The sequence below is a fragment of the Suricata suricatta genome, chromosome 4 (genome assembly GCF_006229205.1).
Source record: "Suricata suricatta isolate VVHF042 chromosome 4, meerkat_22Aug2017_6uvM2_HiC, whole genome shotgun sequence".
NCBI lineage: Eukaryota > Metazoa > Chordata > Mammalia > Carnivora > Herpestidae > Suricata > Suricata suricatta.
Genome location: NC_043703.1, coordinates 101,946,129 through 102,075,778, shown reverse-complemented (window position 1 = coordinate 102,075,778; position 129,650 = coordinate 101,946,129). Strand labels below are relative to the sequence as shown.

The following is a 129,650-nucleotide window of genomic DNA, read 5'->3' as shown; positions in this document are numbered from 1 at the left end:
ATGGAGTATTACATGGCAATGAGAAAGAATGAAATCTGGCCATTTGTAGCAAAGTGGATGGACCTCGAGGGTGTCATGCTAAGCGAAATAAGTCAGGCAGAGAAGGACAGATACCATATGTTTGCACTCATAGGTCTAACAGGAGAACAGGAGAAACCTAATGGAGGACCAGGGGGAGGGGAAGAGGGAAAGAGAGTTGGGGAGAGAGAGGGATGCAAAACCTGAGAGACTATTGAATACTGATAACAAACCGAGGGTTGAAGGGGGAGGGGGAGGGGAAAAGGGGTGGTGGTGATGGAGGAGGGCACTTGTGGGAAAGAGCACTGGGTGTTGTATGGAAACCAATTGGACAATAAACTATTTAAAAAAAAAAGATAGCAGATTAACCATTTATAAAGCTACCATGAGGACAAAAGACAAAGGTAGTAAAATTAACCATAACTACATTTATTATTTATAAGATACACAAAAAGATATAAAATGTGACATCAAAAAAAACATGAGGGGAGGATGTAGAGTTTTTAGAATGTGTTCATATTCAAGCTGTTATCAGCTTAAACTGTTATGTACATATGCTATCATATGTAAACCACATGGTAACCAAAATGCAAAAACCTAGAGAAAATTCACAAAAAATAATGAAAAAGAAAGCTAAACATAACACTAAAGAAAGACATCAAATCACAAAGGAAAGAAAGCAAGAGGAGAAGAAAGGTATAAAGAGGAACTAAAAATAGCAGCCAGAAAACAATAAAAGGGTCGTTCATGCCTATCAATATTTCTTTAAATGTAAATGTACTAGATTCAATAATCAAAAGACAAGGAGTGACTGAATAGATTTAAAACAAACAAATAAACGAACACAAACACAAGTCTCATCTATATGTTGCCTATAAGAGACTCACTTCAGACTAAAGACATACACAGACTCAAAGTGAAAAGTGAAGTGTATAAAGATATTCTATGGAAACAGAAATGAAAAGAAAGCTGTATACCTATACTCATATAAGACAAAATATACTTTATTTTCTTTAATGTTTATTTTGAAAGAGAGAGACAGAGAGTGTATGCAAGTGGGAGAGGGGCAGAGAGAGAAGGAAAGAGAGAATTCCAATCAGGCCCTATGCTGCCAGTGCAGAGCTCAATGCAGGGTTCAATTTCTGGATCTGTGTGAGCTGAAATCAAAAATTGGACTCTCAATCAACTGAGCAACCCAGGCACTCTGACAAAATATACTCTAAAACAAAGACTGAAGCAAGAGACAAAGAATGTTATTACATTATGTTAAATAGGTCAAACCAACAAGAAGATATAACACTTGAAAATATTTATGCACCTAAAGAGAAGTACCTAAATATATGCAACAAATATTAAAAGACCTAAAGGGAGAAATTGACAGAAATGTAATAATAGAAATGCACTTTGATACCTCACTGAAATTGACAGAAATACAATAAAAGTAATGGACTTTGATACCTCCCTTAAAACAATGGCTATATCATCCTGACAAAACATTAATGAAGAACGATCAGCTTTAAATGGCACATTAGAACAGATGGACTTAATACATACACACAGAACATCCCATCCAAAAGCAGCAGAAAACACATTCTTCTCAAGTGTACATGGAATATTTTCCAGTATATATCATATACAAGGCCATGACATAAGTCTCAATACATTTAAAAAGAAATCACTTCAAGGATCTTCTCTGATATAATGGTGTAAAACTAGAAATCAATTACAAAAAAATGGAAAAATCACAAATACATGCTACTGAACAAACAATGGGTCAGTGAACAAATCTAACCTTGAGATAAATGAAGACTATAAATACAACAGTAGAAAATCTATCAGATGTAGCAAAAGCCATTGTAAGAGGAAAGTTGATAGCAATACAGGCTTACCTCAAGAAACAAACAAACAAAAAGATTAAAATAAATAGTCACCCAATGAAATAAGAAAAAGAAGAACAAATATAGGTCAAAGTTAGCAGAATGAAGGAAATAATAAAGATCAAAGCAAAAAGAAATTAAATGAGACTAAAACAAAAATAGAAAAGATGAATGAAACTAATATTTGTTTCTTTGAAAAGAAATAAAATTTGTAAACTTTTAGTTATACATTCTAAAAAACAAAAGGCTCAAATAAATGAAATGAAAAAAGTGAAATAAAATTTACCTGTATGACAAAATACAAAGGATCATAAGAGACTACTATGAACAATTATATGCCAACAAATTGGACAATTTAGAAAATATGGATAAATTCTAGAAACATATAATCTTCCAAGATTGAATTATCAAGACTGATTATTAGGGAGGAGGTTGAATCATTGATCAAAAACCTCCCAATAATAAAAGCCCAGCACCACATGGCTTCACCAGTAAATTATACAAAATATTCAAATATTTACTACCTATTCCTCTTAAACTATTCCAGAAAAATGAAGAAGAGGTAATGCTTCCAAACTCATTTTATAAGGTCAGCATTACCCTAATACCAAAACCAGACAAAACACCATAAAAAAAATTACAGGCCAATATCCCTGATAAACATACAGACAAAAATCTTCAACAAAATAGTAGCAAAGCAAATTCAACAATACCTTAAAAGGATCCTACACCATGATCAAGGGAAACTTATTCCAGGATGCTAGGATGGCTCAACATTCACAAATCAATCAACCTGATACATCACAATAACAAAATAAAGGATAAAAATCATATGATCATCTCAACAGATGTAGAAAAAACATTGGACAAAATTTAACATCCATTTATAATAAAAACCCCCCAAAAAGTAAATATAGAGGGGAAGTAGCTGAATATAATAAAGGCCATATATAATAAACCGACTGCTAACATGCTATACATTGGTGAAAAACTGATAGGCTTTCCTTTAAGATTAAGAAAAAACAAAGATGCCCACTCTCACCACTTTCATTCAACATAGTATTGGAAATCCTAGCTACAGCAATTAGGCAAGTAAAGAAAATAAAATGCATCAAAATTACAAAACAAAACTGTCACTATTTTCAGATACTATGTTACTATGTAGAAAACCCTAAAGACCTCACCAAAATATAATAAATGAATTCAGTACAGTTACAGGATACAAAATCAATATACAGAAATCTGTTGCATTTCTACACACTAATAATGAACTACTATAAAGAGAAATTTAAAAAGTAACATTTACGGTTGCATCAAAAAGAATAAAATACCTAAAAATAAATTTAACCAATGAGGTGAAATATCTATACATCAAAAACTATAAGATGTTGATAAAAGAAATGGAAGAAGATGCAAATAACATGAAAATATATTCCGTGCTCATGGATTGGAAGAATTAATATTCTTTAAATGTCCATACTATTCAAAGTAATCTAAAGATTTAATGCAGTCCCTATCAAATTCCAATGCCATTTTTCACAGAAATAGGATAATTCTAAAATTTATATAGAACCACAAAAGACCCTGCATAGCCAAAACAGTATTAAGAAAGAACAAAGCTACAGGTATTGCATTCCCTGACATCAAACTATGCTACAGAGCTATAGTAATAAAAACAGTATAGCATTATTATAATAAAAATACACAAATAAATCCATAAAACAGTAAAGAGAACCCAGAATAAATTCTACACATTTATGATCAATTAATTTACAACAAAGGAGTGAGGAATACACAATGGGGGGGCACGGAACAGTCTCTTCAATAAATGGCAATGAGAAAACTAGACAAGCACGTGGAAAAGAATGAAACTAGACCATTAGCTTATATTAAACACAAAAGTCAACTCAAAATGAAGACTTGAATATATAAGACCTGAAACTATAAGACTCCTAGAGGAAAACATAGGCTCCTTGACATCAGTCCTGGCAAAGTAAGCCATCAACAAAATGAAAAAGCAACTATGAAATGGGAAAAATTTTTTACAATCTATGAAAGGTTAATATCCAAAATGTATTTTAAAACCCAAACAATTCAACAGCAAAAAACACAACAATGCATTTTAAAAATATGCAAAGGACCTAAATAGACATTTTTCCAAATAAGACAAACAGGCTCATGAAAAGATGTTCAGCATCAGGAAGCAAAGCCACACTGTGATATCACCTCACACCAGTTAGAATGGCAACTACCAAAAAGTCAAGAAATAACAAGTGTTCGAGAAGATGTGGAGAAAAGGGAACCTTTATACACTGCTAATGGGAATGTAAATTGGTTCAGTCACTACAGAAAACAGTATGGAGATGCCTCAAAAGATTAAAAATAGAACTACCATATGATCAGTTATTCCACTTCTGGAAATTTATACAAATTTTTAAAAAACACTCATCTGAAAAGATCTGTGTACCCTTATATTCACTGCATTATTTACAATAGCAAAAATATGGGAAAAACCTAAGTGTCCATTGATGGATAAATGGCTAATGAAGATGTGAGATATAGATACAGTGGAATATTATCCAGCCATAAAAAAGAAATATTGCCATTTGTAGCAATATGGATAGACCTTGAGGGAATTATGCTAAGTGAAATAAGTCAAATAAAGAAAGATACATACATTTGATTTCGTTTATACATGGAACTTAAACAACAAAACACATAGACACAGAACAGATTGGTGGTTATCAGAGGGGAAGCGGGTCACTGTACGGTGACAGATGGTAACAGGACACACTGTGGTTCTCACTTTGTAGTGTATACAAATATCAAACTATTATGTCATACGCCTGAAATACTATGTTAAATACAAATTTTACCTCAGTAAAAAAATGCACACTTCTTTGAAAGTGTGTGAAGAAATCTGAGTTTAAGCCGACTTTCCTGTTTTTTCAGCAAATGAGGGAAAGAAGGTAATTTATTTTTATTTGGTTTTGGCAATATTTTTTTGTAGTAATGATATTTTAAATTCTAACTATGAAAACAGACATGACCATTACAGATATTTGAAAACTACAGAAAAGAGTGAAGAAAAAAATTAAAATCACCCATAATCTTAGTTGCTTAACATAATATTATATATTTCACTTAGTGTAAGAAAATAATGACTGCTATATAATATACTTTTCAATCAGCTTATTAACAATATACATACACACATATTTATAAAATTAGAATTAGTGTGTCCACAAAATTCTAACTCCATCATTTTCCACTAAATATATTTTTCTTAAATTGTATTTAAATAGATTTTATGACTCATAGTGTTTTATTAATATGTGCTGTTTATTAAATCAGGCATTTAGCACAAAACATTATAATTTTCATTATAAACAACAGTGCAGAAGGCACCCTTTATTTTATTCACCTTAAGCAAACACTACTCACACTTCTTCAGCTGCTCTTACTAAGTTGCCAAAAAGCTAGATAGACTGTTGCCATTGCCACCTCTTCACAACAGCATATTAGGAGAAAAACAGTGCACGGAGAACATCAAGCGTTTCTCCTGAAACTAGAGATCCTATAGTTCAGAATGGGAAGAAGGACAAATACATAGGCTTTGTCTTTCAAAGTGATAGTTGATAATCAGATATTGGGAAAGCACCCATCAACTGTGCTGGATAGCTGAATAGCAGCATAGTCAGTTCTGAATAATCTTTATAATGGAGACCAATTATGAGTGAGACAGAAAAGGGAGATGGAGAATAAGCAATCCAAATAGCAATCCAATCAAAATGAAAAATCACTGGGATCTGATGACAGATAATATGTTTTTCAGGCAGTAAGATTAATTCCCTAAATTCAGACTTTAGGTTATACCAGTACCATTAATATTGTCTGAGCTCACATGATCCTGGACATGGTTACAGAACATTCATCAGAGGCAAGGAAGCTGGCCCAGGTTTACATTTGTGCCTCTAGGTAGTATGCATCCTGGATCATCAGTGTGCAGGGAGCCTCAAATACAGTGCTGACAAATAGCCATAATGCACTTTAATTAAAGCTGTGGAAAAAAATGGATGCTGTAACAAGTAGAGTTCTAAAAATAGTCAGCATTGAAGACAATGACAACAAAAGAAAGTAAAAGTGCAATCTCCAATGCATGACCTGCATGAGGAAAGTGCTTTCATCATTTAAAATCCAGACTGTTTTATGACATATATGTTTCTCCATAATATATAAAATGTCTGTTAGGTGCTCAGAGTATTTGTACTTTGAAACTAAAACTCTGGTATGGTACACATACTGGGTTTCAACTTCTATACAACATACATGTTACCTCAAGGCCAAGTGTTGCATCAGATGATTTCATTGTATATAATATACTTCAAGTAATCCTCTCACTTCGGCCTGGTTAAAGTACAATAAACCTATCCCCCACCTCAATCCAGAGGAATTCTGTATCTGTGACTAAGAAACAGTCAAACTCATGTTACCCGAAGCTCCCTCTTCCTTTCCTTCTGAAAGCTCCAGGGGTTAACCCACTTTCTTCCTTTTCCATTGCTACTTTCAGTCGCTCCCACATGTGATTTCTTTTTCCCCTCAATGATGAAGTGATAAATGTTTAAGAGTTAAAAACTCTTGGGCCACTTTGGGGGCTCAGTCGGTTAAGCAACCGACTCTTGATTTCTGGTCAGGTTATGATCTCATAATTAGTGGGTTCAAGCCCCATGTCTGGCTCTGTGCTGACATCACAGGGCCTGTTTGGGATTCTCCCTCTCTCTCCCAGCCCATTCTCTACTCACTCTCTCTCAAAATAAATAAACACTAAAAAAAAATTTTTTTAAACCTCTTGAAGTCAAGAGACTTTTCAGAAAACACCTGTGTACACAGAATCCTTTGCCACTATAAAGGTTATAGTATCTGTGTAGCACACAATTTACCAATAATAAAAATAATACAGCATACAATTCCACATAACCAGGTGAGCCTCACAAAATGTTTTTGTTGATTTTTGCCAAATTCTGGTATCCTTAACCAAACTATTACTGGAGTTGAGAAAAAAGTACAGTTCTGACCTAAATTTTGGATAATAATTTCATTTACATTAATGAGTAACAGGAAAATGAAAGAAAGAAGAATTATGTCATTCATCAGAGATGTGAGTCACTTTTTTGCCAAATGTGAGAACAGTTTTCAAATACTGGAATGCTTGTCAAATTTCCTGTGCTATTCCCAATGTAAGGGATACATATACAATACACTTTTAATTTTGAAATGCATTATGACTATTTCAGCATTTCCTTCAATTTATACTAGAGACAACAAACCTCAGCTCATGGGCAAGTTCTGAAGGACCTCTTGTTTTTGGGTAAACAGTTTGATTGATAAACAGGTACACAAAAAGGTTGCCTACTTCTGGTCTAGACAATCAATGAAACAAATCAGGTAAATTAACATTTGTGGTGTCAATATTCTCCTATGGCCAACTTCAAGCCACTAGCCTGACCATGGAACTGGGAAGAGATGCACAAAATGGCATACTATTCTATAGTATTTCTACCAGGCAAATCCAATAGACATAAAAACCTTGATTATATAGAATTGTTACATGTAGTAAAATAAGTAGGAAGTGGTGAGTTTTGAGTATTTATCTTTGTTTTTAATATAATGTATTTAATTATGCTTCCATAGGTTAATTTTTAATACTAGCTGTGGTTAACAGCCAGCTTTCATAATTCACGAAAATCTAAAAATTGGCTCTGGTGAGCCAGTAGGTGCCAGCTCCCACGCCCTCTGACTTTGCTCCCACTGTCCTCACAACTTCTCACCCTGTGCTCCCGTCCCTCAAGTAAATTCATCATTTTGGAGGTTTGTTAGGGAAGGATGGGTTTTTGACATGCTAGCCAGGAAAATACACACAGCGACTTAAGGGGATTTTTCTTAAAAAAATCAACAACAACAACAACAACAAACCTTCCTTCTCTATCTTTTATTTTTACAGCTAAATTCAACAAGGAAATTCCAACTCAAATGAAGGGGGTAAGGGAAAATTTTTAAACACTAACAATAGAAGATTCCTCTATATCGCAAAGAAAAGTCACTCACCTTTAGTTTGGGGTATTTAATCCAAAGGAGCTAGGATTAAAGTAAGTGGACTACAGTGAGAGAATTGAAGATAAAGATCCAAGGAGCCAGATGCCAAAGTTTGGGATGCGTTGGGAGGCTGAAGGGAATGAGAAAGAATGCAAAAGCACTTGGAGAAGGAATGACTAAGACAGGGTCATGCCTAACTGCTAAACTCCCCATCCTGCCAGACCTGGAGCAAAGTGAGAACTGGGCAAAACAAGGGAGAGGGATTGGAGGCCCCAGTTTAAAACCACAGCAACATGGAAGTAAAGGAAGTCATGGCAGTAGCTGGCCTTGCATCCATAATCAGCATGGACAAACTTCAAACACAAAAAATGACTGTGCTATTTCCTGTCATTTAACCAGAGTCATTAGGGTGGCTAAAGTAATGAACTTATTTTCATTTTCACATCCAATGAAATATAATATTTAGACAAAACTAAGATCCTCACCAAAAGCTCTATTACACTTATCTCTACTTTCCTTCCTCTTAATTTAATAGGAGTTTTCTCCAAGTACTAAAATAGATTAGTCAGGTTCTAAAATAGTTTTCTGGAGTGCGTTGCATAAAGGCTTATTAATGCCTTGAGTTATTTTGTGTCTTTGTGAAAAAAAGATATTCTGTTATTAAATAAGTTTGGGCAATGTTGAAAATTATGCCCTTTTCCCCTGCAGACCCACAAATGTGTATTAGTAATAATAAATGCTCTAAGAAGTCTAGCAGTAAAAACATAACAGCAAAATTAGTTTTCTTCTCCAAAATGCATACTGAAAACTGCTGAGCTAGACCTTAAACAAGGTGGTCTATGAAGCCAACCTCAACTAAACAGATACGCTGCCTTCTATGACATCGTAGGGCCTCAGGCAAGCACTTCCCCAAAACAAAATATCTTGTTCTTATTCAGTTGTACACACACACACATACACACACACACACACACACAACAATGGGTTTTTATAAATTAATGTCTGAGGAGAGAGCCATATTTGAGGCAACATGAGATAATGGGACACTAGATATGTGACACGGTAAACAGTGTATGAATCACAGTATTATGTGGACCCTAATACTTGGCTCAGTGTTAAAACGAAGACTGAATGAGGCATGAATCTGAGTCATTTTCAAATATGAAAGGTGACGCTGTCAACCAAAATAGTTACTTAAGTTGTTTTTACTAGAAATGCCTTTTAAAGTTGAGGTACAGTCCCTGAAAAAGCTTCCTGATTCAAAATTTAATATTGGTGTGCTTCTTACTTGATATATATTCTTCACATAGGACCTTTGATGTGGAAATTGCTCATACTCCCTATGAGAATCATTACAAATGATCATGCCAGAACAACCCATATGTAGACACGCCACCTGTCAGGTCCTGCAAGGCCTTGCTTAGACAGGTACAAGAACTGTGGACATATGGTGTTTGTCACAAACAAATGCTTCGCTATTTAACTGTGGGACTTGAACACGCCTGAGTCAAGAACTACAGGAAGTCAGTTACAAAGTGATGGCTGTAGGGGAAAGGACTACCTCTGAAAATCTATAGATAATAATCGTGATTAGAATAGCCATGGGGAATAGATTTATAAATGCTAACCAACTCAAATGGTTATATTGAGGGCCTTCCCCAGTGATCATGGCCTAAAATTAGTAGAGGCAATGCTGCATTGAAAATATATAAGACTCACTTTAATGTTTCAAGAGGATTCTGTGAGAATTAAACGATATATATATATATATATATATATATATGTGTGTGTGTGTGTGTGTATATATATATATATATATAATTATATCATCTCACTAAGGGTATGGCGAATGTCAAGCACCTAAAAATTGATGATTATCATATCATGGGTACCAAGAAAGATAGCCTTCTCTAAATAACTCTCACTTCTGACTTCCTAATGTTTGAAGAAACATCAAATGACTTAACTAATAGAAATAAGTCCCACAAAAACTATGTCCCACAGAAATTTAATAAAAATATATTAACTTGTGAAAGATTAGTATACTATTACTAATAGGTAATATTCATCAAATACTTATTGTATGCCAGGTGCTCAAGTGATTAATTTGTTTAGTCATTATAAAGTCCTATGAGTCAGTTTATTGAACGTAAGGGAAAACTAAGGACCAAGAGGTAAACAAACTTGCCCAGGGTACACTACAGGTAAGTGGCGGAGTCAGGATTTGATTTCAAACTGTCTCCAAATCCCACACTCTTAACCACTACTCCATATAACCTCTCCCATGTTTTGTTTTCTGGTAGTAAACTTTGATATACTCACTTCAACCAAAAGATTTGTGAACACAACATGAAGATGAAAAAAAGAGGCAGGGGCTCCTGGCTGGCTCAGTCAGCAGAATAGGAAACTCTTCAGATCAGGCTAGTGAGTTCAAGTCCCAGATTGGGCATAGAGATTATTTAAAAAATAAAATCTTTTTTTAAAAAAATAAGGAAGCCAAAAAGTGACAGAAAGAGCAGGCATAAAATGTTGTGGGCCATCAAGACTTAGCTTCTCTTCATGCAATTTTTTTCTCTACATAGTTGGGTCTTCCTAGGTTCTTCTTAGTTTCCTTTGACATTTTCAGATTAGTCACATTAGGCCATGTCTAAGAAGGCTTCTTTAGTAGAGCTAAGTGAATTATTGCTTACTCCTGACAAATTCTTTTGATCAGACCAGCCATGCCAGAACCACTCAGCAATGATTTCTGTTTTTAAACCTAGGTGACCATGTGAAAATTATGCTTTTATCCAGAGTTGTTTACAAAGCAAATGAATTTAACCTGCTAATAAATAAGATTTCAAGTAGCCAAGAAAGGTAGATAATCAAAGTATTCATTGAATACTAAAAAATTCTTGAGTATCAGCATCACTTATATGTAAGATTTTCTTTTTAAAAATCAAATTCATAAAACAGAGAGTAGAAAAGTGGCTGCCATGGAGCTGGGGTCTGCAGGATAGAGGGAAAGACCAGTAAAAGGCCACAAACTTCAGCAGTAAGATGAATAAGGTCTGAGGGTCTAATGTGAAACATGGTGATTATAGTTCATAACAATGTATTATATGATTAAAATTTGCTAAGACAGTAGAATTTAAATGCCCCCCCAAAGATAAATGTGGGAGGTGATGGACGTGCTTTAATGACTTGGGGTAGATCCTTCCACATATGCATACTAAATCACCACTCTAAATGCCTCATAATTCTGTCAATTGTGACTCAATAAAGCTGATTCTTTTTTTAAAGTCTGAGTATCATATTGTAGAAGTACAAAAGCCCCCTTGTTTGAAAGAGACAATAATGTATTTGCTGACTTTGCAATGGCCAATAGGACAAAGACAATCCTCAAAAAGTAATTTGTTTGATGGGCCAGCAATCCTGATCTTCAGGAAATCTTAGGGAGTCTTAGACTATAACCTTATGCTCCTGGAGAAAAATTAACAGGTGCTTTATGGAATAAATAAAATGTCTTCTTTACTCAAAAACATGACCCCCTCTGATGAAATACACTTTCGAATAAATGTCCACAATGAAAGCTGGTTGCTGTGATTTTCCAAAGAGTAGAGGAATAACATTATTAAATCTAGGGGAAATACCTATGAGACACTGATGCAAAACCTCAGATTTGAAAAACATCTGTGGAAAATGCAAAGTATTATTAATATGCTTCCCTCTGACAGAAAGCAGAAACAATGTCATCCATCTGAAAGAGAGCACGTTAAATTGATATTTCATGACCTCATTTTAAATAGCTTCTATTATCATCTTTGCACCTTGGAGTTCTAACTTCTAACAATGTATCTGTTATACGTATTTATATCAATGTGACTGTAGCTGAAAGGTGAGTTTACATGGCACAGCACCTTACCATCTGCATACTCAGATGCAGTATTAGCAGTGAGTTCAACAGAGTCATAACCAAGATTTTATCTAAGAGAAAAAAAAAAGAAATATGGGCACCTGGGTGGTTCAGTCATTAAGCATCTGGCTTTGGCTCAGGTCATGATCTCACGGATTGTGAGTTCAAGCCCCTCACCAGGTGAGCTCAGCCCCACTTCAGGTAAAGCACAAGCCCCACTTTAGGTGAGCCCTGCTTCTTTCTTTCTATCTCCCCACCCCCGCCCCCGTCATTCTCTTTTTTCTCCCTCTCCTTCTGGGATTCTCTCTGTCTGCCCCCTCACTTTCATACTCTTACTCTCTTAAAAAAAAAAAAAGAAAGAAAAGAAAAAGAAAAGAAATGTAACTCGTTCTAGCTATACCTAAGAAATAAATTATTCAGTTTCTCCAGGTTTACATAGGACAAAATTGGGAGAAAGAAGAACTCAAGGCTTTTATTTCTCAGATCATAAAGAGAAATGAATTAAAAATCAAATAGAAATAAACGTATCAATAACCAATTGGCCATTTAGAGGCTACAGGAGACTGTCACCTGAGCCCTCGGGGCCAAGCATGTGCTGTGGAATAGATGATAAGATACACAATATGGAACAGAAAATAAGACATAAACCCATTAAAGGATAGACAATGATACTGATTATATGTCCAAATCCAAAATGTTTGGATAAACAGATGTGAAAACAAGAGTCCCATAAACTCAGACTTAAATTATGAAATAAATACACAAGTAAAGTCACTACATATAAATATGTATATTATATTACATATCATTTACTTTATATGTGTGTATATGCACATACATAAAATATTGAATGTTTCCTATGTTAGCAGCAAGAAATGAAAGAATCTATATTATAAACTCATGAAAACGTTCACTTACCTCAGAGAATCAGAAACGGGTTTGTTAGTTTGGAGGCGTTCTCAGACACATTTTGTTCAGCACCATAGGAGAAAAGGTACATATCCAAATTGCTTAGAGAAGAAATTACATTTTTCACATTTTTACTGGGGTTGTGGTGTAGATTTTGTAATTACTTCATAGAGGTATATACGCATTTGATAAATGTTGAATGAATGAAAGTATGAATGAGAAAGAGAGAGACAGAGATGGAAAGAAACATAAAGGAAGAAAGAAATTCAACCAATAGTATAGATAGTAAGTGTGAGGGAGTTTCTGGGTAGGAGGAGGCAAGACACTGCTTGCTCTAGTTCACAATATTATTGCAGAGCCCAGAAAAGATACCAGGTGCCTTAAATCATATCTCGCTTTGTTGCCCTCACTTTAAAAATATGCAATCAAAGCTGACATAGCATGCCGTGATGTCTGCCCAGTTTTGCTAGTATAATAGTAATAAGAGATGAAATTTTAAGATCATCAGGTCTACCCGTTGATCTTAAAAGGCAAATGTAGCTGTGTTTTCAGTTCTACCCCACAGCCACACATCATCTTAATAGGATATATATTGATCTAACAAAAAACACACTGGATTGGTTTTTTAAATTTTAATCATATTTTTTCAATTTCGTATAAAATCTGTGTTTAAGTAACAAATACAACATTTGAATCTCTTTGTTGTATGGAATGTTTTGAACTCCTAGAAAAAGATGTTGCATGAGCAGAAATTATAATGAGCTTTTAAAGGAAGAATGATTTATATTTCTCAATCCATATATTCTGGAGGTATTTTCTTTTTTCTTTCCTTTATTTTCTTGGTGTGGTTGGGGAGTATTATTCTTAGAAAAAAGAAAAAAGTATTATTCTTTTGGAGCTTCCCAAGCAGGCTCCACGCTGCCAGCACAGAGTCCAACATGGTGCTCAAACCTATGAAACTGTAAGATTGTGACCTGAGCCAAAACCAATAAATAGTAAGATGCTTAACTGACTGAGCCACCCAGGGGCCCTGCGTATTTTTCTTACATGGGTCTAAATCAAGATGTTTAGGGGGAAGAAAAAGGGTCTCATTAATGATAATATAAACAAAATAGGTTTATAATTAGCTGATGTTTAGAGTAGAAAAAGAGGGTGTGTTGGATTTAGAGACTCATTTCTAACATCTGGGCTCCTGGGAGCCTGACTATCATCTAGCAAGTTTCATGTTCGTCTCCATTTCCCTCACAAGTTGTGTAATCTTAGAGGCTTCACATAGACTTCATCTTCTTTCTCAACAGAGTGCTCTGCAAGCTTCTGTTTCAAACCATCAGATACACGATTGGGTTGCCAAAAACCTAAGTCCAGCACTAACTCTTCATAGAGTTAGCACTCAGTCTATCTAAGCATAGTTTCTGTGTTTTAGGTCCTTGTGATCCAAAGTGTGGTCCATGGATCAACAATTTTAACATCATCTAAGAGTTTATTAGAAAAGCAGAATCTCTGGCCCCATCCTAAATTTACCGATTGTGAATCCTTATTTCAGCCTGACTCCCAGGTATTTCATGTTCACATTAAAGTTTGAGAAGCCTGCTTTACCATAAATTATAAAGAGAGAGAAAACTGAATTAGTACAAGGCAGGTGTATCTATCCCTTGTACAATTAACTGCACCCAAAAGGTCACCTGCTAAATAAATAATAGCAAATGACTTCTAAATGCCATATGGTATCTTGGGTTGGTCCTAGAACAGAAAAAGAATATTAATGGAAAAATTGGTGAAATCAGAATAAAATCATGTGTCAATGTTAAATTTCCCAGTTCTGGGCTATTTTAGAAGTTAATATTAGAAGCAGCTTACTGAAGAGCATATGAGAATTCTGTACAATCTTTACAATTCCTTTGCAAACTCAAAATTCATAACTGCTTCAAAATAAAAAGCTTAAAAAGTATACCTGTGTAGCAAACAACCACCAAAATCTGTGTCATGCAACACATAATTTTTCTTTTTTTGTTGTTTGCATTTAAATTCCAGTTAGTTTACATATACAACATAATATTAGTTTCAGAGATGTAACACATAACTTTTCTTAATCTCGAAGTTCAGTTGATCTGTGCTCGGCCTAGCTTATCTCATCTGATTTTAGTCACCAGCTAGAAAGCCCTGCTGATCTTACCGTGACTCATTCACATGTTTGGTGGGAACAGATTCTCTAACAACTTATCTATAATGGCCTTCTTTGAGACAATAGGGGCGACATGGAACTGTCCTACTTATTTTCCATCATCCTGGCCATTTTATCATGGTCACAGGAGAGAATAATAAAGAGCAAGTGAAAATACACAATTTGTTTTGATGGTAGTGTTGTAATTATGGGACAAATAAAGTTACAGACTGCCAGGTCAGAGGGTAGAAAATTGGTGCTGCCTCTGATTTTAGAATAGCAAAACTAGATGGCAAAGGGTAAGTGTATATGGAAGTTTAAATAAATGAAGCCGTCACTGCATTCGATCACATACGCTGATGATGTATGAATTAGCAATGTGCTGCATTGAGCATATCAGACAATGAAGGTACCACACTCCAACCTGATCCTTCAGTGATCAAAATGAATTCAATGCTAATATTCCTCTCATTATTTCATACTTTATGGATTATATTAGAAAGAAAAGGTACCTGATTTTCCTGATAAATTCTATATTATTTTGTAGTTTCTTTTTGAAAGCAAATCTTAGTAAGAAATTTGAACATAAAACACAAGCAAATAGGAGAAGTCAAGTTGAATTTAAAGAATATCATTTCCTTTGTTTACTGTTTGCATTTATCTCATCTTAAACAAACCTATTAATAATAACTAACATAAAGATTCAATTCTACATTTATTACAATTTTGAATCTACTGAAATCTGTAATGGACGCAATGATGTGTTTTTTAACTATACTTTAAATGCAATTTAAAAAATAAAAATAGGCAATATTGGACATCTCCTTTGATAAGATTCCTGAAACTTCCAGGCCAACCCCCCCCCTCCCATCTCACTCTTTACCCTCATTTGAATTAAATATTTTTTTTATTTAGGTGTGTTGTTATCAAAGTCAGTAAAATTCAGTGAACATTCGTAATTGATCTCTTCAGTTGTACTTTAAGAACATATCTTTGCTTTGTTAAAATTGACATCTGTTTAGGGGACCCTAGATGGCTCAATCAGTTAAGCATCCAACTCTTGACCTCGGCTCAGGTCATGATCTCACAGTTTATGAGACTGAGCCCGCATTGGGCATAATGCACAGAGTCTGCTTAGGATTCTCTCTCTCTTTCTCTTTCTCTCTCTCTCTCTCTCTCTCTCTCTCTCTGCACCTCCCCTGCTCATGCTCTCACTTTAATAAATAGATATATACGTAAATATTTATAAACAATAGCAGGAAGAGGTGGGCAGAGAGAAAGGGAGACTCAGAATCCAAAGCAGGCCCCAGGCTCTGAGCTGTCAGCACAGAGCCTGATACGGGGCTTGAACTCATGAACCGTGAGACTATGACTTGAGCTCAAGTCAGACACAACTGACTCAGCCACCTAGCCACCTCATTTAAATTTTTAATCTGATGAAGCTAATTAAAATTATTTTAGGTGGTCTCTTCATCAATATAAATTGTCAAATGTGGCAAATATAAATAAAACATTAAAAAATAAAATAAAATAAAATTGACATCTATTTAAATAACTTCAGCAAGAATTGCTTTGGAAACGTAACAGAAAAGAAAGTTTCAGAAACTGTCATACCAAGTCAGTTTCAATTACATAGATAAACTTTGAAGCAGAGCATGACCGGAGTAAAAAGCAAAATAATCAAATCCCCCAAATTATTTATGTGAGTATCATTATATCTCCTTTGTTGGAGCCCAAAAATATACCAGGGTGATAAAATTGGTTTTGTTAAATGTGCCATGCAATTGGGTCAGTGTTCCTATTTGTGTCAGATGTGACTCTGCTACTTGGTAAGATTCTGCAGTCATATGGCTTACTATGATGAATAAAAACAGTGCTTTGTAGATACACACACATCATATATACACACATACAACTGATTATTCTCGACTATAGTGATGAGTGTAGAGCAGTTTCGTAATATATAGAAAGAAAAGTGAGATGCCAAGTGTATAATATCTCCCGTTTTTAAAACTGAAAAAGTTATACTCTGTAGGTATATATTTCAGTAATGAATCTAAGGATACCCCTTTTAGATCTGTGGAAGTTTCTTTTTCACCAAATACTGGCCTCTGAATGAAACTCTATGAATCACACATAAGTTTTTGTCTACAAGTACACAGATATTAACTAATGTGAGTGTTTAAAGCTCTACTTCTCTATGCACCACTTTTATTGCATCCCAAGAACTTTCATATGTCTTGTTTTCAATTTCATTCAGTCCTAAACATGTTCTATTTTTCCTTTTGATTTGTTTTTTGATCCTAGTGTTATTTACAGACACGTTGTTTTATTTTGTTTGGGAATTTTCCAGATTTCTTTTCTTACAGTTTTCTAATTTAATCCCATGTTAGTTATATAGTATACTCTGTCTGATTTGAATGCTTTTTAATTTGAGCCATGTATCATGACCATAAAAGTTCAATGTGCACTTGAAAGGAATGTATACTTTATTATTGACTAGAAGGTTCTAAAAATATACTAGGTAGAGCTTGTTTAAAGTTTTGTTCAGAGGCTTCCATATCTTTACTTATTTTTGTCTTCTATAAAGTATGAAATGTTTATGATAATTGGAAATTTGTCCATTTCTCTTTTCAATTCTATTATCTCTTTTCATTTATCTATAAACTTTGGCATCCCATACACAAATATTTAGGATAGTTATATACTATCATTAAAAAACTGGCCCAACTTATCACTGGCAAAATTCTCTACTTTAAATTTGCTTCATATTAATATGGCCACTGCATGTATTTTCCCATCATTTAACTTATAAACAATTTGTGTTTTTATGTTTGAAGGGGGCTTACTATATACCACATAGACTCACCTCTTGCTTATTATACAATCTGCCACATCGGTCATTTAATGAGTGTCATGACCATTTATATTTAATGTGATTTATTAATATTTTAGGATTAGTTCTACCATCTTTTTTTTTGTCTCTTCTGATCTTAATATCCTTTTTCCTCTTATCTCCTTCTTCTGGAAAAAATGGTTATTATTTTAGTCCACTGTTATCTCCTTTACTGGCTTAATAACTATTCATCAACCATTCATGGTTGCTTTCTCATTAATTATCATTAACTTATATAATTTTTCACCATCCATCTTTAAGTATATCATATCACTTAAAGGATAATAGAAAACTTGTGTGACATTATTATTTCATTTCTTCTCTCCTAGACTTTGATCTGTTGTTTTTACACATTTTGCTTTTCCATGTGGTATAAATGTCACAATACAACATTAGTATTTTTGCTTTAAACCAGGGATTTTCTTCTGTAAAGAAGAACCAGACACTAAATATTTTAGACACCGCAGGTCACATGAGGTCTCTGTTGCATATTTCTTTTGCTTTTGCTTGTGCTTTTGCTTATATCTTATTACTCTTAAAATTGTGAGAATTTTCTTAGCTCACAGGCCATAAAAAGCAGATTGTAGGAACAGATTAGGTCCACAGATCTCATTTTGCCAACTCTTGCCTTAAATAGCCCACTGCCTTTCAAAGAGAATTTAAAGTAAGGGAAAAAAGGCCTTTTATATTTACTCATGTACTTGTCTTTTCCAACGTTATTTACTCTACTGTGCCAATACTGATTTCTACTCCTTATAATTCCCTTCTGATGAAATAATATCTTTTAACATTGCTTGTAGCACTGGTCCGCTGGTGGTAAATTTTTTCAGCTTTTTTAATTCCAAAATGTTCTCTTTTTTTTGCAAGAAGTCACATGTCAGTCTTTGTTCTTTTGCATATAACATCATTTTCTTCTGGCTAGTTTTTTGTTTGCTTGTTTTTAGTATATTTGACATGTAACATTACATTAGCTTCAGGTGTACAACACAGTAATTCAGCTTCTCTATATGTTATACTATTTGTGGCTGGTCTTCAGATTTTCTCTTTATCACTGGATAAGCAATTTGGCTATAATGTGCCCTGCTATAGTTTCATCATCTTTTGTTTTTCTGCATGGGGTTTATTGAGAGTCTTGTTTCTGTGAGTTTATTGTTTTCATCAAATTCAGAAAAATTTCAGCCATTATTTCTTCAAATGCTTCCCTCCACATACGCCTTTCTAAGACTCCAATTGCGTATCTGTTAGACTTCATATGTTGTCCCATGGTTCATTTTATTTCAGTCATTTTTCTCTCCTTTTCATTGTGAATAATATCAATCACTTTAATTTTACAAATCTGGCTTTCTATAGTGTCTAATTTACTGTTAATTCCATTAAGTATATTTTGCATATAAACATTCTACTTTTCACCTTTGAAGTTCTATTTGGTCTTTTCTTATCTTTATTGTCTCTCCTGCTTTCTTCTACTAACTTGAACACGTGGAGTGCACATATAACCACTTGCCTAGTCTATCATTTCTGTCACCACCACATAACAGCAGTATTAAAATCCCAAGGTGAAGTCAAATAGAGCCTATAATTACACACTAGACTAATGTTTGAGATTCCAGCCAGAAATATTTCCAACACAAAATAACTGGTATTATATACAAAGCCAATTATCTCAAACTATTCAAAAATTTAATTTTTAAAATTTATTTATTTATTTTGAGAGAGAAGAGCAAGTGCAAGTAGGGGAGAAGCAGAGAGTCAGGGAGAGAGAGAAAGAGAATCTCAAGCAGACTCCATATTGTCGGTGTAGATAGAACTCAATGTGGGGCTTAATCCCACCAACTGTGAGATCATGACCTGAACCAAAGTTGGACACAACCAACCTAGCCACCCAGGTGCCCCTCAGCAATTTAAGAGGCACTTAAATTTCTTTCTGCTAGTTAGACCCACAGACAAAAAAACAAACAAAAAACAAAAAACCTAAATTAAAACACAGTTACCTTCAAATATACAAATGGACCCTAGGGAGCACAAAACACACACAGTCTTTCATTTCTTTAGTTTTTGAATTCAAGCAAATTGGTCTTCTAGAAGAAAACTTACAAAATCAAAGAGTTCTGGCTAAGGTCAACATATGACTGCAGGGACATCATGACTCATAGATTCTATCAACCCTAAATAATACATATCTTTATTTCCAATGCTTTGATCATCCAAGGTCATTAATTAATGGAATTCATACTGAAGAAATTTCAAAAGATATGCTCATTGCACTGATGCTTTGGATTATCATTTAATCTATATAGTATTTTTAAATTCGTGTTTATAATGTTTATAGTGTTCCTTCTTATTTTTACTTAGATTGCAACGTCTGCAAAATCAATTATTGCGATCTAAACCATTTTTTTATGGCCCTTTAGGCATATGCCAAAAAGGAGATTCACCATATCCCCTCCCAGGGCTTTCCTCTTTCTCCTTTCTTCTTCTATAGAGAGGTACCATTATCTCCCGGTCACTCAAATAGAAACCTAAAAAACTAGTACAGACTTCCGTCTCCTTTACTCCTTACTCCTAATGGCACCAAAGTGGATTGTTTTTAGCTTATTTATATCTCAGTAATCTGCCCTCTTCTGTTACTCATTTTTCTGAAGGTCTACTTTCAATCCCAGAAGGACACAATGGTCTCCTCGCCGGGGACTTGTTTCCCTTCACAGCCCATCCTCCCACTACTGCCCTCACACTGAGCAACATCACTTGGTCACCCCACTCACTACAGGGAAAGCCTTTTAAAATTTCTCCTTGCTGGAGTCCCTGAGTGGTTCGGATGGTTGAGCTTTTGACTTCAGCTCAAGTCATGATCCCATAGCTTATAGGTTCAAACCCCACAACAGGCTCTATGCTGACAGCTCAGAGCCTGGAGCCTCCTTCCAATTCTGTCTTCCTCTCTCTATGCTCCTCTCCCTGCTCATGCTTGCTAGCGCTCTCTCTTGCTCTCTCAAAATAAACCTTAATTTTTTAAAAAAGATTTCTCCTTGGTGAGGCACCTGGGTGGCTCAGTCAGTCAAGTATCCAACTTCAGCTCAGGCCACTGTGTGGGTTCGAGTCTCGGACTGTGCTCAGTGCTGACAGCTCAGAACCTGGAGTCTCCTTCAGATTCTGTACCTCCCTTTCTCTCTGCCCCTCCTCTGCTCATTCTCACTCTCTCTCTCTTTCTCTCTCCCCCTCTCTCTCAAAAATAAATAAATGTTAATTCTTTTTTAATTTCTCCTTGCTTTCTCATTTCCCAAACACCATAACATGTAGATCCTAAACTCTAGGAGCAAACAAACCCATGAGCTCCTTAATGTCTATCACCTCCATAATCCACTGACACACTATTACTTGTCTTTATTATTCAATTCCAGTATCCCTCCTCTTGAAAGTCTTCCCAAACATTCCTTCTCTCCATTTCTTCTAGCTGGGAACTGGGAAGGGGGCTCCCTTATTGTGAGCCTATTACACCCCAATGATATTTCAATGCAAATGCTAAATTTCTATTGTTTCAAACTTTTGTTTTCCTCCTTCACATGTGACCTATTCTCCAGGCAGTGTTAGTTTTATGTTTGTTTGTTTTTAAATCCAAACTGCCTAACACAGGGTTTGCTGTATAATACGATTCAAAATTGTTATTGAATAAATTGAACTGAGTATGAAACTGACAGTAAAAAGTAATTGTGAGATTAAAATTTACCTAAAATTAAAATGTTTTCTTGGTTCTATACATTTCTTTTGTACGAGGCATATGCCTGTACTATGGAAAGAAAATATTTTTAGAAATATACACCAAGTATGCCATTGAAAGTTGCATATGAAAAGTAAAAATTTCAATTCATGAGCCAGATGTTTAATCTATTCGATGCCAAACATCTGGATGTTTATATAATCAGTAATGATTGGTTAATTTTGTTTTAATTTTTCATCTGTGTGTTCAGTATCACATAGAAACAACTTATATTTCTAATATAATCTACTGTGTTTCATACACATACAAAAGAAAAATGTGCTTGTGTTTAGTATCATATCAGCTGGTCCCATTTTCCTTTTTGTATTTTTACTTCTATAATTTTTACTTTTGAGACATTATACATATAAGACATCCACACCCCCCTCACATACCTAGAATTGAGGTATTTCTGTCCACATTACATAAGTGAGGAGGTTAAGGATGTTGTCTTGGAACATACGAAATATGGAGAGCTATGACTTGAAACCAGGTTTTTCTGACTTTAACATCCAAGGTATTAACATCCACATCATACTGAATTTTGGACTAATGATTACAACCTAGAACACTTATTAACACAGCATTTACCAACGAAGCATGCACTGAAAGTCTCTTGACATCATCTCATGATTATAGTCATGATCTCACATATCTCCACTGAGACACTGTGATATATCTGAAAAGCTATCAGGATGGCCCGTTAGAATAAAAGCCCAGACAGGAAAAAGAAAAAGTAGAAGCAGTAGTATACTCCTAAAAAAAAAAAAATCTTCATTTCATATCAAAACACAGAATGTTTCCCATCCGTTATTTCTTGGATATTTATTCCAAGTTATAGTAAGAAATATGCTCACAAAGAGTTTTATATCAAATAAGTTTCTGAAATCCAGGATTTGGCAAAGCTAAAGTTAAATTAGCAAAGGATTTCTTCAAGCTTTTAGTACACTGAAGTATGTGCTGTAATTCTGCATGGGGCAAAATATCATATGTAGCGTTTCCCAAATGTTTGTGATCACGAAACCCTTTTCTCCAGGCATATTCTGTGTCACCCAGGTCAACTGAATGCACTTGTACAGAGAACAGGAATACTAACAATTGCCAGCTAAACTCTGCAACCACCTTCCCTGGCACCCAATGAGACTTGGGGCTTTGGGGAGACAGGGGGACTTATCACGAAATTCTATAATGAATATTTATGGATGATGTCACATATATTTAAAAAAAAACCTAAGTTCCTTGCCCAGAGGGCAGATTTATAGAAAGAACTAAATCAAAACTATGTTCATATTAACCTATGACTCCTCTGAACACACTGTGCTAGGTCTCCTGTATACGGACTATCTCAGGGCAGTGAGATTATTTACAGGCTAATGTAAAGGTTTAAAGAAAACTAATCCAGCAATGTAGTAACATACCAGATACTTTCAGCAAAAGGAGTGAAACCTTAGTTAAAAAAAAAAACAGGATATGGAAAGAATCTTTCGAAAGTGAGAAGAATTTTTAATTTGAAACTGAAGGCATTTTACTTACTCACCCATAAGACCCTTTACTACTCTTTGTTTGACATTTACCTATGCAAATTTCAAGTTTCCTAAAAAAAAAAAAAAAAAAAATGAGTGTATATGCTGGTCTTCTTCTTTGTTCCACATCCCCATGTTCTGTCCCTCCAATTTGTGGCTAACTCTAATATTTCTGTTAATACAACAGACTAGAGGAGGTTAAACTATTTTTCGAGTACTTAAATAAATTGAATTTTTCCCTTAAATATTTCCAATTCATTCACACTATTTTTGAGTCTCTACAGAAACCATTTTTGGTAAGTCTTTTTAAATAAAATTTTTCTGTAAAATACTCAAAAGTAAACCCTCTCCAGTCAGACAGGAGAGGGGCTGAATTCTGTCTCTGTCACTAGTAATTGTTGTGACCTTGGGAACGTTCCTCAATCCTCTAGACCTGTTCCCTTTTACCTATGATAGCTCATATAATCCTAATTTCTAGGACTGTTGTGAAGATTAAAGGAGATAAAGCATGGAAAGCATAGTGCCCTGCAGAGTAAAAACTCTCAATAAATCCCAGCTGTTATAATGCTGATGATAGTGATGATGATGTAACCAAGTTAAATCGATTTTCCTAGAAGGAATATTTGATGAGAATCAGTGATTTATAATCTTAGTGGGTGTGTAAAACTCCCCTTGTGTGCTTGTACCCACAACCCCAGGGCGCCTGACTCAGTGAGGGCAAGTGGTAATTCTGCCAGGTAGTGAAACAACACTTTGAGAAACACTGGACTAGTAAGCTCTAACTCCATTGCACATCAATCCCATTATGAATCTGAATGCTCCTTTTACCCACCGCCCCCTATGTATTTACATAACCCCTGTCTCTTACTCAACTTACTTTCAATCTCAAGGCCTGGCAGACTGGGGACTGGCAAGTGGATGGCCAGTGTCTCTAGTGTCTGTGTTGGGAGCTGCAGGCTTCTCAACACAACACTCCTGCTCTCTCTCATTTTTTGGCCTGGGTTCATCTTATCTGTAATCAGATGGCTCTGGCCGCTAAAGAATACATTCCTTTGGGCCTGACTTACAGAGGGAGTACAACAACAAAGAAATGAACAAAAACAACTTTCCAGCTGCTAACGGAGCACTTGCAAAGAACGTGACAAGAGAAACCAAAACCAGAAGTAGGTTAAAATTGCAGCTTTCACCTTAATTATCCAGAAAGGCCAAAATTAAATCATTGATCTAAACAGACATAAAGTGGGTACAGATAAATAATTATAGGTACATATGTATGTTATATAGGAATACATTTTAGAGATATATTTTAGAAAAACAGTAACATAAACTGTTATCCATTCTCACTTTTTTTTTTTTGACAAAAAAAATGATGAACTCATTTCGGATCAACTGTATTTTTTCCCTCCTATATATTCAGAAGAGGTAAAATGCAGGCTTTGACAAAATGGCTGCCCCAGGCCAAGGCCAGTATGTGGAGTGCAGGACCTGGATGTTGTTACCTCCTGCAACTTGTTCTGTGAATCTCAGGTTGGGGTCCCACTGTGAAAAGAATGGCAGAAAACACAGCCCCACTTTTAACAGCTATAAGCCGAAAGAATGTAAAGCCAACAGAGCTCACAGTCCCCATCAATCTCCATCTCTTCATTTTAGTTCTGCAGCCAGGAGAGCCCAGCCTGGGAAGAGACTGTCACTGCGCCAAGGGGAAAACCAAAGCCTATGGGGGAAAAGCATCCTTGAAATATACCCTCCTGAAGAATGAATAATGACATGAATATTAGCATTTGTTATTTTGAGTTAAGATGTTTTAATGCTTTGTCTCAGGATCTACTGTAAGTAGTTCCAGGGGATTAAATGCTTTGTACAAGAAAACACTAATTGAGCAGATCGTAAAGGCCCAGTCACTTCCCTGACAATTCTGAGGGGATGAGCTATCATGTCTGTACAAACGTGGAACATAGGAGGCTTATCAAATAATTTTGTATATGGAAGAAATTATTTCTGATCAAAGCCGGCTCCCAGAATAAAGACAAATTATACAGCTGCTTCTATGGATTATGTAAAGCAGTCTGGCAATGAGAACAGTAGGGTCTTTGTACTAATAGTAGCTCAAATTGGGCCCATGTTTGACTCTAAAAGCTAGTTGCAGCTAAAGTTTAAGAATCACAGTACTAATGGTGTTTTTTTCCTAAATGAAACAGCTGTCAAGCTCTGCCCCCAGTGAATACACAACATCAAAGAATGTAAGTCTTTCTGGTACAGTGGTTACTTTCTTCAATAGATCATCATTGTGTGCCAAAACAATGTTTCCCTATGCACTTACAAAAATCATATTTTTCACATTCACATGCTAACTTTAAATCTGTCAGATCTCAATGTTCACTGCTGAGGTGTCAAATAAAAGTGATTTGTTGGCAGAAACCCTTTATTTCTAAGTTTATTAAATTTCAGGCACGTACTCTGAGAGATTTCTCAGTATATTCACAACATCACAGATTGTGCCTATGACTCAGATCAAAAGGTCTATATCTAGGATCAAGCAAGAAAGTAGATTTCATGATTACTACAAAACTCATTTAGTTAATACTTTTAAAACAGGCTTTATTTTTATTTTACTCTATATCTTTCTAGATATTTTCAGACAACTCCACATTTTAATCAATAAGCCAAGCCCATTTTTACTTGTAAAGAAACCTATTTCCCTAATGACTATGTGGTTTGAGGCTTGGTTAAGGCATCTTTCAAAATGCTATCCAGGACCTGGCAGACTGCTGATGCGCTTAGAGAAATATCTGTAAAGCAAGGAAGACTACTGTATGTCCTTTCTTGCATACTTTTAAATGAACTCAGAAAACCCTATTATATCTACTGGGCACATTTTATATAAAATATTTGAAAATCAAAACCTTCTAAATTAAGTGAAGAACTTAATCAGTTAGGGCAGAACATCTTTCCATCCTTTGCTTTGAATATGTGTTAATTCAAAATGAGAACATTCTTTCAGGAGTTTTGAAGATATTCTTTACTCTTCCATCAGCCAGTATCTTGGGACAAAATTATTAGTAAAATCAACAGCTGTATCTGATATTTCTCAGGGACCAACAGAGGGACAAATGCCAATGATAGGATGGGGTATGAGGCACCAGGCACATGGAGAATGCTGGAATGATGACCTTCTCATCAAATAAATTGAGTTGATATGCAGAAATCACAGGAAGAAACAAGCAGAGAAAGCCAAAATTATTTCAAAATCCTCTATTTTAGGGAACTAAAAGACATTCGTTTTTTATGCTTTTCCTATTTCAAATACAATAAAAAATTTTTTTTGATAAATCTTGATCTCCAATGGGAAGAGCATCCCATGGAACATAAAGCAACCTCACAGATAATCCTGAATTTTGAATGCATTTCCTGTAAAGATAAGCCAATAATATTAATTCATCTCTAATGAAAAGTTAAGGGATCTAGTTTACTATTTTTCTCTTCATGTATGTTGGCATTTAGATGCCATTTTGTGAGACAGAATAAAAGAACATTTAAGGCATAACATTTTTTTTAAAAAGATAATCCCAACTTAAACCATGAGAAAATCTCTTGGTAAACCTCATAGAATATAGTTTCCTTTAAAAATTCAGCTAGAGTAATGCCAACATATTTTACAGTGATGTATGGTACTCTTTTTTTTACCTGAAGGAATGTATGGGTCTATACATATATGGTTAATAATCTAGCTTATCCAACATCAACAGTTGTTACCCAACTTCAGGGTTTTTGACACTTAAAGAAATGGTCTATGGCCATACCACCTTGAACGAGGCCGATCTTGTCTGATCTTGGAAGCTAAGCAGGGTCAGCCCTGCTTAGTACTTGGATGGGAAACACTTAAAGAAATGGGTCTTCATTGTCTGTTGTTGTGGAAGTCATTAACATACACAAAAAGCTTACATCACTGACAGTAGTGGCATTTTCCAAAAGTGTGTTATTATAATAAATTCATACCGATGATAATTTAACAACATATTTTTAATCACACCCAGAATTGTATTTGATGCTTAAAAGAAAAAAGTATTTTATAGTTGATGAAACTGAACCAGAGATAAATTGACTTATACAAGACCCCACAATTAGGTAGTAACAGAAATAGAATTAAAATGCATGAATCTTATCAGGGCCAGACAGTGACAGACATCCAATTTAAGATGAAAAAGAGATTTTTTTAAAGTATAAAAGAATTTGATATCTCGCAAGCAATTATTCTGTTGCAGAAGTATAAGTTTCTATTTGTACTTCAAGATTCTCTCTGCTAAAATGGCTCAAAAAATCGCATGAGCTATATCATGTTATTTGAGATATCACAAATAAAACATTTAAAAAATACAAATATGTTCATAAAAATATAAAAATGTATTAAATAATGCTAAATTGTGTTTTTATTTCTTGATGGATACATCTGCAAAAATAATGAACTTGGTTCTAACTCTCTTGATCATTCCAAGTTTTCACTCAGATCCTGTCTCTCATATGCTCTCATAACCTATCTGAGGTTATTAAGCAGCATTTGATGAGTGATCCAAGCAAATCCAGCTTATTTTACATGTCTTAGTATTCCAAACTGTAAAAATAAAAGTCTATACTACATAATTTCTGAAAGCCCTTTAGTTTCACATAAATGCAAATATGTCAGTGGACTAAGTACTTTATAATCATTCTCTCATATAATACATATAAGAATCCCATGATGTAAGGCCAGACATTATCTACTTTTTATCTAATGGAAAACTAAGGCCTAGAGATGTTTAACAATTAAGTCACAGCTAAATAAAAGTGAAAGCTGGAAGTCAAACTCAGGTCACCTAACACCAGAGCTCATGCTCTTATCCATACACTTCATTACTTTTGTAAAGACGGGGCTCCTCAAATAAGAAGAATAAATACCTTACTAGATTAGCTGTACAAGTAATAGCTATTACATAATAGACCAACGCTTCACTACTAGCAGTACAGTCTTCAGACCAGAAACATCAGCATTACATGGGTGCTGCTAAAAAGGCAAAATCTCAAGCTCTACTCCAGACCTACTATCAGATTCTGCATTTTGGCAAGATGCAAACATGATTTACATGCAGGTTAAAGTTGGGGAAGTGCTATCCTACAAAACATTCAAGAAAAAACATAGACATTCAGAAAGAAAATGCCACATTTTACCTGATTTTGAGAAATGAACAAAGTCATTCTTTAATTCCCCCCCCCAGGTCTTCAACCTAATTATACAGTAGGTAAACAATAAAACTGTCAAATGTGTGTACAAATAAAATGAAAGCAGTTTGCAAAAAACTCAAAGCATATAATCAGGACTACTGTCAAACTAGACTCCATCGTAGTGCCTGGGAATTATTTTTACCTTTAAGCTGCATCTGCTATTGAAATCACTGAAAATGGGGGCCAAATTTTTACAAATTTCTGTCCCTGTTCATACAGTGTATAGAAAGAAGCACAAGTAAAAGCAATAATTGCCAGTGAACACATTTTTTGTTAATACCACTTAGGTAGTATTCTTCACTTCCCATATTCAAATATTGTGGCTCCTAAGGACATAAAAAATGGAATATGTCATTAAGTATAGAAAGTCTGGGGGCACCTGGGTGGTTCAGTCAGTTCGGCATCCAACTTTAGCTCAGGTCATGATCTTGCAGTTTGTGAATTTGAGCCCTGCGTTGGGCTCTGTGCTGACAGCTCAGAGCCTGAAGCCTGCTTTGGATTCTGTGTCTCCCTCTCTCTCTGCCCCTCCCATGCTCATGCTCTGTCTCTCTGTCTCTCAATAATAAATAAATGTTAAAAAAAAAGTCTGCAATGTTTATTAATTTCTTTTTTATATTCCATGGAAAATCTGCCAAGGGAAAATATATAGATGCTTCTAAATGTTGCAATGTCTAGAAACAGACTCATAAATATAGAGATAAAACTGGTGGTTGTCCAACTTGTGGGGGATGGACAAAATAAAGATCAATAGGTACAAAATTCCAGTTATAAAATAAATAAGTCATGGGGAGGTAAAGTACAACATAGAAAACATAGCCAATACTGTAATAATTCTGCATGATGACAGATGGTAAACTTACCATAGTGATTATTTCATAATTGTATATAAATGTCAAATCACTATGTTGTACACATAAAACTAATATGATACTGTGTCAACTATACTTCAATAAAAAAATGCTGTGATATTTAGTACTAGTACTACAGTATAGTCTAATGAAACACAGATTAAAATATCCATATTTATTTTATATTCATTAAAACATCTAGAAACCAAGTACATTTTTATACCATTATCTGGAAAAAGGTCAACTAGACGCAATAAAAATAAAGTGTCTCAGGTAAACCATTCTTCTGCCGGTTCATCCATGTTTCCTTCCCTTGAGAGTAACTTATTTAACCTAAATTGACTCATGGAAGTCACAGCTCCTTGCACCATAGAACGTTTTGTTTTGTATTTTTAAGGAATCTCCCTAGTTCTCTTGCTGCTGGATTTCAACTGAATAGCAAAAGTGCACTTTTCAGTCAGCTGCAATGCTGCAATTCTCCCTGATCAATACTTACTCCTCAAGCTGGTTTATTTGTGCCCTCCACTGTTAAAACTCACCCTTTAATAGGAATCAACCCCGCAAAATACAGTTCTTCTTAGTTCAGGTAATGTGGTTTTTTGTGCTTGGCATAAACAGTACACTTCATATTCTTAAAGGTCAGTGAAGAAAATAATCAAACCAAAATGCCAAAAACACACCCCTTATCTTTTCTTTTCTTATTACCAGAGTAGGGTATTTACATGACAATGGGATCATGTGAGATAATATAATGAACAGAAATGTCGCTCATATGATTTCATCACCTGTTAAATATGAGTCTGCCTTGATTCTTGGCTGAGATAAGAGACCTGAGCAATCAGAAGTATTAATTTACAACTTTATCAGTGTTCTCATATCAAATTATTACTGAGATATATCTGTGTTCCAAATTGAAGTTCTTCTCAAATACTTTAAAATGTTACAAACCAGGGCTTCCAGGGTGGCTTAGTCAATTAAGTGTCTGACTCTTGGTTTTGGCTCACAGTTTGTGAGTTTGAGCCCTGCATCAGGTTCTGTGCTGACTGGGAATATCTCTTTCCCTCTCTTTCTGCCCTTCCCCTACTCACTCGCGCTCTCTCTCTCTCAAAATAAACAGAACTAACTAACTAAATAAATGATAAATAAATAAATAAAATGAAATGAAATGTCACAAGCCATAAGGATAATCTGCTTTGCACCAGAGTTATTGACTCCTTATGAAGGTACTTCTCTAACCATTAGCTATATGCACAATGTACATATATTTCATCCAGTTTGAAAGCAGAATGTAGGTCTGGGGCATATCCGGGGAATGTAAAGATCAGACTAGGTTTTCATTAACTTAGGCAGCAGGTTAACTCATGAACTCATGAAGGTTAGTGAAATTTAAGATGGAAATTGTTCAAGGTATAAGAATGATTTTACATATCAGTTTTGCTCTAGAAAACAGTAATGCTAAGGTTAGTTACAATCTGGAGGACAATATTCAAGGCAAATATTGATTCAAAAATAGGGATATTAGGCATTCCATTCAGAAAGGTCAGTAATAGAGTATCAGAACCATGGATAGCTCCCCTGAGACTAACAAAGATTACTGATGGCACCCAATCTTCAAAAATCAAGGTCTAATTTGCTGGCTATTCCCTGTGAGAGAATGTTCTGGTTTATAAAAGTACATCCGCTTTATAGTTCAACTATTGTCATTGAGGCCTTTATAGTGCCTACATCAGAGAAGAGATTCCTTTTATATAGCCTGACTGAAGTCTCCATAAATATGTCCAAATGCTCACTGGCCTCACAAGATTACCATACAGTCTCTCAGCTTTTTTGTTTTCAGGTAATTTAGAATCCCTCTATCTATCTACTGGACAGTGTGCCAATATCTGACTCAGTCACCAGTCACAAACAGTGACTCATAATGAGTAGTGCAATATAAACATTAGCTAGAATGAAGAACTTTTCAAATAAAATTATAAGCATAATTCTCATTTTAATTCCCTGTAAAAAAGTTAAGAGAAAAGTTTTATGCCTATTTTATACATGCAGAACATGCATCCTGGGAAGTTTAATGACTTGCCTCAAACCACAAACCAGTGACAAGAATGTCAAAATAAAAAATTAGATTTTCTTTCTTCTAAACCCACTATATCATATAAATCCAGTTTAAATGAATATACAACATGGTGAATATTTAAGTTTCTCAAAAATTATATTTATCACTTAGTGTTATTGTGGAACAATAATGTCTGTATGTTTTTGACTTTTTTTTCTTTCTCTTCAGGGCAAATACTTTACAATATCTGGCACCTCAGTTTAGTTCCTCTCCCAATCCTCAACTAGCAGTACAAACTCAGAGGTACTTGTAGTAGGAAAAAAACATCCCAAATTTAGGCATCAAATAAGAGGAAGTGATATTCTACTTCTACACCCAAAGACATGTTTTGATATTTTTCTTTAGGTGGAGTCATTTCTTAGAAATGCCTGCCTATATCTTAGGAACAGATTTCCTAGTTTATGTCAATCTATGTAATGCCAATGTCTACTTTTCTCAATGAAGTGTAAACAGATACAATGTGCATATCAATTTCTACACAAAGTAGTTAAGAATTGGGCAGGTTTTCTCCTCTTTTTCTATCTGCTGGATAAGAAGGATTCAAAGTCCCTTGAGTAGGGTAGATCTATGAAACATAAGGGGCTTATGTTCCTTAATTACTTTACAGAAGGCCATCTGACCAGGAATATCTGCGCATAACTATAAAGTGAGCAAAAAATAAACTTACTGGGTTGAGCAACTGCGATTTGGGGAGAGCAGTGAGCATATCAAATTTAATGCAGTTTCTAAAATTCTTCTTTCAGTATTGTTATTCTCAACAAGGGAAATTTTTTCCCCCAAGAGACATTTGGTAATGTTGAGAGACATTTTTTGGTTGTTATAACATGCAGAGGACAGTTGTGTTACTGTAATCTGGTAAATAAAAATCAGGGATGTTGCTAAACAGCTAATGATGCAAAATACAGTCTGGCCCAGCCTCTACGCCTCCAGAAAAGAATTAGTCTACTACAAATGTCAATGGTGTTACTTTTGGGAAGTCCATTTTAATTGTTTTATTTTAATTTAATTTAATTTTTAATTAATTTTATTTCATTTCATTGTATTTCATTTCATTTCATCTCATTTAATCTCATTTCTCTTCATTTTTAGAGAGTATATGTGTGAGCAGGGAGAAAGGCAGACAGAGAGAGAGAAAAATCTTAAGCAGGCTCCATACTCAGCATAGACCCTGACATGAGGCTCAATCCCATGACCCTGGGATCATGACCATAGCTAAAATCAAGAGTCAGGTGCTTAACCAACTGAGCCACTCAGGCGCCCTGAGAAGTCCATTTTAATATAAAGGAACAAGTAGCAGAACAAAAAGGGTATGAGAAGGGTATGAAAATCTCCATAAATGAGTACATTAAATAATGATGGTTTTGAATTGGCTTCATATTACCTGTGAAATGAGGGAAATGAGCAGAACTAACATGCTCTCTTTAAGGATGTATGCTCCTTCTTCTCTATTTGCCAATGAATTTTACCAACTCAACCCCCATGTCTGCATCCTTTCAATTCACCACTAGTATCAGATTTGAGCCTGAGAACACTGGTGGTCAGAATGAGCTACTCACAAGTCAGCCAGCCAATCTAAAGCTTTTTTTCACTGTCTGTGCACTTTCTTTCTGAGGACCAATCTGTCAGAAGCCCAAAGAAGCCTTGTATCTACAAAACAGTATAAATACAGGACAATATGAGTTCATATTTGGCAAGGAGATTACTTTAATAAACATTTCTTGTTCACTGACATCAAGTGTGCTATTGTTTCAGCATTTGAGATCATAGGAAATGCAGACAAAACTCTGCAGGGTATGAAACTCTGAGGTTTGTTTTTCTAAGTACATATGGCCCCTTTTAAAATCGTTTTTAATGAATAAAGTGCTCACTAGCTTTCTGTCTCCATCTATTTTTATTTCCTTTGCTAAAACTATCATGATTGAGTAGAAGCTTGCAAGTTACAAATGGTCTTAAAAGCCTAAAGTAAATAGTTATAATTTCATCATAAATGAAGATCACTTCTCTTTGACAGTATGGAAACTGCCCACACTCTCCTAGAGCTGTTTTGTGATGTTTGACATCAAATTGAGAACAAGAAATATTAGGCAACTTGACAGGAAGTGAGAAACCTCTTAAAGATGTGATTAAAAAAAAAAAGAATATAATAGAGCCTTCAAGATCTTTAACTCATTCCAAAAAAATGTTCTGGACAAACAGAGGGCAGATACTTTACAGGATGCACTGGCTCAAAGTACAGTCCTTTTAAAAAGCACTAAATTAAGCAATTTGGATAAATCATAAAGAGGTAAATTGAACAAACGAGTAATGATTTCTCCGTTTATTCTCACCCATAAATAATACATTTGGGTCAGAAATAATTTCAATAGGGAATAATTATGCTAATAGCGTTTATTCAATTGGATACGAAATTTTCATTGTATACTTCTGAACATTTATAATAATATAATAAGTGGTAACTGTTTTGGAACACAGAGACTTAAGTTCTTGTACTTCTGAAGCATCCAGGATTTGATGCCTTTTTTGGTGATTTTGGAGGCAAAAGCCGGAGGGCTATATTTGAAAGAAAGCTGAGTGATGAGAAGCATAATACACCAATAACTGAGGAAGCTCTGGGTGTGGGTGGACATTTTTCTTGCTCTATGGGAATTATGTAATGACTGCTTTTGGACTAGCAAGTAGCCTGTGGCCTAAAAATGAGAAGTGACATGTACAAATCAGAACAGTAACAATTATATAAGGTTGTTATGGAGGTTGGAGGAAACAGGTATATTAGAGAGAGATCTGCAATTAATAAATTATTTATATAATTAAGTTATTTAAATTAATTAATTTATTATTGCTCAGGCATCTAAAGCTCCAAGTCTTTCAGCTGCAAATGAAGTTTCTTTATTTTCTATCAGTTACTGTGGAAAATGATGCCATTTCTCAGACTTGCTATTTCTAGTTTAAGTACTACAGTGAAACCATTATAATAACAAAATCTCTGTCAGAACCAAAACACACTGGACCCAAGCAAAGGAGCAATGTAGGCTCATTTCCTAGCTAAAGCAATAAAAATTATCTCTCCAAAGAATATAGTGCTTTGACTTTGAACAAGCAGCCTCATGCTCTATTGCTTTATCAATGGCACTTGTCTGTTCTCTTACTCATCGTCAAATGGTTATTACTCATTGACAATAAAAAGATCATTGGTAAGAGACAGATAGCTAGACAGGCAATAAAATGGAAAGGTAAATAAAGTATTTTTTGGATGTTCAATATATGTAGATAATTATAACAGGTGCTTATGTAGTATACATCTTCAACTCTTTTTTAAGGTTATTTATGTTGAGAGAGAGAGAGAGAGAGAGCATAAGTATGGGAGGAGCAGAGAGAGAGAAGGAGACAAGGAATCCCAAGATGCAGGGCTCTATCTCCCAATCCATGAGATCATGACGTCAGCCAAGATCAAGAGTTAGATGTTCAACTGACTGAGCCACCCAGGTGCCAGAATCTTCAACTCTTAAGATATTTCTTTGCATTCACACAAAGCACTCAACTAAAATATGGTCCTAATATTAAATTCTAACTAACTCATTAATTTATCCATAAAAATGATTCATATTATGTTCAAGAGACCATTCGTGATGTTGGGAATCCATGAAGCATAAGACATGGCTCTCAAGGAGTTGGTGGCTTAATCAGTAATACATAACACTGTAGGACATTATGGTAAATAATAGACATATGTGCTAGGAAATTAATAGTAATACATTGGAGAAAATAATTCTGCTTGAGTGGACCAAAGTTCACAGAACTTGAAAAATGACCAGGAGTTCCCCACCCAAATAAGGGGGGGAAATCAGTGCAGGTATAAGAAGTGACATGTATGTCTTAAGTATGTGTTATATTAGCTTAGTATTTCTAGAAATGAAGTTGAAGGTAAAAATTTATATGATAATACTTCAATGGTGAGGAAAATCCCAGGTAAGAAGGAGGGAAGAAAATAGAGAGTGGGGTAGTAAAGGAAAGAGAATAAATAGAAAAGGAAGTATTACAGAATTGGCCACTACTTGAAATTCAACACAAGTGATTCTGCTTCATCTGGTAGATCTATCTAATTATGAGGGCATATTTGGCACTGCACTTTAATAGAGTCTGTCTAGGTAGAAATGGATCATCCCATCTCCTTCTCCCCATTTCCTACTTCCCATCAGTCAAAAGTTACTTCAGAGTTGCACAGGCACAGGTGCCATGTGTACTCTATAGCATCTCACCCATGCATGGAAACCAAGACACCCAGGACAGAGGCAAGAAGTGTCAAGTAGAGATATGAAAACAAACTGCTATTGTATAAAGTTGGTCATCACAATATGTGGGGTAAAAAGTGGCCATGGACTAGGGATAAGTGAGATCAAAAGCAGTTAAAGTGATACTTATACTAAGCACACGCTCTACCACTAAGCTACACCCCCAGCTAAAGTGATACTTATAAATTATTTGATAGGACTGTTTGCATCATTCACATCTACTCACACCCTTCCACTTTATCCAGTTCCCAAGCTACAAAATGACCCTCCATTTCTGTGAGAATAAGATGCCCTTGCTACTCCAAAAGAGGAAATAAAAGTCACAAAAAACACAGAATCTGAAAAGATTTCAGGTGAGGGAGTTAATAAAACAAAATACGATACTCATTGTTGCAACTGGTCTACCATAAGCCTCTATAAATGGAAGACCATGGTGCTGTTCCAGATATCTTGTGTCAATGTCGGTTCAGATTCCACATTGAAAAATTTCCCAGGGCATCATAACACTGCCCAATACCACAGATCTTCTTGGGAACAAAACAATGAACTATTTAGCATATATATTTGTGGTGATGTTGAGGACTTAGAATGCTTTTCAATCGACCCTGGGTTCCATAAACTGATTTATATATGGAAATTGGCTGCATATAATTTTCTGTTTCAGTGCCTGAAGTAATTTTCGTTATTTCTACAAAGGAAGAAATTCTATAGTCTACTGTCAATCTATCTCACACCTAAGACTATCATGATCTCTTAGCCTTTATCACAGATCCCTATGGTCTGGGCATCCTGACAACCATTCTGGCCTTCAGTGCCAATTATGGTAACTATATTCACCTTACATCTGATAAATGTATGTCTGGAATGTTTCATGAGAGCATTTCTCACCATCGTGGCCTACGGATAACCACACGCAAGCTTCTCAAAGATTCCACTGTCTGCCCTCCTTATCACCAACCAGTGTATTTTCGATTATACCAGAGGGGGAAGTGTGTCATTTAAGAACTTCTCAGGAGCCTATGAAATACTAGCTTCTCAGGTCTCTCCAAGTAAGTCCACTCTGACTATCTCTACACACCTCTCTGAATCATCTGAATCTCTCTCACCAAATACCTAATTTATTTTAGGTAATTATCATCCTTAAGCCTTAAGAGTCATCACATAAACCATTAAGGCCACCTCTTTGCCAAGACATTTAAATTTGAATCAGAGGTGAGAATCATCATGTGACTAAACTGTATTTTCCAGTCTAACATCTTGCTTCTCAGGTCTAAAGTCCTCAAGAATTCTTTTACACCTATTATCTGAGGTTCCTGCAAATTTATATGGCCAGATTCTGCAATTCCTTTGATTGATATGATAGTTTCTCAAAGAGCAGAAATCCTGTCTCTCCCCTGAGCCCATACAGAGTATTAATGGGAGCAGATCTCAAGAAGAACAAGTGTCAGGTCTCCTGGGTGGCTCCAGTTAAGTATCTGACTTCAGCTTAGGTCAAGATCTCGTGGTTCATGAGTTCAAGCCCCACATCAGGCTCTGTGCTGACACCTCAGAGCCTGGAGCCTGCTTCAAATTCTGTGTCTCCCCCTCTTTCTGCCTCTCCCCAGCTCACGCTCACTTTCTCAAAAATATAAAAACACTAAACAAAATTTTAAAAGAAGAACAAGTGTCATCTCATGAGGCACTTGTCTACATTGAAGTCAATACAGTGTCTCTAGGCAAGGGGAGGCTATACTATTTTGTCAAAAGAGAGGAGGGTGCTTTTAATGCACTTGAGTCCTCAAAGAAATTCAAGGATTTCATATGCTCAGGCTTGTTCTTACACGTGTTCATAGTTCAGTTTTCAGAGTCATACTTATTACAATCATGGCTCTCAATTTAACACAAGAGACCTGTTGAGAGCTTGTGAATTCAGTTTTCCTTTGCAGCACTGCCACCCTATAATAAGACCCTAAGTCTGATTTTTAACACAAGGATTAAAAATAACAGAACTTGTACTTTAAAACTTTTCTTCCAGTCCCAGTAGGATTATTATAATTCATTTTATACCAGCTTAAGAACCCACAGAATCTGCCTGAGATCTACCCAGGGGTACCAGTCATCTCTAAGTTCTCAAAAGTCAAGTTTGACTCACTGAATCTGGCTGTCCTTTTCAGTTCTTCTAATAATATCAATAATATCAAAGTCATATGCACAATTTTAATCATGAAGAGGAAATTGCATTTCTGCCACTTTTATAACCAAACACTAATCTTCAAGAGAAAATCTTTCCCCTAACATTTGTGGGCTCAAGACAAGAAGAAAAATGAAAGCCCACACACATGATAAAATTTGAAAAATTAAACTAGTAAAACAGTTACAGTAAAATATATTCCATTCTCTTGCCTAATAAACATGTGTTCCAGAACCCAGATAACCCATGTAAAGGTTTATAATTCTTAAACTCCTCACTCTGCCAGAAATGGCAGCAAGAGAGACACAGCCCCTAAAACCTTGCCTGCTCCACTCTCTTCACAGTCATAGAATAAGAGCCCTCGCATGCATGCATATCAAAATAGCCTGTTTGGCCCAGCTCCATCCACAACACCCATAATCAGCTGTTCCTTAATCATCCTTCAGTATTTGGGTTGTTCATACCATCTATCCTAAGGGGGGCATAGTAAAGAGACTCGTCCAGACCCTGAATTGAGAAAAAAAAAAAAACCCTCCAGGGTTCCAGTTAACAAGAGAATGGCCAGGAAAAGGAAGTATAAGCTCTTGGAGAGGAGCACGGCCCCAGGAAATCCAGGACAGTGGCCTGAAGAGCATAGAGCCCATGGCAGAGAGCCTCCCTAGCCTGCACCTAAGGATGTTATTGCTTGAGAGCAAAACCATTATTCATATAACTTTGTATCCATGGATGTCAAACAAGGTGATGTAGTACTCCAATGTGCATTTTTTAATAAATGTGACAAAACAGTAATAAACACAGGTGACCACAATAATGGTAGAATATAGGAAAGACAGTATAGATTTGGGCTCTAACACAGGTGTTTATATTACTCTGATTCTTTTTCTAAATTAATTTTGGCCACCATAAGCCTTCACACATTTTAAAAATTATTTTTAAGCTTTTATTTATTTTTGAGAGACAGAGCATGAGTCGGGTGAGGGGCAGAGAGGAGGGAAACACAGAATCCGAAACAGGCTCCAGGCTCTGAGCTGTCAGCACAGAGCCCGACACAGGGCTCAAACTCATGAACTGTGAGATCATGACCAGAGCCAAAGTTGGACACTTAACTGAATGAGCCACCCAGGTACCCCAAGGCTTCCCAATTTCTAAGGTCCTTCATGGTTCTAAAATTCCGCAGCTTATTTCTACTAATCCCTCCTACTAAAAAAGCGACTCAAAAGTAATATTGCATATATATTTTACATATTATTACCTTTTTACATAAAAGGTAATAATAATAATAATATAAAGCCCACAAAAATAAACATCAAAACTAATAAGTATATGTTTTTATTGGGTTTGGATGGATATGTTTCCTAAAGAAGTGTCAGGTTTCACTTGATATTATACATTGTAAGATCTTCAATAAGTGTATGCCAGATGAGAATGAATAAAAGGTAAGTAAATCAATGTCACCTGTTGAAAAAAAAAAACTATAAACTTTACACTGGTAAGAAACTAAGACATCAAATCTGTTAAGAATTGAGAAGCCTACATTTAAACTAGTACAGGGAACAGAAACACTAGAGACCATGATGATCAGTCTGGCCAATGTAGACAACAGAAGCACTCTAGGACTTGTCCTATGAATAAAACGAATATCCTTCCATGTGCTACTCATGCAAAAAGCCAATCCCATTAATCCCAGAGATCCTAGAACTGGTAGGACAAGGGAGACATTCCTAAGCATACATTCAGTGAACCAATAAAGCTAAGCTCTCAGTTTCAATTTTGTTTTGAACAGACCTAGAATTACCAATTTTGTATTCTGCTGTACACTTTTAAAAGCTCTTTCATTTAACTTTATCATCATCTCATATGGGATAGGTAATTTATCATCCAATACTTAAGGACACAACTGCAGAATAAAGTTCAGCCCTTTAATAAGTCTGACCTATGGAAAAATATTAAATCATTGAGTTCTCATTTCTTCATGTAAACATTAATATTTGGGAACATTTTCAGCACTCTACAAAGGAAATGAGTTTAAGAAGCATTTCTATGGATGCTCTTATTCTTTTAGAGATTGATGTACTCTCCAGTTAAGTCTTCTGAAAGGTTTTCATGAAGGACATACCTGCCAATTTAAACTACCAACTAAAATTCTTATATTTCCATGACTGACCTCATAGCTGAGGTCAAGCAGATCAAACAGGTGTGTTCAGTGGTCTTGTCAAAGAAGGTAAGTGAATTAAAAGTTCTAATATTTTAAAATGTACTTCTAAATATTAATGATTCTTAAGAAATACCTTAAACCAAAGACTGACTCAGGAACAAATCTAATGTCTTATCAAAAATGTTGCAAACTTTTATCCCACCAGCAGTGTACAAGGTTTCCAATTTTTCCACATGTGCACCAACATCTGTCATCCTTATTTGTTTCTTTTTTGGATAGTAGCCATCCTAATAGTTGTAACATTATATTATACTGCAGTTTTGATTTATATTTCCCTGATATGTAAGCAGTCTTTGGAGAAATGTCTGTTTATATCCATTGCCCACTTTTAATCAGGTATTTTGTCTCTTTGGTTGGTTGGTTGATTTTTGGTTTGGGGGTATTTTGCTTTGTTTGGTTTTGTTTTTGCTATTGACTTTTAGAAGTTCCTTATAAATTTGGGGGTTAACTCCTTATTAGATACATAGTTTGTAAATATTTTCTCCCATTCCATAGGTTACTTTTTAAGCCTGATGACTATTTGATTTGCTTATTTTTGTTTTTGGTATTATACCCAAGAATATCATTACCAAGACCATCATCAAGTAGCTTTTCCCCTATGTTATCTTTTAGGAGTTTCACAGTTTTAAGACTTACATTTATATCGAATCCATTTTGAGTTAGTTTTTGTGTATGGTATAACAGTTTTGGGGAGGTTTTTTGTTTTTGTTTTTGCATCTAGATGCAATATTCCCAAACCCTTTCTTAAATTTCCCCATTGTGTGTTCTTGGCATCCTTGATGCAAAACAGTTGGTTATATGGGTTTACTTCTGAGCTTTACTTCTCTATTTCGTTAGTCTACATGTCTGTCTTTATGTTAGTCCTATACTATTTTAATTACTGTAGCTTTGTAATATATTTTGATATCACAAGTATGAGGCTTCCAAATTTGCTCTTCTTTCTCAAGCTCATTTGGGCTATTATAGGTCTTTTGTGGTTCCCTATGAATTTTAAGATTGTTTTTTCAGGGTACCTGGGTGACTCAGTTGGTTAAGCATCTGACTCTTGATTTGGGCTCTGGTTATGTTTTCACGATTGCTGAGATCAAGCCCCACACCGGGCTTGATGCTGACGGCGCAGAGCCTGCTTGGGATTGTCCCTCTCTCACTCTTTTTGTCTGCACCCCCTCATTCATCTTCCCTCTCTCGGGGTGCCTGGGTGGCTCAGTCGGTTAAGTGTCCAACTTTGGCTCAGGTCATGATCTCACAGTTTGTGGGTTCAAGCCCCTCCTGAGGTTCTGTGCTGAGAGCTCAGAGCCTGGAGTCTGCTTCAGATTCTGTGTTTCCCTCTCTCTCTCTCCCCAGCTCACCGTCTGTCTCTCAAAAATAAATAAACATTAAAAAAATTTTTTAAAGATTGTTTTTTTCTATTTCTGTAAAAAATGCCATTGGGATTTTAATGAGGATAACAATGAATCTACAGATTGCTTTGGGTAATCTGAACATTTTAACAATATTAAGTCCTCCAATCCATGAACACAGAATGTCTATTTGTGTCTCCTTTCATTTCTTTCATTGATGTTTTACAGTTTTCAGTATACAAGTTTTTCACCTCCTTGGTTAAGTTTATTCCCAAATATTTTATTCTTTTGGATGCTATAGTAAAAGGGATTTTTTTCCCTCAATATTCTTTTCAGTTGTCAGTGTATACACACACAACTGACTTGTATGTTAATTTCATATCCTGAAACTTTACTATTTGCCTATCAGTCCTAAAATAATGTAAAAGGATGTAGCAGCTATGAATAATAGTATGGAGGTTCATAAAAATATTGAAAATACTACTATCATACGATCTAGCAATTTCACTTCTGAGTATAAATCCATTATAACTGAAGTCAAGAATTCGAAGAGATGTCTGTGTTCCCATGTTCATTACAGCATTATTCACAATAGCCAAAAAGTAGAAACAACCTACCTTTCCAATGACAGATGAATGGATTAAAAAATGTTGCATATTCACACAATGGAATATTATTCGGGCTTGAAAAAGAAGCAAATTCTGCCATTTGCAACAACATGGATAAACTTTGAGGACATTATGCTAAGTGAAATAAGCCAGTCAAAGAAGGATACTGCATAATTCACTTGTATGAAATATCTAATACAACAGTGGTTGCCAGGGGCTGGTGGGTAAGGGAGATGGGGAGGGGTTTTTCAAAGGATACAAAGTTTCTGTTATCCTAGATAAAGGAGTTCCAGATATCTACTGACAGCACTGTGTTTATAGTTAATAATACAGTATTATGCACTTCAAAATTTGTTAAAAGTGTTGGTCTCATAGTAAATGTTTTTAACACCAAAAAAAGTGGGGTGAGGGAGATGAAGGGACACAAGGGAACTTTACAAAGTGTTGGAAATGTCTATTCCCTAACTGTCATGATAGTATCATGGGCGTTTGCAAATACGCAGTCATCCAGTTGCACACATTAAACGTGCAGTTTTTGTAAATCAATAATACCTTTAAAAAAGTTGTTTTAATAAAAAGATACCAGAAACTAAGATCTAAGGAGGACGCAGGGTTTTATTTCTTACTCTCCTCTAAGTGTCCCACTTCCTAAGCACCTCCTCCTTTCTTGAAATCCATCCCATATATTGCAGTCAAATGTAATGTCATCTGTTGACTTTATGATTCATGCTCTCCACTAAAGGCTGCAATATGTTTAGGTCATTTTGTTTACCAGCCAACCCTCCTCCACGTTATCACTTCTACTTCATTTGAACCAAAAAGATAAGAAGAGTTTAAACAACTACTTGAATTGCAATTTGTTTAATATGCTTTCCTTTAACAATGATTACCCACACAAACCTTTTGTTGTCCACTTGTGTTCTCAGTTAAATATAACATACTGACCAATTTTACTATTTTCTTTCCAGATCGTGTTTTGAAATTAGGGTTACACTAAGAAATTTTTTGCAAGGACTACTGCTAAACATATTCTTATCCTCTATTTTATTAAAAAAAATGTTACAAGGCATACTTAGTTGATTTAAGATTGTTTCCTGTTTGAGGCATCTGGTTGGTTAAACCAGTTGCTTAAACGTTTGACTCTGGGTTTTGGCTCAGGTCATGATCTCACAGTTTCAGAAGTCTGAGCCCCATGTCAGGCTCTGCACTGCCAACTTGAGATTCTCTCTCTCTCTCTCTCTCTCCCCCTTTCTCTGTGCCCTCCTCCACCCTCGCTGTCACTCTCTCAAAATAGACTTAAAAAAATAATCTGTTTTTTTAAAAAGACTTTTATAGTTGATGTTATCAGTTCTAAATACAATCACAGTAATGGTAGACTGGAAAGATGAAGTTTCTGGTGGGGTGAGATAGATTGAGAACGAGTTCAGTTAGAAGCAGTGGCAAACAAGGAATGCCTGAGTGACAGAGGAGCAAATAGTTAAAGCCATTGCAAAATTTCTAGAAACACCTGATGCAAACACAATAACTAGCACTGTCAACCTGATAATAAACATATTGCCTACTAATATTTTCCTTTAATATTTATAATAAAAATATATTCCTTATATGTCATTATATTTTGTAGACATTAAGTTTGCTGAAACTTTTCTTCTCCCCAAGTGTGATTTCTAAATATTTTATAGGAGATATGAAATATTAAGCTACATCTTCTGACATTTTCTTTGCCAAGTGAGGTAACGTCTCTAGAATTTAATCTTTAATGTATATTTGCAACATTTCAATATATAATTTGATTTTCTTTCTGCATGTCCGGCACTATGGTGCAATGGGCTGTTGGTGACAAAGATTTCTGAATACAAGGCAAATTTAATTAAGCATCCTCCTCAAGAATTATGGCAAAAACGGACTTTGGAACTTCAGAGTCTCTATAAGAAAATAAAAGGAGAGTTCACCTTGTGTCTACAGACACAATTTTAATTACCTAGTTTGTCAAAGTGTAGATCACACATTTAATTACACATGTTCAATGAAGGCAGAGAGTTTAGCAATCAAACAACAACCAAAATTCAAAAGCAGTAACAGAAATAACTGAAACTACCTCAATCCCCACATAATTACTCAACACTGGAGAAAGTGCCATGAGACTTGAAGTTCCAGTTTTAAAATTAATTTTGTTTTCTTAACTGTTAAGAAGTATTTTTTCTCTTTTAGGAAATATTTATTGAATATTTGTAGATAATGTTAAATTATAAGAATGCAAAAGAGGATACTTCATTTATCCAATTGACAAATATTTCTTGACTACTGAGTATATGCAAGGAATTTGCATTTTTTATTGTTGCATAACAAATTATCATAAGTTTGACAGGCTTAAACCACATACACTTATTATCTCACAATTTCTTTAGATCAGGAATCCCAGCATGGCTTAGGTGGGTCCTCTGCATGAAGGATCTGCTTGTAAGCTTACCAGGAGTAAAATCCTTATAAACTGTTGGATTAAGGCCTTACCAATTTTTTGGCTAATAATCAGAGATTATCTTTATTTCCTTGTCATATGGGTCTATCCATATGACAACATGCTTCATTAAAACCAGCAAAGGAAAGTCAATAGTCAGAGCCTATCAAGATGGAAGTTACAATCTTCTATAATGTAATCACAGAAAAGACATCTCATCACCTTTACCATATTCTATTGGTTAGTCCCAGGTGGTTTATATACACAATGGAGTACTACATGGCAATGAGAAAGAATGAAATATGGCCATTCATAGCAACATGGATGGAACTCAAGGGTGTCATGCTAAGTGAAATAAGTCAGGCAGAGAAGGACAGATACATATGTTTTCACTCATAAGTGGAACAGAAGAAACTTAACAGAGGACCATGGGGGACTGAAAGGGGGAGGATAGTTGGGGAGAGGGAGGGAGGCAAAACATGAGGACTTGAATTAAGGATGAGCACTGAGTGTTATATGGAAACCAACTTGAAAATAAACTATAAAAGAAAAAAAAGAAGTCCCAGGTCCTATCCACAATCAGGAGTGTGAATCAAAATACTTTGAGACAGGACAGCCCTCTTGGGGTCTGTCCATGAAACCACTGTTCCAGGTGGTGAGAAAGAGTAATGAAAAAGAAAGAAAAGATACCTATTCTTTTTTGTTGTTGTTAAGTTTTACTTCTTTACTTTGAGAGAGAGAGAGAGACCACAAGCAGGGGAGGGGTAGAGAAAAAGAATCCCAAACAGACTCTGTACAGTCAGTGCAAAATCCAACGTGAGGCTCGAATTCATGAACTGTGAGATCATAATGTGAGCCAAAATCAAAGTCAGCTGAGGAGTCGAGTAAGCCACCCGAGCACCCCACAAAGATCCCTATTCTATGGAAAATATAAAATAAGACCAAAAAATGAAATTAACATATCGATAGCCTTTTCTGACCATGTCTTTTGGTTGAGAATAATTTTATGTATATAGTAAGTTTGCTGTTTGAGTTTATAGGATGAACTGAAAGGGATGGAAAAATTATGAAATGATTAAAGTTATGCAAACAGGAAGTAATGAGATTCCATTTTAGCCTGGTATCAGTGGAATAGAAAGGGGCCTGTGAATGCAGAAGATACTGGTGAGTGGCTGCTCTTAGAAAAGGGAGAATAAAAGAGATGAAGGTAATTAAGGATGGCCTCAAAGTCTTCAACCTTAGCAGTTGGGAGAATAATGATGTTTCTATAAACATACCCTAAAAGGAAACCTATTTGGAAAGAAAGATAATGAACTTGTTTTAGACATAACAGATTGAAGGTAAAATAAAAACTTCAGGTGAAAATGCTCTCCAAAAAGTGAGAGAGGCAGAACTAAGTTTCAGAGATCAGAGTTCCAGAAATAGAAAACTGCCCTCCAAAAATAGTTATGCATTGGCTGAGTGGAAAAATCCATTCCATCAAACTTGAGAGTATGTAATGGGAATGATATTTAAGAAGGAATCATATATTTTGGTGTTAGAAGAGTCTGTAAGAATGATCTTGGTTTTATTGGCTTCAAATCTGAAACATGAAAAAACTTGAGATCTTGAGACCACCTTTTATACCTTGTATCTTTCCAGCTCTGTGCCCTTGTCACGGCCAGCCCCCATGGCACACATTCCCCTCCCCTTACCTCTCCTGAATACTGAGTATGTGTTCAACACCTTGGTATTAGCTCTGGTACTAATTAGCAGTCATGAAAAATAGGCAAGTGTTTTATTCCTCTGAGTCTCACATCCTTTCTACAAATAGGAATCATCATTTGGGTACCACCAACTTTACTGAGTTTTCATTAATATAAATGGCCTACTGATACAAATGATAATGATAAATTTAAAAGGAACTATTATTAATACTATTATTACTATTCATATTCTGGTGATTATACTCTTTTTTCCTTTTATATTTGTTATAAATGTTACAAACTGTATTGATTTTCATAGTTTCACATTCAGTACATTTGAGTTAAGAGAGACTTTAAGTTTTAAGGGTAAAGATAGTAGATATACCAACTTTAAGTATCATAGCACTTTCAAACATTGGAATATGGTAAATACTCAGTAAGTAATAATTTTATCTTATAGAAAAAATTTGTTGATTATTTGGCCCCACTATAAGATAAACTCTATAAGGGCAGCGATTATGGTCTGTTTTGTTCACTTTTATATCCCTTTTTCTGGAGAGGAATTTAGTAAATGGTAGGTATTCAATAAGTATTTATCAAATAAATAGATGACTTAAAAATAATATTTAGACAGCCAAGGTAACCATGAGCTTAACTATTTTGATGATTCAAGAAAAATTTTATTTTGGGTGTTTTTTATTTTTATCTAGAATATTGAGAACATATAGAATTGGTCTAAGATGAGTAGTAGAATGTGGAAACCAACACTAAGAGTGTTAGCTGGAACTCTTTGGGCTCACAAGTAGTAATATTTTTCCTTTTGTTTTTTGTTAACTTTGCCATTACAATGTGCTTTATTTTCCCTTGCAGATATTTTGAAACTGCAGCATATTGTAACAGACAGATGATTTCTGTAGAGCCCAAGTTACCAGTGGGCATGAACTGCAGCCCAAATTTCTGGCACCTGGCTGAAAGGGGATTACAGCCAGATCTAAGAGAGTATACAGACCAAGCTGGAGCCCAAGAAAAGCTGCCCCAGCAACGAGCAAGGGAAAATTGGAAGGGAAAGAAGACTGTATTCGCGATACCTTCCACTCATAGATACCAACTGAGCAAGCTTCAACAAAGAAGGAAAGAAGACACTGTGCCTGAGAGGGGAGGAACCAGATCACATGATCCTCAAGTTCTCTAAGTCTTTCTCTCATCCATGACATCGTGTAACATATTTCTACCCCCAAATACTCAGCCTCCATCTTGAAGAGAAGCTGCAGTTGTAAGGAAGAACTAACATCTGAAAGCCTGAGCATTCTTTCCTAGGAGTGATAAACAAAAGCTGCAGAGACTGTACTGCACATCTAAATTGCAGGAAGAGATTATATGAGAAACAGAACATTATTATTAGAGCCCCCTCAGCTCCCACCACCCCGCAACTGAACAATGGGTTTAGAAGAAAGCAAATTAGTTATTGATAAAGAAAAGAAGCTATGGCTTTTCCAAACAGCCATGGTAGGAATCAAATTTGGAGACTGAGCTACATGGGCTTTAGCTACCAAGATAAAGAATGTCAAGAGGCTGCCTATTTCCTCTCTTCCCAGATACATTTTAAGATAGAAAAGGAAAGGAAAAATTGGCTTTCTGAAATCTTGCACTAGCAGAACAGAGCTTAACCCAAAGTGAAATTTAAGGTCACGGCTGATTTGGTTTGAAGAGTCTCAGGAAGCTCTTTCCCGACTTTTCTTTCTCTTTCTCCTCTTTTCCTTGAGCCAAACTTGTGTCTACTTCTCCCAATTAAAGGGATAGAAATTCCATGTCTAGCTTCATGTCTTGGATTAAAGGGAAGAAAATGAAATAAGAATTATAGTGATTTTAATGTATTCTAAGCTCTGTTCTGGGTGATTTAAATAGAAGAGCACAGCAGCTGGGTTATTTATGGAGCCCGTACTTGGTGCTGTACATCTTGTACAACATACACATTATCTCATTTAATCTTCATATTTCACACCAACCCAGAAGGTATTTATCTCCACTTTATAGCTGAAGACATTTGGGATTGGAAAAGATAAATGACTTATCAAAAACCACAAGTATATTAAGTGGTAAAGCAGAAACAAACATCCATGTCTCTCATTCTAAAACTAATACCCTTCCCACCAATGCAATTAATCCTGTGGAATCATTTAAACTAATACTCTTAAAAGGTATTTCTCCATAACTTCTTACCAATAATAACTTAGAAAATTCTGGATGAAACACAACAAAATCGGGATTCCTGAAGCAAACCATCTGAGGAAAGGGACAGCAAGTGGAGAGCGGGGCACTAAAGAAGACTCACTGTTATGACAAAATTTCCTATAGTGCAGGCTCAATCTACACCATCTCCAACAGTGCCAGGAGAATAGTGAATGCTGAATAAATTCTTGCTAAGTAAGTAGATGTCACTTCTCTGATGTTCTTGTTCTCACTTGCTCAATCCATATCTTCCATGCTATTAACCTAACTAGACTTCAAACCTGGAGCTGCTCTCTTACCAGGAATGATTTTAAGAGAACTGACACCAGTGCCAACACCAATTTACACAAATGAAAATGGGTTCTGGAATTTATTCCACTTCCTACTCTTGGACTCTTGCCCATTTGGTTCTGTATTTTACTAGATGTGTATCTCCTGGGGGATACAGCTCTCTCATCTACCCTAATAAAAATTAGGATAATTAGATGCATGTTCACCTTGAATAGACACTGTGAAAATGCCTTTCCTAGAAGAGCTTAACTTCAAACAATTTTATTCTATTGAAAATTGCATGTGTAAACTTTTGCATAGCAGACCTACAAGACTGCAAGGCAAGTTCAAACACTAGCCTCAGGCAACTCAACTGCTGAAAAGAGGCACAGAAACTGGAAACAGTTAAAAGAATAAAGGAAAGGTAAAGGAAGAAATTATAATAAATCTATAACGAGGACCTGTAAATTTTCTTGGTGGAACGATTCTGATTAGGCATAGACAGAGGAATTGTTCTATAAATTACGAAGTACCAAAGTAACCTTGGATTTTTCCAGTTTTCTTGGCAATGACTCCCTCCATCATTGACCCAAATGCTCACTCATAATCACACATCTGTGGTCACTCTGCCTGTACCTCACTGTCCCAGGGCATAGTTCAAACCTCACCCTCTGCACTTTTAGCCAAGAAAAACTTACTAGAAATCTCAGGAACATTTGCATACTGAAGAATTCACTTAAAGACAGTCCAGTGTTTTAATGACCCAAATAGGTGAGTCAGCTTTAGTAATATTCTTAAATTAGTAGAAATTCTAACTTTAGTAGAATTCTTTAATTCGGGAAAAGATGTCATGAGCCTGTGGAGCTAAACAAAATGGTGATCAAATATTGTCTCAGGCACTTACTGACTGCATAGCTTTGGGCAACATCAATCAATGAGCAAAAATCTTCTGGCACAAAGTTGGCAATTATACATTGTAGTTACAGCTATTACCCTTTGTCATTAAACAGTATCATTAAAATATGTGGCAGTGTCTGACAGGCTGCTCTTGCTCAGTAAATGCCAATTTAGTCAGAATCTGCACTCCATATAACCAACTCATAAGAGCATCTCTGGTGCCTGATTATTTAGAAAGAGAAAATATACCATCCGTGCAACATAACAGAGTAAGACTTTGTTCTTTTTCATCTGTGAAAGAAATATGATTAAATTTTTCATAAGTTGCTCCATTTAGTGCTGCAATGATGGGATTTTTTTTGTGAAAGCCAAGTCTGGGAAAAGATAAATATCAAACCTCAACCACTGAACCCTCTTCTACTATTTAAGAAAACCGTCAACATAAGAAACTAAAAACATTAACGTTGCATAACCATATATGCAGGCCAGTTGGAGTGGAAGAAAACAGTATTTTTTTCTCCAGTTCTAACTTCACTAAATCGAGTGACTTTTTGGTTTTTAAAGATAGAGTAATGCCCTGGGAGTTATAGCACTCACTCTGCCAATTTGTGGAGAGAAAGCCTGTATTTTTGGTAGTGGGAACAGCTGATAAATCTGCTAAAGATACTGCTATCTCTACCAAGTCTTAAGATATAAAGATGTGAAAAGAGGATGGGAATCACACACACCAGGGAGGACTTCTTTACCACATTAAAGTAGATCACAGTAGATCAGATAATGATACCAACAGTGTTACACTGGGGTAGAAAACTAAACATGTTTCAGGTAAATTCAGATGGATGCTATCAGAGAGCTGTCACTTTTAGACTGGAGTTGGAGAGATTGCAATATTTGAAAGAATGACTGTAAATAATGTCTGGAGTCCAACAGAGGAGAGGGATGACTCTTAGAGAGAAAAGGAGGCAGCACAGTTCCTGTAGATTCAATGGAAGCCAACAAGGATGAAGCCAAGAACAAATGATTTCATAATTCAACCTTAAGACTGGCTTTCTTTGTGCTGGGTGTGTAAAGAGGGATATACACAAGATTGCTTCAGGGTTTCCATACCCCAAAGATGTGGTCCTGAATATTTCTGCGTGTGTACGTGTGTGTGTGTGTGTGTGTGTGTGTGTGTGTGTGTGTGTGTGTAAAAAAGAGAGAGAAGGGGGTAGAGGGTGTATCAATCTAACAGGTTGGAGATAATTCCTTGTATATCTTTAGTGACCTCTTTATATTCCAAATCATAGTAAGTAGTCCAAATTAACAATATAATCTGACTTCTCTGTCTTTAGAATTCTTAGTCTTCACAACGGACAGGCCTGCTATTGTTCTCAGAACTCTTGGGGCTTTCCAGTCTTTCTCATCCATATAAATAAGATCTGCCATATTGTGTACTTTTTTTTAAATTGGTGAGTTGGTGACATTCTTAAAAAATATATTCTCTACTCTCTAGTCTCTTAAATATAATATACTGAACATAACCTAAGTTTTTTCTAATATATGAGTCATTATAATGAGTACTCACTATACTACTGTAGATTGCTGAGGGAGTTAGAGCAATTAGCCCCTACATTCAATGGCTCCTGTCTGTTGCAAACTTTTTGTATCTATTTTTAAGTTCCTTTTTGTAAATATTAGGCTATAACTTGTCATTGTGTCACCCATATGAGTCATTGCAACTAGTTACTTATTATGAGCTGAGAAAAAGACCAACTTTCTAAAAGTGTATGTTGAAAAGAGGCAATAAAATTGAATGAGAATCTTAAAATCTCTTGGAATAAAGTGCCAAAAATTTAATGTATAAATTTTGTGGAATGATTGTTAAAGTGTGATATGATTTAAATATGAGATAATTCTTAAGGTTGAAGAAAGCCTAAGAAAGTAAATTTGACATTAGCTCAATAATATATTGATCAAAGCAATCTGTTTAAATATTGCAGGAGGGTGAAGCCCTAAGTTTTCACAAAGATATGATTATTACAGTGAAACCCAGGGATTTATCTTTACTCTTACTCCCTTCAGAATATTTTGATTTGTTGAAAGAGTAGCAAAATCTAGAGACCACTTGGGATGGGGTCAGTTGGACCAAGTCAGTTCCATAGTTTTGTCTTTCCTAGGCTAGTGGCAATCAGCAGTTCTAAATTTGATTCACTCAGCAAGAACTGTGAACTTGAACATTACCAAGATTAGCACTAATACTGAAAGTGGTGTGGCAGGAGAAAGAGAAGTTTAGCAATGTCCAGGGGAAGGACCTACTAGCAAGAATACTAATTAATTAATTAAACTAAATATTTATTTAAAACTTAACATGTACAGGGCACTCTTCTAGAGGCTGGAAATATAGAGATGTCTTGCCCCATGGAAGTTACAGATGAATGGACAATATTCAAAAAGATAAGACAGATAAATCCCATCTTGTAGGAGGACAATACTAAATAGTCGGAGGTAGAATGACAACGGTCCAGCAACCCCGAAATCTAGGTTGGATATCCAAGTGACAACCCAGAAGGCTAGGTTTAAGATGGTATTCTGATACTAGAGCTGGAATAAACTATACACATACATACACATATACACATAGATATACATATACACAGTTCCCGGGGCTTTCATAACAAATTAGCACTAAGTTGATGACGTAAATAACCTAAACATATTATCTCACAATTCTAGAAGCCAGAAGTAGGAAAACAAAGCATGGTCATAGCCATGACTCCTCCAAAGGTTCTAAGCAAGAACCCATTCTTGCCTCTTTCAGCTTCTAGCGGTTCCAGGCATTTCTTGACTTGTGGCTACATAACACTCATCTTTGTCCATCTTCAAATGACTTCCATTTGTCTCCCTAGGTCTCTCCTCTGGGCATCTTTTATAAGAACACTTGTCATTGGATTTAGAATCAAATCCAGGATAATCTTATCTCAAAATATTTAATTTAATTACATGTGAAGACCCTATTTCTATGTATGGTCTTGTTCACAGGTTCAGTTCCAGGTGGACCTATCTTTTGGGGGGACTACTATTCAACTCACTACATTATATTAATGGAACTTTCTCTGAGACCACAAAATTCTTTGTAAATACCTGATTTCTCTCATTGCATTATTAGTTATTCTATTTTTATCATCTTCATACAGCTCCTGAAAAGCAAGGATGATTCATTTACACCTTTTCATCCCCAAATACCACACCTCATCCCTTCATGCATACAAATACTTAACATATTATTAATATGCTAATAAAATTAGTGAATATTCCCACAAAAGCTCTTTAGTTAGAGTTTTGGGATGTAAGCAAACAAAACTCATTCTAGCTACTAGGAAAAGGAGGAAATTGTAACAAATCAGATTGAAGTAGTATCCAGAATCAAAGAAATAGCTAAAGAACCAGGTTTAAAAAGAGAAAGAGCCAGGGCAGCCCTGGGAATTCAGAGAGCGTGTGCCAACGCACAACTTCTTCAGGGAGCTGTGCTAGCACCATGCTGTTCCAAACAGGAAATGCTACAAAAATTTGGCTACTTAAGTTTTAATTAATTAAAATTAAATAAAACTACAGCACAGTTTTTCAGTTACACTAGCCACACTTCAAGTTCACAGTCATTAGTCTCACATGACTAGCGGCTATTCTCAACAGCACAGAGGTGTAATATTTCCATGATTGCAGATATACCTATTGGATAGCACTGTGCTAGAATGAGTCAGCCTCTTACATGAATCAACCCCATTCATTTCTCCATCCTGTGTCATGCCACTGAAAATTAAAATTCTGGAGAGAGCTTCTTTCGCTGAGCCTGAGTTACACATCTACCACTTTCTGACGATTGTACAGAACACATCAATGGAGAGCAATATCCAGACTACACATAATATAGAAAACATACTTTCTCCAAAGGGAATTGCAGCTCTAATATTAGAAGCAGCAGGAGTGGAATCTGGGTGGACAAAGAAATAAAAATGTACACTATATATACCTATTCTTTCACACTCATACATATATTCACTGTAATTTTAATGTGAGAATAAAGATGGCATTGCCAGATATTCTTCATTTATCAGTCAGCTAATTACAACAGAAGGCAACCCCTTTCAAGCCCCCGTTCCCTAGACAGGTATCTAGGCTGGGGTATGCGGAGCTGTTTGATGGCATGTCAAAAATCCCAGCAGGTAGGGCAAAATCAGAAAGAGCCCTGGAACCATTTGCTTGGTCCCTTTATATATGAATTATACTTTCCTTTAAGCCCAGTCTGGTGATAAAGGAATTGAATATACTTATCAAGTTTGGGAGGGCTAGCATTCCTCGCTGCAAAGGGTCACTTTTTATTATGCAGCAGCCTCCAGCTTGAGCAGGAAAGGAGGGAAAAGGGGTTTATTTGTCAGGGCACAGCATCACCAATACATTCGTTTTCACTATACAAACTGCCTTTGTTCAATATTTCTAGGTTGATTTATGATTGCAGATCATATCTCATTGTTCCTTGCGGAGTGCTGGTGGCATGCACGCAGGAAAAAATATCTAAACCGTAAACTGGTTGCAGTATGAATTTCACAGTCAATCTGCCAAGAATTCAGCACCTCTCTCTCTACCACGGTTTGGACAAGGAAAAGCAGTCATTCCAGGCATGAGAATAAGAATCAGAAATTGAGATTAGGCTGGTAACCAAGAGCCTGAACTTTGGGAATAAATTAAATAATAAACAAATGGCAATTATTCACTGCCACGTAGGTCACTCAGGTAGACGTGAGCTCAGTTTTTGCTTTCTCTGCTAGCACTAGAGACTTTTCTGGTGAGGAGAAGTTCACATTTTCTAGTTGCTTGCAGCTATTCGGATGTACTCTTCATCAGTGTTACAGAGTGGAAATAATGTCTACTCTATATTTGGCTCTATGAACCTTCAGCTCCAGGGGATGAGCCTAAAATTAGCATTAGAAAATCACCCCTGGACTCACTAGAACTGATGAAGATGTCTGTTTTCAGGGAACACCACAGCCAGAGGAAAGCTTTCTTTCGTAAAGAAATAAACAGCAGTCCACTGCTGAGGATAACTTAAGGACAAAATCAAAAAGGCAAAGAAAAAAGGCCCCACATATACTGAGACACAGAGAACCAGGGAAGGATGCTTCAATAAAGAAATCATTACTCTTCCAAGCCCGCCCCCCACCACACACACACACACACACACACACACACACACACACACACACACACACCATGCTCTCACATGATCCCACTTAAGGACGGATCCCACTTATAGAAAATTATTTCGCATATGACTTTTTTTTTTTATTGTACAAGGAACTACAAGGGGCAAATCCCTGGTCATGTTTGCAGATGAGTGATTTGTAACCCAGTCCTTAAATGGGTTTCACTAGCAGGCTCCTTCTTCACAGCCCCCATGGCCCAAGTATGGCATAAACAGAACACAGGCATTGTTGCTTACATCTCAGAATAAACTGCATGTGGGCCAGATCTGGAAATACAGAGCTGATTGCGGCATAAGATAGTTTTGTATTCCCAGCCCCCCAGGATGTTGTATAGTAGAAAAGCATTTACTTTCTAACATTTTCATTACCTTATATTTATTTTTATTATTTTGATTTTGCATCATGACATCGCTTATGGTGGCTACCTTTCTCTATTATGATTGTTATCTAGCTCAACTTTCCCAAGGACCCATAAAGAGCCACTTCTTCATTATATATGCCCCCAAGGTAAATCCACTTAAAAATAAGTTTTAACAAGCAATCCTTATCCTGACAAATAGTTCTCTCCTCTTGTTACCAGGAAAGAGAGACTAGAATAGAGCAAATCTAAATAGGATGTTAAAATGGGATGTTTCTGATTGCCTGCTCTGGGGAAGTGCTCAAAGTACATTTTGGAAATGTGCCTTTATTATGGAAAGTGGCAGTCAGCACTGCTGACTAAAGTTCTTTAGCTCTCACTCTCTTTGACACATGCTAATTCCTGGGATCACCGCTTCCAGACTCTGTTGGCTCAGTGCTCTCTGCTTCTAAGATTCCCCACAAGAAATTACTAGCACATTTGCAGTGTGTAGTGGTTTTTTTCTACCAGAATTTTGTTGGCTGTCTTTAAGAAACATCCAAATAAAACATTTTAATTTAAAAACTAAGGATCAATGGCAAATCACTTCCATTCCATTATTTTATTGTCCCAGTATATAAGTAGAAAGAGAAAGGAAGAGCAGAAAGCAAAATCAGAACTAACTGCCTATTGGGTCAGGTACTTGACACATGTTGTATCTTTCATCCTCACAGTAACAAACCCATTTTACAAATGAGGAATCTAAGGTTCTGAAAGGTTAAGTCACTTGCTATGGATATAAGTAGTATAATTATTACAATAGGATTTTCACAATCTTTAGTGCCTAAAACTCTGGAAAGTAAAACTCTGGACTTTCTGGCAGGTTGAATGTGGGGAATGAGAAGAAGGAGGAAGTTAAAGGGAAATCCAGGGAAGCATTTCAAAAGGGTTTCCTATTGTCCAGGATGCTAGTGGATGCCATGCACACACACAAGAAGAGTTATCTTCAAGTGACGTGGACTTGATCAGAATTTCTTGGGCTTTAAATGCTAATGTAACTGACGTTCCAAGAAAGTGATGGTATATGTATGGTTTAAAAACTTATACTCAATCATGGAGCATCTCAAGACTCAGTCATATTGTTCTCCTTTAGAACCCCGTACTGAGTTGTCCAGAAATTGTGTTTATTAAAAAATACACAAAGAAAACATTTCAAATGTAAGCTTTGGGAAAAGGTAAATTTACTGTCTTCTTTAAAACAGAAATAAAAGTGGTTTTCTTAAATACTTATTCGTTTTTCAACTGTGATGTTTAAAAATTATGAGAGTAATTGGGAAGGTTCTAAATACCCCAGTTCTCCCTCTTTCTGGACATATACAACCTTAACTCACTCGAAACCAGTGACTGCAACTATAATTTTACACGTAACTGTAATTACTTTGACTACTGGCATGGAGACATGAGTAGTATGCCTCACTCAAGCCAGGAACTTTCAAAAATGTATGGGCTTTGTCACGTTCTCTTTTCCTGTCATCATGGCTGGCCGTCTGCTGTAACACAGCTTCTCACCTTGGTATTCTGGATTGAGGAAAACACAGAGCAGAGCCCCAGCTAACACTTAGTGGACAAAAATAAGATAGACAGACAGAGAGAGTGTGCACCTGTTTGAAGTCACTGGAATTTAGTCTATTTGATGAACTTAGGTAGCATGGTATAGTATAAAAAAATCACACAGAAAATAAGAAATGACAGTATTAAGCTTTCATTTGTTACTTGCCAGCTTGGTAAATAGTTGCAAAATTCATTCAACCTCTTCAGAGTCTCTGGGAAAATAATAAGTGCCTTCTTCACAGAAGTGTTCTGAGAATCAAATGAGAATATCCAAGGGTGTAATTTGTAGTCTATAAAGCACATTACATGTAAAATGTCTTATTCTTCAAGTTTTAAATGTGATAAAAATATCTATAAACAATTAATGGCATATTTATATTAGTGTGGCTTCTATCAATTTTAATACTGGTAGTCAAATGACATCGTTTACACCCTTATTGGTTTATCTATGTTCTATTTGTTTCAGATCTTAATAAGAATCAATCATATTATTTAGTTACCTTCAACTATCACAAATACAAGTGCCATTTATACTTATTTAACCTTATCTGGCTACTAATTATTAAATTATAAAGGCACAAACTAATCATAAAAAGAGCTTGTATGTTCCAAATACATCTTTAAGTTTATTCTAAGTTCAACTCATTTCCCTAATTCTCGCTATTCACTGACTGTAAATCAATTTCCTCTAATAGCTGCATTCACTAAGAAACAGGCTAGAGAGGAGGACTGGAAGAAGGTAGGAAATGCATGGCTCTGACTGTCCAGAATAGCCACAAGACTATCTAGACAACACTTTACTAAAGTGATAGAAGAAACAGACAAATGATAAAGATAAGTAAGTATTTCCACTGAGAGTACTTTACTATCACGAAGAACTCAACATCATATTCCCTTCAGAACTGCCTCCTTCATTGTCTCTCTGTCACTTCTCAATTCTAGGCTTTCTGTATCACTTGGCCATGTACCCTAATGGGGCTTCCTATTGTCAAGTTCTTCTCTTCCAAACATGCCCACATTTGTTCCAGTTGCCTTTGTGTTCCATTAATATATGAAGATAGCCACGTTACTTTCTTTTTCAAAAGAATTTAATGGCCCCAGGGCAGCTGAAGGGCTCAGTTAGTTAAGCATCTGACTCTTGATCTCAGCTCTGGTCTTGATCTCACGGTCATGAGTTCAAACCTCACATTGGGCTTCATGCTGGATGTGAAGGCTACTTTAAAAAAAAAATTTAATGGTCCCAAAGCATTTAACTGAAGAGGACTGGAATACACCTAATCAGCCTACCACCTCAGATCCTTCTTGTCTACGTAAATAGGGTGAAAAGTAATTCTACTCCCAACTTCAGGCATGTATGCAACTGCTTACTCCATCCTTGAATTCAGTAGCACTGTTAAAAAATAAACTTTAATACACACCTCTGATCCATGAGGATTGAGGCTACCATGTGCACAGCTAGACCACTTCTCTCTGCCAATGAGGCTGACTGGACAGATATAGTGTTTGCTGCACAGCTTTCTAACTAATATTCCTCTGACCCCTTCTTAGAACTTGAATAAAGGCATTAGAATCTATCATCATGAACAGGATGTCAATTTCAGGAGCACAATCTTTTCCTGGATCTAAACTTATTCACATACTAAATGAGGAGGAGGAGGAGGAGGAGGAGGAGGAGGAGGGAGGGAGGGGGAAGGGCGGAAGGAGGAGGGAGGAGGAAGAAGAATTTCTTCCAGGCCTGGGAAATATACCTTCCTAAGGAAGTAAATAGTATTGTGAGTCCCATAATCTTCTGTATACTGCCTTTAAAATTTCTTTGATAGAGGCCCTAAAATGTGACATATATATATATATATATATATATATATATATATATATATATATATCAGTCTAATCAAACTTGCAAAGAATACAGAATCCTTAACAGAGGATTTTCAATTGTGAAAACGGTCTACTAGTGAAATTCAACAATTAAACATGTCCAAAGAAGTTGCTTATTACTTGTTTCCATCCCTGCTGTCTGGCTTCCAAGCAGCACCAGACATTTCAAAGCACTGAAGGAAAATCAGATGGTGAAAGGGAGGGAGAAGGCAGTTTATTTCTTCAGCTTGCTTTCTGCCTCCCTTTCTGCAGTGACTGTATCTCTTCCATGGCTCCTTGCTAGGCCTACCCTCTGTGACTTAGCTCCCACAAGCTAAACCTTATTCCAGCTGAGCTTCTGGCTCTCACAGGATCAATCTCACTTCTAAATTCTGGAAACAGTATCCTCCTCTCCCTAGGAGTGATAGCTCTCTTCTCCTAGTGCTGATCAGTGACACTTCATTTGGGTTCTCCATTCTGTGATCACTTATGTAATCTATCAATTGTTTTAAATTCCTTTCTGTTAAGAGCATTATGCTAAGTGAAATAAGTCAGTCAGAGAAAGACAGATATCTTATGTTTCCACTCATATGTGGAACCTGAGTAACGTAACAGAAGACCATGGGGGAAGGGAAAGGGAAAAAAGTATTTACAAACAGAGCAGGAGGGAGGAAAACCATAAGAGACTCTTTTTTTTTAAATAGTTTATCATCAAATTGGTTTCCATATAACACCCAGGGCTCTTCCCCACAAGTGCCCTCCTCCATTACCACCACCTCTTTTTGCTCCCCCTTCAGCCCTCAGTTAGTTTTCAGTATTCAAATGTCTCTCATGATTTGCATCCCTCTCTCTTCCCAACTCTCTTTCCCCCTTCCCCTCCCCATGGTCCTCTGTTAGGTTTCTCCTGTTGGACCTATGAGTGCAAACATATGGTATCTGTCCTTCTCTGCCCTATTTCACTTAGCATGACACCGCTGAAGTCCATCCACTTTGCTACAAATGGCCATATTTCATTCTTTCTCATTGCCATGTAGTACTCCATTGTATGTATGTATGTGTGTGTGTGTGTGTGTGTGTGTGTGTGTGTGTGTATGTGTATATATATACACACCACATCTTCTTGATCCATTCATCAGGTGATGGACATTTAGGCTCTTTCCATGATTTGGCTATTGTAGACAGTGCTGGTATAAATACAGAGAACAAACTGAAGGTTGATGGAGGATGGCAGAGAAAGGAGAAAATGGGTGAGGGGCACTGAGGAGGGAGGGCCCTTGTTGGGATGAGCACTGGATGTTGTATGTAAGCAATGAATTATGGGCACCTATCCCCAAAACCAAGAGCACACTGTACACACTGTATGTTGCCCAATTTGACAATAAATTCTATTTTTTTAATTCCTTTCTATTAACATACATAGGGTGTTTTGGGGGCACCTGGGTGGCTCAGTCATTTGAGCGTCTGATTCTCAGCTCAGGTCATGATCCCAGGGTCATGGTATTGAGCCCCATGCTGGGCTCTGTGCTAAGCACAGAGTAAAATACTCTCTTTCTCTTTCTCTCTCTCTCTCTCTCCCTCTGTCCTCTCCTGCCCCCCATACACACACACTCTATCTCTCTAAAATAAAGAAATAAAATATATAGAGTAGTTTATAGAGTCGTTTTAATGCCCTGGGTAGACCCTAATATAGAGAATGTCCATTAAAACACAATCAGCCTCAAAAAAATCAAGCAAACAAATAGGATTAGCAAAGAAGAAACCAATATCAGAATCAGAGTGACCATTCAGGTGAATATTCAGGCATGTGGCCTCTCTTGTCCTAATGGCAACTAGGATGTATAGAAATGGAAGAAATGGAGACTCACTCTGTCTAGATTCAGCAATGCTTTTAAAGCTATTTTCTTATTCTGATTTTGAAACTCATGGAGTTTTATCTACACAAAGGGTACTAACCAGTGGATACAAGTGTCCTATCCTGGTAATGCTTTATTTTTATTTTAAAATTTAAAAAATCCTTCTAGTTTCAACCATCAGTACCTGAAAAGACTGGTAAATGTGAGACTGTTCATGAGGTACTCCTCTTCATTTACCAGAATATGAGAATTCTGAGGCCAAAGCCCATTCTCCTAGTCAACAAATGCCTGCCTTCCACAGGCCTCAGCCAGTTAGGATGTTACAAACTTTTCCTTAACTATAAATACTCTGTAAGTGAAATGTGCCCTACTTTGCTCACAGAGAAGTTGTGAACGTAAAAGGAGATTATACATAAAAAAAACACTCTTTGAATATTACACAGCCATAAAAAAGGATGAAATCATGTCATTTGAGACAACATGGATAGATCTAGAGGATATTATGCTAAGTGAACTAAGGCAGAATGAGAAAGACAAATACCAAATGATTTCACTTATATGTGGAATCTAAAAAAAAAAAAAAAACCACTGAATAAACAACAACAAAAAAGCAGCATCAGACCTATAAACACAGAGAACTGATGGTTGCCAGAGGGGATGAAAGAGTATGGGTGGGCAAAATGGGTGAAGGAGAGCTGGGGATACAGGCTTCTAGTTACGGAATGAAATAGTCTTGGGAATAAAGGGCACAACATAGAAAACTTAAGTGTTGTTGGTGACAGATGTCAGCTACAGTTGTGGTGAGCACAGCATAACATAAAGAGAGGTTGAATCAGTATGCTATACAACAGAAACTAAAGTTACATTGCCTGCTATACTCCAATAATTTTTTAAAACACTGAGTTATGAAAGAGAGTAATAGAAAACATGAACAAGTGTGTTGATATTGATTTTTTTCTTCATTAAATTTTAAATCTCCTAACTAGATACATAATGTAGAAGAGTTGAAAGATGTGTACATTCCATGAAGACTAGACTATAAACTCACTGACCTAATTAAATTTCATTCTAATTCACTTAATGTGTTACATCAGAACATTAATTGTAACATTAGACTAGGAGTATATTTAAAAAATAAGGAATAGTATATCAAATATAAAAGAACTATATTAAAGTCCAATTTGGGATCATATGGAATGCAAGTAACTTAGGATAGTACATGGGCATAGAAAACATGTTATTAAATTTCCTTGGAGAATAAAAAATTTATAGAGAAAAAATATAAACAGAAAAATCATATAAATCCATATAAATTAATTATAAAGCTAAAAATATTTATTGGTTACTTCAAATACCTATAAGCAACCAGAAACAGAAACACAAAGTGTACTTTCAAGGAATTCAGTGTAATACGGAAGACAAATGGATATACAAGTGATTATATGACAATTGAGAAGGGCAATAATAAAAAATAAGTACAAGATATAGAGGAAGGACATAAAAGCAAGTGATTACTTCTACCTTGGGATTTTAAGGAAGATCTTCAGAGGAGATAATGCAGGCCATGATTCTGATAAGCCGATTGGCTTTCTCAGGTGGATGAATAGTAGAATAGAAAGGGAGAATTCCACACAGAAAATAGATTTACAAAAGCAAAAAAGTATACAATCACATGGCATGTTCAGGAAACTATAATTAGATCCATATACTGGGGGCAGAGTGTGTGTATATCGTGACAAAAGAAGGGAAATGAGCAAGACAGGAGAGGTTGCAGGGGTCACAACATGAGTGGGCTAACATTCAAAGCTAGCAAGCTTTTGCCTTCTACATTTAGGCAATCAGATGGTACAAGGTTTAAAATAGTGGAGCATCATAATCAGATTAGCATGTTAAAAAGATGACTTTAATGACTATGTAGACAATGAACTGGAGTAAAAGTGACAAGGGACAACATAACTAGTTACACATATTCAATGAATTTTTTTAATCTTGTTTTAATGTTTTATTTATTTTAGGAAGAGAGAGAGACAGCATGAGCAGGGGAGGGTCAGAGAGAGAAGGAGACAGAGAATCTAAAGACAGACTCCAGGCTCTGAGCTAGCTGTCAGCACAGAGCCCAATGTGGGGCTCAAACCCATGAACTGTGAGATCATGACCTGAGCCGAAGTCGGACACTTAATTGACTGAGCCACCCAAGTGCCCCTCAATGAATTTTTAAAATACATACACCCAAAGCTTTTACTCCTGCTAGAACTCATAATCTCAATCAATTGGGCAACCAAAAAGGCAAAATGGTAGGTTAAAGCCTAGAGATTTTGCCTCCCTCGCATCACCCTCCATATCCGAGTTCTAAGCCTCTTCTTTCTTCACTGTATCTTCCATTAAACTTAGATCCATTTTCATTCCTTTGAAGCAAAATTAATATCATAATCTAGCTAATTGTCATTTCCAGACATGAAACAGGATATAAACCCAACCAGGTGTGACTTTGGTATAAACCTGCCAAGCATATGAAGAGGACAGGAGACAGAGGGTGGACAGAAGTGATGTTGGAAAAAGCAGTGAATGAAGAAAGCTTCTTATTTCATGTCTAAGAATGAATAGCAAGAGGTTAATGTGGGTCCCTCTTGGCAAGACCATTTGCATCCCTAGTTACACCCATGGCATGAGGTACATAGCAGTATTTCCATAAATGTTGAAAGGAAGAAAAGACTTAAAATGGGAGAATGAGAGAGTGGGAAGGAAGCAGAAAGGAAATAGAGAAGAAAAAAGGAAGGATGAAAGAAGAAAAAGGAGGAGAGAGGGGATAAAACAAGGAAGAACAGGAAGGAAGAAGAGGGAAGGAAGTAAAATAAAAGGAAAATTTCATTCAGAGGACTTAACCATTCTAGCAAAATACATTAACTTTATAAAGGGACAAATTCTGCAAACTAAAATATCTAAACAAGCTTCATTCTACATATAAAATCATGATTAAAATCAGATTATTTTTCTCAAGTCTCAAGTTTTCATGATAAACATAGATGTTGACAGTTTAGCCCTCAGGGAAATTCAGGAAGCCAGGAATTGCTCACTCAGCTGTGACACCACTGACAAAGATCTAAAAAGACTAGAATATTTGGTGAAGGAAAAAAAATCACTAGATTCATGAATGCTTTGATTTGATCAACAGTATTTTTTTGATATGCAGAGAACACATGTCAGAAAGATGGACAAGATCAGCTCCCAAGAGGCTAAAGACATCAGCTCTGAAACCTTCCGGCCACTTCACCTTGACCTGCCTTGGCTGCTTGTTAGCAATCCCTGAGGCATATATATGCATTGATGTTGATAGAAGCATAATTTGTACAGTGTATATGGTAAGGAAAATATCAAACTGAATCACTTCCTCTTCACTTCAGGTTGCTGTATCAGCAGCAAAAGCCTTCTTCAGCTGCCTGAAGTTTGAAAGAGTAATTTTAGTTTTGTTTGTGTTTCTAATGAGCTTGGGGCCTTTGTGAAGAAAGTTAAAAGCATTTGAGTAAATGTTCCTAAATCTTATTGTCATCTTAAAATTCAATACATTGGGAAATCTGAGTTGTACAACATGTCAACTTGAGAGGAGCTAAATTTATAACCCTCTGCTCAGTCAGTACATTTCCTGTACAAGTCTACAGTATCAAGCTCATTAACCTGTAGTTTTAAAGCCTTCTGCAAAAAACTAATTTGCATATTGAATGGATTAGGTACTGAATGCTCTGATCTTGTACATTTGTCCACTGTCTGAAACTTATTTTTGAAAAGTGTTGTATTCAGTCCTCTCTAAAAACAGATTTTAAGCAGGCAATTCTTATTTCTCTTTATGTTTCAATTCTATTTAACATGGGAAGCAATTTAGTATTTAACAACATAGCCTCATACTTGGAGAGTCTACATTTGAATCCCAAATTTGCAGTTCACTAAGATGATTAATGATGGTCTAAGTTACTAAGCATTTCTGTACCTTAGTTGTCTCAAGAGTAAAATGGAAATTGTAATACTATCTCTGTAACTAAAAGTATCATTGGGAACATTAAATGAGTTCACCCATGGAAACTTCTTATAACAGTGCCTGGCACATAGTAAGCACTCAACAAACATCATGTATAATAATGATATTTGTCACTATTATTATTAATATTCAATATCATTTTTGCCAATCCTCAGCTAATATCCCTATCTTCCCATACTCTAAGTATGTTTGCTTCCAAATTTTCCTGACTCTCCCTCAGCTCTATCCTCATTTGATATTTCCAAAACTTCTGTTTTAATGCAGTACACATACATGTAGCTCCTCTCTCTTAATCTCCCTCTTACACACATATACACACACATATACCTTTTCAAAAAACAATATTTACCTTTTATGCATATGATAAAATAGATGTTTTATTTTATTTTATTTTATTCTATTCTGTTCTATTTAAAAAGAAGTGTTAGGGGCCGCTGGGTGGATCAGTTGGTTGAGGGCCCAACTCTTGATTTCAACTCAGGTCATGATCCCAGAGTTATGGGATGGAGCCCCACATTGGGCTCCATGCTGAGCATGTAGTCAACAGGATTTTAGGGTTCTCTCTCTCTCTCTCTGCCCCTCTTCCCTTCTCTCTCTCAAATAAAATTTTTTTTAATATTAATCATCCATTAAATTGATTGCATAGCCTAGAAATACACCATGGCCCATGATTTGAAAAGCAATTTTCTGGAGGGCAGGTGCTAAACAGAAATTAACTATATTGTTAGAAGATGTTAAATAAGTTAGGCCTAGGAGAATATATCTGCCTGTAATCGGAGGCCTAAAATGACTTAAACTAAATGTAAGAGAGATATTGCACTGAAACAAATTCACTTCTATTCCTTAAATCCACATAAATGTCTACCATTCCTAAATCTGATAAGTTCCTCTATCAACAACTATGTCTCCAATATCTGTTCATGATTCTAAACAAGGCATTAAGAGATACAAACATGTCTGTGAACAGTCCACTAATAAGTTAAGGGAAACAAATAATTTGTATGGTGTCTAGTCTTGGAAAGGGCTGACCAGAAATCACTTAAGAAAGAATTGACGATGCCAGAAGAGACTCCATTAATGATCTTTTGACTGAAAGCTGATGACTTGTTATTGATGGAGTTTTCTGAATATTCTGCTAAGCAGTACTAAATAATACTGTATCTACAGAATAAAATCAGACAACTGCTTAGTCAATTCTATGTAGAAAATAAGATAGTGTATTATTTGCTTCCATGACAGCTAAAAAAAAGGATTTCTAATTTTGCTACCAGTATATAGATGCTAACAACCTATTTTTGGTGGAAGAACCTCTTTTGCAGCCTAGAAAAGTCTAGAGCCTCCATCTCAGGATACTGTTTTATTTATTTTTATTTTTTATTTTTTTTATGTCTTTTATTTATTTTTGAGAGACAGAGAGAGACAGTGTGAGCAGGGGAAGGTCAGAGAGAGAGGGAGACACAGAATCTGAAGCAGGCTCCAGGCTCTGAGCTAGCTGTCAGCACAGAGCCCAATGTGGGGCTTGAGCCCACGAACTGTGAGATCTGACCTGAGCTGAAGCCGGATGCTTAACCAACTGAGCCACTCAGGCACCCCTCAGGATACTGTTTTTAAAACATATAAAACCAAAAATGGGATTGAAAAAATAAGCCAATTAGGGGTGCCTGGGTAGCTCAGTTGGTGAAGCATCCAACTCTTGATTTCTGCTCAGGTCATGATCTCATGGTTTAATCTGTGAGGTTGTGCCCCATATAAGGCTCTGGAGTGACAACATGGAGCTGCCTGGGATTCCCTCTCTCTCTGCCTCTCCCCTGCTCATGCAGTCTCTGTCACTCTCTCTCTCTCTCTCTATCTCTCTCAAAATAAATAAACTTTAAAAAAGTAAATCAATTATATTAAAATACTGAACTTTTATGGGGCCCTTGAAGGTCTCTGAAACCCAGGTTGAAAACATGGTTATGTATGTAGGTGTGTATAAGTGTATGTGTATATATATACACATGTATACATACACCCACACATACACACACACATGCGCGTGCGTACACACACACACTGATTTATTTTCCTACTCTGCTCAAATAATTCCCTGAAGATGTAAATGAAAGAATTTACTCTTCAGTAAAGCAGATGCCTTCTACTAAAATTTAAGGTAACCAAAATTGTGTTGTTATTCTTTTTTCTTTTTTGATGTTGGGGTAATATACTCAAGTTGGAAAGTAAAAATCACATTTCTGCAAAATGCGTTCCATTAGTAACACTGTAAAACTGTTGATTTGGATAAATCTATTTATAATGTCCGTACAAAATGGTCTTTAAACATGCATTCTTTATATTTTTCCTATCAATAAACTATAGTTTTCAAAGTATTTTACTAAATAATATTTCAATCAATTCAAAAAAGAAAGGCGAGAGAGGGAAGGAAGCAAGGGAGGGAAGAAGGAAGCTGCAAGCCAGACATCTGGTCAGGCACCAAAAATTGAGAGGATGCAGGCTTAGACTGAGCCAGGACTAAGAAACAACCAGAACTACAACTGGAAATACACCTGAATTCAGTTGAAATGAATGCTACTATTATAAGAGTTATTGCCTAATAACTCAGATGAATCCAGATTTCAAGGCTTCTAAATTAATCTTTTGGTTTTCTATCTTCAAACAAGCTTTTATCCTCCTTCAGGGTATTTTGATTTTATCTTTATATTATATTTATCTTTCATTGCTAGAAATTTTATTACACTATGACATATATTGAGGTCATCTTGTTTCTGAAATATCAAACACAAATGTTGCTGAAATGAGGTTCTCTCTACTACTGATGAATCTTTCCTACAGTCTTGCTAACTGGAAACAGATGAATGAGAGAGAGTTCTGAATGATGAAGACTAGAACTGAAATAAATGGAAGCAGATATTAAAATATAAAAATATAATAAAAATTTAAAACATTATCCAATTGCAGCTTCTAGTCACTGTATTTAGCAATCCAACCCCTTCATTTCCATGATATTCCTAAGTGAAGTTATATAATCTGTAATCACAGATTCTTTTTTAAATGAGAAAAAAAAGTCAGCCCAACAATTCTCTCTCTACTTTTATAATTTATAGTCAATTGCATGAAATATTCAAGCAGGAAATTACCCCAGAATCTAAATCATCCATAAATAATTCAAATTGTCATCTTTTGGCAGATCCTCTGAAAGCACTGTTTTTATTTGTGAAACAATTGAGAACTTTAATATAGGAAAACATATGTATATGGAGAATACACCCACCGTGTTTTACAATATAGCCTGTAATGCTCCCATGTTCCAAAATGATGTTCCTGAAGTACAGACTCAGAAACTGACATTCTAATTTAAGCTAGTTATTATCAGGTCAGAGGGGATGTCTTACTTAGCATAAAGTCATTTAACAGAGTTTCAAATGTTAAATGGTATTTACAGTAATAATTTTATGATACAGTTCAAAAAAAGAAAGCAGTTTATTTTGAACATTAGGCTAATTTTAATCAATTAGCCACTTATCAAAGTGACCCATTTAGTGCCTAATATCCCCTTATCACTATATTTGGTGCTTTACAAGAAAAAGGTAAGGTAAAACACAGTCCTTACCACAAAGAAGCCCCATTTTATGTAGGGAAAGACATATGCAAATAAAAAAAAAGAGTTCTGCATAAAATCACATGATCTGTAACAGTTTGCATTATAAATTATATTACAAATAAATACAATAGTTTAAAAAATTCACCCTATCTTTCCCTAAACTACTCATGTTGTAATAAAACCTTACATTTAATTTTTTCACTCATTTTTGACTATCACTTAAGGTAGAACAAAGAATAGGAAGAAAAGCTCAGCTGTCCTCATGTCAAATATTTGTCACAGCTTAAATCAACTATCTACATAGGTATACAGTTTTAGCTGAAAGGAATACACATACCCAGATGAATGAAACTTCCTCATGCCATACTTGGTTATGGTTAATAAGATCAAAAATCATGGAAAGGCCGGCAACCACTGAGGGACATACAAAATTAAGACATATAATTTCATAATGATGAATTTATCTATTAAAGATTGACTGAAGGTAAACTATGTGCTGGCGTGTGTCCTAACACTTGAGATACAGAGATGAATTAAAATACACAGGAAACAATGAAAGGTACAAACGTATGCCTTAGTAAAAATAAACACCATTGTAAATATATTCTAATATTTGAGATATTTTGAGAGCCACAGGAAAGTACAATTAACCCTTTTGGGGTGAAGGGGAGACAGGAACATGATGGAGGTTTCACTGAGGTGGTAATATTTCAGGTGGGTTCTACAGTGTAATTTAGAAACTGCATTCGAGGATATGTTGAAAAGTATATCTAAAGACACCGAGTAGAAATGGCATGACGGGACATCAAGTTTCATTTCTAATTGTAAAAAGCCTAGAAGTCCTAACTCCTGACCTTACAACAAAAAAGTGTATAGAACTGAAAATTGGTGACTTTTCTTGCACCCACCAGAGATCTGAGGTCACAAGGCAAACTGCCACCCCCAATCCAGAGAGAGAGGAACACCCAGAGTCAGAGCTGAGATGTACTTCTCTGAGAAAAAGGCACTGGAACTAGAATTTGGTAGGAACACTTAAATAGTGATTTTGATGAACCGTTGGAAGCGAGTATAAATTAGCTCTGGCGTGACAATTTTGGTGTTGCAATCTTAGGAGGGCCTCACACTTCTGTGTACTTTACCTCCAGGAATCTTACTAGGTTCTCAGAGTGAAAATGCAAGAAAGACTCCCTTGTGGCTCTGGCAGGAGGGAGGAAAAGAGAGCACTTATAACATAAGCCCAGAACTTTATAGCAAAGCCCTACTCTCCGAATGAAAAGATTTGACAAGATCTTTATTTCAGCTGCAAAGAAGGAATTCCTCCCAATTCAGCCCCCTCTTGCCTCTGTGTCAGCTAAAGGGAAAAAAAAATGGTCAACTGAGGTCAGAGCTTCAAGGAAACAGAATGGTTTATAAGCCAATAGAATGTTGCTGCCATGGAAAGGAGCAAGAGTGAGGGGTACGAGGGAGCTATTCACCTTCAGAAACATTTGTGGAGGCCACAGCCTCATGGGCCCACTCAATCCCCGAGATATAATGAGAAGATTGCAGAACATTTCCCAGACCAACACCCTATCCCTACAGCAACAGAGATCTAGTATGACAAAAGTGGATTACAGATGAAAGAACAGAAAAGAACAGAATCTCTCTGAGGAGGAATACTTAGGAAAAACCAAAGTCAAGAGGATATAGAAACAAGGCCATAAGAGAAGTCAAAGCCTCTAGCACCTACAGCAACAACATTCAATACAGCCCAACTCCTAGATCAACATAAATCCTCACACTAAAGGCCATTTACTTAGCTACCATTATCTGATACAACATGTTTCAGTTCTAACAAAAAAATTACAAGGCATGCCAAAAGGCACGCACACACACACACACACGAGTCTAAATAAACTAAACAATCTCCAGAACTAGAATCAGAAGTGACTTCAATGTTGAGATTATCAGAGAAAATTTTTAAAATAAGTATATTAAGGGATCAAATAGGAAAAGTGGACAAAACCCAAGAACAAGATGGGTAAGGTAAGCAAAGAGATGGAAACTCTAAAAATCAAAAGGAAATGCTAAAAATAAAAACACCATAACAAATAGAAAAAGTGCTTTTGATGGGCTCATCACTATACTGGACAGGAACAAAGAAGCAGTTATCTTAAAATTAAGTCAATAGAAACTTTGCAAAATAAAATAGACAAAACACACACACACACACACACACACACACACACACAGAGAACAAAGTACTCAAGAACTCTGAGCTACTATCAAAGTCCTAACATATACATAAATGAAACACCAAAAGGAGAATAAAGAGAGAATTTAGCAGAAAAAATATTTAACATAATACTAATCCAGAATTTTCCAAAATTAAAAACAAACACCAAGCCAAAGATCAAGAAGCTCAAAGAATACAAAGTAGGATTAAAATAAAAAGTCACTTGGGCATATCATATTCAAATTACAGGAAAAAAAACAGAAAATAAAAAATCATAAAAGATGCAGGGGAAGAAACTTTTATATATAAAGGAACAGGGTAACTGACAGTGAGTGTATCATCAGCAACTATACAAGCAAGAGACTGTTGAAAGGAAAAAAAAGAAAAAAATCCTACCAACCCAGAATTATATACCCAGTAAGACTGTCCTTCAAAAATGAAGACATCAAGACTTTCTCAAACACAAACTGAAGGAATTTATTAATAGCAGTCTTGCACTGCAAGAAATGTTAAAAGAACTTCCTCAAACAGAAGAAAATTAACATATATCAGAAAGCTGGACCTTCATAATGAAATAAGAGGTAAAATAAGACTTTATGTTTTTGTTACTTGTAATTGACTTAAAGCATAATTGTTTGTACAAAGCACTAATAGTACTAATGTTTTGGTAATGAAGGCATATGGATATAGGAAATGAATTATAGCAAGGTCACAGGAACAGAAAAGAGGAACTGGAAATACTCTCTAATAAAGTTCCTACACTGCATGCAAACTGGTTCAGTGTTATTTAACCTTTTTTGTTTTAAATTTTTTAAGTTTATTTATTTATTTTGAAAGAGAGAAAGACAGCACAAAAGTGCAAGAAGGGAAAGAGGCAAAGAGATAGGAGAGAGAATTCTGCGTCTCTGTGTGGTATCTGCAGCAAAGCCCAACACAGGGGGCTCGAACTCATGAACTTGAGGTCATGACCTGAGCTGAAATCAAGAGTTAGTGGCCACCCAGGTGCCCCCCAAGTGTCCCAGTACAGAGTTATTTGAAAACAGACTTAGGTTATATTTAAAATTATAAGTGAAGCCACAAACTATTTTTAAAAAGAAGTGCCATGAACGTATTTCTCAACAAAACACTAGCAAATCAAATTGAACAATGTATAAAAGATAATTATACACCACAATCATATGAGATTTATTCCAGGTATGCAAAACTGGTTTGACATTTGAAAATCAATGTAGTCTATCACATGAATGGGCTAAAAAAGAAACAATAATTTATCAGCAGATTCAGAAAAATGCATTTGAAAAATCTAACATCCATTCATGATAAAAACTCTAAAGCAAACTAGGAATAAAGGAAAACTTTCTCAACTTGATAATAAAAGTAATCTGCTACATGACAAAAACAAAAACAACCACCATACATCTTCCATCACACTTAGTGGTAAAAAACCAGATGCTGTCCCCCTAAGACTGGGAGTAAGGTAGGAGTGTACCTCCTCACCACACTTATTCTTCCCATTATACTAGAAGTCCTAACCAATGCAAAAAGGAAAACAAAACAAAAAAATTTTTTAAAAGAAAGGAAATATGTATGTCTGGAAGGAAGAAATAAAATTACCTTTTCACAGATGACATGTCTATGTAGAAAATCCCAAAGAATCAATAACAAAAATTCCTAGAACTAATAAGCAAGTATAGCAGGGTCACAGAGTACAAGGTTAACATATAAAAGTCAATTGTGTCCCCACATCCTAGCTGAATAATTAAAATCAGACATTAAGAAGTATCATTTATATTAGAACCAAAAAAAAGTTTTGAATACTTAGGTATAAAACTAACAAAATATGTGTATGACATACAGAAAAATAAACACCAAACTCTTAGTGACAGAAATCAAAGAAGACCTACATAATGGACAGATATTATATGTTCATGAAAAGACTCAATATTGTTAAATGTCATTTCTCCCCACCTTAATCTATAAATATTTCAATAAAATCTGAATCAAAATGTTAGCAAATGCCTTTGTAGATACTGACAACCTAATTCTAAAGTTTATACGAAAAGGCAAAAGACCCAGAATAACCAACAATATTGAAGAAAAATAAAGTCAGAAGACTGACACCATCTGACTTCAATATTAACTATAAACTTAAAATAATCAAGACTATGTGGTAGTGACAAAAAACATTCAATAAAGCAATGAAACAGAACAGAAAGGCCATAACCAACCCACATAAATATGGGTCACAGATCTTTGACAAAGAAGCACAGGCTATTTAAAGGAGAAAGGATAGTCTTTTTAAGAAATGGTGCTCAATTAGATATCCACATACAAAAGGAAGAATCATCAAGACATTTACCTTAAATTCCTCACAAAAATTAACTCAAAAATATATCACAGACTTAAATGTAACATATAAAATAAACCTTCTAGAAAATAACATGGGAGAAAATCTAAGTGAGCTTTGTTTTAACAGTTAATTTTTAGATATGATACCAAAGGCATGATCCATGGGGGAACAAAATGATAAACTGGACTTCATTACAATTAAAAAGCTCTCTTTTGCAAAGGACAACTGTTAAGAGAATGAAAAGACAAGTCTTACCTGCAAAATATATCTGGTAAAAGACTTGCTTGTATCCAAAATATTCAAAGACTTCTTAAAATATAACAGTAAGAAAACAAACAATTGAATTAAAAAGTGGGCAAAAGGGACACCTGGGTGGCTCAGTCAGTTAAGAATGCAACTCTTGGTTTTTGGCTCAGATCATTGAGCTCGAGCTCTGTGTCAGACTCTGTGCTAGCAGTGCATAGCCTGCTTGGGATCCTCTCTGCCCCTCCCCTGCTCTCTAAATAAACAAATAAACAAACAAACAAACTTTAAAAAGGGGGGGGGGCAAAAGATCTGAATGGACACCTCACCAAAAAAGATGTAGAGATAGCAAATAAGCATATGAAAAGATGCTCATGATCATGTCATTAGAGAACTGAAAACTAATACATTGATACAGCACAACATACCAATTATTACATTGGCTCAAATCCACACCACTGACAACCCCAAATGCCAGCCAGGATGTAGAGCTACAGGAACTCTCGTGGCTGGCGGAAATGCCAAATGGTACAACCACTTCATAAGACAGTTTGGTAACTTCTTCTAAAACTAAACATGTTCTTGCCATATGATTCAGTAATCACACTCCTTGACACTTACCTAAAGGAGTCAAAGACTTATTTCTATAAAGAAAAACAGTAGATGGATGTTTATAGCTGCTTTATTCATAACTGTCAAAAACCTGGAAGCAACCAAGGTGCCTGGGTGGCTGGGTTAGTTGAGCCTCCAACTTCGACTCAGGTCAGAATCCTGTGATCTGTGGGTTCAAGCCCTGTGTCAGGCCCTGTGCTGACAGTTTAGAGCCTGGAGCCTGCTTTGGATTCTGTGTCCCCCTCTCTCTCTGCCCTTCACCTGCTCAAGTTCTGTCTACCAAAAATAAACAAACATTCAAGAATTAAAAAAAAAAAAAGACTTACAAGTCCTAAACATGTATGCACCTTACAAAAGAGGGTCAAAATACATGAAGCAAAAAATGGTAAAACTGCGAGGATACATGGATAAATCTACTTTTATACTTGGAGGCTCTAACATATTTGTCTGTAACTGATAGATGAAGTAGGCAGAAAATCAGTAAAAATATACATGACCTGAATACTATTACCAACCAACTTGATCTAGTTGACATCTATAGAATACTCCATCCATCAACAGAATATACATTGTTTTTAAGCTCACATGGAATGCTCACCAAGATAGACCATATTCTGGGCCACAGAAGACACCTTAGCAAATTTTAAAGAATTGAAACCACACAAAATATGTTTTCAGACCTCAGTGGAATTAAACTATAAATCAATATAAAAAGGTGGCTGGAAATCGCCAAATATTTGGAAGCTAAACAACACACATCTAAATAACCAAACTAAAAAACAAACTAAACACACTTCTAAGTAATCAAAGTAGAAATTTCAAGAGAAAAAACAATGGCATGACACATGCACTGTAACTTGCCGTGTGAGAGAGATAAAAAGTATAACCTGAAAATGGACAGGGTTCTTAAGGTCTTCCAGATTATACTAAGTTTAGTCTTTATTTTTTAAGTAAAACTGTACCATTAATATCACTGAGATATGCATTTCAGAACAGACTCTATGAGAAGACAAGACCAACCAAAGGCTATCAAAATATGGAAGGCCAAATATTCTGAACTAAGACTAGGGCAGCATGCCTAGAAAGGAGAATGTCATAGGATACCCAGGAGGTGATCAACAGAACCTCTTACTTCACTACAGGTGAGACAAGAAGAAAATGGAAAATAACTTTCAAGTATCAGGTTTGGGCAATTAGGTAGATGATGGTACTATTTACTGAGAAAGGAAGTGAAAACACTTGTTTGTAATCTATAGATTTTAATTAACCATTTAAGTACAAATGGTTATTTTACTGAGCAGCTGGTAATCAAATTATTCTCATGGTAAGAGCCCTATTTTGAAACTCTCATGTCTATTATTTAAGAAATTGCTAGAGAGTAAAACTGTATTTTATGTGTGTTTTTCTTTTTTAAATATCTTTATTAAAATATAATTCACATACCATAACATTACCCTACTACTCAAGTTTACAATTCAATGATTTTTAGTATATTTACAGAGCTGAGCAACCATAGCTGCTGTCTAATTTTAGAACCTTGCCATCAGCCCTGAAAGAAACCACAGACCCATTAGCACTCACTTTCCACTCTTATCTTCCCTAGCCTAAGGCAACCACTAACTTACCTTCTGTCTCTACTAAATTTGCCTATTCTAGCCATTTCCTATTATGAAATTAAATAGCACATAGTCTTTGTTATTGGCTTCTTTCATCTAGTATATGTTCCAGGTTCATCCATGTTATAGCATAAATCAATGTTTTATTCATTCTTATTGTCAAATCATTTTTTATTGCATCGATATACCACGTTTTGTTTAGTCCTTAGTTGCTGGATATTTGGACTGTTTCCATTTCTCACTATTATGAATAATATTGATATGAATATTCAAATACAAAATTTTGTGTGTATGTATGTTTTCATTTCTCTTGGGTATATACCCAGGAGTGAAATAGCCTATTATAAAAATAGGCAAAGGATCTGAATAGAAGATATACAAATTACCAAAAGCACCTGAAAAAATGTTCAATATTATTAGTCATTACAGAAATACAAATAATAACTATAATGAGATACTATGATGAGATACGAGATACCTACAATATATATAATCTCTGCATTGTCACTAATATTACTAAATTATAACAGAATTCTTTTCTGTAGAAATGCTCACTATAGCAAGATTGTATTATTCCTTGAAACTATACTGAACAACTATCCTAAGAAAACAATACTCTAGGCACCTGAGTGGCTCCATCAGTTAAACCTACAAATCTTGATTTTGGCTCAGATCATAAGCACATGGTTCATGGGTTCAAGCCCTGCATCAGGCTCCACAATGTGGCGCTTTGGATTCTCTCTCTCCCTCTCAAAATAAATAAATAAACTTAAAGAGAAAAAAAGAAAGCAATAAATTCTCCAACATTTGCTTGATTATAGCAAGAACATATGTGTTCCTTCCTATAAAAAAAACCCAACACATAAAAACATGTCATTTTACTTTTTAACATTCATTATATAAATGAACAATGCTAAAGGTATCTTTTTTATATAAATTTGAAAAGGTTCACCTATAGAAACAGAAAGAAATCTGATTCAAGTAGAACAATTAGATCATACAACTCACATATGTTCATTTGTACTTGTAATGTTTATAGTAGGTCTCTAAATATTAGGGGATCATTAAAACAACCTTGAAACGTAAATAAAATTTGGGGTTGTGGATAATATCCTAGCCTTCTTTATCCTCAACTTCTAAATCATATAATCATATGATGAGAAAAAAAATAATTCTGAAGTTCAGATAGTAAGAGCATATGCTAGAAAATCAATGCCGCTAGACCTGGAATTAATAATTCTATATTATTATCTGTATTATTATACTTGCTTTGCCTCTTCCTAGCTGAGAGACCTTGAGCAAGTCAATAATTTAACCTATCTGAATTTGTTAAATGAACCATAAAGTCACTGTTCTAAATAATATAATTTCATCTATATTCTTCTATTCAAGTATTTAAACAATTATAAATACATATGCAACAAAATAAAGAAAGCAGACTTTTCTCTTCTAAAGCAGTGTTTTCCACAACATTCAGAGCACTAAGTTTCTATTTTAGATAACCCTTTTTAAAATACACAGTGGAAGGAGTGACCAGCAGAACAAATAGAGCAAAGAGAATTCATATCATGCATTAGTACACCTGATTTTTATTAGTATTCCTTATTATTATTTCACAAAGTTCTGAAAATCCAGGCAGTGACAGAAGCTGTCCAATATCCTCGATTAGACAATAAATGATTTTATTACTGATCCTTTTTAGGATCTGCACAGATGTCACAAGCTATCAGCTCACTCCTGACAAGCAGAATAGAATCTTCTTAATGTGTGCAAGCCACTGGAAAGCTGAAAGATGCCAATTAAGAAATCATCTCGATCTAGTAGCTGCATAATATATGGCATCTAACAAAAGCATCAGTGAATAATAAAGCCTCAGATGATCTTAAAATGGAAATATGTTCACTAAAATAAGGACGATTCTGTATGAGTTTAAGCAATGAACAACACAAGAAAATATAAAGTCACAAAAGAATTAAGTGGTTTAAGCCAAAGCTTAACAATTAACCCTGTGGCTGAGAAAGGAGAGCATTTTGTAAATGTTAGTCACCATTAATGTATCATGTCAAGTCACAGAAAAGCATTAAGCTAATTCAAATTTCTGGCATTTGGCCCCCTTAATTGAACAATTCATTTATTCATATGCCAATTAAGGCTTTAACTACCTCTCTGGGTATTATTCATCCTTTAATAATGATATAAGAATAGTTAAATAAGGCAGATTCTTGTGTATAAAAATGAATATATATAGTGTGGTGTCTTTCATTAATGAAAGCCAATAGCAGTGTTCATCACAAATGTAGGGTCTACAGTTAATGCTGATTTATGTTAAGTTTCATTTTGGTCAAGGATTCACCAACAGTCCCTGGAGTGCCTACTCCTTTAGAGTAGAAATCAGTTTTCACCCTCACACTATTGGTTTAGGCACCTAATATAGAAAACCAATCCATGAATTGATACTGCTGAACATAGCAAAGTCTGAACACACAAGGTAAGTCCTGAGACAGCATGATGCTTTTGTAAAAAGACGTTCCCTCTCATGAATTTTTTAGGATAACTCCCAAATATGTCTATCTGCATGAAAACCTAATCCAAATATAAGTGAAGTTACAAAATCTAGTCTTTCACCATTGTTTCCCCTTGGGGGACCCATACCAACCTGTCTAGAAAAGTTGTTTTTAACTAGGAAAAATTTTGCCCTCAGGAAACATTTGGTAAGATGCAGAGATACTTAACGTTGTCTCAATGGCACAGATTGAGACGAGGGATACTGCCCCACATCCTACAATGCACAGGACAACCCTCAACGACAAAGAGTTCTCCAGCTCCAAATCAACAGTGCCAAGGTTGAAAAACTCTACTCTAGAAGAACCAACTGTTTTTCTCAAGAAGAAAGGCCTGGCAGGTGTGAGACTGTGATTTTAGAAGAGAGGTTGAGAGGTTGTTTAGAGAGAGGTTGTTTTTGTTAAGTTGTCCTTTTCCCAGAAGTACAAGCAATATTAAGAGTAGCTGAATGTACCTGAGAATATGTAAAATCAGTAGAAGATAAAGACTGGAGTCTATTCAATAATAAACAGAATAGAAGCAAAGGATCTATAAAGCTCCCTCACAGTCTTGATAACTTAGGATCAAAGGCCTGAAATATTAATATAAACTCTTCTTGAAGTTCCCCCCTTAACAAAATATACACTGGTCATGATTGCTGAGAAGGCAAGTCAGAAACACCACCTTGCCTCTCAAAGTCTGATTATAATTTTGCAAACTTTATTCATATGAAGTTTATGGAAGGTATACTCTCTTACAAGGAATGGATATACAGGCTTTGTATCTTCTACTATCAAGACTCATGTTTTGTTTTGTTTTTTCTCTAGCTTCCCACTGATGAATTCTTGGAGCCTAACTAAAAAAAAATATTACCTGTGTTTTGTCTCAGTGAATAAAACACATTAATAAAATTTTTATTCTTAACTGAAATGAACTCTCACGTTACCAGAATTATGTTATTTCCTCCGTGTATGTTACTAAACTGCTCAAAATAGTATTATATTTACTTCAGTTTTAAACATATGCTCACCTTTTTCTGATTCAGAATAAGGGATGTAGTCATAAAAAATCAACACTGGAGGGGTGCCTGGGTGGCTCAGTCAGTTGAACGTCCAACTTCAGCTCAGGTCATGATCTCACTGCTCATGGGTTTGAACTCTGCACTGGGCTCTGTGCTGACAGCTCACAGCTCAGAACCTGGAGTTTGCTTGAGATTCTGTCTCTGTCTCTCTGCCCCTCCCCTACTAACTAATTCTCTCTCTCTCTCTCTCTCTCTTTCTCTCTCTCTCCCTCTCTCAAATATAAACATTAAAATCTTTTTTAAAAAAATAAACACTGGAAAGTGGCAAGACCTATCAATAAGACGAATACACAGCTGAAGCTAGGATGTATCATAACCTGAGTCTTTCTTTTTAAAAGGCCTCATTTGCTCAATTTATTAATATAATACATAGGAGTCCCCAGTAGCTTTTATTTAGGAAATGATGAGTTACAGAGTTTCAAATCATGAAACAAATTGGCTATTTAAACCTTGGGGAATAGACAACACAATAGTTTGAAAGAGCTCACCGAAAAGTTGGCGTTTTGAGCCTGTATCATAAAAGCTCTGGTGAGGCATTCAACCAAGACAGCACGGCCAGCGCACAAATAATCCTGAACTTGGCGAATGTGAACTGAATTCAACAAGAAACAGAACACATTGCTGGAATCACTAACCTAAGTGCCTTTTAATTTTTTTTTCCTTCCCCTACCCTGTTATAGAAGGGGCACAAGCAGTGTAAGTTCAGCTTCTGCTATTTGCCAAAAATTTGATGAGAAACAGAGAGTGCTATGCAAATTTTAAATAACTTCGGGTTATGAATATGAGAAAGAACTAGATGTACCATCTACTAATGGCTGAATAAATAAAATAACTTTTTTTAATTCTACATCCAGACCTAGCACAGAAATAATATGCCCACAAAGCAACATGCAGCAAATTCTGATCAATTGGCAGCATCCACAGAAGTCATGCTGGGGAAAAAAGTGCTCGTAACACACATTTTTCGCCTGAATTCTAACAACAGTGAAAGCCTTACACACTGCCCTCTTTAGGGCCCTCTCCGGTACACAGGTCAGCACATTCTGTAACCTCAAGCCAGCATCTTAATGCAACAGCCCTTTCCCAACAGGTGATTCTCGGCTGCAAGCACTGATTCAATCCTGTCAGCCTTTCCACAGTCCAAAGCCGATACTGTCCACAAGCAGGACCAAGTAGTGGTTCTCTCCTACAACACCTCATACCAGCTAGTTCAGTATAAACCATGAACACGCTATTTGAATGAATTTATTTCTTTAAACAGAAAATTTTAACTAGACTTTTCAGAAGGAAGCAAGCCCCATCAGAAAATGCCTTCTGTTGGACTCTGTAGCAAAGGCTTTGGGATGTACATATTAGTATATACGAAAGATCACAGAGTATTGCAAGAAATATAAACTATGGATATTAAAATTCAATCAGTAGGAGTTCACCTTGTATCAACCATCAAAAGTATCCTTTCCACATCTATTTTCTAGCAATAGAAGTCATTGTCTTGTCCCCTAGGAGGCTTATGACAGAAAGAGGAGGGTCAGCCTCCTACCAGCCTTTTCCTACATGTACACTTTCAAGTTGTCTTCACAGACATCCATTCCACTTCCTAAACAACTTTACGATTCACTGTTTTCTCCCAGCTACTACTGCATCAAGACTCAATGGTAATTTACATCCCTTCTTAACTCCTCTGATCCATTATCCACACAGTAGCAAGGATAATCTTTTAGAAAATTTTATGTTTAAAATATTCAACAAAGAGAATAACCTAATACTTATAGATATATTATCCATTCTGTACTGCATGTTTAACATAGGCAGACAGCAGACAGATGAGGATAGGTAGGCAGATAGGTGACAGACCATACATACATACACATACATAAAAAAATGGAAGGACGGAAGGAAGGAAGGACAGAAGGAAGGAAGGAAGAAAGGAGGAAGATGGAGGGAGGGAGTGATGGAGGGAGGGAAGGAGGCAGGAGGAAGATCACTGTGAAATATTTCAGGTGTACAAAATCATTGAAATTTTATAATGAACATCCATGTAACAGTTTCTCATATTAAGAAATAAAATCTTCAAGCAATTTAAGCCTGTATAGACTTCTCCCCTATCCCTTTCCATTCTTTTTCCTCAGAGGTAACATTGTCTTGAATCTGGTATTCATCATCCCTCTGCATTTTCTTTATCTATGACTACTTGTGTATGCACAAATAAGCATTTTTATGATTTCAATCTTTCTGTATTCATTGAGGCCTGTTTTGTGACATAACATGTGATCTATTATGGAAAATTTTCCATATGCACTTGAGAAAAACTACTAGAACTGATAAATGAATTGAGTGAAGTCACATGATAAAAACAATGTAAAGAAATCTATTGCTTTTCTATACACCAACAATGAAGCAGCAGAAGGAGAAATTAAGAAAGCAGTGCTATTTACAATTACACCAAAAACAATAATATACCTAGGAATAAACTTAATGATAAAGGTGAAGGACCTGTGCTCAGGAAACTATAAAATACTGATGAAAGAAACTGAAGATGACACAGAGAAATGGAAAACCATTCCATGCTCAGGGATTGGAAAAACAAATATTTTTAAAATGTCTATACTACCCAAAGAAATCTACACATTTAATACAATCCCTATCAAAATACCACCAGAAATTATATATATACGTATATATATATATACATATATATATACATATATATATAATGGAATATTACTCAGCCATCAAAAAGAATGAAATCTTGCCATTTGCAATGGCGTGAATGGGGCTAGAGCGTATTATGCTAAGCAAAATAAGTGAGTCAGAGAAAGACAAATACTATATGATTTCTCTCATATGTGGAATTTAACAAACAAAACAGATGAACATATGGGAAGGGGAGGGGGAGGGGGATGAGGGAGAGGGAGAGAGAGAGAGCGAGAGAGAGCGAGAGAGAAACCATAAGAGACTCTTAATGACAGAGACCAAACTGAGGATTGATAGAGGGAGTGGCTGGGAGATGAGCGAGACGCATGATAGGTATTAAGGAGGGCACTTGTTATGATGAGTACTGAGTGTTGTATGTATGTAAGTGATGAATCACTGAATTCTACTCCTGAAACCAATTATCACACTGTATGTTAACTAACTAGAATTCAAATAAATATTTTTAAAATATCAATAGCAATTTTCACAGAGCTAGAACAAAGAATCCTAAAATTTGCATGGAACCATAAAAGATCCCAAATTTCCAAAGCAAGCTAGAAAAAGAAAAGCAAAGCTGGAGGCATCAAAATTCCAGACTTCAAGCTATATTACAAAGCTGTAGTAATCAAAACAGTATGGTACTGGCACAAAAATTGACACATAAATGAATAGAACAGAATACAAAACCCAGAAATGAACTCACAACTACATGGCCAATTAATCTTCAAAAAAGCAAAAAACAGAAAATGGGAAACAGAAAATCTTCAACAAATGATATTGAGGAAACTGGACAGAAACACGCAAAAGAATGAAATTGGACCACTTTCTTACATCAAACACAAAAATAAATTCAAAATTAAAACCCTAAATGTGAGATAGGAAAATATAAAAATTCTACAGGAGAACACAGGCAGTAACTGTTTGACATCATCTGTAGCAACTTCTTTCTAGATAGGTCTCCTGAGACAAGGGAAACAAAAGCAAAAATAAACTATTGGGACTTCATCAAAATATAAAGCTTACCAAGCTGAGCACTCATCCAATTTAAAAATGAGCAGAAGAAATGAAGACATTTTCCCAAAGAAAACCTACAGATAGCAGGGTGCCTGGTTGGCTCAGAGAGTTAAACATCCAACTTCAGCTCAGGCCAGGATCTCACAGTTCGTAAGTTCGAGCCCCACATCGGGCTCTGCGCTGACAGCTCAGAGCCTCAAGTCTGCTTCAGATTCTGTGTCTCCCTCTCTCTTTACCCCTCCCCCATTTGCACTCTGTCTCTCTCCCTCTCAAAAATAAACAAACATCAACAATTTTTTAAAAAAGAAAATAAAACTTATAGATAGCTAACAGACATATGAAAAGATATTCAACTGATTATCAGGTAAATACAAATCAAAATTACAATGAGATATCACCTCACACCTGTCAGAATGGCTAAAATCAACAAAATAAGAAACAATAGGTTCTGGCAAAGATGTGGAAAAAGGGGAATTCTCTTGAACTGCTGGAGGGAATGCATATTAGTACAGGCATTCTGGAAAACAGTATGGAGATTCCTCAGAAAGTTAAAAATAGAAGCACCTTATAATCCAGAATTTGCACTACTAGGTATTTACCCAAAAAAATATAAAATACTAATTCAAAGTCATACATGCTTTGTTTATAATGTCATTATCTACAATAACCAAATTATGGAAACAGCCCAAATGTCCATCAACTGATGAATGGATAAAGAAGTGTGTGTGCATACACACACACACACACACACACACACACACACCACTGACATACTACTCAGCCATAGAAAAGAATGAAATCTTTTGCAACAATATCAATGGAGCTAGGAACTATTAAGCTAAGGGAAATAAGTCAGAGAAAGACAAGTACCATATGATTTCACTCATATGTAGAATTTAAGACCCAAAACAAATGAGCAAAGGGAAAAGGATGGGGGCAAAACGAGAAAAAGACTCTTATCTATAGAAAACAAACTGATGGCTACCAGAGGGAAGGTGGGTGGGGGGATGGATTAAATAGATGATGAGGATTAAAGAGTGTACTTGTTATGAGGAGCACCAGGTATTGTATGGAACTGTTGAATCACTATATTGTACACGGAAACTAATATTACACTGTATGTTAACTAACTGGAATTTAAAAAATATTTTTAAAAAATAAGCAGAACTTAAAGATTTTGAAAATTTTCAGCCTATCCATATTACAAAAAATATGAGAACATTAAGGGTGTGGCTAAGCAAACCTTTGATAAGGAGGTTAGTATAAATCACTCATCTGAACAGAAGCCAGGAACTATTTCAAGACAACTGAAGAATACAAATGTAATTGAAGAATGACCCTGAAGTCAAATCAGACACCATCAGAGCTGCCACTCCCATCACAGGTCCATTGTACAAGTGCCTGGGGGAAAAGGGAGCTTCAAAGGAGGGGGCCAGTCTCTAGTTGACAGTCCAGAATGGCCCTCCCCTGTGCTTCAGGGGTTGGACCCTGCAATGAGCTTAGCACGGGTTGTACTCAGCCAAGCCATGAGGGCATTGCTACCTCAACCTAGATTTCAAAAGATGTGGCTGCCCATAGGAGCTATAAGCTAGGGATCCCAGACTAGGAGAGCTATAAGTACAGGGCAGAGAGCCCTGAAGAGCCCAGAGGGTCCAGCGAGAGAGCTACCGAAGGGGTGCAGCTACTACAGAGCCACTGGAAGGCTGTCCTGCTGACCCACGGTAGGGGACATTGCCACCCACTGGGACTGGAAGGGGGAGCATCAAACAAAGGATAAGTCTTGAGCCTTAAGGTTTATTACTGTTTGTCCTGCTAGGTTTTAGATTCCATTACCCCTCTCTTCTTGCCTATTTTTCCATTTTTGAATGGGAATGTGTATCCTGTCCCACCACAATTTGTAAGCATGTTTGGTTTCACAGATTTACAGCTGAAGAGGAATTTACCTCAGGGTGAATCATACCTTGAGTTCAAGGATGCTGGAATAAGTTAAGACTTTTAGGGTTATTGAGATGGCATAAATTTTATTTGCATATGAAAGGAACATGAAATTTAGAAAGCACTTTATGTCTATGATTCACTTTATAGTTTTTAAAACGTCTTTCATACTTACTCCCCCAAAATACTCACAATAATCCTATCAACAGTTAAAACAGATTAGTAAACAAAGACACAAGGGTCTGGCATGAAACCCATTTTTCTCCACTATCCATCCATCCACTCTCTTTCACAGCACAATGCTTCTAATTACTGATCTCATAGAGATTCAGAACACTGACTGCTCAGTAAATGTTCTTTAGGTTCATAGACAGAGGTATTTCATTTCTTCAACTCAAGTATCAATAGCTTACTTTAAAATCAAACACACTTGTATTCTCTTTGGTCATCTGGACTTATTTTGTTATCTCCAAACTCTGATACATATTAATGATAATGTAGAATAGTGATATCACATTTTCCCACAAGGTTGGGAATAAAGGCTTAAACAAGTTTAACCCAATAGATTCACAAAGTTTAAATAGTGAACCAGCTTTTAAACTTCCTATAAAAATTAATCCCTTGGTTGCATTTATACCACAGGCAATTAATTTGGCTGAAACAAATATTCTTTGATGACCATCAAGCAAAAAGCAGAGCAATTTCATATGATAGAATTATTATTGGCAGGGGATTATTATGCAAAATTGGTACAACCAAGAAAGATCAAAAAGGCTTCTGATTATAAAACATCAAAGGCTTCAGGAAAGTCCTTCCTCAGAGAAAACCCTAAAATATTGGAGAACCCATTTATACCATTACATTAAGGAGTGATTTTAATGATGGCCCCCTGAGATGATAGACTAAGGTAAAAGTTCAGAATTGCAATAAATCCATTCCATGGAGTGCTTAGTTAGGGAAATGGTTCAGACTAAGCATCTATCACCCAAGCCTGTACACATTATTTTTAAGTGCATACGATTGGGTAAGTATATGACTTGTAGTTAGTCCAAGTTCGGAACCCTAGGTTATTCTCAACATTTCTAAACTTTTTTCCTTTGTGAATACATTTTTATGAGAATTTAAGGGACAAACTATGGAGAAACCAATAAGTATAAACTTATAAACCATAAATTTCTATATAAATGTTGGTAGTATTATCTATGCTATTTTTTTCTAAAGTAACTGATAAGAACTTTCCCAAACCCCTTTCTGAAATTAAACAAGTTTAAACAGTCTTTTTGAACTTTGTTTTAAATAGCAGTCAATAAATAGCTAACACACACACATACACACACACACACACACAATATGCAAACAAATTTAATGTTCAAAGTAGCAAAGTCCTTGTTTACCATTTTAGTATCTCCGTGTATACCTGAAAAGAAATATGTATTTTTTCCAAGCATTTAATTTTAAGTCAATACACCTGTCCCACACAAGTCTCCCAGTCTTAGATGAGCCCACTATATCTAAGAATCAATACTTCTGGGGAAGTATCTAAAGAAAAAAGCACATTTGGTTTTATTAAGGTGTGATACTGTGTAGTTAAAAACTAACTGTGAACTGACTCTCCCAATCCTGTTGAGTCTTGGCAAAAAGGGAAGATGATGATGAAGAGGGTCAAATAGATTTAACTTCCCATTTTCTTACACCATGTGACAAGTATGTAAGTTCAATTTCCAATTATTGAGAAAGAAAAATAGATATGGGTTAAAATGGGTCAAAGTGGAGAGTAGCATGTAAAGTATATGTTTGTTTCATTTTGAAATATCCAAGTAAGTGAAAGACTTACACACAGAAAACTACAAAGTATTGCCAAAAGAAATGAAAGAAGACACAAATAAATGGAGAAGCACATTGTGTTCATAGGATGGAAACTTTATATTGTTAAAACATACTAACCAAAGTGGCCTGCAGATGCAACACAACCCCTATCAAAATTCCAAACAGCATATTTTGCAGACAGAAAATTTTATCCTATATTCACAGAGGACATGATCTTTTACATAGAAAACCTTGAAGAATCCACAAAATCACTATTAGATCTAACAAATGAGTTCACCAAAATTGTACAAGAACAATATAAAAATCAATCATATCTCAATCCTAAAATGTAACCGAGAAAATAATTTCACCTACTAAAGCATTTTTTAAAAATAAAATATTTTTGAAATAAATTTAACCATGATATGCCAAGACTTAAAACTAAAAACTACAAATCGTTGTTGGAACAATTTAAATAAAATGGAAAGACATCTCATGTTCATGGTTTAAAAGACTTATTAGTGTTAAGATGGCAATGATCTCCAAACTTACCCACAGATTCAATGCAATCCCTATCAAATATTCAGTTTCCTTTTTTTGCAGAAATTGACACCCTGACTCTAAAATTCATAAGGAATTGCAGCGACCCAGAAGAGTCAAAACAATCTTAAAGAATAAAAACAAAGAATAAAGATTCAAACTTCAAAATTTCATCACTTTCTACGAAGCTACTAGAATCAAAACAGCATGGTATTGGCATAAGAATATATACCTCTATAACATTTACAGACCAAGAAATCAATGGAATATAATTGAGAATCCAGAAATAAACCAAAACAACTTATTTTCAACAAAGTTGCTAATATCATCCAATGAGGAAAGTACAACTTTTTCAAAATGGATATGAGGTAACTGGATCTAGACGTGAAATAGAATGAATTTTCACCTTTACATCACAAAACATATAAAAATAAACTCAAAATAAATGTTTAGACCCAAATATAAAAGTTAAAACTATAACATTCTTAAAAAGAAACATAGGTGTAAGTCTTCATTACACTTGGATTCGGTAAAAGTTTCTTAACAGGATACCAAAAGCATAAGCAACCAAAACAAAACAAAACAAAACAAAACAAAAAACAAAAGGATAAACTGGATTTACCAAAACTAAAAACTTTGGTGCATCAAAGGATACTATCAGGTCAGTGAAAAGACAATCCACAAAATGGAATAAAGAATTTGCAAATAACGTTTCTGTTAAGGGTCTAGCATGCAGAATATATAACAAACTCTCACAACTTAACAACAAAAAGACAAATAGCCCAATTTAAGAAATTCCCAGAGTTTCTGAACAGACATACCTCCAAAACATATATAAATGGCCAACAAGTACTTGAAAAAGATGCTCAGTCTTTATTCATAAGCGAAATTAAAAATCAAACCACATGCAACTACCATTCCACCTAATAGAATGGCTATAATTTTTGAAAAACTGAAAATAAAGTGTTGGCAATTATGTGGACAAACTTGTGGGAATGTAAAACAGTGCAATTGCTATGAAAAACAATTTGGTAGTTCATCAAAAAGTTAAACATAGGGTTAACAGCAATTCCATTCCTAGATATTTATCTAAGAGAAATGAAAGCTTTTATCTATAAAAAAATCTGTACATGAGTGATCAGAGCATGTTATAGCATAAATATTATTAATAGCTACAATGTGAAAAATCAAGTGTCCATCAACCAATAAACAAACAAAATGTCGTCTATCTATAAAATGAAATATTATTCGGCTCTAAAAAGGATTGAAGTACTGATCTATGCTGTAACACTAATGAACCTTAAAAACATTATGCTAAATGAAAGAAGCCAGACATAAAATATTACATATTACAGACATATTACACAACTTTATTTACTTGAAATATTCAGAATAAGCAAAGCCACGTATACTAAAGTCAACTAGTGTTTGCTAGTGGTTGGAGACAGAAGAATGGAATGTGACTGCTAGTGAGTGTAAGAATACTTTTGGGGGTGATGAAAACATTCTAGAATTACATAGTTGTGCTAGCTGCACAACTTTATGAATATACAAAAAACACTAAATTGTATACTTTAAAATTATTAAAATGATGTATTTTGTTATTTATGTTATGTGAATATTCTGTTTTAAAAATGAATATTCTTTATGTTTAAAAAGTAAACATTAAAATTAAATGTAAATAGTTAAGTCTAATATTAATGAGAGGGAAATGCATATGTTCTAGAATGTTTCTATAGTATGGTTATACAGGTAGTACATTCCAGATCAGAGGTTCTGCTAAATATTTCTTTATACATATACTTTTCAAGATAGTTTTGATAGAAACTTATTTTTTATATTATTTTTAAGGTTATTTATTTAATTTTGAGGGCAGTGGAGCGGCAGAGAGAGGGGAAGAGAGAGAATCCCAAGCAGGTCCACACCATCAGCATGGAGCTTGGCACGAGGCTCAATCTCATGAATTGAACCATGAGATCATGACCTGAACCAAAATCAAGAGTTGGACACTCAACCAACTGAGCCACCAAGGCACCCCTACATTATTATATTTTATTTTTACTCTAATTCTGAAGAAGATTTTAAAAAGTCATAAGGAGTACAAGACCTTACTGTATCAGATTCAGTTATCCATCAGCCACTCATTGTTAAAGAAGAGTTTGAATTGAAATTCATATTACTTTTACATTAACCAGCCTAAGAATTTTAGCATTACACTAATTCAGACACAATAATAGTATAGTAGGTACATGTTGTTAGGTGGCTTTCCTATTTTTGACACAAAACTTTATTACATCAAGAAGTGACAATGTTTTTGGAAAAGGACGCTATATGATGAGGATTGATCTAAAGACATAAATAGTTGCTTAATTAAGAGTAAATCATTCATATGAATTGAAATTTTTTACTGAAAATAATACCAAAGAACATCTTTTCAAAATGTAATTTCCCAAATTATCACAATTCATAGGACATTAGACATCTTGGATTCTTAGAAGTCTCCTGAGAATATGATCCCTATCTTCAAAAACAAAAACAAAAACTCATATAAGCAACTCTGTACAATTGTTCCCAGATCCCTCTTCTCCACAGTGAAGCTTAGCCAAAGGTACTGTTGGCCCAGTTCCAATTATTTTATACATTCAACCAGAAGCTAAAGCAGATGCTACTGTACACATAATTAGCCTTTGTAAAAGATTTCGTGGCTTCTCGCTTTTGTCACACTTCTTGCTCATTGCCTGATTCCCCAAACATATCAAGTGAGTGATTGCTAGGCAGCCAAGCAATACCATCCAGAGAATTCTCCTATCCATCTCAACAGATGCCATCTCATTTAGATACAACAGGGTTCAAAGCTTCTGAATTTGTTTATGTGGCCCAATAAGTCAATGTTATTTTGGTGGTGCATTTCTGATGAGTAAACCAAAAAGGTGGATCATATCAAAAACGTTGGTACTGAGACACTTTATGACCAATACCTCAGGATTGTATGGTACATGCCAATAATAAAAATTTTTGGAAAACATGTAAATGATATTAAGGTAATTTTAAAATACCACTTTTCTCATTCCTGACAAAAATGCTAAAAGCCATGTAGGTTTTTGCCTTACTTGTTTACAAAGCTTTTACTTTAAAATAAAATAATTGGTAAATTAAGAAAATTGACAAATATTATGTTCTGTAAGACTTAATACAGTAAATAAAAACACTTCTAAAACATTACATCTGGGGGTGCCCAGGTGGCTCAGTTGGTTAAGAATCTGTCTCTTGATTTCAGTTCAGGTCATGATCTCAGGCTATGGGATCGACTCTGTCTGCACGGGGTATGGAGCCTGCTTCAGAGTCTCTCTCCAGCTCTCTTTGTGCCCCTGCCCCACTCACGTGCATGTGCATGCTTTCTCTCTCTTTCTCAAAATAAATAAATAAACATTTTTTAAAAAGTAAACATTATATCTGCCTTAGAGACCTGAGATGACTATGCTGTTTCCCTAAAAGTATGATTTTTTTCCCCAACTGATCCTAAATTTATAAAATTCAGTTGCTACCTCTGATTTGATATTACTTTTTGTGTAATCTAGTATTACCTTCTGTGCACAGTTAATCAACTCTTCTACAAGTTTTTTTGACATACCAGGTCTCTTTATAGACATCAACTGATGTTCAGATCAAAGAGAATTCAATAAAAAATGTCTCCTGAAGTATTCTTCTAGTAAGCTATTTATAGCAATCCTTTACAAAGATTGTTAGGACTGTTAATATATGGCAGAATCTTTTCTACCTAAAATAAACAACTATAAAATATTATATTAAACAATGGATCTGCATGAAAGATTACAAACTCAAATATTTCATTTTTCTTGCTCTGACTTAGGGTTCCTTTCTAAATCTTAAAAGAATTTATGCTTTATGCTTTTAAAGCAATCAGTTGTCTCAAACATAGGTCAATTCAAAGGTTACTCAAAGTAGATGAATGAAGCTCAAGATTCCAAAAAAGCAGATTAAGTCAACAGTACCTCCTTGTGAAGACCTGACTTTTAGTCAAAAAAGAATAAATTAATCAAATCTGGAAAATGAGTTCAGGTGCCAAACAAGAGAAAAACTACATATTAAATGAAAAGTAGAAATTATTTCCAGTTGAACAAAGAGTAATAATGATCTATTTGTTGTGAAAAATAATTACGATGATTAACACTTCCACAATAAGGTTAATATGCAATACTCTTTGACCTAATTTTTTCATTTACTCAAAACAGCCATTTACTCAAAACGGTGGGTATGCGTTGCTACTTAAAGAACAAAGAGGAGTGTCTGGGTGGCTCAGTGGTTAAGCATCTGACTTCAGCTCAGGTCATGATGTCACAGCTCATGAATTCACTCCGTGTGTCAGGCTCTGTGCTGACAGCTCATAGCCTGGAGCCTACTTTTGTGTCTCCTTCTCTCTCTGCCCCCCCCACCACCAGCTTGCATGCTCGCTCTCTCTCTCTCTCTCTCTCTCTCTCTCTCTCTCTCTCTCAAATATAAACATTTAAAAAAAATTTTTAATAAGAAAGAAGAAAAAGTAAAGTTCAGAGAAACAAAGACCTCATAATAAGAACCCTGGACATGAGACTCACCAATCAGCGGTTTTATATCAACACTGAAATCCTAATAGGCAGTGACACATACTCTAGATATTCTTATGAATAAGCTGCTCCTTTTTATTTTAAAATTCAGAAACAATGTGGCATTTTTCAACATTTAATATAATCTGGGTGCTAGAGAAGTTAAATTGTGTATTATAGCAAATATTAGAGTCAATCAGGCAACCACCACCATATCAAAACTGTACTAAGGTATTGTGGAAAGTAAAAATTCATTACATTGAAGCCTTCATGCTCCTTTTTTATAAACAGATTCACAAAAGGAAAATCAAATCAGAGATGCTCAAAATAAACTCTCTAACAGTCAAGCAGGTTCATAAAATCAAAAACCTGACTATGCACTTTTTGTGTGGGTAACTGTGCCACTAGTATTCAAATCCTGTATTGAAAACAAAAGTTACTTTAAGAGGCTGAGACACCTTTTCTGCCATATTCAGATTTTATGAAACCTTTGCATAAAACCATCTGAACTTGCTTTCTTCTAGGCAGATAGGTCCACCTTGAATTAAAATTATTTACGCCAGTATAAACATGGAATTAAGATCTCTATGTTTGAAAGTTCCTTATATTTTTAAATCGCTGATTCTCTGGAGAACCTAGGATTAAAATTATTCCTACTGAGTGAGGTTTTTCTTTCAGTAAATCAATCACTGTAGCAGACTTCCAAACAAAGCTTTTTTTTTTCTTTTTCAATACAAAACCTGATGTGAGCTATAAATAACTAAAGTAGTGATGATCTACAGTGAAATGGGGAGGCAAAAATGCTCAACTGATTTTCTAAAACGCATTCTCTTACAATCAAAGAAAATCATTATCACGTGACTTCACTTTTATATTCTTATAGCTGCATCAGACATCTCCAGAGTCCTATACATTCTGACTGAATGCAATTATTTCTGAATTTTGTGAACTCTATGATACCATGGAGAGAAGCTTTAAAATAAGGGGAAAATTAAAGATGTAGGCTAAGAACATACATTAAAAAGCTGTCCTTTATAGGTAACAGCCAGACACCAGCTCTTACCATATAGCCTATTTGATTGGCTCACACTTGATAATATGAGAATATTTTAGTCCAATTCATTTTGCAAAACTTCAACAAAAGCTATCATTTAAGCCTAATGTATAAGAGGGTAAGCTAATTGGTTTATATATGGAAGCAGGGGATCAGTTTGTGTATGTATTTCAAAAGAGCATAAATTTAATCAGTATATTTAAAAAAATCTATAATAGGAAAAATACATTGAGTAAATTTGTATAATTCTGGACTTTGCTATCAAATTGGAGCCGCAAGGGGGGTATTTAAAGGAGGAATTACGTTACAAGAGAAAAAAGAAAGAAGATGGTTTTAAAGTATTCTAGAGAATCAAGATAAACCCAAAGAGTACCATGTTTTGGCAAATAATCATGTACTGCCCACAATATTTCTATGTTTTTACACTGAACTATGATTTAGTCCATGTGCTTTTCAACTATTTACATTTTTTGCTTATGAAGCTTAGGGAGGCAACAGGTTGGGGTGGTAAAGAAAACAAGCTCTACTATGAGTAGAAATCCCAACTTTATTACTTAAAAACTGTGACTTTAGATGAGTTTATTAAAATCTTTAAGCCTTAGTTTGCTTTGTGGTTAAATATGGATAATAACTACATCTACTATGTAGGAATTTTTTTTAACAATTAAACTATTATGTTATGTATACAAATTATATATAAATACATAGATTTCTTGGCACAGGGTTAGCCACATATATCAACATATAATATTGCTACTGATGGTCTCAAAATTGGGAGCAGTAATATTGATACTGTCTTGATATCAAGCTATAAGCATATTGGAAACATGGGCTCTTTCTAATCAATCACTCAAATTTATTACATATAGTAGGATTAACTCAAAAAGGTTGGCTGATTTATTGAGTCTAATAATACTGCCATTGTAACTCTTCTGAGGCAAGAATTACACGCCCAGCCAATAAAATATTAGGGCAAAAAGATATCTGCTTAAGTGTAATATATAGTAATCTGGATACACCCCCAGTAGCCATTCATTCAGGATCCAATTTTGGATCTTGACAAGATCAAATCAAGAGGTCAGATAGCTTCTGAGCAACAAACAATATTTGGGCACTTAATTTATCCCATTTTGTTCAAGATTTCTTGCTTAAGGATTTCATCATTGATCATAGTTTCAGCACATCTTCAAATAAATTTATAGTGGATAAATTTAGTATAAAATTACATTCTATGCACAGAAGGCAATTTTCTATAACTAAAGATTGATAGCCAGTTCAAATTTTGACCATTATTTTGAAGTAAAAGAAAATATCATATATATTTATAATTCAGACAGTTAAATGCACATACATCTACAAACTATGCATAGTACAATACTAGAAAATCCAAAAATTTGGTAAGTGTAATGCTTTGAAAATGAAGAAACTATAATATTTAGTATTTTTTATATCTGCATAATTCGAACAAATTTTGAAAGTTGATTCTTGTTTTTATTGAATTTCAGTGCATTTGGAATCCTAATTCTGGAAAGTTCCATGGAAGATTACTCAAACTAACTCAGCCCCATTCTATTTCATTCTATTTATGCAGTCATTCTCTCATTAAAACTTTGTATCCGAGTTTGGGCTAGGGCTTAGAAAAAAATTAGTAAGAAGCCAGCCATGCTTGAATTCAATGAACTGACAATCAGCATGGCTAGAGGAGGCCACAGGTAAGTCGACAGAGTTGTTATAGGGCTTGGGTACTTTCTGGAAATCTATTATTTGTTTCTAGCTTAACTCCATTAGGATCCAAGCACATTTACGTATGATTCCTATTACTTCAAGTTTGTAAGGTTTATTTTATGACCAAAAATGCTTAAGGTTAGTGATTATTCCACGTGGATTTGCCCAAAAAAAATGTATATTTCTCTCCCTCCGTGTGTGTGTGTGTGTGTGTGTGTGTGTGTGTACACACGTGCGCACTTTTGGAGGGGACTGTTCTATAAATATCAACTAGGTCAACTTAGTTGCTATTACTCAAGTCATCTGTATCCATGTTCATTTTCTATCTCACTGTTATATCAGGTAATGGAATATTGAAATCTTCAATAAAACTGTACATTTGGCTTTTTCTCTTAAATTCCATCAGCCTTTGTTCTTTAAGTGCATAATTATAATTGATAGGCCTTCTTGGAGAATTGACCCCTCTATGTCCTGTAAAGCCTTTCTTCATTTCTGGTACTATTTCTCAGTCTTCAGAATGTGGACTTATTTGTCTGACACTGACACCACTACTATTGCTTTCTTTTTCGTATTATTTGCACGCTACAGGCTTTTCAATCCTAATATTTTATATGTTTCTATTTAAGTGAGTTTCATACAGAAAGCATAGAGTTTGGGTTTTTTGTTATGTCCAGTCGGACAATAGATTACTTTTATTGGTAAATTTAGATATTTTATGTGATTATTGATAGGTTGTAGTAAAACCAACAACTCTCTAGCTGTTTCTATTTGTTCCATCTTTTCTGTTTCTTATTTCCTGTTTTTGTTTTCTTTTGCATTGAGCATTCTTATGATTCTGTTATTCCCCCTCTTTATCACTTATACATTGTTATTATTTTGCAGTAACTGTCCTAGATTTTATAATATACAGTTTCAGCTGTAGATGGCATCCTTAAATAACATCACACTGTAGTGTAAGGACCTTATAATAAATGTTTCCCCAATGTTTACCTTCCAATATTTATACAAATGTCACTTTTATATGTTCTAAACACAATACACTGCTATAGTTTCTTCTTTAAATATTCAGCAATCCTTTAGAGCAATTGAAAATTGGAAAAAATTATTTTTACCTTCATTTAATTTTAGCACTGAATTTCTTTCTATAAATCCAAACTTTTGACTGGCATCAGATTCCTTCAGCCTGAAATACTTCTTTACCATTTGCTATATAATAGGTGTGTTGGCAATGCGTTCTCTCAGTATTTTCAGTACTTTTCTGTTCTGGAAAAGTCCCTTTCTTGTTATTTTCCTAAAAAATATTTTTGATAGATACAGAATTCTGGGTTGACAGGATTTTTACTTTTAATATTTTAATATTATTCCAGGGGCCTCCAGTACCATGGCTTCTGATATAAAGTCTGCTTTAATTCTTACATTTATTCTTCTGTACATTATATGCTTTTTTTCCTTTAAATACATCCAAGAAGTGCTGTATCTTTGATATTCATTAGCTTGAATATGATACAGCAATATGTGTGTGCTGAGTGTCTTTGGTATTTATTCTACTTTGCTTTCTTTGAGTTTCCTGGTCTGTGTTTAGCCTGTGTCATTAGTTCAGAAAAATTCTCAACCATTATTTCTTTAAATTTTCCTTCTGCCCAGTCCTCTCTTCTCCCTCAGAATTTTAATTACGTTTACGTTAGACCATTTACTATTTTCACAAAGATCCTAGGTATTCTCCTCTGTACTTTATACTACATTTACACTTTGTGTGTATGTCTGATTATTTCTATTGACCTATATTCAAGTTTCCTGATTCTTTTATTGATATATCAAGTCCGCTGATAAGCCCATCAAAGGCATCTTTCATCTCTATGCCTGTGTTGTTTTATTTCTAGCTTTTCAATTTATTTCTTATAGTTTCTGTATTCCTACTGACAGTACCCATCTGATTATATGTACTGTCCACCTTTCCTAGTATTTCCCTTATTTATAAATGTTCTTTTAAACTTCCTGTTATCTCTAACTTCCTGTCAAATATGAAACCAGTTCTATTGCTAACTTTACAAGGAGTTGTTTTTTTCCTTTTTTGTTTTCTTTTGTTTTTTGAGAGAGGTGACGGGCAGAAGGAGAGGTAGAGAGAGTAGGCCTCACACTACTCTCAGGGCACAACACAGGGCTCAGTTTCACGAACCATGAGAAAATGACCTGAACCAAAATCAAGAGTTGGATGCATAACCAACTGAACCACAGGTACCCTGATATTTTGTGTCTTTTTTTTTTGGTATGCCTCATAATTTTGCTGAAAATTAGCTCTCTCATGAATGGCACTAAAGACTGAGGTAAACATCATGAACTATTGGAAATAAGCACACCTTTTTCTCTGCTAGGCCCCTTTTAATGGAGAGGTTTGATCCAATATAATCAAGAGTTGAACAAGGTTTGGGATTTTTGTTTCTATGGTTACCCTCTATGCCACAGGCTTCAAATTCCTCTATCATTACCTTATGTGTATGGTGGGGACTGTTTTCTCAGCGTAGCTCTATTCTCGGCTTTAGATGTTTCTTTTGTGTTGTGCATAGCAGCCTCTCTAGCTTCTTGTAATTTCCCCAACACAATCCCATTATTAAATGTTCTTTGACAATTTTTAGCCTGGAGGCTGAAGCTGTCATTGCTGTTGTTCCGATTAGTGTTCAGCCTCGGTAGCACAGTGTCCCTGTAATGTACTGGTGCAGCCTTCTCAGAGTTCCTGCTCCCCCAGCTCTTGTTATTATGGACCCAGCACACATTCCTTCACCTCGTCCAGCATGAGAGGGTTCTTTTTTACTTTTTTCTTCCCCTAACTGAAATGGTTTTCATATGCCCTAAGTGTGACAGTGTTTGTTGCCCATCCCCCAGCAGTTTAAGATGCTATAAGGAAAAAGGTTCTCAGAAGGATTTTGTCCCTTTGCCAAGGTGGCTACTCTTCTCCCCATATTTGGCCTATCCCACCAATTTTTTTGTAAGTGCTCAGTGAGACTGTGAACAAGAGCCTACAAATGAGTGTAAATCCTTTTATATTCTTATCTTTGGGCCTCGGGGGTTCTGTATCCTCTTCCAGCACACACTCAGCCCTTACCAACTCCTTAACAATTTAGGCTAAATTCTTCCAAGTGTCTGGTGGATCTTCCTCCATGTAAACAAATGCCTGTGTCCTGTACTTCCTTGCAGACACCTGTATTTGATTGGATTTCAGAGGTCCTGATTGCTCTGCAACCTCCCTTCTCTGATGGATGTGGGAAACGAAAATTTGTAGATCATCTGACTTTGTTGTTGTAATGACAGAAGTGATGCTTTCTCCTGTTTTCCATATTCCACAACAGAAGCCCCAGGAAGGCTATTTCATTAAGTCACTCTTTCATACCTTATATCTATCCATCACCAAATCTCACTGACTTTATCTTTAAAAGATCCGCATTCGGACTACTTCTTTAACAACCCTGCCACTGCCACTCTAGTGCAAGCCAGATTCATCTGTTGTCCAGATTTTGCAATGGCTTTAAAATTGATCTTCCTGCTTCTGCCTTTACCTCCCCATGGCCTTTTTTAGAACACAGAAACTAAAAGATATTGATAAAAATCAATTCAGATCACATCATCTCTACTCAAAGTAAAAGCCAAAGTTCATATAATTGCCAAAAATGCCCTCCCTGACCTGTACCACCTTTCACTGACTGCTCAAACCACTATAAACTCCTTCCTGTTCTTTGCACATGGCGGGAATGCTCCTCTTTCAGAGTCTTTATATTTGGTGTTCTCTCTACTAAAACACTCTTCCTCATATCTATACTCATACCTCCTCTGTACACATATCACCTTTTCAGTGAAGCCCTTCTTCCCTTTACCTTCTTTTATGGTAAACTCTTCATCAGTACCCATCACTAGAATCTAACCTTCATGAAAGTAAGTGTTTTTGTCTACTCCATTTAGTACTACCAGAACCTAGAAAAGAGGTGGTCATCAAGCAGATTCTTAATAAAGAATTGTTGAATTAATGAGCACTTGTAAGTTGAAAAAAGGAACCAGTAAATAGGGAGAGATTAACAACAAAGAACAGAATATTATGGATATAATATCAATAATATAATATATGGAAACTAGAGTACCAGGAGGTGATGGGGTACAGTGCACCAGAAAATGAATCAGCTTTTATACTCTCCCTCTGTAACTGGAGTATACACATAGATATGTTGATAGGTAGAAGATGGAAAGTTGAGATAATTTTGTTAGATAGCTCCTATGCTCCTTCTAATATGGGTCATTTGCTGAGATTTGAGCAGAATATGCAAGTAGTAATGCGTAGGGATCAACAGGACAACATCCAAAAAAACAAGATCACTTTTGTGTTCTCTTAGATTACATAAATTATACTAAATAAGAGGTAAGCACAAATTTAAGTAATTATACTCCTATACACTATCTATGAAGCATTAAAAGTAAAACTCTCTAGTGACTGTCAATTTTATATTCATGCTATCTATAAACTGAAAAATACAGGCAATTTATTTCTGTGTTGCTTATGTTGTCCTGAAGTACAGTTAAAATGTTTCAAAGTTTTGAAGTTTGAACACTGTCTTAAATGCCAAATTTACTTATAGTCTTTATATAGAAGTTTATCTAGTTATCTTTATGAAATAGTTGCTTTTCATTACCTACCAACCATCTTCAAGTAGAAAATATAAATTTAGCTATGAATAAGAGGGAGCATAACAAATGAATTTAAGTTACTCTATGTCTGAAGTCTTCATTTTTCATTAATTATTGGATTTGGCCAAGGCTGAAAATGACATATCAGAGTATCTCAAAACCAATAATTCTTCGTTTTTCCACTTTACAATCACTTTAGAGCTGTCATATTGGTGCAGCTGCAGAATTTCTGGTTTTCTGTGCCCTCTCTGCAAGTTTTGGCAGGTGGACACAGAGATAACAGCACTTCCACTCTTGGGAGTCATATTATTAATATTCCCTGGCAACCATGAATTACTTCATCTTTCAGCCATGCATGATTCTGCTACAGATATGGAGACCTTGCCTTTCTGTAGAGTAAATCCAGATGTGACTTAATTGGAAAAATATTAGTAAATCTCTTTTATATGTGAGGTATTTTTGGGAGGATGTCAAGGAATCTAACACCATTTATCTTTTGCTTATTAAATGCATGTAAAATGAATGTATTTGCTTTTGGAGTTTACAACAATACTACAAAATAACCTATATAAATCATATCCCTCTTTACTATACTTACTAATGACAAAATCAATAGCATGGATTTCTTGATACTTGAAATAAACAGATACATATTTGCCAATCCTAATCAAGCAGGTATGTAGGCTAAAGTAAAGCACACAGGCACAGCATAAGAAATAAACTGATGATCATTGGGAAATGACAAAGATGTCTTGCTGGTAGCAAAGAACACAGACCCAAGAACATGGTACATTCCATGAGAATAGGATTTGGAGTCTGATAATACACAAATGGAGCAAACTTTTTGCATTATCAGTCTCCAGTTGTGTAACTTAACAAGTTACTAAACCAGTCTAAAACTCAGTTCCCTCATCTGGTATATGAAGATACTGAGACCTACTGGACTGTTATGTAGATTAAATGAGATATATGTATATAATAACTGTACAACCTTTACTCAACTCATCAATTGTCAGTTGCCTTTTTGCATTCTTAAGCCTCAAAAACTTGGTTCAGAGACCACTGTTCATTCTCTGAACAGATATTTTGCAGTATGAATTGAACCAAGAATTTCCTTGCATTATCTAGGCAATAGGGTTCTCGATAAAACTGATAGCAATGTAGGACATATTATTTACATTTTATAGATGAAGACACTAAGTTCAGAGAAGTTCAGTAACTCATAGGAGTTATTTTACATGCATTTATTTGCAATAAATTGCAAAGCTAGAATTCATGACCTCAAAATCAAAAAGTTAAGTTCAATATGATTTCAGGAATAGATCAAACATATATTTTTTTAGATTTGATCAATCATATGTGGTCTCCCTAGCCCTCGAAACCTAAAAAAGTAAGAAACCTCAGGATCTCACTCCTCTTCACATTCAATCTCACCTGTGCCTTCATTATGTATAAATAACCAGAGAATATAGTTTATAATGCAAATCTGAACAGATCCCAAGATGCACAGAACAGCACTTCAGGGACCATTAAGCCACAACGTCCTTACCAGGTACCATCACCATCTTCCCAAATATATGACCAAAATTTAGAATAAATGGTCATGTCCCTACCCTAAGTGATTTTTAAATGTTACTCCTATTCAAATATCTAACAAAAATGAGACACAGTACGCAAATGCTTCTAGCTCTAGCTCTTGATGCATCTGCTTTGTAAACCAAGAGTAAAAGATATTTGGTTAATTGAGCAGGGAACATCGCAAACAACAACTTCACCCAACAAAAGATTCAACCTGACATTAACGAAAAATATTCAACACAAACACGAATTTTAAAAATATTAATATTCTAGGGGCACCTGGGTGGCTCAGTCAGTTAAGCATCTGCCTTTGGTTCAGGTCATGATCCCAAAGCTCATCAGTTTGAGCCCCACGTAGGGCTCTGGGCTGACAGTCCAGAGCTTGGAACCTGCTTCAGATTCTGTGTCTCCCTCTCCTGTCCCTCCCCCACTTGCATTTTCTCTCTCTCTCTCTCTTTCTCAAAAATAAAGAAACATTAAATTTTTTAATGTGAATATTCTATTAAGATATCTTAGTTGTTTTTATTACTTAACGGCAGTAACTGCCATTGACTGTGGAATTATTATATGCCAGACCCTGAAAACTAACTTGCCTGAGTAAACACAACTTCTAAAAAGGAGACCTGGGAATTGAAACCAGTGCTGTGTGACTCCAAAACTAATATTCTCACCAGAAGGAAATATTGCCCACACTATGTGGTTAACTAATAAAATGATATGAAATTCTCCTGACAACCCCAAAACTAACATCTGCACAGACTGTTGATTTTGTTTTTGTTTATAAACAGCTCCAACGACAACACTGCTGTCGTATACCATCCCATTTCATGTGAAGATGTCCCAATTCTCCTTTTTAAGATAAAGCATCGAGGTTTTTCTCTCTGGTTTCTGCTTCACAGATGAAACCACAGTGCCCTGTGTTAATCAATGCCTAGATATTAAACATAAAAATCCACAAGATTCTGCCACTTAGTACACATCACTTCCCACGTAACCATATTACAACCATGTCTGTGATGGAGCATCACCATTATCCACCAATCATCCACCCCTACGTGAAACCATAAAATTAAGCAAATGCATGCTAACCCAGGAAGGATATTTTCTAGAGCATAAAGCAATTATCTGACTTGGCATTTGACCAGAATCTTCATGTTAACTGGAATTCAATAAGGAATTTTACCCTTGCAAAATGACCTTGACTTTGTAATTATCCTAGTCTGTATTTCAGAGTTTCTGTGACAATGTACTTGAAATGTTTTAAATGTGAGGTTTCTAATGCTCTACAAGTGAACCAGACATAACCCAAACTAAGTACCATTGGCATTTTTCAATCAAGGACATGTCATCCAGAATCTTCAATGAGGTAGAAAATATTTTTTGAGTTCAGAGTAATTTTCAAATTGAAAGTAATAGAAAAGAGAAAAAAACTAACAAAAAGAAAATAAAGCTTCATAATTAATACTTTGGTTGAAACATAGAGTTAACCTTTGAGTAAGATTAATAAAAAGCCTTATAAATAATTGTTACTGAAATATAAAATAGGTTGCATCACCATTTTTGTTGTAAATTTGATACACATGAATTTATACGACCATGAGCTATCTCTTTAGGTCAAATTAAAACACTGAATTAATTATGCTGTGTCCCAGATATTTTTGAGATGTTTATTCAATCAGTCAGTCAGTCAGTATTTATGGAGCCCCTATATTATGCAAATACTATTCTGGGTACACAGAGTCAAGTATGTTACAGAACCTGCCCTCAAAGGGTTCACAGTCCAGTCAGACACATATATATGAATATAGCCTGTCTTAAGTCTTCTAACCGAACTGGCTATGTCTTTAAACACAAATAATAAAATAAAGCACATGGATTCTAAAATTTATATTTATTACCACCTACAAAACAATGTTCCTTTAGTCTGTAAATAGTACACATAAAATTGAAACTACTCATAGTCTTTCATATGTGCTTGCTTTGGTCTCAAGAACTTACAGAAATTATTTTTAAAAAGTGTAAAGTGATACAAGACAAAGATGCCTACTCTCACCACTTTTCATTAAATAGGACTGGAAGCCTTAAGCACAGCAGAAAACAAAAAGAAATAAAAATTGGTAAGGAAGAAGTGAAACTGTCACTATTTGTAGATGATATGATACTATATATCAAAAACCCTAAAGACTCCACCAAAACACTAGCAGAACTGATAAATTCAGTAGAGTCACGGGATACAAAATTAATATACAAATATCTGTTGCATAGTTCCATCACTAATAATGAAGCAGCAGAAACAGAAATTAAGAAAACAATCACATTTACAATTGCACCAAATATAACAAAATTCCTAGGAACAAATTTAACAAAGGAGGTCAAAGACCTATACTCTAAAAATTATGAGACGTTGATGAAAAACATTGAAGATGACATGTCAATTAGAAAAATATTCCATAACCACTGATTGGAAGGATTAATATTGTTACAATGTCCATACTACCCAGAGCAGTTACAGATTCAATGCACTCCCTATCAAAACACCAACAAAATTTTTCACTGAACTAGAACAAATAATACCAAAACTTGTATGGGACCACAAAAGATCCTGGATAGGCAGGGAAATCTTGAGAAAAAACAAAGCTGGAAGTATCACAGTTCCAGATTTCAAAATATACCACAAATCTATAGTAATCAAAACAGTATGGTACTGGCACAGAAGAAATACAGATCAATGAAACAGACTAGAAAACCCAGAAATAAACCCATGCCAGTATGGCCAATTAATCCATGATATAGAAGGCAGGAGAAATGATGGGGAGAAGACAGTCTCTTCAACAAATGGTGCTGAGAAAACTAGACAGCTACATACAAAAGAATAAAACTGGACCACTTGCTGACACCAAACACAAAAATAAACTTGAAATGGATGAAAGACCCAAATGTGAGACCTGAAACATAAAACTCCCAGAGGAAAACAGGCAGTAATGTCTCTGGCATCAGGAGAATCATATTTTTCTAGATACATCTCCTGAGGCAAGGAAAACAAACGCAAAATTAAACTACTGTGACTACACCAAAATAAAAATTAAAAAAAAAAAAAAACTTTGGCAGAGTGAAAGAAAGCATCAACAAAACAAAAAGGCCACCTACTGAGTGAGGAGATATTTGCAAATAGTATGTTTGATAAGACGTTAATATCCAAAATGCAGGGGCGCCTGGGTGGCTTAGTCGGTTAAGCGTCCGGCTTCAGCTCAGGTCATGACCTCATGGTTTGTGGGTTCGAGCCCACTGACCGCTAGCTCAGAGCCTGGAGCCTATTTTGTATTCTGTGTCTCCCTCTCTCTCTGACCCTCTCCTGCTCGTGCGATCTCTCTCTGTCTCCCAAAAATAAAATTTTAAAAAATGTATAAAGAACTTCTACAACTCAACACCAAACACAAATAATCCAACTTAGAAAAACGGACAGAGGACCTAAATAGACATTTTTCCAAAGAAGACATATAGTCTGCCAATAGACACATGAAAACATGTTCAACATCACTCATCATCGTGAAAATACAAATCAAAATCACAATGAGTTATCACCTTACACTTGTCAGAATGGCTAGAATTCAAAAATAATGACAACAACAACAATAAATAGCTAACCTTGGCAATGATGTATAGAAAAAGAAATCCTTGTGCACTATTGGTGGGAATGGAAACTGGTGCACTTCAGTAATTCACCATGTGATCCAGTAATTCCACTGCTGGCTACTTACCCAAAAAATACAAAAACACTAATTCTAAAAGATATATGCACCCCTGTGTTTACTGCAACATTATTCACAATAACTAAGATACAGAAGTAGCCCAAGTTTCCATCCATAGAAGAACAGAATATTAGTCAGCCATAAAAAAGAATGAAATCTTGCCATTTGCATCATGAATAGACTAGAGCATATAATACTGAGTAAAGTCAGTGAAACACAAATACTGTATGATTTCACTCAAAATGTGCAATTTAGGAAACAAAATAAAGAAAAAAAGACAAAGTAACACAGACTCTTAAATATATAGAAAAACCTGGTAGTTGCCGGGGGGCGGGGGGGGGGAATGCATGAAATAAAGGGGATTAAGAGCATACTTATCATGATGAGCACTGAGTAATGAACAGAATTACTGAATCATTATGTCCCACACCTGAAATTAATATAACAGTATATGTAGGTTATTCTTCAATAAATAAAAAAAAACAAAAATATAAGTATAAAGTGGATATAAGCATATTTTAGAGATAACATGCTAATTTCTACATAAAAGACCAAATAGGGGCACCTGGTGGCTCAGTCTGACTCTTGATTTCAGCTCAGGTCATGATCACATGGTTCATGGGATAGAGTCCCACATCAGGCACTGTGCTGACAGTATGGACCCTGGTTGAGATTCTTTCCCTTTCTCCCTATGTGCACACATTCTCTCTCAAAATAAATAAACTTAAGAAAAAAACATTACATTTCATGCAGCTGATCCTGCTAACATGATCCATACCCTTTTCTAGGGATGAAAGGTCATTCACAAATACAGATAGTGTCCAGTGTGGCAAAGAGGTAAAACATTGAACTTTTGTTTAAATCAATGTGTTAAAATTTACACTCTGTGTGTGGGATCACATGAAATCTGAAAAATAAAAGAATCAGGGACATTATTTTACATATATTACATCATATATATATTTAGGTAGAGTGATAAATGATTTAGGTGAACTAAGCAGTTAGAATTATGAGTTTATGTATGTGTTTTATGTTTGATAGAAAGTGGGTATAAAAACATGCTTGATGTAGTGTTTGTTTAAAAATTCTGCATTGCTTCTGAGCTTCTGAGCTTTCCCTTTTCATCAGATCCACCAGTCATTTAACCAAGAATTCCTGGATTTCTACAGAACTGAGTCGGCTGACCACATCTTTAAAACTAAAGGGAGGAGCAGCCAAAATAAAGGACACAAATTGTCTTGACTGAGCCCTAGCCCTTTAGTCAGAAAAACAGGCACTCGTGATGGTGTGCAAACACTAGTTGCAGGGAAATCTAGGAGTAAACCAGAGTACTCAATATGAAAATCCAGGTAATGTTGTTGCTATAGACTAAATTGTGTCCCCCAACATTCCTATGTTGAAGATCTAATCCCAAGTGTATGCTATTTGGAGACAGGACCTTTGGGATGTATTAGGTTTAGGGGAGGTCATGAGACTGGGCCTTCATGACAAAATTACTGCTCTGGTAATGAGGACACCAGGGCGCTTGCCCCCCTGCATGTGAGGCCAGCAAAAAGGTCATCTTCTATATGCCAGGAAGAGAGGTCTCACCAGAATCTGCCCATGCTGCCATCCTGATCTCACACTTCCAGACCTCAAAACTGCGAGAAAATAAATTTATTTTAAACCTCCCAGTCTATGGTATTTTATAATGTCAGTCCAAGTAGATGAAGACAATTGTTTACATGTTTAGCATTAAATTTGTAAGAAAATAATAATTATGCCATAAACTGCTGAGCCATAAATCTTTAAATTTATATGTTTGAATTGGGAGGTTATTTAAAGAGAAGTAAGTGTACTTCCAATCCATTCATCTACTTTCTGAATATTCAGCGTCTTATAAAAATAGACATCTTTACCCATACCAAGGAAAATAGAGAAATGAATCTGAGTCTATATCACAAGGTATAAACACCACAGAGAATTTCAGTTACAAGGATATAATCATGATTAATTCAGAGATAAATAAGCCTTCGATATTCCTGAATGTCAAAGGAATAACAGAATTTCCTATAGAAATTCTACAGAATCTTAAGATTCTTTCTACTCATAATACTGGAACGAGACTACTGGAAGTGCTGACATCCATTTGTCTGATTTCCCAAGATCCATTCCTCTATGAAACCATCAGACAGCAAAGCACATTTACCACATTATCTCAGCCCTTCAAAGAATTGCTTTCACTGAGGCACAACTTAATGTAATGTTCTCTGCTTCTATTGAAGGTCGATACAGGAACCATTAGTTTGAACAATGTTTCTTTGTTTGAAGATTTTGCTCATAGATGTTCTCTGTATAAAGAACCAGAAAACAAATATCCATTTTTTTGCACATGTACACAAAAAATTATCCTCCCATCTTCCTATTGTCAAAAAATACAAATGGGGGCGCCTGGGTGGCTCAGTTGGTTAAGTGTCCGACTTCAGCTCAGGTCATGATCTCACGGTTCGTGGGTTCGAGCCCCGCGTCCAGCTCTGTGCTGACCGCTAGCTCAGAGCCTGGAGTCTGTCTTCGGATCCTGTGACTCCTTCTCTCTCTGACTCTCCCCTGCTCATGCTGTCTGTCTGTCTCTCTCTCTGTCTCTCAAAAATAAATAAAAACATTTTAAAAAATTTTAATACAAATAAATTGTTCAACTCTGCACTTCTATTTTTTTCTTTTCCCTAACATCTGAAAACTTAAAGCCAAATCTCACTGTTGTTTTCTTGTTTTTGCTTAACCCAAGATATTTAATCTATTTAATTAGAGTGCAAAAAATGTTCTACTCTTGAGACACTGTACCTCTTAATGAGTTAGCATTTCTGTAAGACACATGATACAGTAACTGAAAGGAAGTAATTTCCTTTATCTAGGGATTAAACTTGATTATATTTTATAACTTTGCATTGATGCATTTTAAAAATAATCAAAAATCAAATGCAACTATTTATTCCCATATGGCATTTTAAAGACTATGTCATCTGAAAAGTGACTTGCACTTACCAGGCAACTCTTCAGCGAAGCAGAAGCAAGTACAAAATGCACTAGAGCTTCAGCACAATCCAAATAATAAGGCCATTCCACTAAATTTATGACTGAGGGCATGCTGTATATAGTGCCTCACAGGTCAGGCAGTTTAATTGCTAAAAATAAGTTGAATAGGGGTCCTCCACATTAGTCATATATTAGAAAATTAGAAATACACTCCAACCACTGCAGATCTCCTCTCTCTTCTAAATCCTGCCCACCTCCTACCAACGCCATGCTGTGCCAGGGAGATGTAACCTGTTCAGATCAAACCTCTCCACTTAAGGAAGCTATGTGGCAGGTCCCCAGTGATTCTCATGGAATTTCAACTCAAGATTGGGAAGGAGACAAGATAACTAATACATTCTTTATTTACTACAGCTACCGTGAAAATTGGTTTGAAAGTGAAGGGTGGAAGTGACACAAAACTACATTAGCTCCAAGTTACATTTTATCAGATAACTACATAAGCATCTCTAAAAGCTTGGCGCATGTGACTTACTCATCCTAACAAAGGTAGCAGTTGTAGGAGTTATCATGATAAGGAACACCTAAGGTGGGGATTAAATTATACAATCTCACCATGTTTTGTTGCCCAAACAATTCATGGCACCAGCTATTAAAGCCCCATCAGCTAGACCAACCCCTGAAGTCAACCCAGGATAACTAGCCCTTTCCATTATCTTAACCTAACTACATTAACAATACTTTTTTTTTTTTTACACATTTGAGACCATGTAAATATTACCCTGGGAAGGTTAAACAAATTAATGAAAATCCTGATAAACAGAGAAGATTGAACACCATTGTTTATCTTCAGCCTCAGAGAATAACAACAAAAATCAGTAAAACTGGACAAAACTCAAGAGCAAAGCAAATGAAAGAGTTAGCTAGAGCACATAAGACATATCAAACAGGCACAGAAGACAAAAACAAGATTCACCAGTGGTAACTGTCATAGGAGAGGGAGACACGTGAAACCAATTTCAGCCAGAGACTCACTACGAACTCAGTAATGAAGGTAGAGGTTACTTGTATAGGTAGATATGAAGGCAGAAGTAGAAGATGGGTCTAAAAGAGGAAGGACTTGTTAAAGGCTTTATAAAGAGAATTTAGACCCTCATATCAGCTCCCCTACCACACAGATATCTGGAGTTAAGTTTCTGGAAAATTTGAACCAAAGAACCTATGGATCTGAGACTACACAGATGAGGGCAGAAATACTATGCTATTCTGAAAACAGGAAAAGAAAGTGAATCATACATCCTGAAAAGAAGCTCACACTCCAGTTCTCATGTTCCACTCCCCAATGCTAACAGCCAAGTTTATATCCCTCTCCTGGGCAGGGGGTTAGAGTAGCCAATCACAAGGAGTCTGATCAGAACTAGAAAGCACTATATACAAGCATCAAAGCACTATTTTGCACATGTTAAACTTATATAAACAGTTTAATAATCTGGAAAAAAAACGTATCTACAGATATTGACTTTGGGCTATTCCCAATGAAATGTCAAGTCCCTACTAAACTTGCTATACAAAGATGACAAACTGTACAGCGATCTTCTAATTACCTTTTAAACACCTCACTCTTAAAAGGAACAGATTATCAAAGCATTACAAGGTATTTCACAACAGCCTCTTAATGAAAAGGAAAAAAGAAAACAAACGAGTAGGGAATAGGCACCTTGGAGAAGTAGAAGAAAATGCAAAAACTTCATCATTAGTGTTCTCACAGAAATGATGGTATTGATATCATGGTGTAAAAATGGATTATAAAATAGAAACAGAAAACAAGAAAGAAAATATACTTGGACAGCAGAAATAAGAAACTCAAGAGAAGGCTTTGAAGTTAAAATTGAAAAAATTATCAGAAACACAGAACCAAAAAATAAATAATTAAAAACTGGAGGGGAAATCACTAAATTCTTCTCTTGAAATCATTACCCTAGATGTTAACTAGGTTGGATTTAAATTAAAATTTTTTAAAATTACATTTAAAAATATAATAAAAATAAAAATTAGAGGGGGAAAAAAGAAAAAATATATAGAATCAATTCAGGTGTTCCAGTTAAACCAATTAGAGTCAAAGCACAGAAAAAATAAATGGGAGTAAATGATCAAAGAAATAGTATAAGACAGGCACATGGCTAGCTCAGTCTGTATAGTGTGTAACTCGAGCTTGGGGTCTAAGTTTGAGCCCTATGTTGAGTGTAGAAATTAATAAAAACAATATCTTAAAAATATTATAAGAAAACTGTCCATAAGAAACTGAGTTCCTTATTGGAAAGCTCCTCCAGACTCCCAGCAAAACAAATAAAAAAGATCCAAAATAAGATGATGGTCATGAAATGTAAAAACAGCAAAGATAAAGATGCTAAAAGCATCTAAAATATAAAAAAAATCAATCACAAAAAATCAGAAATCAGAATGATTGGAGACCTCAGTAGCAATACTAAAAGCCAAAAGACAATGATGGAATAGCTTTAACACCTTAATCTAAGAGAACAGGATTTCCAACATACAAATTTTATGCAAGAACGGTTTTGTCTTCTCCCTACCTTTCTTCCTGTCTCTTATACTGAATGCAGAGACATCAGAGATCTAGCAGACTTTTTTTTTTTTTTTTTTTTTTTTGGAATATCAGAAAGCAAGCTGTGCATGAGCATGGTGTCATCAAAAGACAGACGGAGCCAAGATCCCTAACAACTTTTGGAGCTATCATAACTGCAAAGAACTACCTCTATTACTTTTACATCAGCAAAAAGTCAATTCATTGCTTGCTTAAAGTCATTGATGTTTTGGTCTCTGGTAGAAGCAGCCAAACACAAGTTACAGCCGGTACACATGAGTACAGGAAATGGACTTTACCAGATTAGTGAAGCTAAGGAAATTCTCAGTATGACAAGAAGACGTTGCATGATGACAGCTTTATATCTGACCCAGAGCAATCAGTCCACACTGGGGCAGAAGGACGTAAGTGTACCTCCCAGAGGAAACTGAACGGACAGATTAGCTGAGGTCTTTGCCATTTTAAGAGAAGTTTCCTAACTCTGTCAGTGAATTTACAACATAAAATGAAGCAAACATACACATATATGCAGAATGTAATTGTTAACTCCTAATAAAAACAAAATTGGTATAAAAAGAGTAAAATAATTGAATGATATGTAATTTCTGTGGTAAACAATATTTCAAAGCAAAAGTTACTACTTATAAGATTAAATTACTAGTTCTCAACTGGAGGAAATTTAGTCCTCCAGGGGATATTTGGCAATGCCTAGAAATATATTTGGTTATTACAACTGGAATATATTACTGGCACCTGGTGGGTAGATGCAGGGATACTGCTAAACATCCTGCATGGTACAGGACAGCCCCTCACAATAAAGAATTATCCACCCCTAAATGTCGACAGTGCTGAAACAGAAACCTTGGGTAATGGTTACACAATTCTTATTTAAATAAAAATTATAATTTTGAGAAGATACAGTATAGGTGTTTGATGTGTGCATGTACATGGATGTATGTGCATGTATGAGACAGTGTAATCGAATTAAAGCCTATCTTTCTTAACATCAAATAAATTTAAAATAGCTAAAAGTTAAAGATCAATATATAGCCACTTAAATATATCATTTAGAAATATGCAGGCATATACCTGTCTCAAAATCTTTAAGTGATACAGGTGGTTTCCTCTATACAGTAAGAATAGGGTAGGGAGGACAGGACAGGATTTGATGATGCTTTTTCTTATAAACTGCATAATAAGGCGCCTGGGTGGCTCAGTCAGTTAAGCAGCCGGCTTCAGCTCAGGTCATGATCTCACGTTCGTGGGTTTGAGCCCCGCATCAGGCTCTATGCTGACAGCTCAGAGCCCAGAGCCTGCCTCCAAATCTGTGTCTCCCTCTCTCTCTGCCCCTCCCCGCTCATGCTCTGTCTCTCTCTGTCTCAAAAATAAATAAAATATTTTTTTTAATTTCCTTCTCTTAAAAAAATAAAATAAAAAATAAACTGCTTAATACTATTTAAATTCTAAAACTATACTAAATTTATACTTGTAATATACCAATATAAAATAACAAAATTGAAAAATATAATATGAATTACAAAGCCAGATTTCTTGCTCTAAAGCAATAATATAAGTTTAATCACTACTTGTCTTAGTTAAAACAGTTTTTCAGGTATGAAGACTCTCTTTTTCTATCTTTCTTGGCTTCATCATTCACTGAGTCTTTCAGCTCAGCTGTCTTGTCTATTTTGTTCATCTTGTCTGTTTAGTGCCCTCCATGTGGCCTAAAATAGAGGTTTGGTCAATAAATAATTTTCTAATTGTTACTAAATTAAAATGAAGTTTTAATATTTTTTTCTCATAAGAGGTATTCATAAGTAAGAATAGGCTGAAGACATCAAACAATGGGGAAATTATATTAACAAACAATTCACAAATAAACACATTTGTCCATAAATACATCAAAACTTATTTAAAAGTATTGGTATCTATCCACAGTAAAATAAAAATTATTTGGGGTTGCCACAGAGATTGGTAAAGAGTACAAAAGAATGATAACAGTGAGTTAGCAAATTAATCTCCCTCACATTCTGCAGAATACGATATATATACCCTTTGTGGAGAGTTATTTGACAATGTCCATCAAAAGCTTTAACGTGCATTTATTTTAAAATCAGTAATTCCACTTTGCTGAAAATGCTTTATAGTAATAAATGGATAATATTCTGAAGATTTATGTACAAAGATGTTTCCCTTGAGATTATTTATGGAAGTAAAACATCTTACAATCTTTTTTTTAATGTTTTATTTATTTTTGATACAGAGACAGACAGAGCATGAGAGGGGGAGGGGCAGAGAGAGAGAAGGAGACACAGAACCGGAAGCAGGCTCCAGGCTCTGAGCTAGCTGTCAGCACAGAGCCTGACGCGGGGCTGGAACCCACGAACGTGCGATCTGACCTGAGCCAAAGTCGGAGGCTTAACCGACTGAGCCACCTAGGCGCCCCTAAGTAAAACATCTTAGATGTCTAAGAATGTGATATAAGTTATAAATGAATATATTAAGGTATATGCATATACCAATGAAATGTAACCCTAGATATGTATCGGCATGAATAGATGTTCACAGAATGTTAAGTGGGAGGGCAATATTAAAATAAAATAACATATATGCATATACACATACGTGTATACACATACAACAGTACATAAAATATATTTTTATATGTATAATATCACATAAATCTGAAATACATACATGTACACACAAAAGTACTACTGCAATTTTTATCTAGGTATAGAACTAGAATTACCATTCTCTCCATACATCCATAAATTTTCTGATTTATATTTTATAACAAAAACATATTCTGGTACAGCTTTTTAAAATGCTATTTGTTTTGAAAAGCAACCTGGCCCACAGACAAATTTCTAGGCTGAGGGGTTCCTGGTTCTCACCTCAACCGCAGCACAGAGACCACCGAGGAGACAGGAATGTTCTCAGTGTGTCCAATGAGAACTAAGGAGTCGGGTGGCAGAGGGGGATGTGCAAGAGAGCTTCTTCCAGCTGCCTTCCCCACTTCCCACGTCTCCTCTGATTTCCTCTCGGTCTCTTCAGAGCCCAAGGAAGAGCTCGGCAAAAATGTTTTAACACTACAATAATCTACACATTCAATAACAAAATGAAGAGGGATGAGCAGCACGCAATAAATAGTATCTTCACTTATCAAAGATGCTTTTCCTAGGAAATCATCACAGATCTAAATGCTTACAGAACAGTGCTTTCTCTTTGACTTTGTAATTCTGTCCTACAAATTTATCTCCAGAAACTATGTGAGTGGACAAATGTTCCAGAATGTAATCACATTAGACCCATGCTACAATTTGCAGGGCCAAAGCAAGAATACAAATGAAGCCCACATATCATATGTCTGAATACCTAAAAATTAGAAACCAAGCTAATATACTTTTAAATAAAAATATTTTTCTTCTACCTTGATAAATATACCTTTATAAAGTTTTAGAAATGAAAAAATACATTTTTATGTGACTGAAATTAGGCAAAATATCAATGATGACTGAGTTTAATCAGTATTTATTGAGTATATCTGAGTATTCATTCTCTTTTGAGGGGGCAATGTTGTACATGTAATAAACAAGCCCACGCCTAACTCATAACTTACATTCCAAAACATCTTTGCCTTTATTTTATCAAAATCACAAATTATTTTTATAAGCAATACTATAATATTATTTTGTTCTAGTGATGGGAACGAACTAGGAGTTAAAATATAAAATGTCATTGTATTCAAAGCATCCAAATTTTCAATATATTTTCCTCAAATATGTAAATTAAAGCAAAAAAATCATTACAGTAATATGGTTTAATATTATAAACCAATTCTCAGCTGCCATAAAATGCTGCAAATTTTGTGCTATTTTTGAGTGCCTCCAGAACCAGAAATTAGAACACAGAGGCACAGACTAACTGCTCAGTACTGCTGAGAATGATACTTTGTCATGCAAGAATCTATGACATTTTTCCATGTAAGAGAAAGAATTTGACAAGTTAATTAACATCTTTTTATTTTCTTTTACCTAACCACTTGCTCAGATCATTCCTGCACATTGAAGATATATCCATCTAGGATTTTGACAATGGCCTGACACACAAATCTTCATGGCATTCAGACATGGTCACTTCCCGTTTCAAGGACATAGAACAAGAGATGAAGAGAAGCATTTCCCTGGAGACTGAATGGTGTATGACAAAGGAGGATGTTCAGGGTCACCGCCTGTGCTATGAGAGCACTAAGTTCCAGATCCCTGACTAATGGCATTGCCCACTTGTCCTTTAATAAACTTGTGAGAGTGTGTGCCGGTGATACATAGGTCCTTTTATAATACAGTTCTGAGGGCAGAGGCCATTCTTGCCCAGTTCCAAGAGTGACACCGATAAGTATGCCATAGCTTCATCTCCTTACTGCTACCTCATTCCACTTACCTTCAGTACAACTGAATTTGGTTTGATGAACTTATTAAAATTGCTATCTTGAAATTCATCAATAGCATCCTAAGCAATGAATTCAAAAGAATCAAACATAATCTCTTTGTAGGATCCCAATGGACTCCACCCAATTCCTCAAAACTCTGCCTTTCCTAGATTTTCCTATGGCAATATTCTTCCATCTTTCTGATCACTTTTTATGTGTCCTTGGCTGAGACAGGTTAATGATACCAGTTTGTAAGATCAATAAACTCTAATGTAGGTATGCATCTAAGGATGATTTTATCAATGAATCGATAGATTGATGGACTAATGGATCAATAAATGGATAGATGGTTGGGTGAAACAAGATACTGATTTGAACTGGGATACTAAGTTTTATTCTCTGTATATTCTTCTGTTTGGCTGGTTAACTACTGTGTGTATTTATGTATGTGTGCATATATGTGTATGCAAGTGTTTGTTTTTATTGATTAAGAATTTTGGCCTTGTATATGCAGAAAACAGAGTGCATAACATCTAGGGTTTAAAATTTAGGAGCAGAAGCAGGTGGCTTAGTCAGTTGGGCTTTCATTTCTGGATTTCAGCACAGGTCATGATCTTGTGGTTGGTTAAGATCAAGCTCCACATTAGACTCCTCACTAGCAGTATGGAACCTGCTTGGGATTCTTTCTCCCTCTCTCTCTGCCCCTCCCCTGCTTGCACTCTCTGTCTCCCTCTCAAGATAAGTAAATTTTTTTTAAACCTTAGGGAAAAAATTAAATAAAATAAAATTTAGGAGCAAAAACAAGTAAATATGAAAGAATAAATCTTTAACCCTTGAAATTCTGATTAAATATTAGAATGACAAGTTTCTATTATTTCTGTTACGTAGGATGCTAGATGCAATGTTGAGAAGAATATTTTATGTTAAATATATCTATATAAATATATATATAAAATATTGTGATGTTGATATTCAGTATATACATTAAACACACACACATATACATATTTTATATGTATATACACACACACTGAATGTCAACAATGTAATATTTTTATACCATGAGAGCATTTCCCAAGCTATATTGTACATATTCCACAAGGTTGATTTGTTAGTTGTTCCACAAATATGTCATGGCCTGTTATGTGCCCAGCAAATTCAAACCATTAGAGATACAAGAAGGAAAAAAACAGTCTTTTAGTTATTTCCTCCATGAGGTTTTAAATTTGTTCAACCGGTCTTAAACATTTTTACGGAGATTATTCCTAGAAAGTTCATATTTTACCATTTTAGTGTAATTTTGTTCTTTTTAATGTTTATTATTGAGAAAACAACTTATTTATAATATTCACTTCAGAAGTGGTCACTTTACCAAATGTTCTTAGTTTTAATAGTTTTCCCATTGACACTGCCTTGCTTTGCCTGGAAATATTAATATTCTCCACAAACAGCACTTGTAGACACTGAATGCTTACAGTCAAATATATTCCCTTAGGTTGCTAAGAAATGTGTTCTTGTCTTTTCGTTACTTTCCGTCAAATAAAACTATTCCTAATGCAGTATTTCAAAACTAGATATATTAGTTCTATTCTCTCTCAGATATTCTTGGGTGGGAATTCAATACAAAACAACTTTTATATCACTTTTTAACAGGCATTCTTGTTAAAGTTTTCTATTTTCCTCTACGCCCCTGCCTACAACCACTTAATTAAGTACATGTGAAGCACATTAATATTTTCTTACTCATAACTTAAGTGAGAAAGAACTTTTTAAAAAGTCCCTTTTTTTAAAGCAATTATCTAATTACACCCTAAACTTACAATACTAAGTTCAGATAATTTAATTATGATACCAAACATATTATAGTGAACTGTTTTATTTTAAACTATAGTTTCCATTACTTGGTTTTATATTTATGATTTTCTAGTGCTTATTAAAAGACTTTATTATTCTAAGCACCATGAGAATATAATTTATACTAAGAAAATACTATTATGTTTATGATCCATTACAGAATTTTCTGCTACTAAACCCCAGTTTTATAGAAGTATAGTAAACTATGAAAATGGGGACACATTTATGACGACGCTGAAATTCTGTCTTAACCTTCTCTCTACCTTCTTCTTCTTCTTACCAGACTTGCTAATTAAGAGGTAGAAAGACAAATGATTAAAAAGAGATTTTTTTTCAGAAAAATCTGCTTTCCCTAGCTTATCTCTGATTTTTAATCAATATTCTTTCACATCCTTAGGTTTCTTATTTTCTTATAAGAACTGATCCTGCCCTCAAAGACATCAGCCACAACCCAGAAACTCTTTTTAGGAATGGTAGGAAATGTACAAGGCCAATCGGTCAAAAGAATGAAGACACTTGGTTTGCCTCCACGCCCCTCCTCACACACCGTCCCCACCCCCACCACACAAGTCCATCTGCGTCCAGTTCTGGATCCCAAAGACTGTATTCAGGCACTTAATGCAGTAAGCAATTTGCCTATACAATAAGGGTCTCTGGGTCGAGGTATTAACCAGTAGGAAAAGAAATCTACATTACATTAAGATTTTATCTAAAACTCACAATTTGGTATCTAAAAATGCAAAATTAAATCAGTTACTCATTTCCTATTTTATATCAAATAATTGATTTGACCTTTGCTTTACTAAATTGTCTCTGTCTCCAAACACTGAAATAACAACTCATCCAAAAAAAAAAAAAATCAAATTGGTTAAAATGGTTTCATGCAGTCAGAGCTTCATGTTGAAGTTTGGGGCTAAACTAAATCAACCAAATACTGCATATGCTTTTTTTCTCTCTCTCTCGTTGTTGTCATTGTTTGAAATAAGGCCTCAGACTAACAATTTGCATTTAGTTACTTGGAGTACATTTTGAGGAGTGTTGAAAACTTTAAAAACTTATTTGTTGCTCTAGCCTGGTCACCTTTGAATCACAACTTTAAAAAGAGCCAAAATTCATACTTAAAAATGAGTGTAATTTACTCTTCTTACATTTCACAGACTTCTGTATTTAGCATTCTTTGCCACAACTTTAAATCTGTCTTGGGCTCACATTCTTCTGCATACAATATAAGTATAAAGACACCTAATGCACTTGATTCGTTTTAAAAAAGACTCATTCCCCAAATAAAATTAGTTGATTCTATTCTAGATACATATAGAGAAAAGTTAATTGCATTCTTGATAATTATAATATGAATAACTAACATTAGTTGAGATTATTACACTCAGCTCATCAAAGCAACACTTGGAGGTGGGCCTATTTGTTAATTTTATAGTAAGGTAACTAAGGTACAGAGAATTTAATAATTTCCCTGTATTAGTAGTCTTCTTGGACTACTACACACAAAAAATACCATAGATTGGGGGCTTATCCAACAGAAATTTATTTTCTTACAGTTTTGGAGGCTAGACGTCCAAGAGCAAGTTTCCAGCTGATTCTTTTTCAGTTCCAACTCTCTTCCTACTTGCAGACGGCTGTCTTTTCTCACTACGTCCTCCCGTGGCCTTTGCTCTGTGAAGGGAAACAAAGCAGGGAGAAGAAGGAAGAGAAAAGGAAAAGCTGATGTCTCTTCTTAGACAGGCATTGATCCTGTTGGGCCAGACAGAGCCTCACCCTATGACCTCACTTAATTTTAATTGCCTCCTTTAAGGACGTATCTTCATATACAGCCACACTGGGAATTAGGCTTTAACATAGGGACTTTGAGAGGACACAAACAAACATTCAGTCCAGAGCATTCCCTAAAGCTACACAGTTAATAAGCTGTAGAACCATGACTGAAACCCCAGCAGTCAGATTCCAGAGCTGAGCTTTTAACCACGTTCACCCTTTACTGAGCTCCTTATAACCAAACTTTTACTGCACATTAAATAGATTAAGAATTATAGGCACTTTTCACCCACAGAAAATATATACCTATAATTCTGTATTGAAGGGAGGGGAGTAGAAAAGCAAGCGGCCCCTATACTTGGGCCTACTCAGTGGCAGCCTCTTGTTCCAGAACATAAGACTCTCAAGAAATAAGTTGTTCGGGAAATCCAGGTGTAGTCACCTTGTATGTCTTGATGGGTGAAAGGGGTGATGTGAAGTGCGAAGGCCCCACATGCCCTCAGTCAGTCTTACGTCCAAATGTCAGCCTCAGACTACGTCCTGGATCCCAGGGGTGGGGGAGACGCCAACGTGCAGGTCTTGGCGGAGCTGACGCCACTCAGTGATAAAAAATACAAACAAGAAGAACCAGGAGCCTGCACGTTGGCGAAGAGGGCGAGCTGCTCTTCTGTGATCTTCCTGATCAGCTGGGCTCAACTCCTACACACTCGGCACACCTGCTGAAGGTCCGAGACCAGGGCCGGAAGTTTGCCCCCAGCTCAGGCTGGTCGCTTTCAGCTGGCGGGCTTCGTGAACTGCCTCTCTAGCCCCGCAGTCTTGTCTGCTCCGCCTCCGGGGCTCTGGCAAGGGAAAAGTACCAGTGCAACCACATCTTGTTAGATACTTCTCTTTCCGGATTTATTATCCTGAAGACACTCCTCATTGCTATAGTCATTGCTATTTTGCCTAACTTCGAAACTATCCCACTTTTTCAAAGTGGTGAACTCTGAATCATAGTTTCTCAAATTGAAATCATTATCATTGGCAAATGCATTCCTTTGTTAGAAGTATTTACAGTATCCTTTATTTAGAAGTATATGATTGTCTTTATTTCTATCAATTCCCTTTGTCTTAAAAGCTTACCTATTTCTACAATTAAAATTTATGCCACTTCTCTCATTTGTGGAAAGAATTTAAAAACACACAAATAAGTTAATTTCCTATGCCATTGTTGAAAAGCCCTAACATTCAATGACCATTAACATATAGTTAAATCAAATTGCCCTTCATGCTTTACAAATGTTATTGGCCATCTTCATTTCCTTTGGAGATTTTTGACCTTCATAATTTTGAGATCTCTTCTCTAATTTAATTGGCACTGACATTAATTCCATAAAGAGAACTAGCTAATTTAAAGCAATGAAATCTTAACGTAATTTTGAAGCCATTTTATTATATCCTGTAAAACAAGCATATGGTACTAGAGAAAGCAATAGATTGCACTTCAGTAAGAAGGATTTAGGATAAATATAGTTCCTGATGGATATTTCCCATTATTTTAAACTTTAAATTATACAAGTTATAAATATCTTTATATAGGAATGTTAAAAGCTTTACTTTTCCTTGGTATATAGGCATCTACGTAGTGTGAACTGTGGGTGTCAAAAGTAATACTTAAAGTAATGTATCCCTAGAGCTGGCAGGCCTGTAGCCAACACATAAATCTAAGGATTATTTGTAGTTGTATTAAATGCATATTTGGTTTTTGTCCCCAGTTCCTGACACAGGGTTTCTAAAAATCCTTAGAATTTACTGAATGATACAGGGGTGAGAAGACATTTTTTTGTTATTCATAAGAAGCGCCTTTCAGTTAAGGAGATAACTCTTGGTAGGCCTCCAGATAGCTTTAGGAGGGGAATGGTTGCCAGAGAATCCAATCATGTGTTTAGAGGATTCAAACTTTTAACTCTACCCTCAGACCTCGGATGGCCAGTGATTCAATCAGGTGTGCCTATATAATAGAAGCCTCATAAGAAACCCTGAATAGATATTAGGGTATACGTTAGCTACACTGAAATTAAAAATTTTTAAATACAAAGATTTAAAAGAAAAACACCGAAATAACAGAGTTCACAGAACTTCCAGTCTAGTGAACACATCCAGACACTGGGAAGGAAGCATGGAAAAGAGAAGTCATGAAGCTTTGTGCCCTTTTCCCATACCTTGCCCTATGCATCTCTTCCATTTGGCTGTTTCTGAGTTGTATCATTTGTAATAAACCAGTAATAATGAGTAAACTGTTTTCCTAAATTATGTGAACCATTCTAGCAAATTATCAAATCTGAGGGGGGTATGAGAACCCCCAATTTGTAGCCAAGCTGGACAGAGTGTGGGTTACCTGGGCCTAATACTTATGATTAACATCTGAAGTGAGGGCAGTATGGTGAGACTGAGTCCTTTAACTTATAGAGTCTGACACTAACTCTGAGTAGTTAGCACCAGAATTGAATTGAACTGGAAGGCATCCAGTTCACATCTTAAGAATCAGAGAATTGGTTGTTGGTGTTGGAAAACACCACAGAGCTCTTCAAACTTCTTTGAAGATGTGTGTCACATAATGGGGTTAAGTATCACCATAGCCATCCTATAGTTGTTACTGTTGTCCAGCCTGGTCAAGGCCACCATCAACTCTTACCTCTCAACTCTGTTTTCTCAACAATCTCTTCTCTCTAGAGCAGCCTAAGTGATAACTTAAATCACCTACTTGAAATCCTCTTTCCATTCTAAGAATACAATCAAATGCCTTACCACGTCATAAAATATCACACATTCCTGTTTAATCTGCTTTTCTGAGAGTTCCTCTCCTCTTTAAACACACTGGACTCTTATTCTTCCTCCACAAATTTCACCTCAGGGAATTCAGCCTGAAATATTCTCCCTCAAATGGACTCTCTCCCCATGTCCTTCAGGACTCTGCTCAAATATACATCATCAGAAAGCTTCTTCCTGATCAATACAATATGTCTCCCATCCTTGTTTTTATTTTTTTTTACAATGAAAATACAAAGTACAAGATGGTCTCTACCCTACCTCCAACTAGAACACAAGCTCTGTACTTACAGGAACTTTATTTTGTCCCTTCCTATATCTCTAGCTCCTGGATACAACCTGGTACACACACGAACGAGTAAATATTATTTGGCAATAATATTGGGTAATAGTGGAGGTATTGCCATTTTTCCATACATTTAGATATAGTAGAAGTTACGGGTACATGACAGACAACGTCAGTGTTCTTAAAAATTTGTACAGAGACCAGCTATGTTATCTGAATTTGTCATTGTTAGGAACAAAATTCTAGGCTCTCTCCAAGACAGAAAAATCAGGATCACCAAAAATGAGCACTGGGAAACAAACTTTGTTGGAGATTGCTCAGAAACTACTGCCTTAAACAATGAATTTCAAAAGTAAGGCCTCTTCATCTCTCACTATAATCAAGTCCCAAGTCTATTTCTTCACTCAGGACACACCTTCTGCTAAATTCCTACACAACCAATTCCATGATTTCTCCTGAAGACTTCCCAGCATACACATTTCACTTTGCTCCTTTGTTCATTTCAGCAGTTATGCCTTGAAGATATTCCCAATCCCAAAACTACCTATTGAAATCCTATTCATCCTTAGGAAGCCATATCAAATGCCCCCCTCTCCAGAAGGTCTACCTGGAAAAAATCAATCAGTGCTTTCATCATCAATACTGTATATATCTATAAATTCATGTAAATTTATGTATCATCAATATAATAGAGCCAGAAATTCAATTCTCAATACTTTTGTAAGAGAATCCAAATATTGAGTTGGATTTATATGAATCTGGAATGAATTTTTAAAAGGGCTTTTATCAAATATGGACATGACCTAGATTTTTTTCCCAGAGTTATGAAAGTACAGAAAAGCATAAGCTGTCATGTCTTCATTGCAGTGCTGAGGCACAGTTTCCGTGTTTGTGAAAACAAGAATAGAAAAGATGCCACATCATCTGACACTGAGGTACTAAGTTAGCTTAGACACACAAATACCCAAGAATTTGCATCTTCTTCGAAAAAATTTCTTTCTTTTTAAGAAGTTCTACTTGTGAAAAGTGAAACTTTTCTTCCAGTTCAGACAACTCTAGTTTGCTTGCTTTCAAATGAACAAAAAGTGAAAATACTCAATCTTAGGGGGAAAAAAATCTGCTAACGCAAACCATTGGAAAGTTTAATAAGTATTATTGCTTACTTTTTCCCTGAAGAAATTCAACACAATTATTGCTAGAATTTGCCCTAGATTTTTAGTCAGCTGCTGTAAGAGAAAAAATAACTCTGTCAACGAAGTTAATTAAAGCTTGTGTTAATAAACTACAGCACAGTGAAGCAAAAGATGGCCAATAGTTTTCAGTATTTCTCATTGACAGCAATTACATTTATTTTTAAACATGTATAACCCCAGTGACACCATCCATAATTTCCATGTTAGGTTTTCTTTCCAAGAAGACCCATCCACTTACTTCCTGATGTTTCACAGTATGTCAATCCAGACCCCTATGAAGATGTTCTTTCCAAGATAGGACCAAATAAAGCCTCCTTAGATGATAACTTATTTCTAAGTATACTATTATCCCCTCCATTTCCCTTTATTAATTTAGGAGGTAAGATTCTCTTTTCTCCTTCCATTTTTCTCCTCACAAATACTGTCTTAGTCAGGTAGGGCTGCCATAACAAAATATTATAGACTGGGTAGCTGAAATCATAAACTATTTCTTTTTTCACAGTTCTGGAGGCCACCAGTCCAAGGCCAAGTCAATATCAGGATTGGTCTCTTCCTGGCTTGCCCTTTCTCCTCTGTGCAAGAGCGGGTAGAGAGAGAGTGAGCTCTGGTGTCTTTTCCTCTTCTTATAAGGACATCAAATCCTATCAAATTAGGGCCCCATCCTTCTGGCCTTATTCAGTCTTAATTGACTCTTTAAAGGCCTTATCTCCAAATACATCATATTGGGGGTTAGGGGGTTAGAGCTTCAATGTATGAACTCTGGGAGGACACAAATCAATCCATTACACTCACTTACTAGGTTTGTTTTAAATTCTAGAAATAAGTTTTCCACATATTAAGAATCTCAAACAAGTTATATCTGAGCTTGAAAGCACCCCTTTTATGAGCCTATAGAGACTTCAGCAGAAACCAAATAATAGCATAGATGTGTATATTATCACATATCAGATTATTAGAATTTTGAAAGTTAAAAAATTACTTTCCAATACTTAGGTTCATTTACAAGACCCTTATTTCAGAAAACAAAATTCTCTCCATTTGGAGTTTTCTGCTTCATTATTGAAGCAGTTGCTAATATTCATAGCAGAAATATAAGAAAATAGCATTCAATAAATACCCGGGTATCTACAAAATGAAAGTCAAATAACTAAGCCCAAATTCAAGGCTTCTACAGTCCTGATGTGTGCAGTCTTACCTCCTTCCCTGGGGAGTCAGAGTCAGACTTCCCAGATTCAAAGCCCAATTGTTCATTTTTAGTGTTCTTGCACTCTACTAATACTTTTCTCTTGACCTCTCCTTTCTAGTCATGCCAGTATATACCTCTTCCCTTACTTTGCACATATCACTGATCTACTCAGAGCATTTCCTCCTCTCCTCCTACTCTACCACACCATCTTTCTTAAAGCACCAGTTGAAGCAATTCCATAGTCCTTGGTTACCCCCTGGCCATCAATAAACAATTTCTAAACATTTATGACATACTTCCCATAAATAAACTCTCTTAGATCCTCTCATTAGATTCTACTCACTTATTCTGGTTCATACCAGTCCGTGTTTCCCATGTACACATACATCACTTTCCTAGTTAAATCATGGACTCCACTCTTTTTTATCACACACAGCATCTAGCAGAATATATAGTACATAACAGATGCTCAGTAAATATCTGGTTTTTCTGTATCATGTCCAACTTATTTATGAATATTTTAACTAGCCTCTTCTCCCAGCTCCCAGCTCCCAGAAAACAAGAATATTCTATTTTTGGACATCTAGCATCAGGCTTTAAATATAGCAAACACTCAAAAAAATTGTGAAACAAAGATTTCCTTCCATTAGCAGCATCTTAGGCAACAGGCTAACGTCTCCTAGGAAAATGGGTAAAGTCGATCAGTGAGCAGCGCCTTATGCACTTCAAAATGTGTACAAATTCACAGAGAGTGGCTTAAAAGAGATAGTAGCAGTTTTCTATTGAGGTGTTTGGAAAGAAAAGAATTAAGGGGACTGACTGAAGGCTTCAAGGGAAGCTGGTGAAAAGTTTACCATAGGCTCCAGGGTCCATGATTTCTAGTCCCCTAAAATGAAAGTCAGTTGACAGCTTGATTATGAAAAGTGTCTAATGAGAACAGAATTGTAAAAAATTTAAGGTTAATCATCACATTTAAAAGACTGTGAATAAATAAAACTAAGACTATTACATTTTATGTTACAAAACAAAAATATGGTTTTTATTCTTATGTTTCTCACACACATTGATTCCTGGAATTCTCACTCCTCTCCAAGTAGCTCTCAGAGGTCTAAAAAATCATGTTCCCCATCTTTAACTATAATTAATCACTGCTATGTCAGAAGAACTATGAATTTTCTAGGCATTGCTGTGTCCTATCAAGGGTAAATTCAACCAGAAAGAAGTACTTAGAAGAATGTCCTCAAGCATGATTATTCAAAATGTGTCCAGGAGCACCTGGGTGGTTCAGTCAGTTAGATGTCTGACTCTTGATTTCAGCTCAGGTCATGGTCTCACAGTTCATGGATCTGAGCCTGGCATTTATCTGGATCTGTGCTGACAGTATGGAGCCTACTTGGGATTCTCTCTCCTCTCTCTCTCTCTCTCTCTCTCTCTCTCTCTCCCCCCTCCTTCTTCCCTCCCTCCTGCATATGTGCATTTTCTTTCTCTCAAAATAAATAAATAAATAAATAAATAAATAAATAAAACAAAAACTATGTGTCCCGTTTCTATGTGGGGCGAAAAAAAACCTACCAGAGTGAACCCAATCCAGCACTATTTTACAACTACTTCAACCCATCTATGAAGCTAATATTTAAATAACAGCCATAGCTACAGCCGCAAAGCTGAGAGCCAGCTTTAAGGGTAAGCAGTGGAAAGGCCAGGCGACCTGTATACCAAACTGTCATCAAAGCCATCTTGCAAGCACTCCAACCTCTCAGCCCATTTCTGTTTCTCCCAATTTTATATTTTGCCCTTCTCCCATCAAGCATCACTCTCCTTCCGGCCATCAGAAATTGCTCTTGGGAAGAGATCTTCTATATTTTGCTCCATGCCCCAGAGACATTCATGTGTCTAATTCTCTTTTCTCATTATAGAAGAGAACGTTTTCTGACTGAAATTAATTTTTGCACTAAGGATGAGGTGGTGGTATTTTCTTGACACTAAGCTAAGTAAATATTTATGCATGTTAAGGCTTCAGAAGAAAATCAGCATCCTTTCAAACACTGATGATGGTGAAAATATACATCCCAAACCTCTTCCTCAGCGAAACCCTTCTAGAAAGCTTCAGTCTGCTGAGATCATCCAGCACACACAGATTCAGACAGACCCTGAAAAAATGAAGTATTTCATAAAAATGAAAATGTAATCCCTGGATCTGGCCTCCTGTTTCTCTGGGTCATTGAAGCTCCCAAGATTCAGGTACTTTGCAGAAACACTAATACCACCAGGAAAAGTGAAGAAAACTTCTCAGGTCACTGTAACTTTTAGGAAGCCTGGAGGTGTCTTTGATCTTATCTCTGCAACCACACAGAAGGCTCCTTTCTTAAATACATTCTTCAGAATGTGAAGAAAACTCCAAGTATATAAAATTCCCTTTGCAGCACATCACTGGGCTATTTTGTGTCATAAACTGACTGGATGTTTCACTTTTTAGTATGGTGATCACTGTTTCATTCAAAGGAATTAGGTTTCATACCTTCTTAGAGAGGACCCTTTGACAAAGAAGACAACAGATTTGTTTTCCCTACGCTTATTTTGGTTTATTTCTCAGGAAGAAAAAACATAAAGGCGTATTAAATGTTTTCCCACTCCTCAAGTATAAGAAATGTATGACTCTGATTTAGAGCCAAAAGAATTAAGTGTGATGAATATCACTTTAAACCATCACAATTTTACCATCACATTTCTCACAAGGATCCAGCATGCCCCTCCCGCTTTATACAGCTCTTCTCTATCACAAGTTCAACTGTAAAAAGAAGAATACAAATGCAGAGGCTGATGGCTAATAATGTAAGACAGCACTTCACATTATTTTTTCTGTAGCAACATGCACACATCTGTGTTGTCTTGAATACACACACACACATGTTTATAAACAAAGTCATAATGTTTATATATAAAGTCATAACGGTGAGACATTCGTAAACAAAGAGACACATGGAAAAATGCATTGTCTGCCTTTCTAAGTAACCTAAGAGCATGTAAGGGACTAAACAAACCTGGCTTTCCTCCCTACACGTTTTACAGATGCAATTGCTGTTCCGGTGCAAATCCTTTAAAAGACAGTTTAGAGTAAGGAGCCCCATATCTCACAGATAAGAGTACAATCGTTTCTTAGAAAACAAAACAGTCGGCTCAAATCTGTCAAGCTTATACCACATAAAGTTGTACAAATGTGATTACCTTTCAGTTTGCCCATCGAGAAATGTCTGGAGGTATACTGGCTCTAATTTCAAACTGGAAAATGGTGTCATCTATTTCTAATATAGGAATGTAGTTTCTATATAAAGAAAAAAATTTTTCAACACTTAGACTCTAATGGGAGTCAATTTTTTCCAGCTAGATTCATAGTAACTTATACTCACAAGCATCACCGATGTTTTTTTAAGTGAAATGTTACACAGTATACATTATTAAAAACTATACACATAATAAAATTTTACATGATAGATTAGGAAAACTAAAAAGCTTATTAAATTAACTGGACCTAAAAAATAAAGTTTCTTGTGTCACTACCTGACTTAAGTTAATATTTAAATATACAGTTTCCTATAGACATTTTATATGATTAGTGTAGACCAAATGACAAGCATGTAGTTTAAAACTTAGAATTTAGAATTTTCTTAATCTGAACTGTTCTTGGCAAAATGTACGCCAAGAATGAACTTAGATTTACAAGATAGAAGTCACATGAACTATTTGAGAACAGTCGTCCTCACAACCAAAGTAGACTATTTGGTAATAAGGTTCATTTGAGTGGTGACAGAGTCTTTTCTTCTCCAGCACAAATACTTCCTTCTATCTCATGTAGTCACTTATTTATATTCAATCAACTTAACATTTACTGGGCCCTTTAATTGCGCGAGGTCCTACTGGAGGAAAAGTGACATAATAATCACAATATAATTTGATGAGTTTAATAATAACAATATATGAGATGTTATAAAGAGAGAATGTTTTAACCTGCCCAGGTTGGTAATAGGGAACATAGAGAAAAAAATATCAGTGTCCTTTTAAAACAGATTATAAAAGACGAGGAAATGTTCTAATCTACTAAAGATGGCACAGCACTCACAACTAGGCCACCTTATTCTGTTGAATATAAATACAGAATACCAACATCAAAAAGGTACCACTGATAAAATGAGACAAAACAATAACACTTCATCAGTTTTCTTAACACAAACACAAGGTCACTATGCCACCACCAAATACCAAATATCCCTTTCTCCAGGCTGAAATAAATGGTTGCTACTTCTTTTCTAAATATAATATCATTCTCATTCTAGTTTATCTTCCCTGTAAATACCATTATTCAGATACCCAGAGACTGACTGCCTCACTCTGACAGCATTCCATCAAGAGGGAAGCTCCACTTCCTTAGATTTTCGCTCTGCTCTTCACACCCTCAAAAAGCCTATCCTATGATAGGCCTTTTCTAAACATTCTCTGAAACATGTTACCATTCCTCATGGTACATGTTCATCATTGTAACGAATAGCAAACCCAACTTGCCAACTACAGGTGTGCTCCTGGTGGTCTGAAGCTGAAGGGCTCTGACAGCAATAAGATTTACTCTAGCTTCCACCTCTCCTTTATTTTAGCTCCTCCTTTGGACAGTAAAAAAATTTGGCTGTCACTGTGCACAATGTATGTACTTATTTGCTTACATCTAGAATACATACAAAATAATTTCAGAACTGCTAATCCATACACCTGTTAAAAAAACACACCTACTAATTCAAGTTCGGTATGTGTATTTAATTCTTTTGATCCTTAGCTTTACAGTAGATAATGAGAATCGTGTTATTCAAATTTTTTAAAGTTTACTTCTTTATTTTGAGAAAGAGAGAAAGAAAGTGTGAGTGAGCACAAGCTGGGGAGGGGCAGAGACAGAAGGAGAGAGAATCCCAAGCAGGCTCTGTGCTGTCAGCACAGAGACGGATGCGTGGATGGTTCTCACAAACCACAGGATCATGCCCTGAGCTGAAATTAAGAGTCAGTCACTTAACTTACTGCACCACCTAGGCGCCCCTTGTTTTTCAAAATTTCCTAGGTTAATTCTTTTCTTCTCCTTCTCTCCTACACTGTGGTTATGCTACTTACTGTAATATATATATATAGGTTTATTTGTTTCTATTTCTTTTCCACATTGGGTTGCTTGTATCCATGTTAATTTTAATAATCTATTTTTGATTATATGAAGCATCGTATGTTTCTAAAAGTCAGAACTAAATGGAAAGGCATATTCAGAAAGAAGTATCACCCCCACCCTTTCAACCCTATTCCAATTATCTACTCTACTATCACTTATTTCCTATAAAGTTTATATCATTAGTTTTTCCTTTATATCTTCCTTGTTTATTCTTCCTCAAATAAACACATGTATAGTTTCTTATTTATCCTTCTTTCCTACACGAATGAGAACATATTAATTTGTATAAACACAAATTTTCACTTAATAATATATCCTGCTTTGGGTTTTTTTGTTGTTGTTGTGGTTTTGGTTTTGTTTGTTTGTTTTGCTTTTTTTTAACTTAATAATATATTCTTGATCTTTTCATTATTTTTACAGGAACATTACACTTCATTGTGACTATATATCATAGTTTATTCAATCAACTTCCTATGTAGTATCATTTAGGTTGAGTCCTATAGTTGGCAATTGCAAACAATGCTGAATAAACTTGTGCATTTGTATCTTTATATTAGTAGAGGTATATCTTCAGATAAATCCTATCAAGGGTTTTATCAAGTGGCAAGTAGTTTTGTTAGATATTGCCAAATTCCCACCCAATAGAGTTATATACATTTGCATTCCCATCCATAATATATGAGAATTCTGATTGTTTTTCAGCTTTGCCAACATAATCAAGTCACTTTTTAATTTTCATCAATTGGGGGGTGCCTGGGTGGCTCAGTCACTTAAGCGTCAGGCTTTGACTCAGGTCATGATCTCACAGTTTGTGGGTTCGAGCCCCACATCAGGCTCTGTGCTGACAGCTAGCTCAGAACCTGGAGCCTGCTTCAGATTCCGAATCTCCCTCTCTCTCTGACCCTCCCCTGCTCGCCCTGTCTCTCTCTGTCTCTCAAAAATAAATTTAAAAAAACATTTATTCATTTTAGCCACTCTGACTGGCGTGAGGTGGTATCTCAGTGTGGTTTTGATTTCTGTTTCTCTGATGATGAGTGATGATGAGCATCGTTTCATGTGCCTGTAGGCCATCTGGATGTCCTCTTTGGAGAAGTTTCTGTTCATGTCTTCTGCCCATTTCTTCACTGGGTTATTTGTTTTGTGGGTGTGAAGTTTGGTGAGTTCCTTGTATATTTTAGATACCAGCCCTTTATCTGATATGTCATTTGCAACTATCTTTTCCCATTCTGTCGGTTGCCTATTAGTTTTCTTGATTGTTTCCTTT

At 35.6% G+C, this 129,650-nt stretch overlaps 1 long non-coding RNA gene across 1 annotated transcript; it reads right to left on the bottom strand.

The window, feature by feature from the left end:
• Positions 1 to 56,821: 56,821 nt before the first annotated feature.
• On the bottom strand, positions 56,822 to 118,410 carry LOC115289250. Its single transcript, XR_003907508.1, has 3 exons — positions 118,159 to 118,410; positions 117,501 to 117,617; positions 56,822 to 56,935 (listed from the first exon to the last, which is right to left on the bottom strand). It is a non-coding gene; the product is annotated as an uncharacterized LOC115289250 (long non-coding RNA).
• Positions 118,411 to 129,650: the final 11,240 nt, after the last annotated feature.